Source organism: Leiobunum rupestre, chromosome 3 (assembly GCF_980474605.1).
Source record: "Leiobunum rupestre chromosome 3, qqLeiRupe1.1.hap1, whole genome shotgun sequence".
In the NCBI taxonomy this organism is placed as follows: Eukaryota; Metazoa; Arthropoda; class Arachnida; order Opiliones; family Sclerosomatidae; genus Leiobunum; species Leiobunum rupestre.
The window spans coordinates 19,546,471-19,690,649 of record NC_143386.1 but is presented as its reverse complement, the minus strand read 5'-3'; the positions used below and the strand labels follow the sequence as shown (position 1 = coordinate 19,690,649).

Sequence of the window (144,179 nt, the reverse complement as noted above, 5' to 3'; positions counted from 1 at the left end):
AAAGTTTAAATTGTATTAAATTAAGTAATAAGGTTCAACATATATGAAACTGGAGAATACGCATACATAATACTTTTTTCCTAAGCTCAACCTGAAAACTTTATAAATATACACTTAGAATGTTTAAAGATTCATTGGCCCGTGCTGCGACAGTGGCTCCAGAAACGGGAGGGGCTTCAATTATGTCCAAAGTAAGCGTTTTTTAAATTCATTGATTGGCTGCCGTCGCTACGAAATATTATGAAGGACACTGACCGGGGAAATGTACTCACCAGAAAACGATTTTAAGTAGGCCCGATTAGTTCTTACACCGAAGATCTTGTAGAATGTGTCACGTTCTTTGGGAAACAAATCTATACCCGAAACTACTTTTTATAAGTTTGCTAGATAAAGTGATCGCTAAAATTAATTATCTTGTCCTTCGTCATTCATAATCACTTCGCGTCTACGTAACAATGTACAGAGAAACCCTGTTTTAAAATTTTGTTAACTAGGACGTTGCAAAAACCGAAAACGGAATTTTCAACAAATACTTGAGCGGAGCGAGATGCAAATCCGGTGGTTAATTAGGCTTAGATTAATTAAACTCAAGTAGAGAAAGGAAAGCGAGATAAATAATTTAGTTTTTAAAGATTACTCTTTATTTCAATTCGTTTGCATTCATGAGTGGAGAAACAGTTTTAAGATGCGGGGAACGACTTGCCGGTGTGGAATCTGAGGTCGACGTCGACGTGGCCCATTGTTTAAATGTTCTTTTACGTAAAATTTCTAAATAAATTTTTAAACGTGTTGTTTTTTTTAAATAAAAATATAAATTTCAAAACTCATTTAAACGTTTTGTGTTTTTCGGTCATTGTCAGCTGTTGAGTCTTTTAGTTTTACACGAGCCTAGTATAGGATAGAGTAAAACTCCCGTAGCCGCTACGGTCCCCGCCGCCGCCGTTCGCAAACACGCCGTTTTCGAACGCCACGGTAGGATTCTCACCGTCCGCAATAACGTCGTTCTCTTACGCCACGGTAGAATCCTCCTACGCTCGCGCTTTAAACCAGAGAGGGAAAGGCCGTAGAAAGCTAGCCATATGCTGCTATAGTTATACCAGCTTTTCATCCCTAAAATTCACGCGGTTTAGACAACCAACAACCTTGCAAGTCCGGCAATCGGGATTCGGCGATCTTCTGGCGTTTCCGTCTCTGGCGTTTTGGCGTTTTCGTTCGCACACGGTTTCCGCAACAGCGCTTGCCTCTCGCTTCCATTCGGGTGGGGGAGGGTAAGATATGGCGACTCTCCCACCGAGCGCTCCTATCTATTGTTGGCGACTCTTCGGAGCCCAGCCATTCTGTGGAATTTGGGAACTATGCTATCACCTTCCCTGAGCCCCTAGGTGTGAAGGGAGGAGAGGGGGCGGCATGGGTTTTCGTAAGTGCATCTCTAAACGTGGTGAAATCGCTTCTGTTGGTTTTTTAACCCTTTAGCCCAACCACTCTGGGTAATTTTTGAAATTGTCACCCCTATATTTCCCACAAACATATTTCGAGCGGTTCCCATATTACCCACAAAAATATTTCGAGCGGTTTTTCTCGACCGTTTATTTTATTTGTTCATGTTTCTGTTACCGGTTATACTACTATTCGTGTGTTCGTAAAGCTTGGCTCGTGTGAAACTATTATTTGGGACTGCCGGGCCCACTTGTTTCCCCTCTCGTGGCTCCGTCAGACAGCAATTTTCTGGCGCCGGCTCTTCTGGAGTCGTTTTCCCCCCCAACACGACCGATTAACCACTCTTTCCCTTTCGACTCGTTTTCCGAAACCCCACTTTTTTCCCCCCAATTCATCGCAGTGAGAGAATACCATTTTTTTTTAAAGCGCGGAACAATCACCCGTTTTTCCCTCTCGAGTCGTTTTCCGAAACGCCCCTTTTCGTTTCATCCAATAGCTTCTCTAGGACCGGACAGCCACTTTTTCTGCCAGTTTCCACAGTGAGAGCTACGCTCAATTAAGTTGGCTTATGGTAAAAATTAGAATAATTTAGGAAATTCTGTTAAAAATTAGTACAATTGGGGAAAATTGGTTAAAAGTTGGTATAATTTGGAGACTTGTTAATGTTAAAAATATACAATTAATTAGGATATACTTTTAAAATTGAAGAGATAGAAAGGCAATTACGAACGAGATGATGATTTAAAAAAAAATAGATTTTTCAATGAACTGTAAAACGCTTCTATAGATGGCAGCCTTGTCTCAAAAATTTATTTTCCTTAAAAGGTGTTATACATTTGATAAGCAGTGACGAGAATTCCCGTCAATCAGAGTAATATTTTATCAGTATATCCCAAATTTTTCTCAGTTTTCATCAACATACCAAGAAACAAGATACCCAATGCGGAAAACTACGTGAAAACGCGCCGGTGTCGAAAAACGTGCTCATTCGCGGAAAAACTACGCGGTAAACGCCCTTATACGGAAATATACACGGTAAACGCACTCGTATGCGGGAAAGTTCCCGGAAAAACCCCCACTACCCAATGCCACACGCGTCTTTAAAGTATTGAATCACTCGACATAATAAAATGAAGTTTAAAAATATTTCCATTCTACGTCACTTTAACAACGAATATTCCATGACGTCAAAACACTCCATGTTTTAAATTCAAATTAACCGCACCTCTCGGGTAATCCGCGCACGCGTGCTATCTCCTAGGTTATGACTTTTTACATCATTTCATCTTATTACGTACGATAAAACTTGATAAGATATACGTTCAAGTGTCTTTCGAGATAAGCGGAGATAAATAAACAAGTTGGGCCTAAACAATATATGTAGATATACGAAAAAACAAATCGTCGCGAGAAATATCATAAATACATTGACTTTTCGACGATTTTACCCCCATTTCACCCCTTAAATCCCGAATCCCGACGATCCCGATCCCGGGATCGACCCGATACCCTTACTTTCCTTCTACTGAACTTGAAAGGCATAGCCACCGTACTTTCTTCATAAGTAAAATTAGAAGTGTAAGTATGGCACGTCTTTTTATCCTGATATGGCTTTGTTTTTAAAAAGTCTATTTCGCCAATTGAAAACTCCGCGAGAGGATAATGAGCTTTGAAACTGCGGGTTATGACGAGCGAAAAGTCTTTCCCGTCAGCTTTTGCCATATCTGCAACGCTTATTGTTCAACGAAACAGTCCCTTAACGGGTCACGGTGTGCAATATTTGTTTGTTGCTCCTAGGTAACACCAAATGCTTAATGACGTTATAAATTCTAGGACCAACAAACACAAGGAGAACGCAGCTAGCCTTTAAACACGCTAAGGCAGTGTTGTGAACAGAAGTGAAGAGAAGCACATTGTGAAAAACTAAATGAAAAGAGACTTAAATAAATTGTGAATTTTAAAACCGTTTTATTTAAAAAATCCAACGTTTCGGAGGAACTGTTCCTCCTTGAGGCTCCTTCAGGGATTTGTACAAGTCTGACAGTATAATGGTAAAACTTTGGGACGAAAAAATATTTATGCGCTTTATACATATAGTGGCTACTGTTCTATAGCCGCGAGCGTTTTTTCTCGAAGGCGAGTTGACCGTCGAAGGGTTATAGGAGCAACGGGCTCGATATCCTCGTTCGCGCGCGAGGCTACTATTGTCGGAATGGGGGATTCTGCGAGAGGAGGAATTGGTTTGTTATGTGGGAGAGGGTTAGGACCATAAAAACATTTAAAAAGTGGAGAAAACGTGGATAAGTTAAAGAGACCATCATCACGGTTTAAACATTGCACAGATTTATTTTTTAATATTTCGATGGATTCGCGTACATTAAAATGGGTTTTATGTAATTTTGGTTGAGCTAGTATTGTTGTGGTATATGATTGATTCTTAAGAAGCAGCCACGTCTTGAGTCAAAGATAACATTTATTGAGTCGTAAGGAAACTAATGAATGCCGTTTCAATCATGCGTACGGGTATTTATACCCTGATAAAAAACTATACATTTATCACTAGAATGATTAAAGGTCGAATCTATTAATTAAAACATATCTACAATTATGAACTATGTTTACACTTATACAACACCCTTTCCGTTTAAGTACCAGCGTTGAATCTTTCAATTCTTTTGATCTCACGCCCACATCTTGAATACACCTTCGCTGTTGTCGGATAGTTCTGAGATTCTGCAGACGCTGTACTGGTCGAGCACGTGTTGGTTGTAGCCTCGTTCTGCGGGACTGCGTTGCTGAATGTTACTCGGCTCGGACTTCTTGCAGGGTGCCGGAAGCGGACGACGGATGTTGTCTTGCTTGCGTTTGGCTGAGTTGCGTGACTGGGTCGTATGGGACTATTCTGCCGTCTGGCTCCGGTGGTGTTCGTTTCATCGTTCACTGGAGTAGGTATTAGATGAAAACGGTTCCGTCTGACCGTGCCTGTTGACGTTGACACGTGATATGACCTGGGCTCGTTCGCTGCTCGAAGGATTGTTCCTTGGCGTCGTAGGTCGACTATCCAGACTACCTCTCCTACGGACAATGGTCGGAGTTCTTTCACACTGTGACGCTGGTCGTAGTTTCGTTTAGATTTGGCCTTCTGACTATCCTGTCTTTCGACGACGAGTTCTCGTGATGGCGTGAATGGTTCTAGTTGGCTGGGCGCAATCAGTACTGTTGAGCGTAGTTTCCTGCCCATCAGTAGCTCCGCTGGACTGAAGCCGTTGGATAGTGGAGTTGTTCGGTATGCTAGTAACGCTCGGTGCGGATCGTCTGATTTCTTTAGTGTTTGCTTGACGACCTTGACCGCTGCTTCTACGAAGCCGTTGCTGCGTGGATAGCGGGGACTAGACGTTATAACTTGGAACCCATATGCTTTGGCAAAGGAGGCGAATGCTAATGATTGGACACGCTCAAACTGGGGTCCGTTGTCGCTCCGTATGGTCTCTGGGATTCCATGCACAGCGAATATTGACTTGAGATGTTGAATGACAGCATCTGACTTCATGTCGGTAAGTGGTCGTATTTCGAAGTACCGCGAATAATAGTCCGTTGCCAGCAGGTTCCATCGTTTCTCCAGATAGAAGAGGTCTATCGCAACCACCTGCCAAGGTCTCTGCGGAAATTGTGAAGGTAACAGAGGCTCGCGTGGATTGCTTGATTCTTTGATGCAGGGGATACAGCGTTTCACTGTATCCTCAATCGCTCGTGATATTCCCGGCCACCAGACAGCTGATTTGGCACGCTCTCTGCACTTCGATACACCTTGGTGCCCCTCATGGATCTTCGATAGTATGTCACTTTGAAGACCGACAGGTATGACGATCCGTGCTCCGAACATTAGCAGGCCATTTTGTAAGTTCGTTCTGATGGGTATAAAAAGGTGAGCATGATATATTTACCCGCTTCTTTGGTGGCCAGCCATCCCTGATGTACATGCGCAACATCTGGCACGTCGTGTCGTCAGTTTGAGCTTCCGCTATTTCAGAAAGTCTGACGTCAGTGACAGGAAGACTTGCCGTGATTAGATTTACTTGGGCTGCGATTTCTTGTTCGAGTTCTACACTTCCCACTTCTGGTAATGGACTGCGCGAAAGAGTGTCTGCAACAATGAGCTATTTGCCTGGAACATACGTCACTCGATAGTCATATCGCATCATGCGGATTCGTAACCTTTGAAGTCGAGGTGATAGATCATCAAGATGCTTACTCTGAAGGATTGAAACGAGAGGCTTGTGGTCCGTTTCGAGTTCAATTGGTATGCTGGTGACGTAATCTTTGAAACGTTCACACGCCCACGCTAAAGCTAGCGCCTCCTTCTCAATTTGCGCGTAGCGTTTTTCAGCATCGGAGAGCGTCTTGGACCCGAAAGCAACTGGTCGGAGTTGTCCATCAACTTGTCTTTGCTTCAGCTCGGCGCCAATACCGAAGGACGATGCGTCGGCTGCTATGATCGTCGGTTTCGCTGGGTCGTAGGCTGCAAGTACTGGTTTGTTACTCAGTATTTTCTTGATATGTGCGAACGCGTTCTCCTGGGCCATTCCCCATTGCCATGCGTTCTTGGTGCTACATAATGAGTTCAGTGGTTGCAGGATCTCAGACATGTTGGGGATGAATTTACCAAGATAGTTGACAGTGCCGAGTAGCCGTTTTAAGTCCTTTGGGTTTTCTGGCTTTGGAAATTTCTGGATCGCTGACACCTTCTCGCCATCTGGTTCAATCCCCTCTGCGTCTATGATATGCCCTAAGAAACTAATTCTTGTGACAGAGAATTGGCACTTATCTTTATTTAGGGTGATATTTTCTTCCATTAAACGTTCCAAGACCTTTAGAAGACGGTGATCGTGCTCTTCTTGATTTGATCCCCACACGATGATGTCGTCTTGTAAGTTTGACGTTCCTTCAATTCCTTGAAGACATTCACTTATTCTTCGCTGGAAGTGCTCTGATGCTGAACTCAAACCGAACGGTAGACGATTGAAGAAGTATCTCCCGAACGGCGTTATGAACGTTGTCAGGCGAGCTGATTCTGGACTTAGCGGTATCTGCCAGTAGCCGCTCACAGCATCTAGTTTGGTGAAAATTTTTGCGTTAGCCAGCTGTCCAAGGATATGGTCAACCGCCGGCCGCTGGAACCTCTCCCTCTTAATGTGCTTGTTGAGTTCTGTGTAGTCGACGCATATTCGGAGTTGGTCAGAGGACTTCCGCACCACAACAATTGGGGCGCACCAATCAGTGGGTTCTGCGATTGGCATTGTAACCCTCTCTTTAAACATGCGCTCGATTTCGTCTTTGGTTCGTTGCATCAGACGTAGCGCCACTCTGCGTGCGGCGGGTAGAGCGTATGGTTCCGCACCTGCTTGAAGACGAATAGTATATGGTTTCTCTACCTTACCAAGACCTGAGAATAATGACGGGAAGTCTTGCAGAATCTGACATGCTCCTTTATCTTCCGCTACGGCGTCTATTCTCGCAACGATTTTCAATTTCTGGCTCGCTTCCAGGCTAAGTAGTGGAGTTTCCTAATTAGGAATTAAGTAAAGTTTTTCTCTTACCACTCGGCCCCGATATTTCAGCTCAGACCAAACCATTCCTAGACAGCGCAGCTCTTTTCGACCAGGACCATACAGACGTCTGTCTGACTCTTGTATTGCTTTGTGCAGGTTCGACGACTGTACTATCTCTTTGGTTATCGCGCTGACTTCGGCGCCTGTGTCTACTTTAAACTTTACCAGCTGGTCTTTGACTAGAACGGTAACCATCCACTTTCTGTTTCTTCCTCCCTGCAGCGCACCCAAGAACGCTTCCGGTTTGGTGGTGATACACGCAATCTCGTCCACAGTCGCACTTCTGCATAGTTTCTTGAAATGCCCCTTTTTTCTGGCAATTATAGCAGGTTGCATTAACTGCCGGACATCTACCTTTTGGTTGTGTCTTCGAACTCCCACAGTTCTTACATCCGTCGGTACGTGACTCGTGAAATCGCTGCTGTGTGTTTCTTGACTGGAGCTTATCGTACTTCGTGGCTCGCTTATTCGGGACCTGTTGCGTCCCGGACGCCGGTTTGGGCCTATGTGCTTGGACTCGATCAACTGCGGACTTATTATTGTCAGGGTGAATCTCCTTTTGCTGACGCTTAATCTGCTCATTTTGTTTCGTCATGGTCGCGGCCTTTTCTAAAGTGAGATTCGGCTCTAGCTGAAGTCGTACGGAGAATCGCTTGTCCCGTATTCCGACCACAATACGATCGCATATCATCTCTTCATGAAGGTCGCCGTACTCGCAATGCTTGGCCAAGGCATGTAGTGCTGTAATAAATTCCTCCATGCACTCCCCCTCCATTTGTGTTCAGGAATTGAACTTGGCGCGCTCGTAGGTACGGTTCTTTTTAACGACGTAGTGACTTTAGAACTTGTTCCGGACTGTGTCGTAGTTGCCTTCTTCTTCAGCGGTCAGTTTGAACGATTCATAGATAGCCTCAGCGTGTTCCCCAATAAAATAGACTAGAGCATTGACTTGTTCCGAGCCGATCCCCTTACTGAGACCAGAGGCTTGGCGGAATCTCTCGAAGCGTCGAATCCATCCTGTCCATTCTCCCGGACGTGATAGCGGTTCCGGTGGGTTGATCTGGAACGTAGCGTATGATGGAGCGGGAGCAACGGCGGTCATGGCGGTATTGGAACGGGAACAACCGGTGACGGTTCGGAGATGACGGTATTCGGAATTCTCGAGGGACGACTTTATACTCTGACACCATGTTCGAATCTATTAATTAAAACATATCTACAATTATGAACTATGTTTACACTTATACAACAAGTATGTCTATTGAGTCCCACCTAGAATTCTGGCAAAAAACACGAAGGTGTTCGCTAAGGGGATAATTATTGTACGGGTTGTTTATATTTTTGTGCTCTTTAAGCCTATGATGAAATGGGCGACGCCATTGCCCAATGTAATAATCACCACATTCGCAGGAGATTTTATAAATGATGGCCTTGTCGAGGAGGGCAGTTTGTTCTTTGTTATTACATAATAAAGCTGACAATTTGGGTGGTGGGAGATAAATAGGATCGAGTCCTACTGATTTAAGATTTTTGGCTAGTTTTTGAGAGAAGCAGGATAAAAGGGGATACATGCTGGGATGAAAGATTTTTTACGTTCTGAAACTACAGGAGCTAGAGTTGTTTGGAAACTGACGGTATTAGAGAATTTTTTTGATAGTTTTATTATTATGTGATCTATTTAGGATTCCGAAAAAGAATGATTTAAAGCTGTGGATTTAACTAATTTTAATTCGGAGGAGAGGAAGGAAGAATTTGAGGAAATGGTGAAAGCGCGGTGAATTAATGTTGATAGAGCACTTATTTTTTGGGAAGGATGGTGGCATGATTTCACGTGTAAATAAGATAAGGCATTGCAAGACTTACGATAAACGGATGTTTCAAATTGGAGGGTGGCCTGGTTGTTATGTATAAGAATGTCAAGGAAGGGCAGTTTGCTGTCTAGTTCAGTTTCTATGGTAAATTGAATGGCTGGATTGATTGAGTTTAAATTATTGTGGAATTCAGAAAGACAAGCTAAGCTATGGGGCCAAACGCAAAAGGTATCGTCATAAAATCGGAAAAAACATTTAGGTTTTTTGGGGGCAGAACTGAGGGCAAGTAATTCAAAATTTTCCATAAAGGAATTACATAATAAGACGTAGTTTATAAAACAGAGGTCCGAGATGTCGACGACTTGCGCCAGCGTATTATCGATGCATGTGAGACAATTCGAAACACACCAGACATGCATTAGAGTTCAAGGTGGGCATTTCGAACAACTCTTGTAAATAATGTGAACGGTGCGTGTAACAATGTTAATAATTGTTCTGTTTTGATAAATAAAAACATACCATTAATTATGTGCTGTTTTTTTTTGTACTATCAAACACGACTAGGTTACAGTTAAACGTAGAAAATTATTACAAGTCTTGTTTTTAAAGCTTCTTCGTAAATTCACAATCTGGAGGTGCATACTTCCGGACGATATTGTAATGATCTTTTGATATTCGGCGATTCTTTTATCACTTTATCTCTAAAAAACAACCGATCATTTTAAGACAACAATTGTGATCAAGGCATAATAAGGATTTCACATTTGCGTGAATTTCGGTGTTTTTAGGTCAAATTTTGAAAGCTTGTATTTCTTAAACGGTACATTTTAGGACCATGGTTCATGAGACATTTCCAACACGTATTGACCCATAGAACACATTATAAAAGGTTCGGTACTCTTATCCGTAACACCCTGTATAGTTTTTGAGCAAAAGGCCTGGGGTTATCAAATGAAACACCCTGTACAAGACAATGTAATTAGAGACGTTATGGTGGCTCATAAGCTACAACCTCTTATGGTAATATCATACCTTACGGAATTTATTAAATTAGAACAGTTAAGTCATATTAATTAGGCGGTTATTTAGCATCTTCACACCTTTGTGTAAAACAAAGGAAAGATAATATATTGCGAAATATATTTGTTAAAATGTCCCTTCTATTTTGGGCTGCCAGAAGACAAAGGGCCCCAGCTTTAACAACCATAACGCTATCATGTTTGAGGGGCCCACTTCATGAACGGACCGTGGGGCCCACCTGCCATCGGGCAGGTTCACTCCATGGCCAGTCCGCCACTGAATATACCACGAAAAAATCCAATTCATCATTCAGATGTTCCTAGAGGGTTTTTTAAAACTCAAGGTTTTCTATGAAATTGAGGTTGCAGAAGCTGTTAAGAAATATGAGAAAAAAACCAGCCAAAGAAGAAGTTATAGAACCAGCACCAAGCATGTGACTTGATGATTTGTTATTACACCCATAGTCAAGATGTCTTTTAGCGCCCCCCCCCCTAGGGTCCCCTTGAGTTTTTTCTGTATCCGCCACTGCACAAAAATTAATGCAAATGAAGTAGAAAATCCTACTCAAAGAGATAAAACGGTCAATTTGGCCATGAAAGATCACTTTTCCGCAACATCGACATTTCTAACGTATAGCCCAATGTGATATGAAAACAAGAGTCCAGTGATGTTCCGAGCGGTACATTTGTACTTTTTTAATACGTTTGGAAAAATTTATGATAGGAAAATACGTTTTGATATTTTTTGGCATATATTTAGTACGTTTGAACTTTTTGGGGTTCGTTGAAAGTTTTATAAATAGTTTGTGGTCTAATTTCACCACCAAAGCAGCTGGCTTTCTACGAATTCCTCTTGCATGGCTCTCTATCGAAAGCGACATTCAACCTGTTTTCAAGGGCAGTTTTGACAGCAGTTACAATGCCGGAATATGACCCTTTAATAATTGTGGAAAAATTAGACAAGGCGAATTAAACAATTAACACCGATGAGATGTTAGAGAGTCGTGTCTGAACATACAAGATTTAAAAGTCGTCACGAGTCCGGGCTAATACAAATTGTGAAAACCATAACTGAAAAGCAAACAGAACAGAGCCACAGAGGGAAATATAAATAAAGCGATATGAAATTAAATACACCGTTTAGGAAGGCAAAAAAATACACGCAATTGAACATAACCCCTAAATAAAACTATAAAAAAAAATATTTTATTTTATTTAGTAAGTAGTACTGTTATTTACTACCAGTTTTGTAATTTTTTGTTTAGTTTTTTAACTCTGCTGAGCTTTTAAAGAGTGTAATATGTACTTTGGAAATTAAAACCTTTAATCCATTAAATCTATTTTATATCCATGCGTGGCTCTATGCAAATTGGAAAAACAATTGCCCGGTTTTCCCTAATTGGCAACGATGCTGGATGTCGCAGATCTAATCACTCGCCACGCTACTGGATGTCGCACACCTAGTCAGTCGCCACAATACGAGGTAAATAATGTTCGCGCCACCCTTCATTGTCTTCTAGCATTAATAATAGTTAAATTAACAGCGTAAATGAAATAAGTAGTTTTTAATTATTTTATCGATTGTTGGTGGAAGCAATGTTGATCAATTTTTACTCTTACGTATTCATTGTAAACTTGTATACCGAAGTATATTTTTATCAACAGAAATCGTTCTTAGGAATATATTATCCAGAATTATTTGGGATACGGTAGGACTAGTGGACATGAAATTGCGGATTTTAGTTATTTAAATGTAAGTACAATAACTTACTTTTTGTATCAGAAACGTTTTAGATGGGAATTTTGAAATTTAAGTTTAAAAAAGGGTCCCCCGCGATGTAGAAAAGAATGTCTTAAATTTAATTACGTCCTTAAATCACATTTTACATGTGGCAAAGATATCCCAGATAAACGTTTTTCAAATAATTAATCGCGGTTTCCCAGTATTATTCATACTATTACGCCACCATAACTTTCAGAGGGGGTTTGGGGAGTCGAGGATATCGGAAAGGAGGGAAGATTCAAAAAGTTCCAATAGTAACCTTAAGAATCTGACCCACGCACGAAACTTGAGATAAATTTAAATACTTATTTCCCTAGGTATCGAATTTATTTGTTCGGGATCCTAGGAGTCGTTATTGTCGCAGTGTAGGTAAATGAAATAAATTTACGTTATGCAAAAAATAGAACTCTTGGTTTATTAACATTGGTAATGATCTGAAGATAGTTAATACTTAATGGCGGACTCTTTGGGGTGTACAATGAATATAGCAGGGGTAACTTTGGTTGGGTAACTAATTAAGTAGATTAGCGATGGTTGGCCGAATCTTATTAAAAGTGAACATTGCCCAATTACAATTTGTGATTACTGAAAAAGGTTTCGCTGTTATGGAATCTGATTAAGTTAAATTTATACACAATACACTTAAGAAAAAAAAAACAATAGTTTAAAAGTACTTATCGTTCTTCAAGTAACCGTCCTTAAACCCAGGAACGAACCGCACATAACTCTCTACACCAAGAATTATCACGCACAACCACGAATCCGACGCGAAATTCCCCCAACAATACCGTGCACATTAACCTTCACGTCGAACCGTGTCACCTAATGCTGTATACCACATTCTGATCACATACTTGAAGAAGCGTTTTTTTTTTATTCAAGGAAGAAAGGGCTGATTGAGTCTGAGAAGACCGCGAGCCCGGCGAAACACCATCTGATTAATCAGGGTGAGATATGTGTAACGGCCACGCCAACGGGGGGATACGTGGGGACAGGGGTGGGGACACCCGTGGCGGAAGTATTCCGACCACCCGTTGGGGAATTGGTAGTCGTCCTCACACGACCATACACAAACTCTGCCTCCCGGACGCCTGGGATTACAGGAGTGAGCCACTACTCCCGGCTTGAAGAAACGTTTATAATAAAAACTGAAGAAAAACTGGATAACTGCCTAAAGCTGACTGGGCTTTATACATGTATCCTAGATAATTAGATGACCCTTATCTTATCAGGGTTTGTCAATAACTAAAAAAAACCTACGGGGCTGCCAGAATAGGCAAGAGGAATTAAACAAAACATAATATTATGAGCTGGTCCCTAGATGGCTATACTGAGGGTAGAAACGAGAAAATTAGAAAAAAAAAAACAAGATGATCACTCCCGAAAGTAAACGGGTCGTGATAATACTCAATACTGATCAGCTTATGTGGCCTCCAAATTCCAAATTATGTATATTCCAAATGAACCTTTTTGAAAAATAATTCTGCAAAACAAGATAACTTCTATATACTGCTCTCTGCGGTATGGGATACAATAACTTGGGTGCTTTGTCAGAGGTCCAGCAACCATAGGGTTGGTTGCACACTTGGTTTACTTCAGGCACTTGGTTCGAACGCCATCCCCGACTGCGTTCAGGCTAGCTCTTGTCCTTGCTTCTACATCCCTTTGGAATCCGGCGATGTTTTTTTGCTCGAGCTGTGCGGTTGGTTTTTCTGCGGCAGGGTTTCCGTTGTCTCACCCTTTGCTAAATAAATTGAATTGCTTGATTTTCTCATATCGCTACCGATGCTTAGAGTTTATTTAAGTTTTATATAAGATTTTATTGAACTATGAAGTCCTGTTCCGTTCTGAAATGTAAAAATCGACCCCGGCTATTATTACGAGGCACGGTTGTTTTATTGAAGAGCTTTCTGAAAGAAGAAGAAAAGCATGGGTTCAGGCTCTCCGCCGAGATAGGTTTTCAAATCCGACCAGCGAAATAGGAAATTGGCACCGATTTTGTAGCCGCCATTTTATCCAGGTAATTAAACATTATTATGGTGTATTGGTTTACATAAATAATTAAAACACATGACTTAAGATGTGTAAATTTGCATAGTTCTGGAGTAATTTTTACATTAACTTAACAGTAAAACCTTCAGTTATAGAAGAGGAAACAAACACATGCGGATTGGTCTCGTTCCCTTTACCTTTGATATCAAACTTCAGGAAGTATTTAGGTTTCCAGAATCCAGACCTAACATTCGCAATAGGTTTCTTGAGCGAACTAACAATTTGTAAGAGAAAACAAAAACTGTTATTTATCAATCCTATCTTCAGTAGCTGACGAAAGCGCTTATTTTACGAATGACGATGATGATAATATTGAAAAAGTGATTGTTAATGAAACTACCACTAATGAGAATGAAATCAAGGAAACTATGACTATGTAAAATTAAGCTTCAACAATAACTGATGTAGTGTTTCAATCGGATGCAAACATTCAAACGGATACTTAACCAGTTTCAGAAAAGAAAAATGTGTGTAGCCAAACCACCACTAGGGGGGATATATTGAAAACTTTAATACCAGGGGAACTTATATTTGCTGATAGCGGATTTAATATATCAGAATCCGTTGGGTTTTACTGTGCAGAAGTTGCATTACCCACTTTCACGAGAGGGAAAAAACAATTAAGCCCAAAGGAAATTGATAACAGAAGAAATATTGCGAATGTTCGGATCCATGTTGTGAGGGTAATTGGTCTGATCGGAAACGAATTTTGAATTTTGCAGTCAGTAATTCTGATAGCCTACATTCGTAATGTTAATGAAGGAAAACCAAATAAATTTAATGAAAAAGTAAAAATTTGTTGTGCTTTGGTAAACACTTGCAACTCTGTTGTAGGATTTGATTAATGTGGAAAAGTACAGAAGCTTAAACATTCAGAGTGCCCTACATTTGAGCAGTCCATTGTAACTTATAGTGAAATTCTTCACCAATTATTGCATGTCTCTTTGGTAAAGGTTTGTCCAGGGTTCGGGCAGGTCAATCGACTTTAGAACATATTCTTTGTTGTACGGACTTATGAGTGACAAAATCACTGGTTTTGATTTCGATGAAGCTAGATGGTCTAAATAGTAATTAAATTCTTTTTTTGTAACTTTAGGAACTATTTGTTTTCTAATGAGGTGGGCTACCATCGGCTTCAATAAGTAGCGGAAGTGAAATTTATCGCTCGAGCTCTCTTGAATGGGACTTGTTTTAGATGAGGAACGAGCCATTGATTAAATTTTTCAGTAGACGCCTGACTTTTCAATATTGATACTCCAGCTTCTATCGGGAATAAAATTGCACTTACATAAAAACATGACTTCTAACCAAGCCATACAAGAACAATGAGTAGTTAATATCACCCCACAGTCTCTTATAACGAGCTTCAAATCATTATATTTTTCTAATTTATTGACCAAACTTTTACTAATATTTCCACTTGTTAGAAATAAGTGCGACTCCATGTTTTTGTTTTATAAAATTTCTTCTAATGTTACGGAATTGGTCATATTTAATAGGCTCATTAATTGTACATTAGGCCATTATGCTGCATCAGTCTTAAAGTCATCCAAATCATGCTCATAAAGGTCGAAATCGAAAACTTTAAGAACTCTTTTTCATACACTAGTTTATAAGCATCAAGAAGGGAATTAAATATCCCTTGAAAAACTTTTTTGCAGGTTTAATACTAATTTGAAAGCTAAAATAATCTAAGCATCGGTAGCTCTATGAGAAAATCAAAACTAGACTGAAAATTCGTCTGCCATTAACTACCCCAGCAAGTGCCCGGTAGTCCAGCAGTGGGGTGGTCACGGGGTATGAATTATTGAAAAATGATGTCTACCCATTTTTCGGGAACTATGAATTGTCCTAATTAATGCATCAATAGTTTGCCGGGTTACTAAAATTAAACATTAACGATTTAAAAATCAGCAAAAGGTGTGAAATATAGTCCGATGGACCTATCTAACCACCTGGTAGACGTGTTCGACCTTTTCATATGTTAATCTACCATCCTAGATTAATTAATATAAAATTAATTAGATGGGGTATTACCATAGAACTCTAGCCTGTAACGATTTAAATAGCAAACATTTTAAAATCTTGTATGGAAAATATATATTTTTTGTGTCGAATTTATTAAAATATATATATTTTTACCTAAGCAATGTTTCTATAGCTGTTCCTTGGAAGATCCCAACCTATCAATGCCACTCTTCATGATTAATTTTCAAATATTCGTTCGTTTAGGTGTGGAATTCGAAATGATATTATCCTGGCAAAGCAACCTCTCAACACTTACTAGGCGAATTAGATGGAAAACTGATTGAAGAAATTAAGTGAAAAGCCGACAACAAAGAAACTCCAAGTGTAAACTCGCTTAGCACAAAATGTCAGAACTAAGAACTCGAGAGCGACTACATATAAACGAAAAACGATACAAATGCGATCAGTGCAGTTACTCTTCTGCACAAAAGGGCACCTTCATCTTACACAAAAGAACACACACGGGCGAGAAACCATACAAATGCGATCAGTGTAGTTACTCAGCTGCACGAAAGGGCACCTTCATCTTACACAAAAGAACACACACGGGCGAGAAACCATACAAATGCGATCAGTGTAGTTACTCAGCTGCACGAAAGGGCAACTTGATGTTGCACAAAAAAACACACACGGGCGAGAAACCGTACAAGTGCGATCAGTGTGGTTACTCAGCTGCACATAAGGTCTCAATAACTAAACACAAAAGAACACACACAGGTGAAAAACCATACAAATGCGATCAGTGTAGTTACTCAGCTGCACAAAAGAGCACTTTGCTCTTACACAAAAGAACACACACGGGCGATAAACCCTTCAAGTGCGATCAGTGTAGATATTCAACTGCGCAAAAAGACCATTTAACTATACACAAAAGAACACACACCGGCGAAAAACCATACAAATGCGATCAGTGTAGTTACTCAGCTGCGCAAAAAGTATCTCTAACTATACATAAAACGATACACACAGGCGAGAAACCCTTCAAATGTGGCCAATGTAGTTACGCAAGCAGAACGAAATTTTCACTGACAAGGCACCAAAAAACACACCTGGGCAAGAAGCCATACAAATGCGATAAGTGTAGTTACACAGCTCCACTAAAGAACAACTTGATTTTACACAAAAGAATGCACACGGGCGAAAAACCATACAAATGCGATCAGTGTAGTTACTCAGCTGCACGAAAGGGCAACTTGATGTTGCACAAAAAAACACACACGGGCGAGAAACCGTACAAGTGCGATCAGTGTAGCTATTCAGCTGCGCAAAAATCCCTTCTAAATAAACACAAAAAATCTCATACTGGCGAAGAACCTTACGAATGTGGTCAATGTAGTTACGCAAGCGGATGGAATACGACACTGATCAAGCACCAAAAAACAAACACGGGAGAAAAACCTCACATCTGTGATCTGTGCAACAACAAATCGGCACTGAAAGGAAATTTGAAAAGACAAAAAGCAACTGCAAATAGTGAGCGACAGTATACAAGTGATAAGTGTAACTACAGTTTCAAATTGAAACCCTTTTTGAAAGGTCACGGGCATTGGAAACCTTACCTTTGTTCGAAGCGCGACTACTTGGGTAAACGTAACGCAAAGTTAATTGTCTCACGTAATATACTACGTCATATTTCGAATAAGGCGCAGAAGTCGAACAAGACCCTAACTAAGAAAGCGTGTGTCAAAAATCACGGTCGAAAGCAAAGTAGAACCGATCAAAAAGCAGGCAGCAACCTCACCCAAGCGCCAAAAACAAAGATTTATAGCGCTCGGGGTACTGAAATGAGAGTCAAGTCCTGTTCAGTTCGACTACGTCGACTGACGATTGATGCTTTCATCGAAAAACGGGACACCGGGTACGTAATTAATCAAGAAACTAACCCCGACACAATTGAGTACGCGCAGTTTAATAGTACGGCAGTATTCGGTACTGAATTCTTTAAATTCGATCTCACTGGAATCAAAAAAGAACCCGAGGATGGCGTAGACCCGTTTTCCTTTCCTTCAATCGTAAAACAAGAATCTTTGGAATGTGGCGATGTGAGCGTGGGAAACGAGGTGGTCTCAAAGCATCATGGCGACTTCATTAAGATTAAATTCGAAGCCGAATACTAGAATAACTTATAAGTTCCTTTTGAACCAAAGAAGCGGATAAAGCTTATTGAAATGTTATGAGCGAACTTATTAAACTTGGCCTCTTCGCTGGATCCTGGTTTATAGCACCAGCTATCCGTGTAACTGGGTTATTCCATATGGATTTGCAGAGTTTAAGGTTAAATTACTAAAATATGAATGTTAAGAAATATTTTACGAGAGATTTTCAAGATAATTCAGTTTATTTTCCCTGTCCAGAATTTTTCTCTTCAAAATCTTGCCAAAAATTCCCGAGTAATATTGTAACTTAAAATCTGCAAATCGAAAATTTTTCAGCGTTGAAACAATTAAGTGCGCAAAAGTTTTTGAGGATCCTCCGACGCATATTGGCGTGACATTGATGATTTTCTCATTCCTGACATAAACACAGAAGGCCTCTCAGTTACGTACTGACTATCTTGATTTGCATTTGAGATCATTTTTCAAAATGTTTCTTTTTCTTATTTGTGTCTATTTAATCTGTTCTTTGGATCCGAAACCATAAGTGTTTTGGTATATCATTTCATTGTATTTTTTCCTTAATTTGTACATTTAATTGCATTAACTTTTAAGGAATTTTCATTGTATTTCTACCAAAACAATTTCTTTGTGTTTGATGCTATAGACATTTGGTATTGTTTAATTGCTAAACCTACAATCTTCATCGTTAGTACTGTACTAATTTTTTCTGTATATTGTGTTAGGGTAAAAGGCTTTTGGTTTGGTAGAAAAATTTACATATTTTTTTGGTAATATATAATTCTTATTCTTACATAATACGTCGATTATTTATGGTTTATGTACTTTAATATTTGGTTGTACAATATACTGTATTTATAACTTTGCAGTGTTTTAATTTCATAGTAATTCTCAATTCTTCGCTGAGTATATCGCAAAATTTAGAAGTTATTTTTATTTTCAAAAAACTTATTTTTACATCGAATATGTAGAGATTTGTTTGTAGTAGTTTCGTGTACAGTGTAGCCGACGCCGAGTCTTACATAACTCTGTAACGAGTTGGTCTAGACAATCACATAAACTAATACAATGCATCTTAGGTCAAGCCTCTAAGACTAGTTGAATTATTGATAAGACACGAATCATTTAGAGTCACCGTCACTCCAATGGCATCGATATCTATCATATAATGTACCAGTACAAACACCACATTGAAGGTTAATTTTTTTGTTAATGATCATAATTATTGTTATTACGTAACTTATGGTGCGTGTGATGATAAATACCGGGTCATCATTCCAAAATAAGAGTAGTGTGGATGTTTAGGTGCAAACTGATTGTTAACTGCGAGAAACGCCTCAACTGAAGAAGATTGGCAACCACATGAAATTTGTGTCCTATCTTTAGGTAGTCTTAAAGCTATGTTTTCTAAAGCAGTATGTACACGAATTATTTCTAAGACAATCAAAAAGGGAAATAATGAAACAAACCTAGATTTGGCCATCTTTGGCGACGATCACTTGTTCGCTAGCTTCAAATGGACCAATGTGACCGTCATGTATTTTTATAACATGGTTCAGTAAGGATTCTCATTCCGTTGCCATCAACTGGCCATTATTGTCACAAGTTGCAGCGAGCCAGTGCTAATGATTCTGAATACTTTTGCGTCTGGCCAACCACATTTCCATAAATTTTTTCTTCCCCACACTGATGCAATTTTAGATTTACAAGTTTTTCCGGCATAAAAATTTCGTATATCAACGATATATATTTTTTCATTTTACTATGTGCCAACTATCAAACATGTCGTTTACTTTGGGATAGTTTTTATTTTCAGAAACGCTCTGGTTGAAATATGCCTGTCTGTTGCTATTGTCGCAATTTGAAATCCTCGGTCCAATGGATATTATATACCTCGTTCCAGCCCCTCTATCTCCATAGCCAAAGTTAGAAATTTGATGCACTTCATACTTTTGATAGTATATACCTGAATTAAAACAGGCGAATAATTTACTTTATTCTGCTTTCTAATAAGCAATAAATTAAATATTTAGCACTATGGCCAGTACTTAGTAAATAATAATAAATACTGTTTATTTTAAAGTTTAAAAAATAAAGAAAAGCGAAGAAACTACCATTTTACAAACCTGTCAAATCTTCCATCACTTCGAAGTTTTATAATTGTTCCTGGTATTGAGATCATCAAGGCTTGTTGTTCAGAGTTCCTAGCCTTCAATGTACACTATTTGTAAAGATGCATTAATTTAATTGGAAGTAAAAACCAAATTATACTTTTTTTTTTCAAATCACTCGTGAGGAGCGCTCTTTGCATTCGATACTAAGCACTTAGGTCAAACATCTGAATTCCTATATCAGGTTAACTATTCCATATCAATTTACGGTTATTCGGGCACTCACAACTTGTCAGTATGAACAGTGTACATTGACCATTTATAGTCCAGGAGACAGATAGCCTTTTTTGACGTAACCATCGGATTCGGTCCGGCAAAGGTTTTTGAATGATTCTGGTATTTTCGAGGGCGCTGATCACGAATCTGCCGGGTGCCAGAGCGAGAAAGTTAGGCATTTTAAGTTATGACGACATCAATATGACCGCCGGTACCATAACACTAAACGGGATTAACCCGCAAAACGACTTTTCCGAATATTACGTTTAAGGTGTCATTTTGGTAGATATTGGACTTTTTCATATCACAGTTTTAATGAATCGCCCATATCTACAACCAGGGGGCAGTGTGATATTTTTTAAGCCCTTAATGTTGATTCTTGCAAAGAATGTAGGCTTGTAATATCTCATTTAAAAGCATTTCGATGCGGTTAAGTTAATATTGGCCACTAGGGGGGCGTTGTGATAATTTTTTAGCTCTTAACGGTGATTCCTACAAACGATACTTAGGCTTGTAATATCTTATTTATATATATCTCAATTAGGACTCTAGGAGGCACTGTAATATGTTGAAATTCCATATATATATACAAAATAATTGTTTGTTTTTTTTTGGTGGGAAGAGTATAAATGTTTTAACCTTTAGGTACCCCACATTTTTACGAATAACAAACTCGCAACGTAAAACGCCGATGTTTCATACCCGAGATAAATATATTGTTGACACGCTTCTGTTACTTTCTGGTGTAGAATATAAATTTGATCTTGGGTCAAAGGGCGTTCCCCTTTTCCGACCTTTATTTAACCCAGGATTTTAGTTGAAAATCAGTCATTGTACTGAAATGGCCGAATCTACTGTAGATAAATGCTTTTGAATGTAAAAAGACAGGAAAGTTAATCGTAGCCGAAGCAAAGCGGGGATTAATAAAATAATTCGGTCAAGTATTACTAGAAAGGATAACTACCTCGTTTGCAAGCAAAGTTAAGTGAAAACGAAACTTTTGCCATATTGTATCACAAATCATGTGTTTCAATGTACAACTCCAAAGATCATATCCAAAGACATCAAGTTTGCTAGCATTTCATTTCAAGGACAATTGTTAAATTTGCGGTGAGATGTGTGAACTTATGGATCCGAAACATCCAAGTAGATGGAGACCTACTAGCCAGTGTCGAACAATTGAAATTAAAAATTCTATATTAAAAGTTTGCGAAATGCAAACCGATGATCTTTCAGTTCTCGTTCGGAATCGAGTTTTAGGAGAGGTATATAAAACAAGTAGAGGCCTAGTTTAATCTCAGGGTTTGTTCCGCTGTACCCTTCGCAAGCTATGCGTTTTAAGGAAGAAAATACGTAGCGCCACCAACGGCCATCCTTAAAACTTAAGTCCCCTTATGTTGGACTCCACGACGTCCTTCAAGAATTGAAACAAAGGAAGAACGTCGATATTTTGGGACAAACTAAACCTCTAATTTTCAAGATTAAATAAAATTTTCAATCGTAAGAATGCAGGGTGTTTTTATTTGCTCGAAAAAGAGATTTTTTTCAAAAACTATGTTTTCTAGAAAGTTGAAATTTGTACTGTACATTATACGTGCCGAGGGACACTTTCTACCAAAATTGCATCTAAATCGAAAAACATTTTCACGTTTTTTGAAAATTTAAATTTTAACCGCTAGGTGCTATAAGAAAATACTCAACAAGAAAATTGTAGAGCGTCACCGAAAACGTACAAATAGCGTTGGCGCAAAAAAAATAGACGTCTTTTTCACTGACAAAATACGACTTGAAAAAGTGACAAGTTGGCCAAGCTAAAATAACTTTTTTTGAATTCCATTGGGAGAGTAGTGTAACTTTATGAAAGTCAGAAATTTGTTAATCTGGTGTTTAATGCAATAAACACCGCTGAAGAATCAAGGAGACAATGGCGAAGAAGGTATTACACGATTTAATTTCGTAGGATGAAACATGCGAATTTTTTGAAAAAACAAAGAGGCATTTTATTTATCTACTTACAAACAAAATTTATAAGTACGTTTCGAAAATACCACCTTCGGCTGCGATGCAGGCTTGGGCGGGAAGAATAATATTGTCGAAGGTGGCTTGAATCATTTCCGGGGTTACTTCCCGGCATAGAAGACCATCCATAACTTCTGTAAGGCGAGCTGTAAATGACTTTCACCAGTATGGTAACGTACAACCTCGATTTCGGTTTGAGAACTGGTTTCATTTTACATTTACATAGTTTGGTTGCCGAATTTATCCGAAATAATTCAAATGTAGAGGATAACTGCCAATTGTTTTTCTGTTTATTAAACGGGAAGAGAGTGTTAATTTTAATTTAACGTCTACTTTATTGACCTGCACGGAGTTTTAGCCCTTAATAGATGTGAATGTAAGGCGGAAGTTTTTAGACATCGTGGGTGATTGGAGTTTGCATGCGGAGGTGAAGAGACTGAAAACGGTTTTCTAATTACAATCTTTTACCCCGCCTGTTTTCAAGGACCAGTGCCCGGGACGATTTGAACGACAACGGAAAGTGGAGTAAGCCCCCAAGTTTCTAACCCTCTCTGAAGTACCTGGATCTAATTCTGATTTCCTGTCATTAGCGCGGGACATTCAAATGCTCTGACCACAATTTTTAACATTAAATATTTAGATTACTCACAATCATTTATGGGATCTTGTTACCTTTTCATTCCGGTTCGCAATGTCCTTTTTTTTCGGTCTTGTTCCTCGGTTTTGTTTAACGGATATGGGGCGGAGTTCAAATAAAAATAATTGGTGACTTCACTTTTTCCAGTGGTCATTGGCTGGTTGGTTTCACGTGATGGCGGGGGTTTCAGAGGTCTTTCCATTACTTTTGTTTTTGAAGAAACATCCGGGGTTGAAATTCGGCCCTTGACAACGGATATAAGCGGGGGTATCGGTTCTATCTTGGAGTAGGCCAACCTCGCTTCTCTGGTCTCTTTAGGGTTACCTGGAAGCCGAACGGAGAATAGCCACTCGAAAATATCTCCATGGAAACACGGTCCGCTGAGGGTATTAAGTAGTTAAAGTAGACCTTGCCCGGGCGCACCTCGTGATTGTTGAAGGTCTTTTATGCGTCCGCGCCAGCAAGTCCACGAAGAGGAAACCCTTTAATTAGTACCACCTTGGCGACGGATTAAATATTAGCCTTGTGGAAGGCGGGGATTTAGTTTATAATTTATCTGACCTATACTCTTTAAATGATCGATTTAATTTTATATTTAAGGGCGAGGGTAGATCATTTGCTATGATCCGTATAAATTTCACTTAATTCCAACAGATCGTTCCGAAGTTATTTAATTTTAAGTTTATTGTTAATTGTAAATTAATTTAGTCAATTTGGGATAATTTTTATTGGTTGGGGGTGACGATTTCCGTTCTTTTGATGTATCGAGCGTATTGATTACTTAACCATTACTATAAAAAGGGGGATTTTAACATAAATATTGTAACAAGATGGTCAAAACCAGTAATTTTCTAGAAGGCGGGGATTTTTATATATAAGAGAATCATGTGGCGTAAGTCATGAGCGTATTTAAATAACACTAGCAACAAAAGTAAATAAAAAAATAAGTATACGGGGGAAAATGAACCTGAAGGGTTACAGTTTCTAGGATTTTAGCTTTTAAGCGGCAAAGAAAATTACTTGTTATTCTTAGAAAAATATCTGTATAACAACAAAAAGTTTAGAACTATATGTTTCCTATTAATATTTACATATCTCTTCAAATTAAAAGATTCATACTACATTTTTTTAAATAATTTAATTTTATACGTCAAATTTAAAAATGTTTCCTTTTAAACCAATGATGACTAACAGACTAAGGTTTTAAATTATAAATTTATTAACCAAGAAAAAGAATGTTTTCATCCCACCAGAATTGAATAATATCACAGTCTGTGTATTTTAACATTCTGTACAGATTTAATAAAATAGCCATGGTCTTTAAAGGGATCCCTCACTCACAACAGGGGAAGGCATAGGGGTCACAAAAAAAACTGCTTTTGAAGCACACTGCAAGTAATTTTCTTTATGTAATATTTAACCAATTTTTTTTTACAAACTGGTTATTTTAAGGCAATATTGGTAAGGCAGATAATTATTATGAAACAGCAATTTGCTTTTACTTTGTAACAGGAAAAGTAAATTATATTTTTATAACCAAAGAAGAACCAATTTTTAGATTGTACTAAAATGTTTTGTTGTTGCATAAATTGTTATAATTTAGTTTTATAAATTCATCTTCTGCCATTCAAGAATCGTTTGATGGTTATTTTAAGTTTCTTATTCCTGGAGGAAGTATTATTTCATTTCGGAATTTATGGAAAAGAAGGTTTTTCTTGACTGCATCTATTTCTCACATGAAATCCTGGATGGAAGGAAATTCTAGCACTTTTTAGTAATTTTTAATTAAGTTAAGAAATAAAGAAAGCCAGCAAAGAAATTTGGGCAAATCTAACAGGTCTATTTTTTTCTTTAGAAATGTTTTTTTTTTAATTAAACTTTCTAAAGCTTAAAAACATCTCTATTCGTAACATTTCTGGAAAAAGTGTTTTCTCATCTTGAAACATATTTCCAGTACCATGCTTTTGTGGCACTTAGCTCTAGTGTTTAAAGAAGTTTCATTATGATAGCGGATCATAAATTACCACTGGAGAGTATGACTTTCGGGTCTTATCTGTACTATTGTATTGAAGTAAATTTTGAATAAAATTTGTAAATATATACATTTAGGGAAAATTTTGGAGTCAAAAAATGAGGGCCTTAGGCCCACACTTAGGACAAAAATCGAAAGTTGATTTTAATCTTAATGTCTTAACAGCCCAGAGCCAAACCTTCCAAATTTCAAAATGAATAGCGTTGTCGATCAATATGTTGAATACCGGGTATTATTCAATGAAAACCTATTTGTCAATGTTTACGAGTTATTTTTTTTAGTTCTGTTTCAAGCCTCTTATTATGAAGGCTTTAGCTATATGTATGTGGCTTGCAATTTTGGCCACTTTTTAAAAATCGATTGATATGTGTGAAATATTTGTTGTGTACGCTGTTGTTTTGCATCTCTTACTCCTGTTTGGAGGCTATTGAATTGACCTAGTAATAACCATTTCCCTAAAGCTAGAAGATACATAGATTTTCGAACTAGGGGCTTCATTTCTTTACACTGATTTCTACATACAGGACAGCTGCTTCTAATTGCCAGACACTAACTTATAACATAAAACACATCAGTGAAAAAGTTTCTTCGGAAAAAGTTTTAATTAACTTTAAGTCTAGTGTATTTTAATGAAAACGTTTTAATTAACTTTGAGTCTAGTATTTTAATGAAAACGTTTTAATTAACTTTGAGTCTAGTGTATTTTAATGATTAAGGATCGTTTTGAAATTGTTTTCAAAATTATCTTCAAGTTAGCAAACAAAATTTTGAAATTCTTAATAGAAAATTTGAAATGCTGGTTATATCATAAATAGCGAGTCCGATTTCTGGGTCTATAAACGATGGTGATAGAAGTCAAAGTTAGACATCTGATAAATTAATTAGCATAATTATAAGTGTCCTGATAGTCCCTGTTAATTTCAATACGTTTTCGAAATTATGTGTTTTGGGTACACTTTATACATGCAAAATAAAATAAACAAATTGGTCTAGATTGAGAAGTTACCGAAATTGCAAGCCAACAGCCTTATTATTTCATTTTTATAAATTGAAGTTGTTTAACCTTTACCCTGCCTTTACATTATCAGATTATTAGAAAAAACCTAAAAATTAAATGTCAAGCCTTGTGGTACTTATATTTATTATATCGTTAATTCATTTAAGCATTTTTTGTAGATTTCAATGCAGATAAAATTGAAGATTTTTAAGAAATATTTTATTTTAGTAACAAATGTTATTTTATTATTTCAGCCAAGCATTAGTTCTGTGTAAGTAGTTGATGGTATCTGCGCCTCACATGTAGGATGGCAGTGTGTGCAGCGACAATCCAAGTTAAAACTAGGGATCCTTAAACGAATATGTAACGATAACAATACTGTTTAAAGACCAAAAAAAGTCGAAACCGAGGAAGCACTCAAATTGAATAAACAATCCTCAAATGAGTCCCCCAGAGGGGACTTGTTCAAAACCGAGGCCTCTCAGGACGGTGATGGCGATGCGCTGCATGTAGAACGCGACGGAACGAGATTCGCCAGTTACCTCCAGAATACGGCAACCGATAGAGTGAACTAATGTCAGGCGCTCACTGTTCTTCCTAACGTCTCCGTCCTACCTTTCACAAGCCTTTGCTTTGTAACGGAGACAATGCCTTGTGGAAGGAAGGATGGATACGAAACGGAGAGCCAGTGGGCGCCTAGCCTTAGGCCAAACCATCCCGACCGAAAGAGCCTAGAGTTACAATGGCCACAGTGGTTAAGAGAAAACGATATTCTTCTTTAGTTAAGCCTGGGTAGTGGCCCAGAGAGGAGCTGATGAAGAAGAGACCATAGGATGGAGCAAGAGGTTTGATGAAGTAAAATCCCACACACCAGGAACGTGCCACCGAACCAAGGGACCAAAGACATGCCGTCGGGGCGCCTACCATCATCTAGCTATATAACAGGGGCTTCGGGGATAGACGGGACACCAGAAGAGACGAGAGAGCGTTTCAGAAAGTCGTTAACAGAACCATGCTGTGAATGTCGACCCGAGCTTCTTTTACAAGTCCAACCGTGAGTGCCGAAGGAATCCACTGGAGTTCTGCCGTTGTACGTGTGGGGGCCCATGGACCGTAGGATGGCGGCAGTACAGCGCTGAACCATCTACCCGATTCCTTAGAGCTAACCCACACGCGTTGATGAATCCAGAGACCGGATCAAGTCTTAATAGACCATAGCGCCAAGGAGGGTATCACGAACTAAATCGGCCACGCTGGAGACCGACGACAGAAAAGTGAGCTTAGAAGCCCTTTTCTATGGGAAGTGACGACCAGTTTCGTCGGGGAACTGTGAAGAAAGTAGGAAAGTTTCGGAATAGCTATGGAATGTTTTTAAGATTAAAAAGCCGGGATGTACTGGATGTTTCCGATCATCGTTTGTAAAGCCTTCGTTTTCGGAGATACGTACATGGAGTTAGCTTCGTCCAAAAGAAGAGCACGTAAGAGGACGAAATGGGAGCGAGCTGGAAACCTAATTATAGGCGCTGCCGTGTCGAACCTGGACTTGAAGTGTTGGTCGTCCGAAGCTGACGGGGTTAAGAACTAACACCTCACATTTCGCTGGGTTCAGCTCAACGCCATACTCCGAGGATAGCACCGTTTCATCATACACAAGATTAGAAGATAACTTGTAACATAAGTGCACGAACAAATAGAGATCGGGAAGACCCTTGCGCATGTATTCGAGGAGACGGTTTCGGCGAATCAGGTTTAAAGCGTGTAAAAAATTGGCTTTCAACAAAACCATAAGAGCTTGATGATTGTGGTTGACATATCAGTGAGCAGCGTGGGCCTGAGCATCGGCCTCACCACGAGTACCGACGCCCAAATGCGTGGGACGTTAGAGAGGACCGAGAGTTGGCGAAATATGCGAGAGAGCCAACTTAGCGGCCAGGCAGCAAATGGTATCCCCTACAGAAAAGGGACGAATGCCAATATCTTCATTTTTGAACAGGGCAGATTTCCAAAGGAACGAGGCCACCGAGCATAAGTTTACTCAGATTTGTAATAAATTTCAAGAACCAATCGCCGGAAACCCTGAAACTAGGGTCAGTGAGATCCTTGAGATCTTGGGGATGATGATCAAATGAGACAATAAGGGCTGATCAGCTCCTGACTCGAATGAGTAATCAGAATGGCCAGACTCTGATGGATGTTTACTGCAGAGATGCGAGGGTAGCGGCGTCGTTACGCGCGAAAGAGTAATCGGAACATACAATACGAATATCAATGTCAGAAAGTTTTGCTTCAACGATAGTCCGTTGTTCTGAGCTAAAGGCTTTGACTTAGAAGGTATAGGTCTCTTAATAACGAAGAAGGCTCTATAATTGGTGAAAACTGGGAAATATTGCTCATTTAGTACAGTCTTGGTACTTTGTAATAAAAAGTTCGTTTTCAACCAATTCTTATTTCTGTGACATACCTATTGACCATTCATTTTCAAGACGCGGTTTTCTTTTTTAATTGCTCGTAGGAGCTATTTAGCTTTCTCGGTTAAGTGTCAAATAGCTTGGTTCCTTTGGTGACTATTTATCATCGAAAATGATAAAGCAGCGCTTTTCGGTGGTAAATACATAAGATCGCTGTTTAAAACCCGACATTTTTTAGCCCTGACTTTCGACTATTTTAGCGCACGAAAAATTAAAAATAAAAATAAATTGAAAAGCCCTTTTACATAATAGGACTTATAACACAATTTTTCCAAGGGACTCTTAGGAACAATATCCACTACTTGGTGGTAAACTTCGACTACCTTTGGCGAAACAAATGACCACGGAATAAATTGAAAATAACACATGTTTTGAAGATATTTTCGCAAATTAAATAAATAACTTTAAGTTTATATAAAAATTTATTAATTTTTAGTCGTGTTCAAAAATTCTGCCCCGGGTAACATAAAATGAAAAGCAGTATTAGTTTGCAGTACCGTAATGTTAAATGATGTTGCTTAATTTCTGAAAATAGTTTAGTCTTTTCACCAAAGTCTACTTTCCACAAATTTTAGTTTTTGATTTGAAATTGTTTGAAAAATATAATCAAAGATTTATATAAAAGCGCATAGACCATGAGAGGCAATTAATCTTTGAGTTCATCCGTAGCTACGGTATACTTCCCAATTATGTGCTAATCCTCACTCACGTAGAGTTCTTGAGTTGGTCATCAGCAACGGTACATTACTATGGAAAATGTATGATTTCATTTTTCTTATTAGCTTTTTAACTATGTAACGTTAAAAGGAACCACCTATGGACTGCATTGCAAAGGATGAAAAAATTAATTTAGTTTTTCACTCGAAGATCTATCTGCTCCAAGTTTCACGTCTTTTTGTTTGCTCGAAGACCTATCGGTACGAGCTATTTGTAAGTTTTTAAATCTCTTCAAATTTGTTTAGGGTTTAGCTTTTTTATCACTTTTCTTAATGAACTAATCTACTTATTCGCTAATTTTTTTAACTATGGCCTTGTTTAAAAATTTACGATAACACCGTACGAATAATTTTTCCCCCTCGTCAGAACCAGCCACATCAACGTTTGCTCCTAGTCATACAAGATTTTCAATTATTTGGTTTTGGTCCTGAGAAAACAAATGCCTTTAAAATAAATAGCGTTATTCGAACACTAGTTAATACTATTTTAAACATTTTCAATATTCTTTAATTTTAAAATTCTAAATAAATTTTGGTTTTTATTTAATAAATTACATAAAATAGAAACATTTTTTAACCTCAACGGATTTATTAGAAAGTTATTATAATTTCATTTATTATGAAATAATGATATAGTAATTCATCCCTGTGTAGCAGAATCTAAACCTAAACGGCAATGATCAAAGCTTAACGAAAATATTTTAAAGTAAACGATTATGTTCCAAAAATTCTTCTTCACTCAAATCCACGGGGTACGGTATATCATGATACCTTTCTCGTGGTGCAACTGGTTTTCATATCGTTTTATCGGATTTGCTCCACAAAGAGCGAGAATAGAAACGGTATATAAATCATAACCTACTCTAAGAACAAAGCTAGAAGGACACATTTGAGCGATATCAGTAAACTGTGGAAGCAGTGCGTTAAAAAACTATAAATATAAAGAATTAATATTACCAGTTGTGTGTTTAAACACTACTGTTGTAATGCCGTGTATCCTGCTTTACGTAAAATGTCAATATCCTGGCCTTATCGTATTGTGTTTCTCGTACTTCTTGATCCTTACATTTTGGCTCGCTTACGAAGGCGGGACATACACATTTGGGAATAAAGAAGGCTACGTTACGAAACATAATGTAGATATGTCACTTACGAACACACAAAACATTTTCAGTTGCTATAAATCTAAAATAAAATCATGGATATCATATTTTTACCGACAAAAACGCATCATGTACAAATACAGGAAAGCTATTAAACAGGAAACTAAAAGATCTTAGAAATATAATATGTTACCTAAAGGATACGTCGCTTATGTGTGGCTTTTTAAATCTCGTGCCGATGGAAAATTCGACGGTGATTGTCTCAACATGGTGATTCTTTACGTAACTTTAAAAACCACACGGGCCTACTAAAGTCGCACACTATCATTTTCAATCTTAACGTGCCGATTAAATTTAATTTAAAATTAAACTTAAAAGATTATATGTTATTTTAAAATCATAACCCTTAAAATGGATTTAATTTTACAAATTTTGGTATCTATACGAATTTCAGTTTTAACACACAATCCCAAATGGGAATATGTGTATACTATTGTCACCTGGTACGTATCATCAACCGTTTAGAGTGAGATGGTAAATGATACGTCAATCGACAATATAAAACCAACGTTGCCCCAATTAAACTAAACTAAGAAGTGGTTCATTTGCCTCTTTTAGTGCTTTTGGCGATTTTCAAATTTAAATTGACATACGGTTTTCCAACTAACGAGGAGTGTACCCGAGGTGTAAATCACCGATTTTGATGAAACTTGAGGGGTATGTAGACCTTGGGGTAACATGAATTTTCACCAAGGGAAAAGTTACGCTGGGCATCCGTTTTGCTATGGCAAGCGAAAATGTTTTTGACAACTTAAAATGAAAAAATCTACATTTAAAAAAGCATGGGATTTTCTCGGTTTCACAGGGTGGTACCATGTGAAAATTTTTGAAAACTCAAAAAAAAATAAAAAATTTAAATTTCAACTAAAATGCTAAATTTGAACAATTTTGGGTGAAATTCACCAAGTTTGGGTAAACTTAAACCAAATTTGGGGAAAATTGAGAAAAGTTCATTGAATTTGATAAATAAAGGAATATTTGCCAATTTTACCTAAATAGGGTATTGTCAAATAATTTTTTTTTAAATCGACAAAAATTGGCTAAATTGACCAAAATTGGGTACAAAGACCAAAATTGGGTAAAATGACCTAAAATGTTTAAAATTGGATAAAATCGGGTTTAACCAACTAATATCGTCTAAAATGAGTTAAAATGATAAAATTGGGGTAAAATAATCAAAATTCGTCCAAATGACAAAAATTGAGAAAAATTGTGTTAAAACAACTAATATCGGCTATAATTGGATAAAATAATAAATTTTTGGGTAAAAAACTAAATTTGGCTATAATGACCTAAAATGTTTAAAATTGGATTAAATTGTGTTAAACAACTAATATCGTCTAAAATGGGGTAAAATTATAAAGTTTTGGGGAGTAATTTGAGAAAATTGAGTAAAACAAATAAAAATTAATAAAATTGAATAAAATTGTGTTAATCCAACTAAATACTTTTTAACTAGCGATAAATCTTTTTAATAGATACTTTGCTGACATCTATCTGGTCAATGGAAAATAATATTCAAAATACTTAAAGTATTAAGTGTTATTAAAATTTTAATTGTTAAATTATATTAATGGTGTGTACTTGAACCAATTATGGTATTTGAAATAGCTTAATTTATGAAAAAGGGAAACACATTACTTTATGCATAGAAAGCGTAGCTATTTATATAGTATATTAATTAACTATTAATTCGATTACTTAATTTACGTAATAAAGAAAAAGTAAACATTATTTACATAGATTTATAAGCTCAAAAAAGATTCGAGTACCTTTAAAGCACACAAATACATAAATGTAATATTTATATGCATAATCTTTTAGGTATTTATATTATTAATAAACACCAAAATACAAAAGCTGCTACATTAAATTATTATTTATTTGTACTTTAAATAATACCAGCATTTGCAATTATATAATATAAAAAACCACAGATTAAAATCAAAAATACATCAAGGTATTCGAATCAGGTTATAAATTTTAATTACTTGCATGGTGTTTTTTATATTTTTTCTTAATTAGAGAGATGTTTAAAAGCCAACCTCAACTCTTTAAAAAAGAAAGAGTTTTTTTTAAAATGACATTTTTTGACTAGCGATTAATCTTTTTTAATTGATGCTTTGGCAACATCTATAGCTGGCAATAGAAAATAGAATGCACCATGCTAAGTTATATTTATTAGTTATTAGATGGTCAATTATTATAAAATAAAAAAAAAACATATTTTCCTTAAAAATATGGGTATTTATTTCATTATATACCAACAACTTTGTTAGACGAAAGAAAACAACTTGTGAGACTATCTGATAAACTAATAGCGGACCCTTTTGGGATTTAACCATAAAAACCCTACTAAAAGTATTAATAACGGTTTTGATATACGTCATATACACTGTCAAGGGTATTCGTATTCTTGTCTGTGGGATGTAGACAGTCACTGACAGTGCAACCAAAAATTGACGCATCTATAGATACTGTGTACTCATCGTACTCATGTGTACTTATCATAATCATGTGTACTCATTGTAATCATCTGTACTCATTGCGTAATCATGTGTACTCATCTGTACTCATTAATGATTACGTAATCGGTGTACAGGTAAATTCTTACTGGTAAGTCCCTCGTTCCAAAATGGCTGCCTGGAATTCTACTGTGTAAATTGTATTTTCTCTAAAAAATTATTTAAAATGATTTGGCTTAAAAAAGTCTTTTTTATCTTTACAAACATACGATCATTTCAAATTAGATAGGTTTATCTTTCTTTTTCATGCGAAGTAAACCTTTTTGGGTAGTACCAACTTGTTTTTTTCATGACGACGTATTGTTTCAATGAAAAATTGTCCGTTTTTGACCAAACGAATATCATAAAAGGTTTTCGAGTACGCTCTACAACTTGTTGGTTGAAAATTTTCGTCTACCATGCACCTATCGTCCAAAAAATAAAAATTTCAAAACGGTGAAAAATTTGTCGATTTTTCTGAAAATTCCAAAAGAAAAGGGTCCCCCCGAGAGAGTTTATCCTGATAATTTCACATTTCTAGCAACCATAGTTTTTGAGAAAAATGCCTGGGCCGATTAAACTAAGACACCCTGTATACACGTATATAGATATAAATATAGTAATCATTTTTATTTCCATATTTCTTGCGAGTGCGCTGACAACTCTGCAAATATCACGAAGGCCATCAACATGTTGGACATTTTCGAAGAGCCCTGGGATGATCCCGATTTCTCGGATTCGGAGCTTTCATGCGCGGACTCGAATGATTTTGCTTTAGATGATGGCAGGTTTTTTCATCATATTGGTATATGTGAAAAAGATCATCTATTCGTATTTGAAACTTTTATAACTTGTGTAACGATTTTCTACTACTAATATAGGCCTATAGGTGCTTAGCGTTGACATTTACTACTACTATGCTACTAGATTAAAATAGTTAGTAAGGACGTTAATTAATTATTAAATAAGGACAAGTTTTTGCCATACCCAGATTCTGATTTAATGATCAACTACTAAATTTACTGTTAGACGAACATATCGAATCGAACTACTAAATGAAAACCAAACAATACCGCTAACAAATAAAATACTACTATATTAATTTACATGACCCCCAAAATAACTACATGCAGCATGCACACGACCAATGCCAGACTACTAGAAATACGCGGTCTACTATATACACTAATTGCGCCACATAAAAAGTACTCATCACTATTCTTGATTATCGTTGGTCTCGAGACTTGAAAATAAATGAAAAATGTAGATGCGAGGAGAGAGATCGTAGAGTTGAAGAGACGAGTTGAAGGCTTGAGAAGTTGGAGATACGATGAGGCTACTACTATTGTCAACGAGCAGTGGCGGCGCTAGGGGGTAGGCCAGGTAGGCCACTGCCTACCTTAGAATTTTGAGGGGCCCCAAAATCATCCTATAAGGGGCCCCAAATTGATCTAGAAAGGGTCTCAAAATTGCCCCAAGAGATAAAATTATTAATAAATAACAATGAAACAAGTGTCGATAATATATTTAGAAATTTTTGAGGTATCTCCTAGTAAATAAAACCAGTTCTGTTATATTTGGACTCGTTTTACTGTTTTTAGAACTTTTTTGTTCGTCATGTACATCACTACTTTATTTCGTTGGGAAAAGGCAGGTACTGGGTCGGGGGCCCATTTATTTGGTTTGCCTACCCTCGCGAAAATTCCTGGCGCCGCCACTGTCAACGAGGTGTCGTGGTGCTGATGGGCAGAGGAAAACCATGGTCTGGCGATAACTGCTCAATGGGCGGGAGACATTCATAGATTGCGACCGGCGCGAAAACTATGTTCCTTTTCTTAAGGTCATCCGGAGCGGTGTTTTAAGATCATCCTTTACTTTCGGTCTGGAGATACGGTTCCTCTTCTCTTTCTTTTCGTCTTGTATCCCAGTTTTGTTGTATAAACCACGTGACTTTTTGGGTCCATCCTGGTTTTTTCGTTACCAAATCGAATTACTATGACGGGCTGTCACGTGGAGGGACACTATGATTTGAAAAATCACCAAATTTCAACGTAGGGCTTTATTTCAAGCGCCCATGTGTTTCACATGTGTTTCACTTTCTTGAGATCACAAGACGCTCACACATTCGGTGACAATTTCACCAAACAATAATATCGAGGCGCACTTCTATAATTGTAAGCATTGGTCGAGAAAATCTGGCAAAGGTTCGAGTTCAATAATAAATACACGTGGCATGCACACTATACGCTATTCACCGTCGATTCTAAAGACGATCGTAAAACTATAAATCAGTGGCTGGGTTGACAGGAGGGCAATTTCGGGCATCTATAGAGATTCCTTTTAGCAGAGTAGTAACAATGGAAACACGTTGGATCCCTCTTTTGGCCTTTCGCTAACTACTTCTCATCCCTACAAACTATCCAACGCGACCATATGGGGATGCCGAGGGACGTAAAATAATTGTTTCCCTGACAAAATCTAAAGGAGGGGTACGTATCGAAAAATATTCGTTACACTTGGGACACAATGCTCCAAATATTTCCACCCGCCGAGGACGAGACAACACATGGGCCTTCTTCTAGGGGAACGAGTGAGACGAAACTCCACGATACATGGATACGAAAACGTTGCGTAGCCCATTCGCTACAGCTCGTAGTAATTGCGTCAAAATACGGGGATGCAAATTAGCTTTTATTTGACTCGATCTTCCCTCCCCATTAGAGGCAAACAAAAGTATTGAAATTCAAAAGTCCCGCCCTTTAAAGATAATTTCGCGTCCTTTTTTAACACACTAGAAAAACCGTAAGAGTGCCATATTCAGCATCCCGAGAGCGTCGAAAAAGGGGGAAACCAGTTTTACCAAGAGGGAATTAATGTTAACTTGTATGTCGTAACGGCGATATTCTCCGTGTACCCGGAGAGAGAGCGTGTGATTGAGAGGCGCGCAGTGTCTGCACCCGTTAGCTTTAAAAAGCTACAGGGCGTGGTTCTTGGGCGTTGGATCACGAGGCGAACAGGATGCAGCCAACAAAACATTTTAACGTAACCGCGAGGTCATACTTTTAAGATTAATAAGCATACAATCATGAATATATCTTCATGATACAATGTTTAAATTATTCTTCCTTTCAAGAGTCATACACACAAAAAAAACATTTGGGGGGGGGGGGGGGACTTTAAAGTAAATTACTCAGCTCCAAATACGTTTCTCGTATATCGCGATTGTAAAAAGCTTGTCGCGCAGAATTAAATATTATTCCAATATTCGCTTGAATTTATAAAAATATCTAGTCCTCTTGAGACTCCAAAAATGCATTTTCACACCATTCCCAGGTAGCAAAATCTCGTTGATAAACCGTTTGTGAATCGTTGAAACTATGTTGAGAGCTAAACGTTATGAAATGGTTGACGATGTCACCAAAATAGACGGTTTATAAAACGGTTGATATTAAGTCTTTTAATACTAACAGAAACCCAAGTATAAACGTTATTTGATTAACGTCTATTAAACGTCAATATGAAATGTTATTAAAACTATTAAACGATGCATAATGAACCTGATAGAAACGTTATAGGACTATATTCGATTATACGTCGGTTTTAAACATTTTATAAATTACTTGACTAGATAGGGTACCCGATATTTCTCGGGAATATACAGCACAACAGTACATAAGATTTTTTCCCTTAGGTATATACCTTGCACCATACAGTGCGAGCAATTACCTAATAAGAAGCGATAGTGGCAAACAGAGTCACAGTGAAAATGAAAGTACAACGGTGGCGTAACTCTCTCCACGCATGGCACCGTACCCCATATAACCAACTGATTTATGCAAATTTAAACAATTATACGATGATAAAACAATAATTTTCCTTTTATCACAAGGCCTATTGTCTATAGAAGAAGGCTTTTAAAAAACATTACTATACTTTAATCGTTTTCCGTGTGTAGGGACAAAGAATGAAGAAACTCGGTCTTTTGGCTAAGACCAAAGTGTAGTATCTTATGTATAGCGGATATACCTAATTTTTAAATTAATCCAATTAATTAAAGATGTTTTGCCGACCGTAACCGTTGAAAACCACAGTCAGGGTACCATGAGATAGTATACCAAATTATATCCTTCTGCGCCATAAAAACTAGACACGCACCTTCGCAGTAGGCACGAACTTCACGGAAAATCTCGGATGTGTACATCGCATCACGTGATCTAGCATTTACCGCGAGCAATGCTGATTATATCGATGTAAAATATAAAATTACACGGCGTTGGGATATTCAGCTAAACCATATTTTCCGACGTAATAGCTATATAAAGTTGCTATACGATGCATTTCAGCCCGCACTATTTTGTTTTCCCAGAATTTCGATTTTGAATAATCAGCCAGAGCCTGCGTGGGTATATGGATATATATATATATATATATTTTACTCAAAACGGAGGTGTTTCATATATATATATATATATATGAAACACCTCCGTTTTGAGTAAAATGTACTTGCACACTTATTCTTCTTCTTATTTAATAAAGTACTTTGGATACAAGTGAGTAGTGATAGGTTTCTTAACTTTTTCGATAAAGACAGATTCTTATTAAAAGGAAACAAATTGGGTCCAGGGAGTAATAGAAACTGAACATTTGCCCGTTTTTTGCCGTTTTGGAGGTCGATTTTTGAGGGCCAAATTACTCGGAAGCAATACATTTTACAACCCATGTTCATTAGACCCAAAGAATACGTCATTTAATTTTTGGCATACTTACCCGTAACACCCTGTACATCGAACCGGTATAATTTTAACCTTCTTCAGTACAGTATACAGTCTGGTTCTCTAGTACTTCTTTACCTTACAAATATTGTCGTCTTAAAAAATAATACTTTAGATTTACTTATTACTTGGTTTATTTCAGTAACTGTCAGGACAAGTAGCATAGGCTTGTATATAATACAAAGCGTTTTGGAGACAGAATGTGGACGGCCTTGTGAGAACAAACAACAATCCACAAACGGGTGGTTGTTATACTTCCGCTACGGGTGTCCCATCCATATCCCCAAGTATCACCCCGTTGGCGTGGCCGTAACGTAAACCTCACCCTTGATTAATCAATTGTTCGAGCGGACTAAATGATGTCCCACACATTCTAATCACTAATAAAAAAATCATTTACTATGCTATAAGTTTAAGACTTCAATACATTTAAATATTGAATTTAAAATCACTTAACTATTTCAAGCACCCCAAAATTAAGAATAAAGCGAGAATTGGAATTTCCCAATTAAAGATACATAAAGTTATTGTAATTCAAAATTCCCGCACTTTATAGAGATGGAAAAATATTGAAATTCAAATTTCGCACCATTTCTTAGCGCGCTAGAGTGGAATATTCAGAGTTCCGAGAATGCCACTATTTTGAAAGAGGGAGAGCGGTAAGAGCGGTAAGAGCGGGAAGAGTGTCGAAAGAGAGGAAATATCCCCTATTATAATTTATGGTTTTAATCAGTCAGTCTTATTTATTCATTAATTAATTAGATATTATACGTTTTCAATAAACCAGCCGTGTTAAAAAAAAACTACTTTTTTCTAGTCCTTATAAAATATAAATATAAATCAGCTGATTCTACGGTTACCGTCTGCTAGTAGCAAAGGATTTTTGGCAGATGTACTCCGTTTTACTTTCCGTTTTACATAAATGAAAAGAAAAATCATACTTTTCCATAATTTATCTTTAATGTGAATTGATATGGAAGCTGTAAGATCCAAACCCAAAACTAAGAAAAAACATGGTGTAAAAAAGGTAAGTTATTTGTATATAAATTGTTTTTACAATGGTTGGCAATAGGTGAACATAAGAGAAGTTATGTTTATTTGAACGAAGTGGCTATTTGGGCCGACATTTTCGGCCCCTTTAGCACCCAGACTAAATGGGCCGAAATTTTCGGCCCATTTAGCTACGCCAACTTGGAATGTCTATTTGGGCCAAATTTTTTTTAGATGAGAGGAACAGTGTATATTAATTTCGTAAATTTGTACTCCCTGCGTTATCTGCTACCTCTGATCGTGACGTAACAATATATAACCGATGGTGACCAACGAATCTGCCGGTGGATAAATCTGTTATATTGGAAGCAAATCGTAGCAGTTTAACGTGGGTCACAGATTTCATTGGTCGATATATTTAATATTTGAATGTCGTCTGCTTTTGATTTTGTGAATTATTGTCCTTTTACTTAGAATGTATCTGAATAACTTGAACCGAAAGATGCAGTGATTTTACTAGCCGCCTGAGCCGCCTGGCTGGCTTAGCTCACTTAACAGCTAGCTCGTTCGTTCAGAAAGAGAGGCAGACAGAAGTATTCTGTCGTACATTATCTTGTCGCTGTGGCCTATTTTAACCGAGTGACCCCTGTTAAAGTGTTATACTAGCAATAACCCGGGGTTTTGGGAGAGGTCCACATTTGCTCGCTCGCTCAACCGCTAGTTCATTCGTTCGTTCGCTTAGCGGTTAGTTGTAAGGGCGTTCGTTTGTTCGTTCTTTAGCCAAACAGAGACAGACAGACAAAACGACTCTGATTTTAATATTATTGGTTGTTCAAAGTAGGTACAGTATTTTTAGTGGTACTCTGAAGTGAACGTAATGTGGCAGAAACAGTTTCGCTCTTTATAGCCTTATTTCCAATGGGAAATGCCAAATGGGGTTCTTATTACCGGTTCCGATATTTCTGTTGGTGGTGCGTCAAATGGAGGCTGTTATGCCAGACTCTCGAGGAAGTCGAATTGCTCTTAATGTCATTGATACGTAGTTGGTTAGTTATTGTTCGTGGCTAAGGAACTATACCATTATCGCTCCGTTGGCGATGGTGAATAGGGATATTTTCAGGCCTCCATATGAATAAAACGCGTATGTGAAATTGCTATTGCACAGTTTTGTATCACTGTATCAAGCTATACAAGTGTCGTCCAACTGGTCATGGTGAAAATGGGGAGTTGGGAGCCCCGAATGAAAAAGAAATACGAAAGGAGAATGAGACTACTATTAAAGCCTGTGCCATCTTTTTTTTATCATTTTTCAGTTTGAGTGTATTTCTGATTGGTACGAGTTCCTCTCGTAAACGGGTTTATTTTTATATCTGTTAGAAATCTTTTTAAATTAATTCATCTTGAAAACCAAAAGCATGTACTTGCCAATAGGTCCGAGATAATCGACATGAACTCGTTCCATCGCTATTTCTGTCCTTGGCCATTGAATCATCTGACGGTCGCTATTGATGATCGTTGTTTACACTCTGAGCAACATGATACTAGATTTGCGATGTCTACGTCAAGTTTCGCCCACCAGATTATAGCTCTTGCAAGTCGCTTCGTCTTGGTAATACCGTGATGACCATCTTGTAGCTCATTGAGAATGATTCTATATGGAACTGCTCGGGAATAGAAATATGGATCCAGATTATGACGTTGAAGGCCATCCGTCTTTAATGAATTTCGGTACATGCGCTAAGATTGGGTGATGTTAGCTATTATAACTTAAACGATGTCTTTGCAATGAAGTTGATATTTTTGTAATTCTTCGATCATCAGGATGTATTCTGTTGGTATTGGTAGAATGGTATCGGTAAAGGTATTCGGCTCATGGCGTCTGGGATGCCATTATTGAATCCTGGTCGGTAATTGATATCATAATCGTATGCAGATAGAGTGACAGCCCATGCATCTTGGAATTATCGATGCAGTTGCGATTGGTATTTGCTCCTCAGGAGAAAGTAGTGTAGCTGTGAGGAATATGAATTTTTATCCCAGGATATACTCACAAAACTTTGTAACAACCAAAATTAAAGCAAGGGCTTCTTTCTCAAACTGGCTGTAGTTTTGTTCTGTTTTGCTAAGTTTAAGGTGAGATAGTTCGCATGCAAGAGTGATCGATTTTACTGAATGTGAAGACAGCATTTATTTCGCTTGATGGAAGGAATCAACTGCGTCCAAGTCCCATCACTGTCAGATGTAACTGTACATTCAACTCTATTGATACTGGTTAAAAAACAGTAACAAGTTGTTTTAGGTGTTTATCAGCAATATGCCGTATAATTTACATGTATTTACTGGTTTTTAGAATTTACAGTACGGTATTGTAATTTCAACAGTACACAGAGATAATAGCGCCGGCGTTTTAACGTTTTCAATAAAAATCAGTTGCAGTAACCTGCGGTTTATGTTTCGTAAGGTCAATTTGCCGTATTATTGACAGGTCATTACTGTTTCTGTACATGTAAAAATCATAGGTTAAAAAAATTCAGTTTAAGGCAAGGAATTGTATTTTAGTATCAAGGGGGTACGTAGATAAGGTGGGGGAGTACCGGCAGTGGCTCACCCTGGGGCTCAGGGGGTTTGGGCTCCTTCCAGGGAGAAGAAGCCTTCGTAAAAGCTTTTTTTGCTTATCATTACAACTAAAGCAGTCAAAATATTTTGTAACTCTTCGGGTCCCCCACAGAAAAACAAAATCCTGGAATCTTTCTGAAACTTTTACTTTGGTGTATTTATACGAACGTTGAATTTCGACGGGCGCCCGAGCGAAAAGAGTGGTTTGACGTATGTCGACCGCCATGTACTAACGTGAAAGATTTCACTATAAATTGCATTGAACCGCACAACTTCAGGGCAAACTGGTTGTAGGTTAGTTGTGTTAATCCGAGGATAGTCTAGTACATTATACAATACTGATGAGCTCCAAAAATGGATACCAGTCTGCTGTTGAAATCCAGGTGAAATTTAGACTTCGGTAGAGTAGGAAAGTTGCTGATCACGTAATAGACGTGATAGATTTCATTATAAATTGCATTGCATTGCTCTAATAAAAATATGTTAGTAAATAGTAACCCAAAAGCAGTAAGGTGCAACCCAAAACCAGTAAGCGGTAAATGAAAACCAGTGAGATGTAGCCTGATAAAATGTAAGGAATTGTTAAAAAAAAACAGTATTTAATTGTCGGCAAAACGGTAGGGAAATGTCGAAAAACCAGCGTGTAGTAATTGGTATAACAGTATAGTATACTAAATAACCCGGTTACCAATAGTAAAGAAACTAGTAAGAAGTAGTAGAAAAAATCAGTAGTAGCTTTGTAAAATTTAAAGTGTGTTTGTATTGATATTTAAACAGTATCTTAATGGCGTCAACTGCTGCCAGCTTCTTGCGGGTTTTTGACAGCATTTTTTTTGTGTGTTTATAGACTTCGATTGGATAGTCTGTTGCAGCCGAGGACTTGTCATTAAGACTTGAGAGGTCCTTAGCAGTTTCCTCCGCGCTGATAACAATGTCGATGGCTTTCTGTAGTGTAAAGGTTGCCGTTGATTCCAGAAGATAGCGTCCTTATATAGCTTCGTTCTCAATTCAAGCTACGAAATTGTCTCGTAGCATGTTCTCTGGGTTAGTACCGAAGTTACAAATCCGGGTTAGACGTCAAAGTTCGGCTACGAAAATTGATCCGCTCAATTATTTCTAAAAGTGGGGGATCGAAGTTTTTGTTAAGAATAGTGACAAGAACATCATACGTTTTGTCGGTAGGTTTGGCAGGACTCACCAGACTTCTCAAACAGCCATAGGTTTTTATTCTAAGTAGCTTTAGGAATGTCGACAGATTCATGTCATCGTCTGTGATTTTCTTAGCATTCAAATTTAGTTCCATTCCTTCCGCATATAATGTCCATGGTTCAATTGATTCAATTGATGTATCGAACTGTTGAAAACTCCTTGTATACGAGACAACACGTTGAGGGTTTCAGTAAGAGCCATTATAACTAGTTGAATTAATGGTAGATGCCTTCAACTGGAACAGGAACAGTAGAATTAAAGTAGTCATCTTGTACGAGAACAGTAACAGGAACAGTGCTGTTGCTGTGATCTTATTTTAAATGAAGTAGTTAAACTCGCAATCGGTTTTCGTCGCCATTGTTGTGTCTTTAAGTTGAATTGTAGATTGGGTAATGAAACTTACTCAAGCGCTGATAAAAATAGTTTAATAACTATACTCAGCTAATTGTTTACAAAATAAAGGCTCGACTGAAAGACTGAGTGGGGAACGTGTTTTATCATCTCGTACAACCCTTCTATATACAAATTATTTAGGCATAAAACAACGTGTGGAAAAATAATTCGCATTTATAAAAAATAAAAAGATGCAACGTGGACATCACGTTAGGAAACAATCATTTTCAAACGACGCATCAACGACGAGCTGTGCAATAGCAAATTGATGTCTTATATTCGTTTGAGGGCTTGCAAATAACCCTTTCGACCATCGCCAACGGGAAGATAATGGTATAATACAGACGCCATGAGCCGTATACCTTTACCTTTACCTATACCAATACCAACAGAATACATCCTGATGATCGAAGACTTACGAAAATATCCACTTCATTGCAATGGATGGCCTTCAACGTCATAAACTGGATCCATATATAATCATTCTCAATGGGCTACAAGATGGTCATCTCGGTATTACCAAGACGAAGTGACTTGCAAGAGCTATAATCTGGTGGGCGAAACTTGACGCAGACATCGCAAATCTAGTATCATTTTGCTCAGAGTGTAAACAACGATCATCAATAGCGACCGTCATATGATTCAATGGCCAAGGACAGAAATAGCGATGGAACGAGTTCAAGTCGATTATCTTAGACCTATTGGCAAGTACATGCCCTTACCAAAAAATAAGTTGGCTAAAAACCACTTACGACAACTTGTATTTCAACTTGGTTTTCAGTTTGTATTTGGGACAAATGCCTACTAAAAAATAACTTAAATCGTCTTTATTAATCAACTTATTTCCAACTAAACCAGAATCAACTTTTACATTTAACTACTTAAAACCAACTTAAAAATAAAACCAACTAATTACAAACTTAGCAAAAGAAGTATTTTCCTACCAACTGAATAACAACTTATTACCCCTTCAACTAGTAACTTGAAATATGCTGACAACTTGAGCTTACTTAATACCAAGTTAATATCAACTAATAATGTGTATACAAACTAAATACAAACTGAAATCCAACTTATTTTTTGGTAAGGGCATGCTTTTGGTTTTCAAGATGAATTAATATAAAAAAATATAACTGATATAAAAATAAACCCATTAAGGAGAGAAACTCGTACCAATCAGAAATACACTCAAACTGAAAAATTATAAAAACAAAATGGCACAGGCTTTAATAGTAGTCTCATTCTCCTTTCGTATTTCTTTTTCAATCGGTTCTCCCAAATACCCCTTTTCAACATAACCAGTAAGTCCAGTAGGACGACACTTGTGTAGCTAGATACACTGATACAGGGATACGAAACTGTGCAATAGCAATTTCACGTATGTGTTATATTCATATGGGGGCGACAATGGTATAGTTCGTTAGCCAGGAACAATAACTTGTAACCGATATCTTTCCCCAGTTACAACCTAGTTCGATTGTTCCCTAACCACGTTAGTGCGTGAGAGTGAGAGAGCATTACAATTTACGACAGCACCAAAGAAGTTCCAATCATTATTTATTTGAGGTGATTTAGGTAGTGGTAGCAATAACAATAATCAACAAGTAACATTTCTTCAATTAAATACAATGATAGTTTAACATGAAAGAGTAAAAGAACACAAAACATCATACTCGTAGATACCAATGTGCAGCCGACATAGCATAGCACTACTATAAAGTAATAATTACTGACTTCCTCCGTAAGAGTGAAGAATGGCGAGGTTATGACAAGTTAAAAATACACTAACTCTTTCTAACCTATAGTAATTGAACCTAACATTACAAAATACACTGATATTTGCAACTAAATAATAATATCTCCTACTAACTACCTAATCAACCTACTCCAACAGCATCATCACTATCAATCTCCCTAAATCCTAACTAACCTCCCTTTATATACAGCCACTATGGGCATACAGCCAAAAGGTGTAAAAAAGATAATTTAACAACGTCATGAGAGACGTGCTCTAAGTGACGTCTACCCAAAACAAGCCGTCCATGACGTCACTAACGTCGACTGCTAAAGTTTAGTTAACTAAGCTCAGTTCAATTTAAGCCTATGCCAATAAGTAATAAGTAGGAACATTAAATAATAATAGGTAAATAAGAATGTGTAAACAGAGATTGTTCTGGTCTCATAGGATATAGGAATGTCAAGCTGTCAATGGTAAAAAACCTTACCATTTGCTTAGGCCTAGGCTGATGGAAGCTAGGGTGAAAATCCCGACGGTTGCAAACTAACCAACTACGTATCAATGACATTAAGAGCAATTCGACTTCCGCGAGAGTCCGGCATAACTGCCTCCATTTGAAGCACCACCAACAGAAATATCGCAACCGGAAATAAAAACCCCATATTTCTGTTCACGTTATTCAGATACATCATAAGTTAAAGAACAAAAATCCACAAAATTAAAAGCAGACGGCATTCAAATATTAAATATAACGGCCAATAAAATCTGTGATCCACATTAAACTACTACGATTCGCTTTAAATATAAAAGATTTATCCACTGGCAGATTCGTTGGACACCATCGGTTATATATTGTTACGTCACGATCAGAGGCAACAGATAACTGTAACCGCCGGATTAGTCCTAAGCCTACATAACCACTGGTAGAGGGGCCTTGGCTCCCTTGCACCAGGTAACACTCTTACTTACCTAACACGTTTGTTTTTTTTTCTTATTACTAACATACTAATGTCTAGTTGTGCGGCCACAGACAACGGAGAGAGCCTTACTCCTGCGAGTACCGACAATTTCTAACTTCCCACTTATGGGCCGAAATGTAGAAATTTTAAAATTGTCGGCCAAATTAGCTTACAATAGTAGTGAATCTAAATGGGCCGAAACTTTCTAAACATTCAGATGTTAAAATCTAGTTAAGGGGTTCTGTAAATTTTTCTTAGCTAATTAGAGTAACCCTTAACCACCACCATATATCTACTTAAAAACAATTTGTTTTAAGGTCCATTGGAATAGAAGCTTGTTTTAATTGAGTTGTGAGGGCATTATCATTTATCATTAACTACTTTGAAAATCAATAACAATTTCACAATTTATGTGGAAATCTGCATGAAGGAGATAGAAATCAAAAGGTGAAAATCACAGTGAATCTTCAAACTTTCCAAGGGATTTTCCATGCATGACGTTATTAACCTAGACGCGAACATCTAGAATTTACAAGTATATTAGGCATAACTGAGAGATATGTTCGACATTGGGAGGTTTTTATTTACAGGGTTTTTGACTTCCTGGATTGTCTTTTGAAATTTTTTGTATTTTACATTTTTTACATATTTTTTGTACCCTTCAAGCTATTCTGTCAACCTGAATTATAAAATACTTTTAGCATTGAGCATGCAATAATGCATGTAAACCTTTTTAGACATATAACCTTACTGATTTAATTAAATAAATAACAAAATCTTTCAATAAATTGTAATCCCTGCAAATGCTTTACACTTTGTTTTTGCTAGTTTACTTAAAAACAGTCGTTTTATTTGCAGAAGGATGGTATTTCAGTACTTTCCTCAAGCGAGGCTGCAACCAGTTCTGATGTATGTGCAAATTCTGCAAATCTAGAAAATGAGGCGTGTTGTGATGAAACTAAATCAGCGGAAACTGATACAAATTGTGATAATTCAGAGCCATCCACCACTACAGTTGATCAGGCAAGGGAAATAAATGATTACATATCAAAATCAATAAATTTTAAATATTTTTCAAAAAATTAGGAAGATGCCTGTGACCAATTAGAAATTTCTGAAGCTGAAAAGTTTGATGGAAAACCAACTTTTGCAACTGATGATAATTGCGCAACTGAACCATCCATTTCAGTAATAAAGGAAATGGAAAATGATCACAGTGTAGAATTGGAGTTGACAAAAACAGATCATGAAGGGGAAGACTTTTTCATTGAAGAGCGTGATACTGGAAAATCTGAAACTATGGGTTATGAGGCAGAAATTGAAATTGAAAATGGTAGTGAACAAGGACAGTCTGTGGAAACCTTAGAAATTAAGGAATTAACTGCTTCTTATAATGATGAAGCGATAGCAACGTGTCCCGAGATGATTGACATACCTAGCTATCCAATTGAAATATCCAAGATTAAACCCTTGGAAAAGTTTGTAAATGAGTCGAGTAGTGATACGACGATTCAACTGAATTTATACCCTGAGTTGAGTGTTCTATCCGAAGAAATTGAAGATGATCTCAATGACATAAAACCATTTTCCAAAGAACAGATTCTTTCAATGTATAGAAATGCAGAATTGGAATGTAACAATGAATTTATTGATTATTTTACCTTGGTAAGTGTAATTATTTTTATCGTGGTTAATTTGTTACTGGCCTACAAAGTAAGGGTCCCAAAGCACTATCGTGGAATTTCCGTGTTGGAAAGATAAGTCCATGGTGTAGTAATTTATTATATACCATTATTTACTAGGTTTTGAAATCTTTGTATTTTGCACTGTAACGTTATTTACTACACAGTTTACTGGTTTTTAAGCACCATTTCTGAACACTTTCTAGTTGCTTAAAGTTATAATTTTAAAATAGTTAAAGAGATAGTGTCAGCTTGCACACATATCGAATTTTGGGGACCTAAAAAAACATACCGGCATATCGGGCATACCAATTGGCCAATATAAAAGCGAACTTGGCCAGCTTGTACATATCGTTTTTTGCGCATGGTTTTCAACATTTAACAATTTTACTGACATTTTTATTCAGTTTAAATTACTTAAGTTGTTGAAATTAAATATTCATAATTAATTGTTCTTAAGTTTATTTTGTTTCCGACTACTTTTCAATGGGCATACCTGCGCCAAAGGGACGTAGCTTCATACAAATTTCATATTTAAATCGAATTTTGTGGTTTAGGGTACATCATTTTTATGTCCAGAATTCTTTTTATTGATAATAGTTGATTCTGAAATATAATTATGACACAAAGATTTAATTTTTTTGGCCCTCTCTCTAGATATATTAGTAGATTGTAGCTCGCAAATTGAAAATGAAAAAGAAGCACACACTCAAATACTTAAAGCATATGACAAAAAGTAACCAAATCATGTGACCACCGCTCTTTTTCAGAATCACCCATTAAATTCCTGCAATTAAATGATTGCATTAAAGATCGAATTTTGATTCCGATGCTGTTATTAGTGTTCTCATAAGCCTATCATAAGCAAAGGTCTACCATAGGGACCTGTGTTAACAGCGCTGTCCTGGAGATTAGAAAATTAATGTACTATGATTGGGCAGTAGCGCCATCTTCGTTTTTAAAATTTCAACATCTAAAATATTATCTTACTTGGTAGAGCAGCCACGCTCGGGTTTAAAAATGTCACACAAAACGCGTCTAAATCTCAATTTTGAAAAATAAATACCTTCTGAAACCAGTTCTCTTTCTTTTAAAAGCCAGTTTTAGGTTCTGATGAATCATTTTGCAACAATTAGTGTTCATTTTAAGTTTGTAAGTAATGAAATTGTGAATATGCTACGGTGCTAAGGGCTGGCGGCGGAGATTTTTCCCACACTGTTCTATGTTTAAAAACTTTTGCCCACGCCTTCTGCATATTCATCATCCAACGCGCGAAATTAATTTGGGGAAATGCCTAGTTGAGGTTGTAGCCACTAGGAGGTACAGATTTTGAATACCTACCTCTTAATATCGGGTAAGTAATTGTCAAAAATTTGGCCTAGACCTTTGCTTATGAGGACTTTATTTTAGGCTTATGGTGTTATCCATATTCCTTAAGAATTAAAATGATTTTTGAAAATCTCAAAGTTAGGCTTAAGATATTCTTGTGAAATTTTGTGCTACTGTTTTCTCTCTGGTTTCCCTCTAAAAATTCTATCTTGGCTCGCAAATGACGTCGGTAATAGACACCAAAGAAAAGGGGAGTCTACCCTTCCTTTTAAAAACTTCAATTTGCTAGTGAATATTTTTTTAAGTAAAACTATCATTACTATTATTATTATCAATATCTTTTTATATACCTCATGCAAAAATCTAAAGAACCAAGAAAATTCTGACACTATCTCTTTAAATTGAACTTAAATGTTTCTATCATCTGCAGCAATTAAAGAATAAAATTACTATTTACTTATTAATTTTTTTGTAAAATTTTACTCCTTCATTAAAAACTCATTAGTTTTTAACTAGTTCTTACAAATTTGACTTAAATAATTTGAACTGTTAGTTTTTTTAAATTTATTAGCATTACGTAGTTTATATTTTAGCATATGAATGGTAGTAAGTTTCATATGTTATTGTAATTTTTCCATTTAAATGCAGTATCAAAAAGATCCTCAGCACACTGAATTTTATGAAATGTTGAAGTGTTTCTTACGTGCACGACAAAATCTAATGTACAGTGTAAAAAGAGAAAAGGAAATTGAAATGGATGTTTCCAAACAGATGGAAGATGTTTGGCATATGGTTTCCGAATCAGTCACAAATAAGGTATTTTTTTAAAATCTATAGGATTTTATTTTAAATATATTTAACTATTATCTGGTCACACTACCTGGAGATATGTGCTATTAGAGACTTTTTTAAAGAAACAACACAATTATGTGAAAATATTTTTTTTGTATGAACATTAGTTAAATAATTGGTTTTTGTTATAAAATTATTACTTTTTAATCAAGGGTCCATGTTCTGATGGCGTTCTGTTGACTGCATCGCATAAGTATTTTAGAGCGCATTTTAATGACGCAGCCTTGTCTCTCTTGAGCAATGCCCTTCAAGAAGCCAAAGAACATATTCAGGAGACGTACTCGTTACACGCTTACAGTACAGAAGTTATCAAATTGCAGATTGAACATTTCATATATCGCTTGCTCAATTCAATTTCTTTTCGTAACATTCCATTTAATGCCCAAATATCTGGTAATGATAGATATCTTACTTCATGGTTTTATTTTCTGCCACTTGCAATTATTTTTTCATTGCAGCCCTTCAACCTTACGAAATTAAAAATGAAGAGAAAGATGATTTAAACGTCCTTCGACAGTGTATATCTGATCTATTTCTCTTTCAGCGCAAACCAGTTACAGATTGTCAGTTTTTAATTGAAACACGAACCTGGCTAAGTCAATTGGTAATTATATTTATGGCTTCTGTGAATCAAGGTCATGATGTTGCTGACCTCTTGCCAAAATTGGTGTTCTGTCTGGCTGAATTGATTACATTAATAGCTCCTCGTAATTACTCTGTATCCTTGTAATTGTCATGTAAACACGGTTTTCAATCCATAATCTCTGTTGTTAAGACATTCCCATTATTTAACAAAAAAATAAATTGTTCAGTACTACTTCCCTTAGTAACTTACCCAATGACTAGATCTAACCCCTTCAATCATATATTGCCATCATTAACCTTATTAATATGTGGAAATTTATTATAATTTATCCTAAATTGTCGGAAGACAACATAAATGCAACTATTTTTATTAATTAAGACATAAATTGACTTTATTTCAAATGTCCTATTATTCCAATATTTTAATATGAAATTTTATAGGTTGCAGTTTTACTACGAAAAGCCACCATGAATGACCATCTGTTTATATTAAATCACATTCTACGGTGTCCAGCTGGTATTAGCGAGTGGGCTATATCATATGTGCAACCACCTTCTCCGGTTCAGTGGTTATCAAACATAACAGAAATCCCATGTTTTGGATCTTCACTTTTGGACCATGTTGTTACAACTCTGGCTACTATTATGCTACCTGTGCGGTGAGTATTGCCAAAAAGTTTATTACGTTTACCATGAATCTATTTAACCCATGAATATCCAACTCTATCATAAGCCACGGTATACTCTGAGAGAACGTGGGGCGCATCCTATTTTCGCGCCATAAGAGTGATTTACTTTTTTAAGCCAATAAGAACAAATTCGGAAATGATGTCATTTCAGTGCAAGATAGTTTACGAGAGCAGAATAGCTATTGGGGCCTGTGAGATTTTTAACAATTTAAACATACAAACTATCTCTGAAAACCTAAGCCTCGGTGAAACTTTGGAAGAAAACCTGAGTCAATGTTTGCCATATTTTTATTAAATAATAAATGCTCTGTTATAATTTTATTCCAATAAAAACTATTCTAATAATAATATTAAATAGATATATCTATTTATTTAAAAAGATTAATGATAAATACTGCAAAAAGGAAACATAACCATAACGCGTCATTTTCAATGTTATATCTGTAATGATTGACATAAGTAATCCGGTTCTAAACAATGATATTGTTATATAACCATTTTAATCCACTGGTATGGACTTTAAAAAAAAAAGTTTTTTTGGCAACCCTGTGCAAAAGTCAATATCTAGACTTGCTTGAGTACTCTTGCTCTCAGCTAGCTAATTCTAGTTACTCCATGCGTATATAAATAATTATGCTTATACTGTTATTAGAAATTAAATTAGTGAGTCTAATCAATTCTAAAGGTCTTTTATCGAACATAATTATAGAGTTGTGGTATTGTTTTAGTAGAAATATCCATTGTCTTCTAATCTTATGGTAAGTCATAAGAAATAGAAAGCTATAAGTTTTTTAGAAATTATTTCCGAATCTGTGCCAGGCTACATTTATTATATCACTCCGTCGATTCGAGTCGAGGCTTAGGCTAATGTTCAGCTTGGCACTGAGGCTGAGTACAAAGCTCGGTTTAATGCTTGATTTTAATTAGATTGATAGTTTGGTTTTTGTATCTGCAAAATGTTGATATTGGTTGTGTAACTGCTGGCTTATCTTGCCTTAAGTCTAATTAAAGTCAATCATTTAGCTAATTCTAAATACATTTTATCTTATTTCGTATTACATTTTACCACAAATTGTTTTGCTTATTGGAAATTACAGACTGTACATTTTCATATAGTAAGAAAAGAGTAATTTCATGTCTGTGTTACAATCCTCCAAAGTGACACGGGCAATTGCACAAGAATTATCAGCTGAAAAGTTTGACAATGGTGTACAAAATTTTTATTAAAACCTAACTAGTTTTTTCCTTTTATGGATGTATGTAACTCCAAATTCTCATGAAAATGGCTTAACTAGCTTTTTGTTTAAGGTTTGTTTTTGTAGGTTTTTTTACATATCTTTATATATTTTATAATATTGCCCAACACCGAACCTACTTGCAAGTGCTACTGCGTACCACTTCTAACCTGAAATGATTTATTTTTAAATTACAGAGCTCGTGAATCTTTTCTGGTATCAATGAAGTCGTCAATTAATTCGAATTCTTTAGAGGATCCTTCAGCTAATATATGGGTGGTTGTATTTGACTCAGAAGGGGAGGAGGTAAGAGTTTCTTTTCTTGCATGTAACTCATTTCTATATAAAATATTTAATTATTTGTGTAAAATTTAAAAGGCCAATGAAATTGAGGATAACTATTAAAACTAACATATAAAAATATTTGAAAATTTAAAATGAAATCAAAATATTAATTTTAACTGCAATAAAATAAAATTTATTACATCTAGGGTTTGCAGGTTAACATCTTAGTAATAGTAATAGTATTCAACTTTAGGAGGTTGGATTAAGTATGTCACTATAAAAGTAATAGAAACACGTGTCCCACTATAAATGAAGTAATATTAAGAGCAATTTCATAAATGTTTTGGATCAGTATATGCAACTATGGTACATGTATTATATTTTAATTTTTGATTACAATTCTATAGCAGTAATAGAATCCTCTGTCCAACCCCTACCTCGGTGAAGAAGTAATACTAAACCCCAACCATTCCCAAAATAGATAAAACTAAAACCTTTTCCTAAAAGATTAATTGGAGGTAAAAATCGAGGTTTCAATTCTTCTTGGTATGACAAATATCAAATGATTGAATATTCAGTTGCAAAGGATGCAGTGTATTGTTTTTGTTGCTGTCAATTTTTAGGCAGTAAAAATACTGGATTTCTAAAGGGATTTTCTGATTGTAAAAATGTGGGGAAACAATTCAAAGAACACTTCACTTCCAACAAATCTTCTCACCCAACTAGCCTACAAAATGTACTTAGACTACATGGAATCCAAATCCTGTGGATCAATAGCTTGCCAGGTTAATGACCACCATTATTATTATTATTATTAGTGAAAGGGGTGAAGGGCTAAGAACATGCTCGTTGGCGCACTTCGACCAGAGGTCCATTGTGCAAACCTTAAGAATTAAAAAGTAGGGATGCACCGATATATCGGCTAATTTTTCAAATATCATTATCGGCCAATATCGGCTTAAGCGAGGCCGATATTAGCCGATACTTCTGAGCACCGTTGTGGGTAAAAAAATTTTCGTGCAAAACGTTCGGGAAGCAAAGGTCGTTTCTACGCCTAAAAAGTAAAAAGTAAAAACGACCTTTGATTCCTTCGGTGCATGATCTCACGCTAGATCATACCATTTTTTTGACAGGGTTTAAGAGTGTAAACAAATAAAACAATCTAGTGTTTCTTTTTGATCGCTGTTGTAGGAAATAATTATTCGCGTCCAAAACGGTCAGGAATCGTAAGTGGTTTTTAGACTCCAAAAGCCATAGATCATATCATTTTTTAACAGGTGGTTACGAGAGTAAACAAAAAAGCATAATATTGTGATAGGTATATATCGGCCGATATTATCGGCTGTACCCATATCGGTGCATCCCTATTAAAAAGCCCGATATCCGACACAAAATGGAGAATCCTCTTGGCCGGCATATTATATAAATCAGAAGTTCCCAGCTGATGCATACCTAGATGCTCGAATCTTTGTGCCGCGGAATAATCACACCTGCAAAGCACATGAGAGGAGGTTTCCTCCTTAGCCTGACATGCCCTACAGATTGGAAAATCACTGATTCCAATCAGGTAAAGGTGTCTGTTAAGGAGACAGTGACCTGTTAGTAGTCGCGACCAACCTGATATTGGGCTTGGAGAGAGAGAGCAACTTTTTTGCTCTCTGCCCAGAGGGACCTGAGATTAACTCTTTAGCCTGCCTCTGGCCATCCATCTCAAGCCAAAGCTTGAGTTGACGGTCAGTCATGGAGTTGGAGATAATGCCGCGAACTATGCTAGAGGGGATAGGAACGGCAGGTTCAGGACCAAAGAACCCAGCCTCTGCCCCCTTCTTGGCTAAGACATCGGCTTTCTCATTACCATAGTACCCCCGATGGCCAGGAACCCAATAGAGCTGAACTTTATTGTTGGTGCCAAGCTCCGAGAGGAGACTCAAACAGCTATAAACTAGTTTTGAAGAGACCTGAAACTGGTTGAGAGCTTTGAGGGCAGCTTGACTATCTGAAGAATTTGGATAACCTTGCCATGAAGCTTCTTTTTAAGACCAAAGTCAACACAGAAGCAGATAGCGGCAGTTTCCGCCTGAAAAACACTAGCATAAACACCAAGGCTTTCCAAGAAGCCGATATTGCTAGTAAGACAATACATCCCTGAACCAGAGACAGAGTGGGTCTTGGACCCATCGGTAAACCAGATGATTTCTCCTCTGGCCCCGAGGGTGCTATGATTGGCCCACTCCGTACGGCTTGGAAAATAAGTACTGAAAGGCTTACTAAAATGAAGCTTCGTAGCTAATTTTAAGTTTAAACAGCACTAAAAACGAACATTCTTTATTTGATATTAAAGTACCCTTAATCAAGCCGCGGGTTGCTTCAAAGATTTCAGCTAATTCGCAGACTTATCTATGACCTTATGGATTACGTCACACCTATTAAAGGTTAAAGACTTCAGATTATAGTAAACCACCGCAACGGTACAAGTACTATTCGATCCTCCAAAATGTAAGCACGAGTCTACCATCTATGGTCTTTATCTGAGATGAATTTATCAGTCACCGCTACGACGCGTTCTTTTGTTAAGCGCGATTGTTCAGTTGAATACGCGGTTAAAACCCTCTCTCTCACTGGCGAAGGCGAAAATTTTTGAAGTCCCTAACCCTAAAATACATAGAAAACGTCGCGTAAAATACCTAGAGAGCTTCGTAAAATATCCAGAGAGAATGTCGCGTAAAATACCTAGAGAGAGCTTCGTAAAATGTGTCTAGAAAACTGAAATGTGTCTAGAACGCTTGAAATATTCCTAGAAAACTGAAATATATCTAGAACTATCTTGTTAAGTTTTTTCCGGTTTGGCGCCCCATAATTTACACAAGTTTGATTCTGAGAGTATCAGCTTGGCAATTATAAATCTTTTAAAAGAGGGTGGTTTCAAACTGGAGAATTGGGTTGGCACAGACTTATGATGGGGCTAGTGTAATGAGTAGACATGTAAAAGAAGTAAGGGTGAAAGTAGAAGAAGCAGTAGGTGGCCATTGTCCGTATGTTCATTGCTACGCCCACCTCTTAAATTTAGTTTTGGTTGGCTGTTGCTCCAAAATATCGACAGTTAGGGAACTACTAGGTTTGGTTCAAGCCATTTACAACTTTCAAAGCAATTCGGTCATTAGAAGTGAATATTTTGAAAAATCCCAAAAAGATCTAGGCTACGATATACGAAAAATGCCACAAAGCTGCAAAAACATTTAACAGCGTAAGCGACTGCTTCCACTATTTAATGACCATGGAAGATGGCTTCCCTGACCTTGTTAAGTACTCTGGCATTCTTTACCGAATGAAATTAAGAATTGTGGAAATTTAAAAATATTTAATAGAAGTGTCTTGGATTATTGGTCAATTAATGATTTAAATTATCTAATATTAATTTAATTTAACGTGTCAGACCCTTTTGTAAAGCAGTGTAACTGAAAAGGATATCTGAATAAAAATCTTTTATTATTATTATTATTATTATTATTATTATTATTATTACAAGATTGTTTCATGCATTCCTGTGCCAAATACTATCTCAGAAAGAAGTTTCAGTTCCCTGAAAAGAATAGAAACACGTCTACGAACACCTATGGGAGAATTTAGACTTCCAAATCTGGCTACATTGTCCATTAATCGGGATTTGTCGAATTGTTTAAAAGAAAACCCTAATTTAGTGGTTGACGTTTTGGTAAAAGCTCTAATCGAAGAGTGTCATTCTTTGATTAAATTGCCAGGAAAAAAAAATTTCTTTCCTAATTAACATATTAGTGTCATAATTTTAAAATTTTAACTATAGTCAAAAAATTCTTTAAATTGGGCATTTCTAAATGAAAATATATAGATGGGGCCTCTAAATCAGACCGGGCCTGTGTGTTAAAAATTAATGGCGGGGTTACTGCGTTAGACCCAAGTCACGTAGCGACTTTTATTGCCTATAAATAATCTAGCTAACCTTCTAAAGTTCATAATCTCAGCCGGAGTGACAAGCCACCTATACTTAGTACCAGACAATTAACCCAATTTAAGAAAGGTGGTTTTTTGTTATTTCCAAAAATACTGTAAAATGGGAATTAAGAATTGGACAGTTTTTGTCTCATGCCATCGCCTCATATGGTATCATATGTTTTAAGTAATTACAATATTAAAGAGAGGAAATTTTGTAACTGAAAAAATTCTTGATAGCTAGTACCACAAATGGAACCATTATCTTTCTTCTGATTTTTGAATCTGAGGTAACCAAATTATAGGCAGAGATTCTGCTAGTAGCTATGTAGTAGTATAGAGATATGAAAAATTCAGCATCAGCGCCGCTGTCTGTTCAGGGGAAAACCCATTTTTCAATTTTGGCATCACAATTAATAGCTTTCTCTGACGTTAAGGGGCGTCACTGTTGGCAAAAAATAGAGGGTTGCAGGGGGTATTGGCAGTTTCATATCATTATAAGGGCAGGATCTCTGCTACAGTCTTTGATGAGATAACACATGCTTTATCCAACTGCCAATTAATGTGTTATTAAATAGCAGATGACTTTTGGTTTCAAATGATTTTGGACACAAATTTTCATCTTTGGTATAGAGGAAATTTAAGCAAACACATATATTTTCTAAATTTAAACAACTTTTGAACCCTTTTATAGGATGAAGATCCTGAAACCAGTTGGCTTCAGTGGCAAGAGAATGATATTGTTGCTCTACTAAACCAAGTTCCATTTGGAGAGATTTTTAGGCATGTACTTCTCATAAATAAAAATGAAGGTAAATATTGCAAATTTATTTCAGTAAATTGAACCTGCTATGTAGCAATCTTGTTTTATTCTTTAAGAATCTGACGAATATGATGTTAGAAAATCGAACGAGCAAGCTATTTTGAAACTGATTGCATTTTCGAGTCATCTGTTACTGTTATTTAATGAAGGCTTCAAAACTTTTAATTCCTTGAGATTTCGTCAACTATCCAAGAGAATTAGCCGTTTAATAAGACACACAGTGGAATATGTTAGCGATCACTGGGAAATATTTAAAGAATATAGATCAACATTGGATTTAGAGCCTCACGAAAAAGCTTTACTTTTGAGGTTACAAGTGGAATATGACCAGTTCTTTCTTAGAGCTACTAACGTAATTTTTAGCTCTCAAAAGTAAGTTTATGATTCTATTTATTAGTAAGATTGACCTTTTTCTTGCTCCCTTGCACCATAGTTCCTTAATTATATTTCATAAGTGTCAGCTGAAAAAATTTCCAATCATAAACTGAAAAAATTAAGTAGATCGAAACATGTCAGACCCTTAGCAAAGCTAAGTTTTATTTAAAAATACAGGTACAAACTTAATCAAGTAATTAATGCTGCCTAGGATAAAAACTGTCACACATTTTTGAAAGTAACTTATAAACATAAGCCTTTACCACCTATCCAGCCAAATCACCCAAACTGTGTTGCCTTTCATGACATATAGGCAGATTCTGATTTTCAGAAGTATCTTAAAAATGAAACCTGTCCAGGCTTCTTTTTTTCCTCCCCCCAATCAGTGCTATTGAATTTATGCTGGCCTCAACCCTTCAAGGGCTAATTTTTTCTTAATTTTATGCTATAGATGGGCCTTGACTGTTAAGATAAAGTCAATAAGGCAAGCACAAATTTTAAAACCTCTGGGTTTTTTTTTACCATTCGTAGGTTCAACGTATATTCCAATGGGCACAATATAACTCCTAAATCATGGAAGCATATACCAGTAATTAGCAAAAAGCATTATTCTACCAGATGATGTAAATGTAAAAATTATAGGATTTGAATTAGAATACCTTTGGCCCATACAATAGCTTTATAAAGAGTCGGTTATACAATGTATTTTCCCAAACCTTATCTTTTCCCCTAAAAGGTATATTTCAAGCAGTGTAAATCTCTAATCTCTAATATCCAAGGCACCACCTTAGGACTAAGTCATCAAGCAACTTTTAAAGCCGTTAATTCATGTGGCCGGGTTACAATGTGTAACTGAAGGTATATGTGAGGGGTATAGATTCCCTGTGAAAACTCTAACGTTAGGAAATTAAAAATGGAATAAAACACTGTGCAAATCCCCCTCTCCCAGAGCCGATAAGTTTGTTTGTGGCCCTGGTACCTGGTTCAAGTTGATTATTGAGATCAATATTTATCTCTATTCTCTAAGAGATATACTTCTGATCCTACTATTTATAAATTTTGTATGTTATTCTTAAAAAGGCTTGGCTCGTGGCAGTTCATGGCTGTTCTGCCTTATAAATGTGTTTCATCTCAGATGATGTGGCGTATTTTGTGGCTCCTCCACAATTTGCACCAGGAAGATCAAAAAGCTATGACTTACAAGGAATTTTCTGGAAAAATACAACTTAAAGGTAATTTTAGAGTACCATTATAGCAATATAAAACTGTCCAGTCTTCATCTTTATAAATTTTAAGCTCTTCTCTTAATAATCTAGATATTAGCAATAAAATGAAGTTTGTGGAAATGTTGGAATCCATGTTAGAATCGGAGGTATATTATTTGTTAACAACCTTTTCTAATATGGCAATTGCGAGAGATGCTAAGGATACAGAGCTTGTTAATTTGATTTCACTTGACATTTTTGAAGTACGTTTTCATCATAGGAACTTCTTGTCTGCTGTTCCTAATTTTACCTCATTTTTTTATTACAAAGATTGCTTTCTTAAATGAACGATTACGTGTTACATTGTCAAGAGAAGGCAGAGACTTATTAGCAACAATAGGCACAAAACATCCTCATATTATTTCAATATTACTGAGAAAGACTGTTGATTCTATTCATGAAATTGAAATGGTAAGTCATAAACTCATTTGTAATGGTTAATTTTTATCCAGTTCTTAATTCCTAAAACTTATGTAAGGAACTTATGTTTAAAAAAGGTGAAGTCTAGTCTCTTTCTTTAAAATAGCAAACATGTTTTTGGAATTATTAAAACTTATTTGAGCTTTAATTAAATTTCAGTATCTTTTCATAACATGAATAACGACATGTAGATGCACTTCCATTAGATATTAATGAATCAAAGATATTAGATTGAAATCTTGAAATTTTCATCTCCATGCACAACAGTGGAGAAGAATTTTATTAATTTAATGAAATTGGTAGGAAAGGAAGGTAACAATGAGATCGTGTAATGATTGATAATTTAATTTATTAATGCAATAATTAAATAAGAGAAATTGTTAAACCTTCAAACTGTTTATTTACTCAGAAATACTATCCCACTCCTCCTACTCTGCAGTCATTTTTAAAACTGAAAATCCCTTACGAAAAAACATTCGAAACCAATCAAATTCAAATTGGGACCGTATTTGCACCAATTCGGGTATGTTAGAGGCCAATTACCCTTACCAAAAAATAAGTTGGCTAAAAACCACTTACGACAACTTGTTTTTCAACTTGGTTTTCAGTTTGTATTTGGGACGAATGCCTACTTAAAAATAACTTAAATCCTCTTAAATAATCAACTTATTTCCAACTAAACCAGAATCAACATTTACATTTAACTACTTAAAAGCAACTTAAATCCTACTTGGGAAACATCTAAAATCCAACTTAAAAATATTATGTAACTTCCTGACTACTAAAAACCAACTAATTATAAACTTAGCAAAAGCAGTATTTTCCTACCAACTGAATAACAACTTATTACCCCTTTAATAGTAACTTGAAATATGCTGACAACTTGAGCCTACTTAATACCAACTCAATATCAACTAATAATGTGTATACAAAGTAAATACAAACTGAAATCCAACTTACTTTTTGGTAAGGGTAGGGAACACTTGGAGATGAAATTTACAATTGGTACCAATCTGACCTCAATTGAAACCAACTGGTTATAATGAAAATATCAATTGGAGTATGCGCAACACAATTGGAACTAATTCGATATGAAAAGGTCCCCAATTGGAGTGATAATGACCAATAGATTCATTTAAACCATTTCATACTTTTGCCTCAAATAGTATCCCAATTGAGTCCAACAACCCGGAGGTTGGATCCAATATGGAAAGTGCCACCACTGATCTCTTTGCTCTTTCAAATGCTGGGCACTGAATTAAGAGTACACGTGGAGGAGTGAGAGAAAGGAAAGAGGATGACAATAGATACTAGATAACAACCTTGATTGTGCTCTCAAAAATTACAACCTATCTAATAATTTTGGTTCATTAACTTCAGCTTTTATATTATGTATAGGGCCTAGGGTGGTGGCTTGGGTAGAAGTCTAGCTGATTATAATTATTATAATCTCCAAGGTGATGAGAAATGTAATGTTGTTAGACCCTGACTACACCAATTCCAAACGATTGTAACGGTGATAGACCATAATTGAATAAAGCTTGAAGTGATTGTGAGATGTCATTAAAAGTCAAAAGATGACGTGGGCCTAGGGTGGTGCCTTGGGTATTAGCCTAGCTTATTATTATGTTTTGATGACACAAATAAAATATTTTCTTGCACCCTTGTTTATCACACTGGCCAGTTGGTTTCCACTTCATTTCCTTTTAAGGGGACTCGCAACAAGCAGTTGTTTAATTTTGAGCTTATATTTACAATATACTACTGTATGTACTTGAAAATCAAATCACGTACATGTAACTTGAATTATGGGATTTGGCCTTTATAGAATATTTAAATTCTAAAGTTATTTCTGAAACCAATGAGGAAATCGCAGTATTCGGTCACAAATATTTGCAAAGATATAATTTTTTAAAACACCATGTACCCTAATTTTTCCCTACTCTTTGAAATTTTTAAATTAGTGGTTTTCAAAATGGCCCCCAAAAGTGACTTGGTTTTTAGGTGATGATCATTCTATTGTCTGTTATCACTTATTATGGAACAAATGGAACAATTCTGAAGTAAAATATTTTTAGATGTCACTCTTTCTATTTCGGGGTTTGCCTCTTCATTTATGGAAACCTACAAAAGATGATTTGGATATTTTGTCTCATTGCCTTTTGGACAATGCATTAAAGTCTCCATTCAACCAGCTAGCAAAATTGATTTTATCAGGACTGAACTGGGGTTTTGACCCAACTAATGAACATTTACATTTACATCCAAGTATTCATCGAGAAGTTGCATTAACCGTGGTCAAAGCTTGTTATCAATTTGAGAAGGAAGAAGGGCATATCATATATCGAAGCATCCAGCAAGTTCTATTTCTTGCACAGAGCATGAGGGACAGTGCTGTAACATCTACTACATCTCAAGGTTTTGCTACATGGGCATGGGATCTTCTGTTGTCACTTCATTTGCATGCCTTAGACTATCCTAATCCACCATGGATAAAAGTTTTAAGTGGAGGTGTGCAAAGTGTTTCATTGATTTCTGAGGAGATAGAAATTCCGATATTCCAACAAGCAGGATATCTACAACCTTTAATGAGAGGTTTGGAGGAAAAGAAACCGGCAGCCACATTTGCTGCCTTGATGATGACGAATACTGGGCACAATGTGGAAAATTTACTCATAAATGGACTCTCCCTTTGGTCTGATTTAGTAGCGAAAGGAGTCTACTATGCCTCTGCTCATGCCTTATTTTATATTCTTCCCTTTTTCTATTCACGCCCAGAGAAGTTACTTCAAAATGAAAAGTAAAGACTGTATTTTAAATACTCCTCAGTTGATTTTAAATATTTTGTGGGTTTCATTTAAGAATTGTGGTTATTACTGAAAGGTAGTACACATGGTTTAACTGCGCTTCAAAAAGAACTTTCAAGATTGAAAGTTATCATAAGTTATAAAGTTTTTAAGGGACTTTCCTGCTAAAATAAAAGATAGTCATGTTGAGAAGTTCGCCGCTAGGGGGGGGGGATTTGTATATAGCTAGCTCATTCTAAGTCGAAGGGGCTCAGTTTCCCCTTGCCATTGTTGTTGTTAAGTTTGTTTGACAGTCTTGCCCTTTGAATAAAGAGCAGGTTAACCCCCTCCAGGTCCCAAATAAATAAATTTAATAAAGGATTAACGTAAGAACCTGCCTCCTATGTTCATGCAACTTTTTAATTTCATTACAAGTGGTTATTTAAATCCACCTTGCATGTGTACTTCATTTCAGAAAATACCACTAGTGTCTTCAAATTTACTGTTCTGATTAAGGGAGGAAGTCAGTGTTTTATTAATTATAAAGTTAAATTACTAAAAATTAATGAATATTAACAAATTAGAGAACTCTTTTAAAAAGTTGTCTTAAGATTTATGCTGGATCACCTAATTTTACATTTCTGCCACTTGATTTAACAGGAGGTATAAAAGCAAGTCATGGCAATAATTGCTCACCACTGACAAGGAGACGACCCGAGGTGTAACACACCGATTTTGTTCAAACTCGGGGGTTTGGTAGACCTTCATGTAACTTGAAAAACCCTAAAGGGAAATGTCTCCTTAGGCAACCGTTTTGCCATGGCAACCAAAAATGTTTTTGTCAACAAAAAATTAAAATTTTCCCATTGAATATAACATGGGAATCTGACCAATTTTAAATGTAAAAAAAATTAAATTTTTTAAAATGCTAAAAATAGAAAATATAAATAAAAAAATAATGCAAAAGTTCGGAATTGATTAAATTTTTTACAGAGGGTACCCTTAAAATTGCTCAGATTACGATGTTATATTCAATGGGAAAATTTCCTATTTGTTTTGTCAAAAAGATTTTTGGTTGCCATGCCAAAACGGTTGCTTATGGAGACATTTTCCTTTAGGGTGTTTCAAGTAACATGAAGGTCTACCAAACCCCCGAGTTTGAACAAAATCGGTGTGTTACACCTCGGGTCGTCTCCTTGTGAGTAGAGACCATGGATTTATTACACCTCTCGCGAGGTGCAAGGCGGAGCCTATTAAATATGTAGAACTCTGTGATTAGTTGTTAAGATATTATGAAAGCCTATGGAACCTAATTCTATCGATTTCTTATTTAGAAAATTAAGTGAAAAGGATACCCGCATTCTTTTAAATTTTTATAGTATTTTTCTTTACTGTAATGAATCAAAACACCAGGCAAAAAGTTCTTAATCTTTTTGCCAGGCTTGGTGGGCAGCATGCTCATCTGTCACATCTGAGGCTGCGGATAAATGTCTGCCACCTGAATTAAAAGGCTTCAAAAGTCACTTGATGACTTAGGCCTAAGGTGGTGCCATGGGTATTAGCCTAGCTGATTATTATTATATTATTAACTCTAGTGAACTTTTTAATGCTGTATTTCTTAGTAAAACTTGTTTATTTATATTTGTGTAGTTATATAACTAGAGATCAAATATTTTTCAAAGCATTATAATTAAGTTTTGTAACAGGTAAAGGGTTTTTATAAAAATAATAGTAATGCAAATGTTATATGTAGACACCCAGTCTTGAACCCTGGTCTCCCACACGAGGGGTGAGCATGCTACCTCCTAGCTATGGACGGATACATGGTATGCTAAGAAATTGGGGGCTTTTTGCGTCATTTTGTTGGTTGCAGGTGACGCTACAAAAATAGGCAATGATAGAATTGAATATTCATGAGTGAAATAAATTCATGAGACCTATTTTATACCTGTAATTTACCATGTACATAATATATAAATAAAATGAATAAGTAAAAAAATACAATTTAAAAATTAATTTAAATTTAAAGTAGCTCATGGATTTTTCTAAATTTTTTTTTTATATGGACTCACTTCTCCATATTACTTAAGTATGCTATGGTGAGGAACATTTTGGATTGTGCTAAATAATCTAACTAGTAGACCGTTTTGGCCTTTTAATGGCTTTTTAATAATTATTATTTTCAATTATTTGTAGGTTTTTATCAGATTTGCAACTGCTAGTTTTATCTGATCTCTCTTACTCAAGTTTAGTCGCTCAAGAATTTCCTGGAAAAACTCTGAAATTTTTGGCTGGCACTATGCTTGTATGTATTTTTTAATATATTTTTGAATCAGGAATTTGTAATTGTACGTTTATTGCTTATAGGATTAATTTTGGTTTGAGATATTCGTTGTATTATGGCTTAGAAAATGAAATAAAATTGGCAAAGCTTATTAACATTACTCACAACTTGACTAAACCGTTGTGAGCCTGTATCAAGTGTCTTTTCAACCATAACTTTCACTAATGAGAAAGTGCAGTATCTTGACTGTTTTGTGGTGACCCTTTTACATTGACAGAAAGGCCAATTTTCCTATCTTGCATTAGCACTTAGTTTTTCCAACTAAGCCATTGCTCTGGTCATAGTTCATTAAAGACCAAAATTGCATCCTACAAAGCATTAATTGTATAAATTTGGAAAAATTGAAGTTCCTATTAGTGCATTATAATTTATTTTGTAGGATTTTTCACATATTCGGTGTTCTTATAGGGTCAAATAAATCACGCTAAAAAGTATACTATGGAACTTGGAGGCCAAGCTTTAAAATTATGGTGTATGCTGCTCTTAAAAAATTTAGAATCAGGTCAAAAAGGTCTCTTAGCTAAATGGAAAGGAGCCAATAATGTTTTCTACCTGCTTGATAAGTTGATGGAGGTTTCCATTCTTGATGCTTACATGTTGGATACACTTAGAATAACTCTATGTGCACTTGTCAAGGTAAAAAAGTTATGCCATTATGTGGAGTACCTATTTTCACGTTAAAATTTTTATTTTGATGATTTCCCTATTTGCACTCAGGAGTTACCTTTAATGGAAATTGAGGAGGTTTGTAATTAAATGTTTTAGGCATGGAATTTTTCTTTATAATATTATAAATTAATAATCTCATATCCGCCTACTGGTGCAATAGACTACTAACAGGGAATGTACCACTGATTTGGTTCAAACTCGGGTATCATGTACCCCTTAATGTAACTTGAAAAACCTGCAAGCGGAAAGTTTCGCTGGGCTTTCATTTTTCGAAAATGTTTTTGATAACACAAAATGAAATTTTTCCCATTGACACCAATTTTAAAAAAATTTAAAATACAAAAAATAGAAAAACGTTATCAAAATTGACGAAAAAAATATAATTAATTGATCTACCTTGATCAAAATTAATATTTTTTTATCAAAATTTAAGAAATTTAATTAAAAAATGTTTACACATAAAAAGTTGATGAATTTCATATATTTGATCAACTTTTGATTAGTTTTGTGCATTATCCCAATCCACCCCACGCTTTAACCAGTAAGCTACTAACCCCTTTAAAAAAATTAAATGAGCACGGTATCTCATTGGTTCTCTATAACTAAAGATCTTTTTAAACAGTTGAAACTCATGCTGTTGACGTTTTTCCTTTCTCTTGTGCAACCAATAATATTTTTGACATCTTAAAACCTGGTTTTCTCTACCGAAATTAATTTGGGAAAAATCAAATATTTCTCAAATTTCAAAGTTAAATTAGAAACAGAATTCAGAACGTGTGTAAATTGGGTAAATACATGTCAATTTGAGTAAGTATACTTAAATTGGGTAAATTTGGCTAAATATTTACGTAAATTAGGTGAATTTTTGTTTGAATATGGGTAAATAAATGTTAATTAGCAAATTCTTAACTTCTAAAAAGAGAATCCTTGACCATAAAACATCTGTCCTATGATCATCATAGGCAAATTTGCATATGATAGTAGTTCAAAAATTTTACTTAGTGATAAGAAATATATTCCTACCTGGGAAGCTGCAGATACTGGCCGGCCTCTCAATGTTTCATGGTTAAGTGCGGGCCTTAGCTCTCCCAAAAGTTAAATGAATACCCTTTTTGGAAGTCGATAATTTGCTAAAAACTCTGTCTGATAACTCTCAAGGGTCTGGTCTCTCGTGATAAATTCTCTCATCTCCAACTGGTTCAACAACATTTATTCCTCGATTAATTTCATCAGCTCTACGCATTGCGAGCAAATTGACAAACTCCATTGTTGTTTTCAATATTTGGCGCCGTTTACGTCTTTACGTCTTTACGTCACCTCCAGGGCCCTCGTAAAGTGACAAGCCAATAATTGTCTCTGCACACCATTTTTGCAAAAACGATCGTAAGTTCATTGGTCACGCCCACTTCCTCATAAATTTACGAGGATTGTAAAGTTATGAGAGTTAAAAAACGTCTCGTTCTTAATTTACAACTGCAATGACCATTATTAACAATTTTCAAAATTATATGCTCCCTTTAAGATTTGCTTGGTCACTTTTATCGCATGGTACAGTATTGATATCTTAGGGCACTTTATTCGAAAATTTCACTTAAGGGAACTTCATGATAGGCATTTGATAGCGCCGTTATTAGTTGCCTTAACCTTATTTAAAAAAAAATTGTTTTTAAACTGCTTCAAAATCTAGTCTTGTGCCACTCTTAAAAATAAAGCCTAAAATTCAGAATAAATGTAGAAATATTAGTTGTCCCTTCTAAAAAGGTTCTTTCTTAGGTTCATTAGAAAAACAAAAATAAACTGTCTATTGAAATTTGATCTCTATTTATAATTAAAAAAATTTAATATTTGTTATGACACCTAGCTTTGCCAGCTAGGATCTAAGTTTTGTAGAAATGGCAGAAAAGGAAATCATAAACTAAGCGTATATTTCTCTATTCTGATAGTAGATGTTGCATCATAATTGTGCTAGCACAGACTAGCGTTTCATTCTTACATAAAACAGAAATTCATGATAGCTACGGTTTATTTTTTGACCTTTCTGATAAATATACCTTTTTTACATGGGGGGAATTTCTTATTAGTTGTTTTTTTTTGTGTATTACAGTTTTTTATCGGTTACGTAGACCTATTTTATGTACAGTTTTGTTGGAATATTTTTAGAAGCCGCCACCGTCAAATACTGGGGTTGTTTCTTCCTTTTTTTCCATCTTGGCATGGTCTGGAACAGGACAAGATTGGCCATCTTTAATTCCAAGCAATACGCTACCATCTTTTCCTTGGCTATTCTTGTTTATTTTATCTGCAGAATCAAGTCATTCTCAAATGGATTTGCTTTGGAAATCAACTTTAACTGAACTTACAATGAATTATCAGTCCACTGTAGATGCTGCAATTAAGGTACTAGCATTGGTTTTCATCTTTTAATATTTATCAATGTGATACTTATTTTTTAACCGTTTCTCAAAGAGCTCCAATCGCCATCTACTGGCAAAATTTGAATCTGGGAGGCTTAAAAAACAAAACAAAAAATACTGATTTCATGATTTTTTTTTCAAATACCAAAGGGTTCCCCCATTATTAATAATAATTTATAATCAAAAATTTTGGGAATCACTGGTCTAGGGAGAACTTCATACCTTTATTCCTGAATTCATAGTGCATCAAAGAGGGGACATTTGCCATGTTTGCCTCCCTGTGGGCACGCATGGAGGTAGTTAAGATCTAACTTACATGGATTAATTGAATGTTGATGCATGTGGGGTGGCAGAGTGGTTAGCACTTTAGCCTCGCAGCAAGAGTATTGTGGGGTTCGATCCCAGCTCGTGGCACTGAAAACTCGGAGTTACTCCTTCAGTGTTGAATTTACAAGTACGACCCTCTGATTAATGAGTCTTAAACAAGTTATTTTATCATGTCACCTAGGAGCAACAAACACAGAACCCCACACAAGGAGAACGCAACCTGTCAAAAGTCTTACATTTTTTTGTGTATAGTTTTCATTGGTTAGACGCTTTAGCGCTTGCTGCTGTTGGAAGAGGAAAATTGAGAAATTGTCTTCCCCCTTTCCGTAAAACGTTCAGTGTAAAGGTTCGTCCAATAAAAGTTGTACGCAACACTGCGTTAACGTGTTTATAGGCTAGCTGCGTTCTCCTTGTTTGGGGCTGCTGCGTTTGTTGCTCAAAGATGCCACTAACACTTGACAGGGTTCAAATTTGAAATCAAAGCTGCAAATGATTATACTCATTTTATAGGGATATTGAAATTATTATTTAAAATATATTGTACTATCAATCTTATACAAGTATTTTGATAAAACATTTTTTAATTTTTCTTTGTGCAGAAAACAGCACATCACTTGAAAATGTCTTGCCCAAAACTAGAATCTTTACCAATATATCGTTGGGCTAATAATTGTCTGGAAACTGAAAATGTACATCCTTCCTTGCCTCTTTTGTGGCAGTGTTTCTTTAATTTATATTTGCAAAGGACAAGTAACTACTCGATGTAAGTAATTGCAACTGATTAATGAATTTGACCAGTAGTAAATAATTTTTTTGAGGATTTGTCCCTCGCTGTAATTGTAGTACAAACTTATACTAATTTTGGTATATTGGAACATTAGCCCCGCCACTCCCTTTGTTCACCTCTCTCGACCCCCCTTAAAGTACTTTTTAAGGAGATTCCAATGGTGCAAAAATTATTCCCCGCAAAGCATTATTTAAAAAGTTAATTAAAAATTGCCCAAAGACTATACATTGGCGGCTGACGGCGCCGCGCACTCACTCCGCTCGAGCGCTGGGGGCCCGATCCGGTGCCCCCCAGCCCCGTTCTTATAATCATCATGGGTGCATATATAAACCCCATTAAATAGATCTCCTTAAGTATTAATTCCCGAAAAATAATGTTTAAATTAAAAAACCAAAGTATTACCAAAATGCAAAAAGTTTTAACCGCAATTTATTATTTAGAAAGATATGATAAATGTGACATTGTTACGTGCCATCAATTTTTACCACGGAAAAAACGACATATTTCGAGATTTTTGTACGTGTAAACTAAAAGTAAAACTGGACTCGTAATCGAAGTATTGGAGCCGCGCACTCACTTTGCTCGAGCGCCACCCCAGCCCCATTCTTCCTAATCAAGCTGTGCCATCTATAACACGACCTAGAGGACAGTACCTAGTATAGTCTCTTGTGGTGCGAATTAAACAAGGGAGAGCGACTGAGAGATGAATCGATCCCACACGAAGGAGTTCTCCCTCCTCCTGGATGCATATATTAACCCCACCTACGGACATTGTTTCCAGTGAAATCGTACCTAGTATCTAGCGAATTGAATTCGCCGTAAAAAACATTTTCGGTTTGGACAGTTTTTAAAAATTATGTAATATCTTGAAGTTAAACGTAATTCTTCATCACGTACAAAAATCTCGTATTTCCCGAGAAAATCTCAAAATATGTCGTATTTTACGAAGTAAAAATTGCTGGCAACTTGGCAAGTAACAATTTTACATTTATCATATATTTGTAAATAATAAATTGTGGTCAAATAATACACCTTAAAAAATAAACAAAAACTAAAAGTACCTATTGTTAAAAATAGCCTTTGAATCTTCTGAACTTGCGGAACTACGCGAAGACCCGGTATCGGGCATGGTTAGCGGAAAATGAATACGGTTTGTGAAATGTTTCTTTCCTATCTGTATAGTAGCCCACCGTCATTTTAATCTTTTTATAAAAGCTTTGTTTCGGTCACCGTCATTTTAATCCTTAGACCCCACGTCTACTACAGCAGCATATTTCACGTATATTGTGGTCCTACTGGCGCCATTACCACTCCCAACAAATAAAGAAAGGCTGATTTCTGAAAGGGAAAAACGGCGTGACGGTGAGCTCTCTTCGCCGCGGAGTGAATTCTACGCCCCGAACCGTTCGGTTCGTACATTTTTAAAATTAGTATATCTTTAAAATTAATTATTTGCGGCTAATAACTTTTGCACCATTAGTTTCCCCTTAATAAGTACATTGGTAAGGTGCAACTAAAAAGTGGAAAACTAGTGGCGGGGCTATTGTTCCAAATAGTCGTAATGATTAAGTAGTTCCTGGTATTCATATTTTTTTAAGTTCATTTCACCCACGAATTTCTAAAAAATTTAGGTTACTAGTTTTAAAAATAGTTATTTAAGGGGAAAAATTAAACCACAGCGGCCTCATGGTTTTTTGGCGGATAATGTAGAACTTGTCGCGGAAATTACGAATTTAATTTTTTTGGGCCGCAAATGATAATTTTTTAACTAACTTAAAAGTTGTAATTTTTGGGGATTAGTAACGTTTTTCTTATAAATAGTTTCGTCGTGAATCCGCCGACACCACACTTTTTTCTCATATGTCAGCCACATTCTTACAATTAACGGTGGGCAATCTGGAATCGTACCTAGTGACATTGCAATTAGTGATATCGTAAAATTATCCAAAGACCATACATTGGTGCCTGACGGCGTCGGGCACTCACTTCGCTCGGGCGCTGGGGGCGAGTGGCGCCTCCCCAACCCCATACTAAAAAAAGTCATAGGTCATCTATAACGTGACCTAGAGGAGAGTACCAAGCCTTACGCATCAAGTTTATAATTTTAAATTAACTATATCTCCTTAAGTATTCATTAAGGGGGGAATTTCTATTTAGAAATGTCGTACAACGTCACTTGACCCACGTTTAAAGGATAAATTGAAGAAAGAGGGGGGGGGGGGACTACACAACTTTCTCTAAGGCGGACGGACGGGACGCGAGCGGTAGGAAGTAAAATGTTGAGTTACCCCTGCATATCACCTTGAGTTTTCAGTGACAACGATATCTCTGCATTGTAAATATACTATAAGCATTCCTCCGCGGTAAGTCCTATTTTGTGGAAAGCATATTTTGCATTATTTTGCAAAACTAGTGCGAACTGGCATTTTGAAGACCTAATTTGCGGAAAGAATATTTTGCATACTTTTGCAAAACTAGTGGAACTGGTAATTTTCAAGAATTGCGCCCCCTCCTATATATTTGTTTGGATTGTGCTATAATATAGTATTTTTCACAAGGAATCTATTGCCGGAAATGAATGCTTAAGGAGATATAGTTAATTAAAAATTATCCAAAGACTATAAATTGGCATGTACCATATAAGAAATGAAACCTAACCTAACCTAACCTAACTAAGTGACTGGTCTTCAATTGTAGACATGCTAATTTAAATTTTACTTAACCTAACTAAGTGAATGGGCTTAAATTGTAGACATGCTAATTTAAATTTTACCTAACTTAACGTAACCTAACTAAGTGACTGGTCCTCAATTGTAGACATGCTAATTTAAATTTTATTTTGCTGAAAACTAACACGGACTCAAAACTAAGACCAAAAGTAAATAGGGGGATAAAGTCTATCACTGCCTTCAGATTTTACCTTCTACCATGCTTGAAACCCTTTTTAAAGAGCTAGTGATAACGTGATATTTCTAACCAATAAGGATAGCACATTACGCGTGAAGTAGTGCATTTGTGGTATTCCGGTCCGCGCTCAAGATTAAAATTTTGAATTATTAAAGGCTTAGTGAAGCCAAAATTAACATTAGGAAAGTGAACATCATAATAATAATCAGCTAGGCTAATTCCCAAGGCACCACTATAGGCCCAAGTAATCTAGCTATCTTTATTACCTTTAATTCAGGTGGCCGGATTAAATAGTGTAGGAGGGTGGTGGAAAACCCTTCATGCCTCACGAGCCAATAGCTCCCTATACAGGGTGTTTTGAATTGCTCTGACTGAGCATATTTTTCAGAAACTGCAAGAGATAGAGTTGCGTTCAGGGTATTATTTCTAGTTTTTGATCGCTTTAAATCCTAAATTATAGAAAAATCGGAAATAATTTCGTGTTTTTGTAAAAATTTTAAATATTATTTCACCGGTAAGTGCTAGAAAAAACGTTTCAATGAGAAAGTTGTAGAGTGCTGTCGAAAATTTTCGAAGAAATTGGTTTCATTGGAAAAGAACACTTTTTCATGAAAATATGAGCTGATGAAAAAAACAAGCTATCCATCGCATTTTTGTACGTAAATGTAAGAAATGTTTGAAAGATTTAATTGAACATTTAATTCGAATAAACATAAGAATTTTACAAGTGAGGTTCTATGATACCTCCGTTTGCCGCGAGGCATGTTCAGGCACGATGAAGCATGTTTGGAATCGAGCGTCTGATCATATCACGAGTGACAAGTTTGAAGGCTGCAATGATTCGGTGACGCAAATCTTCAATGTTCTCATCGGGCGTCACGTAAACTTGTGCTTTGATGAACCCCCACAAGAAAAAGAACATAGGAGTTAGGCACGGAGACCTTGATGGCCATCGAACATGACCATTCCTCCCAACCCAACGCTGAGGGAACTCGTTAAGATGCTCCACTACACATCTTGGTACGTGGGGTGGTGCGCCGTTATGTTGGTACCACATCTGTCTGTAAGCTTCCAGCGTAATATCTTCTTAAGTGTCTGCTATTTCGTTCTGCAAAAGTGCCAAGAAGCATTGTCCATAAAGATGAGCTGGGAGGAAAAATGGGCCAATAACTCGATCCCCGAGCAAACCCGCCCAAACATTCAGTCAGAGTTGTTGTTGATGATGGTGAGGAAAACCCCATTGAGGATTTTCGTCACCACATGTGGGTGTTTTGATGGTTGAAAGGCCTATCCCTCCCAAAGGAACACTCGTCGGTCACCAGCATTTGATTGATTAAATTTGGGTTCTCATCAGACATGGTTATTGGCCAGTTGCAGAAATCAAATCTATGTTCCATAACTCCTTCGTGCAGAGCTTGGTGAAGGGTCGCTCGATATGGATGAAAGTTGTGATTGTGAAGAGTGGTCGACACGTAGGTCGTCGATAATCCGAGATCATCGCTTGCACCTCTTGTAGCCACATTCAATATAACGTCAGGGTAACGTGGCCCAGTAGGCTTAAGATGTGACTACACAATGCTAAAAGAGCCAAGTCTAAGCTTCACCGTAAGCCTAAACTAGAACGTATAGGTAATAGTAAGGAACGAAGGTCAAGTTACTCCACTCTGCACAGCTAGGGAAGTTGACCTCGAAAGGTTTACTAAATTGAAATTTAGTAACCATCATATCAGATCCCATTGTCATAATCGGCATCTGATTGGAAATATCCCGATAAAGCTTGGTGTGGCTATGCTCCCAATTATTAGCCTTCCACCAGCCATTTTGGTTAAGCCTATAGGCACCTAAAAAGGCAGCTTCCTCAATAAAGAGGTGGAGAGGAAGCATATTCAGGAGAATTTCCAGAGAAGCGCTTGGGGCTGTTGTCATGGCTCCTGTAATGCCGACACAAGCCAGCCTTTGTAGAGTGCGCAGATTAAACTGCACAGTCCTTAAAGTAACCGTTGGCCACCAGACCACAGCTGCATAAGGCAGGATAGGTCTGATGATCATGGTGTACTGCCAGTACACAGCTCTGGGGCTTAGGCCCCAGGTCTTGCTAACTGTACTTCTAGTTCTCAAAAATAACATTTTGCCCTTCTTGACTATATGGTCAAGGTGTGGCTTCCATGTTAGCTTGCTATCCAGGATGACCCCGAGGTACTTCACCTCGATGCTCTCCACTAGGTCGTTTTCAAATAAGGAAATACCCTCGAACATGCCTTTTATCCTTTTACGAGTAAAATTAACCATTACAGTATTATTAGGATTAACCATGAGGTTGACCTCCCTGCACCAGCTCTCAACTGAGCCATCCTCATTACGTCCTTCACTGTTACCGGGAATTTCCCAGTAATGATGATAGCATTATCATCAGCGTAACCGAAACAGCGGCATCCTCCCCTGTTCAACCTCCGAACAACAGTAGTTGACCAATCTGGCCATCCCCTGCGAGGGGGTGGGGAGAGCATCATCGTAGGGTAGGTATGCCGATGCCATAGTAACCTCCCCACCACCATCCGTGATGAGTCTTACCGTGGCAATATCCCTGGAGGTGTACATTGAGAGCGGAAGGGCATGAATGCCCTTGCGTATCAGTGCACAAGCCGTGGGTGTAGCAGAGTTATAGTCATAGAATATATTACCTGCATTTTGGAGACCAAGTATCTTCCCATTGGCAGTCCATGGCTCCTGTATGAGAGCGACGTCGAAGCTCTGCTTTGCGAACCTCCCACAGAGAACTGCAGTGGCTGCCTTGCAGTGGTGCCAATTAATTTGCAGCACCTTTACACTCATCTTGGTTAAGGTGAGCTCGGTTGCTGGCCTTAGATGTCTATTCAGACACAGTGGTGGTTGTGGAGTCCCCAACACACCCACCGGTCCGACTTGCATCCCTAGCCTGCCCCCCTGTTGCACCCTCCAGTGGTACAACCTCTTTTTTCTCGTCGGTGTCCGACAAGTCAAAGGCCTTTAGGTCCTCCACGAGAGTATCTTCCATAGGAATGTCCTCTCCTGAGTCCCCGCCAGCCAGAGCCTCATCTTCCATCCTTGAGATCTCCAAGGCAGAGGGTTCGACTGAACCACCCTCCTTTACAGGATCCACCGGAGTTATGGGGTCAGGTTCATGAAGTATCTTAAAGATACCACTGTCCAGACCGGGCAAACTGGCCGCTTCGTCGGATTGGGTTGCCTGCTGTGGGGCTGCCGGCCTTCGTGTGAGAGCACGGCGGACCCATGTCCCGGCCTTTTGGAGCGCCACCGGGATATCGGGTGCCAGCTGTGCCGGGTTATGCGGGCTGCTGTGTGCCCGCCGTTCCCCTTTAGGCGCTCTTTCCAAAGGGCTTGGCTCCCTACCTTTCTAGGTGGGGTGTCGGCTGGCGTTGCCAGAGCATCCGCTCTTATTCCCACTGCTGTGTGCGAAGTGGGGGCTGGTCGACCCATTGCTGCACCTTCTGCTGGGTTGAGTGGCTAGCGTCGAGGGTGCGACCGTCAGTAGTAGGGTTCTGCTACCCATGCTGGTTTTGTCACCTGTCCGGGCTTGCGGACGCTGGCGTGGGGAATAATGATGACAGACCTCCGGTGGTGTGGTTTAAATCTTACCGGTACCCGGGCTATAAATCTGATGCATGTCCAGACCCGTTAAGGCTCGGTGGCCCGCCTCCTTGATTGCCTTAACCGGCTCTCGATCCACCTGGAAGATCCAGCGGATGGCAGTCGGCTCATCGGCTTTAGCTACGACCTTCCAACATTGCGTATTTAGCGCGGTGTTGTAGGTCCTGAGTCTACGAAGGAGGACAGTGCCATCCTTTGTGTAGATGTCCTTGGTGCGGAAGGCTACCTTGAAGGGCTTCGGTAGGTCGACGGCCTTCATTACTAAAAGCCGTGACCCCCAACCAGCTGAAAGTTCCCAAAACGAGGTAGAGGGTCTCCCGAAGGTAACCCATCTATCCGCTTCAGATTCTCACGCTGAATGGTGCCCATTTCCTCTGCAGAGATGGTCTTCACAGGATAGCCTTCTTTAACGATGGCCATCGTTGTGGAGCTTAAGGTTTCACTATAGGTTTGGTCGTGAGACTTCACCTTTTAGGAAACCTGAGACTGGGAATCGGGGAGTGATGGCGGGGGGTCGCCCTTACCAGAGACCTCCTCCTGCATCAATTTTTCCCTGCGGCGTCGATTCTGCTTTTGACTTTTATTCAGGGGCTTATCCCCTTGAACCCTTGCTTCACCGACTGGTTCTTGCCAGAGGCAGACCCTTGAAGGCTAGGCCGGGTTCCTGTAGGGGTAAGTTCCCCCCTCAAGGTAAGGAAAAGGGGGGGTAACATCAGAGAATGAACCCGCCCCTTGCTTTGGGTTGGGTTCTTTCAAACCCTCCCCTTGCTTTGGGTTGGGTCCTATCGAACCCTCCCCTTGCTTAAGACCGGGTTCTTTCGAACCCTTGCCCGGTTTTTGTTTTTTTTTTGTTTTTTTTTGTGCTTCCATATTTGGTCCCACGAGAAAAGAGGAAAGTAAAAAGTCACCGCCCTTAATCTTCTGTCCGGGCGGAAGGCTAAAATACAACGGGGTGTCGCCTGGTGCCCCGAGGGGATCGTTCACGATACCGTATTTACGCTTCCCCGGTACCTCTCAGACCTCGGCACGATACCTCACACCTTAGCTTAAGGAAGAAGCAGAGCCTTAGTTGGCCAGCATGAAGGGTTGCCCCTCCACCTGTTACTCCCTTCCACCACGAAGAGGTACAAGGTTGCAGTTTATGGAAGGGCGGACTACCTCAAAGGTTGCCTGACATGTGAAGAGTGGTCCAACACGTAGTTCGTCGATAATCCGAGATCATCGCTTACACCTCTGACGCTTGCTCGAGGATACGCAACGAAATAGGCTAGAACGGTGTCTTCCATGTTGATGTTTCGACGACCTGGTCCATGATATCTGGTATTGACGTTTCCGTAAGTCTGAAAGTCACGAACAGCTCCAAGAACAGTGTTGTGGTTTGGTCTTCTATCTGGATATCGAACGGTGAACAATTCATTAACCCTATGCGCATTGCGATTGGCTTCACCATAAAATAACTCGGCAAAATTGCACTACAGCGGCCTCATCTAATTTCGTGTTTTTTTTTTAGTGGAGAATGTAGCACTTGACGCGTAGATTACGAAACCATTTTTTGGGCCGCAAATGATAATTAAATTAATTAACTTAATTTAAAAAAATTTAGTAATTTTAGGGAATTACCGTGTTTTTGTATTTTTTTGTGGTGGAGAATGTAGCACTTGACGCGTAGATTACGCAACTATTTTTTTGGGCCTCAAATGAGAATTAAATTAATTAACTTAATTTTAAAAATTAAGTAATTTTAGGGAATTACCGTGTTTTTGTATTTTTTTGTGGACGGAAATAAGTACAACGAAACACGTGAAAATGCCCAAAAATTAGAAATTTAAAATTACATTAAAAAATTAAATAATCATTTGCGGCCAAAATAAAGATTACCCTCGGCATCTACGTGACAAGGTGTATCAGGCGCAACCAAAATTAATATAAAATTCAAAGAAAATGAGAAATCATTAAAATTAAAAAATTAAATTAAACAATTAAATACTCATTTGCGGCCAGAATAAAAAATACCCTCGGCATCTACGTGACAAGGTCTATCAGGCGCAACCAAAATTAATATAAAATTCAATGAAAATGAGAAATTTTTAAAATTAAAAAAATTAAGTTAAACAATTAAATAATCATTTGCGGCCAAAATAAAAAAATACCCTCGACATCTACGTGGCAAGGTCTATCAGGCGCAACCAAAATTAATATCAAATTCGATGAGGCCGCTGTAGTACACTTCACCCAATAAGGCAACCATAAAAGCATGCTGATCACAAGAATAATTTAGTGGCATGTTGATTAGACTCATTAAACGTTAGGGAATGGTTGAAAACAAAAATATTTAATAACATTAAATACTAATTGAAAACTTGACCTTTGTGCGTAGTTGGCCTACTGTAGGCCTAAATTGGCGTTTTGGTAAATTGTTTTAAGGAATTTAATCTTTTAACGTGATTTCTTTCACTTATGTACAAAAATGTGAAGGCAATTGGCTCCTATGGACAGCTTGTTTTTTTCATCAGCTCATATCTTCGTGAAAGTGTTATTTTCCGATGAAACCAATTTCTTTGAACATTTTCTTTCTTTCTCATTGAAACGTTTTTTCTAGCACTTACCGGTGAAAAAATATTTTTTACAAAAACCCGAAATTATTTCCGATTTTTCTGAAATTTTGCATTTAAAGCGATCCCACACTAGAAATAATACTCTACCTCTTGCAGTTTCTTTAAAAAAATGCCCAGTCAGAGCAATTCAAAACCCCCTGTATACACTTATATATTACTGTTTACCCTACCAGTTTTTAAATTTTTGGATGTAATTACCCTTACCAAAAATTAAGTGGTCTAGGAAATACTTTTAAGTTGGTATTTGGAACAAATACCAACTTAAAACCTACTTCAAACCAAATTACAAATGTGTAATTTTCTAACCACTAAAAACCAACTAATTATCAACTTAAAGAAAAAAGTATTTTTCCATCAACTTAATAACAACTTATTACCCCTTTAACTAGTTTATTGAAATATTCTGACCACTTGAGCCTACTTAAAACCAACTTAACGTCAACTTAAATGTGTATACCAACTAAATACCAACTAAAATCCAACTTATTTTTTGGTTTTTACTAACGTATATATACGTTAGTAGTCACGTGAGACGCGTTTAATTTTAAAGCCTTGAAGTGTTTTGTTTTGATGTTGGACGATTTTTTTTATGTCCAATGTTCGAAAAAATAGCACCACATTGTAGGAAACCACGCTCCGCAACCACTTGTTGTAGATTGGAAATAAAAACGCTAAATTTTACTTTAAATAAACATCATTTAATTGGTTAAATTATCATATTAAAACTGACAATTGCGAGTTATATATAAAACATATGTACAATAAATAACATAATCTCAAACTTTTCATTAGAAAAGCTGGACCAAGACTGACTAAATAGAGAGATTAGTCTAGACTGTCTGATTGCTACAATAACGCCCACTGGTGGTGGTAGGTCAGTGACCAAATATTTACATATCACTTAAATTATCACCTTACATGTGTCTAAACATTCACAATGGTAAAACATAAAACATATTCATACAAACCCCGGGTCTGAGTTGTGTTTTCTCCTACAAAGTCTTAAAGATACCCACGTGTCCGATCAATTTCATCTTTCTAATTTTTAACATAATTCTTTCAGCAATGCCCCAAGAGGCAGTGTTGGATTTAAGTTTTTTGATGGAGATTATCACCTTCCACTGTTAAAAAAGATAAAAAAGAAATTAATTGAATCGGCTGATCAGTACTACACTCTCTTTAAAAATGCAAATGATGACTTGGAAAAATTGTTTAGTTCCAATATTGATGATGGTATGTGTGGTGTACGTTTAATTAAGCAGAAGTTATTTAATGTGTGTTTTTGTAACAGATGATAGGAGTAACGGTGAAAGACAAAAAATAGCAACTACTTTGGAAAAGAAGAAAAACCACTATTACAAATTGACTGAGTAAATTCAAAATATGATTTAAATGTTTCCATAATTTCACCCTATAAGCTGCACTTATCTGATTTTATAAATATAATTTAATTTTTAAAATTGTTGGTTTCTGAAAGTTTTCATCTTTTAGTTACAACAAACTGATCTCTGTTGAATGTTCAAATATAATTATTTATAATTAACCTTTTCAGCTAACATTATAAGCAAAGTAACCTAGTTGTCAATGTCATAAGCCCTTAAGCTGATGGAGTTTCATATGCTAGGCAGATGCTTTTTCGTAACATCTGCCAAAATCCATCTGTTAGTAGAACTTGTGGTGCTGTCTTTTTTGTAAAGTGACTAATTAAGCCCATAATTTGAAGAAGCTTAAAATACTCGCATGTTCCATCAGGGTAATTAAGAAACAAAATATCAGATTACAACAGCATATAGGCTGAGAATTTATGGTTTAATAATTATCTGAATTCTAAACTCAATTCCAAATGTTTTTAGGATTTTTCGTGCCTTCAGCCTTTGGATTGGAGAGCCTAGGCTTCATGATCCCAATTTAAACTTGTCTGCCTTTCCACCTCAGTATTGTGTAAATCGTTTGAAAGATGTTCTTCAAGATTCTAAGGTATTTGTCTCACTCTGCATTTTGATGTATTATTAGTATTTATGTCAATGAAAATTTTAGGGTGAAGTGTAGTACAGCGGCCTGATAGACCTTGTCACGTAGATGTCGAGGGTATTTTTTATTTTGGCCGCAAATGATTATTTAATTGTTTAACTTAATTTTTTTAATTTTAAAAATTTCTCATTTTCATTGAATTTTATATTAATTTTGGTTGCGCCTGATAGACATTGTCACGGAGATGTCGAGGGTAATTTTTATTTTGGCCGCAAATGATTATTTAATTGTTTAACTTAATTTTTTTAATTTAAAAAATTTATCATTTTCATTGAATTTTATATTAATTTTGGTTGCGCCTGATAGACCTTGTCACGTAGATGCCGAGGGTAATTTTTATTTTGGCCGCAAATGATTATTTAATTTTTTAATGTAATTTTAAATTTCTAATTTTTGGGCATTTGCACGTGTTTTGTTGTACTTATTTCCGTCGTGTGTTCGCCGGCAACACAGTTTCGGTGTCCTAATGAATTCCACGTGATATTCCCTTTTTATATAAAATCAGTTACAGTTTTTGTTCATTTTCTCGGTGTTTTGTATTTTTGGGCCACAAAGTGATATTCCCGTACTTTATCAAATCTTTTACAGTTTTTGTTCATTTTCTCGGTGTTTTCTATTATTGGGCCACTTTGTTTCTGGTTGAGATTGAAAGTATATACTTGATGCGTAAGGCTTGGTACTGTCCTCTAGGTCGCGTTATAGATGGCCCATCGCTTTTTTTAGTATGGGGTTGGGGAGGCGCTGCGCGCCCCCAGCGCTTGAGCGAAGCGAGTGCGCGGCGCCGTCAGGCTCCAATACGGGGAGTTTAGTAACGTCTTTTACGTGTTTTGGAAGTAATTATCTTCGTCGGGTTGTCGCCTACACCACGGCTTGTTACTGTTTGTTTAGGTTTCCACTCTACTAACTTTTTAACATTAAGTTAATTAATTTAATTATCATTTTCGACCCAAAAACAAAAGTTTCGTAATCAACGCGTCAAGTGCTACATTCTCCGCCACCCAAAAATACAAAACCACGGTAATTCCCTAAAATTAGTACATTTTTAACATTAATTTAATTAATTTAATTATCATTTACGGCCCAAAAAAATTAGTTTCGTAATCTACGCGTCAAGTGCTACATTCTCCGCCACCCAAAAATACAAAACCACGGTAATTCCCTAAAATTAGTACATTTTTAACATTAAGTTAATTAATTTAATTATCATTTACGGCCCAAAAAAATTAGTTTCGTAATCTACGCGTCAAGTGCTACATTCTCCGCCACCCAAAAATACAAAAACACGGTAATTCCCTAAAATTAGTACATTTTTAACATTAAGTTAATTAATTTAATTATCATTTGCGGCCCAAAAAAAATTAGTTTCGTAATCTACGCGTCAAGTGCTACATTCTCCACCAAAAAAAACCACGAAATTACATGAGGCCGCTGTAGTGCAATTTTGCCAAATTATTTTTATATATTTTACGCTGCATACTTCGTAGCTAATCCCAGCTTTAAAACATTATTATGCGTCACAGATCTCAAAGTACAACACCACATTATCCAGCATGTGACAACCATGGGCATCTTAATGGCATGGCCAACATAAACTCAATACCATGACAAGGAAAATAAGCTACGCCTACGAGCAACCTACAAATTAGTTGTAATTAAAGGGAATATAAATTAAAAAGTTTTCTATTAGTTAAATTTCTATTTCTATACCACCTAATACTAGTATGCGCTCCTCCCCGTTTAGTGTGAAAATTATTATTTTAAAGGGGATTCTGCTATGCTTTTTATGCCTTATATTTTATACTTCGTATAATTTTAGGAACTGTGGCTTGACCTACTGGATTTAGATGCAATTGGTTCTGGGATTTCTGAAGTGGAAAAAAATTGGCTCTCTCAAAGGAGGGTTGTAGTAGTTCCTCTTCGATATGGACAGAAAAATGAAACACTGGGTTAGTTTTTATAGTATATTTTATTTTTAAAACACTTCAAATGCATAGTAGAATCATGGGGTGCATGATTGGAGTGCTATCAATTATTGTTATGAGTCAGTGGTGAAACCAGGATTGGGGGGGGGGGGGGGACCCACACAAATGAAATTGTGCATGCAACCATACATTTTGTGAGGCAGCAGGGATATGATTTTCGGGCTTTGCCACTGTTATTAGTATTACCAAGAATGTATTTGGGTGAACAGAGATGTGGGTGGCACCGTGTTTGTCTCTTGTTTCACTTTCAAAAACCGCACACCTTTGCCCATGTATTGATTCCCCCTCTTCCCTGTAAGAGAAGATACTTCCCCGTAGTTGGTTCTGAAGCTCTCTGTGGAGAAGGATAACATCATCCAGGAAACATAAAAATGCAATAGCTGTGGTTGCATATATTCTCTGTTATCCTGAATACATTATTGGTTGTACTATTTGGTTTATTTCACCATTGAAACATGTCGTAAATGGTAAAAGAATATTTCTATATCTTAACGAAATCTTAAGTTTCATTAGATTTATTTTCCTTAAATATTATTAAGGGGTTTTCCCCCAAGTTCTTCGGTTTCCCCTTCCATTAAAACTTGTTGAGGTTAATGGTAATAGTTAGTGTAGGGAGCTGTTGGCTCGCGTGGCGTGAAGGGCTTGCCACCAACCTCCTACACATTGTAACCCGGCTACCTGGATTAATGGCTTTAAAAGTCGCTTGATGGCTTAGGCCTAAGGTGGTGCCTTGGGTATTAACCTAGCTGATTATTATTATTAAAAGTTGAATGTTTTTGATATCGGTAAGTTTATAACTGTTTCACTTAAGAGTGTCAGTTTACTATCTTCCGTGTGTTCACTTGGTACTGGGAGCCAATTCTAAAATGGCCTTCAGAATGGTGGACTTCAGATTTAATTAAAGCAGTCTAATTAACAACACTTAACACATTACCTAACGCTTATGTAGTAGCACGCTTGCCACCACCCTCCTATGGATTGTAACCCACCCTCCGGATTTAATGGCATTAAACGTCGTTATATTATTATTATTATTATTATTATTATTATTATTATTATAAACTAACCACTTATGCTATCAGTATTGGATGTGTGTTTTCACAAGCATAGCCTATAACTCAAAAACCATATGCTTTCTTATTTTGTGAATTTTATTTTTTGGTTCCATTCCCCTTACCGAAAAACGTTAGCCTAATAATCGTTAAAAAGTTGTTGCATTAAATCTTCCAAAAATTGCCTTCAAAGGTTGTTAAAAAGTTACCGAAATATTGCTCCACAGTTGCGCAACGGTTGCGCAACCGAGACCCAACGGTTGCGCAACCGAGACCCAACGGTTGCGCAACTGAGGCCCAACGGTTGCCTGATTTTAAGTTGTGTAAAAATTGTTTCCAAAAGTAGCTTGAAAATAGCGTTAAAATCAATGGGAAATTGCTTATGAATGTCAAAAAGTTGCCCAACCGTTGTGCGTATATTGTCAAAACGTTGCTCAACCGTTCATTATTGCTTTCTAAAACTAATCACATGCGAAAATTAAATGTTTGATTCGAGAAAAATAAGTAAATTATGTGATTTATGATAATTACTTTCGTATTTCCTTTTCAAATCGTCCAAAATGGCATCGTTCTCCATGATATAAGTAAAAAAACATTTAAAAATATATTTTAAAATTTTTTTTTTTATGAAGCTCTAAACCGTATATTGAAAAGACTTAAAACTTATGATGATCCTGTTCCTGCACCTCAGTTGCCTTCATTAAAACCTGTTGTGTTAGAGGCCACAAGTGATATTTTAAACACAAAAAATTTATTCTTGGAATCCGTACAAAGTGGCTGTAGGACAATTTGTGAGCAAGCTAGGTATCATTATATCTTTATTATACTTATACCATAAGTAACATAATATGCATAATTGTGTACTTTCTTATTCCCATATCTAATTATGAGTGATAGTCTGTTAATTTCATCAATAACTGTACATACTTAGTAACTGCACTTATTTGAGTCTTGAAACACTTTCAGTAGTGAAAATAACTAGTAATTGAACTCAAACATAATGGCTATTGTAAACACTGGTTTCATATCTGAATTTATTATTTACATATTTAAGACCTCAAATATTTTTCTAAATTTTTTCCTTATCAAACTATCCTGAACAAAGAAACTTTTGATTACACAATTGTTCGATGAATAACTGTTAATAACCAATATAATTTCTTGTTATTCTTTCTCTTATGTTATTTATGTTTGTACCAAAAAATTCTACATCTAATTACTCATTTTATTCATTTTAGAGGCTTTTCCAATCGACTTTCAAAACATATAGCTTTAGATACTGAATACATTAATTTGCTTCCACATCTTTATATTAATGCAAATTGTCAGGTTAGTAATATACTTAATAGTTGGATACTTTTCACCTGTTCTGGGATTTTAAAGTAGGATAGCTACAGTAGCCCTTTGATGTATGTTTACTCAAATTCTGTCTTTCAGTAAGTTTGTTTTGTTTTAATATAATCAGGGTAAAATATTCTCTTACTTATGAGGAGTAGTAGAAATTATAGCCCAAATCCCCTAGCTTCCATTGGCCAATAATTAATGGTGTGAGTAATTGAGTAATTCTCGACACCAGAACAGATTAATATATAGTTTGGTTTAAGATAAGGAGTGAACAGAAAAAGTGAAAAGTATCTACCTACTGTATTTCTACATATAATCGTTTGTTGTATTTTGTTCCATAAAATTATCTAGAAAATAGAAAGGTTGTTTTGTCAAAAGCGATTAGCCGAGGGATGTGATGGAGCTGCTGTGATTACTCTTAAGGTTTTTAATTGCTTATTATTTTAAACTCACTCTTTTGGTCAACTGTCATGAATTAAACATTTCAGTTCAAAGAAGCTCGTCCTATCATACGTACTCAAGCTGACATTGAATTAAATAGAAGAGCATATGTGGGTGTAATTAACGATTCAATGCAACATCCTTCCAGTAATGTCTGCTGTGCAGTTGTTTATATACAAAATTCTGTTACGTAAGTAAATTTTTAATATTCATACTGGTATCCATACACTGATAAAAGTAAATAAATATCACATAAAGAGTTTGCCATAGGTGCGAAACGTGACATTTACTACTATGAAAAAGAGTTAAATTCTTATAATGTTATAAAATATGCAAATAAGGGAGCGGTAATCCAAAAGGCTTGTGGCTGCTAGTTTAGAATATATTTCATTATTGTTCTGTTGTTTAAATTTGTAAGTTGCTGATAAAATGCTTTGAGCATAAAACTTACTCAGACTTGAATTTACTATCCTAAATTCCATTGACTGCCATAAGTTTTATTGTTCCCATTTAGTTTTACCATTTGCATGATAGGCATCTTGGTAAAGGGTGCATATTTAATTAAATTTTAGTTTCTCAGTAATTTCAACCCATGACAAAGCGTGGGTTATCCATAATTAAAAGTTTTATAAAAGACTGATACTTCATGGAATTAAAAACATTTTATTGACAATTTGAAGCTTTTGGACCGCAGTCCTTCCTCAGCTAGTCAATAATACATTATGGGTTATCCATGTTGAAACTAAAGTTGAAGATCCTAGCTTGAGGACCTCTTGCAAAGATATACTCGCTACAGATGATTATTCAATGATTATTTATCATTGGCTATGTAATAGATCCTTGGTAAAGTCATACAGACAACATGGGCTTGATCAAACTACCTCAAAAAATCGCCTCAGAGAGATGGGATTGGCTCTATTTCATAATATTATGAGCTTAGTTGGTGAAACAACAAATTGCTATCCTCCAACCAGACAATTTTTTTCTTCAACTCTAGAAGTTTTGGGACAAGTAAGTGTCTCTTTCTAAGCTATATAGGTTTCTGTGAATGGATACTATAGTGTTTTAGAACAATATTAAAGGGCTAAAAAGTTCATATGAAGAAATTACTGTATGAATTTTGATATTTTGATGAGACCAAGTAATTTGAGAACAATATCAATTAAAATGACGTCAAAAATAATAATGCATACTTCAGTTTGAATCAAGATATTAAATTTTGAAAACAACCACTCACGTTTTTAAGTTTTAATTTGATCTATTAGAGATTTTCAGGACAGTGACCCTATGTTGATTTCCACTGAAAAAAAAACGATTAGTTTCTGATTTCTATTTTTGACAATGGGAATTTAAGGTTTTAACATTTAATTCTAATTATTTCATTTACTGTAGGAATTTATTTTCGGACAAGAAGATCAGTGTCTTCCTCTTATCAAGGCTGCTTTAAGCCGTCCATGGCTAGCAGGTCTTGTTGCTCCATTATTTAGCCCAAAAAATGTATCTGTGGAAACTTACGTTCAGTTATATGAGTATCTAGTCAGAAATTTAGCTGAATCTACTGCTCATACAGTTTTTGTTCTTCTCAGCAAAGTAATTATTTTATTATTTGTTTTGATCGATGCATTAACAATTGTTGCTTCAATAGTTTGGGTTGCATATTGGTCAACTGTTGGTTGCACAAAAAATTTATAGAATAAATTTAAAGAATTTTGAGGCTTTTAAGACTTCCTTCGAAGTATGTTCATTTTGTTTTTGAATTCCTCCCCTTACCAAAAAATAAGTTGGATTTCAGTTTGTATTTAGTTTGTATACACATTATTAGTTGATATTAACTTGGTATTAAGTAAGCTCAAGTTGTCAGCATATTTCAAGTTACTAGTTGAAGGGGTAATAAGTTGTTATTCAGTTGGTAGGAAAATACTTCTTTTGCTAAGTTTGTAATTAGTTGGTTTTTAGTAGTCAGGAAGTTACATATTATTTTTAAGTTGGTTTTAAGTAGTTAAATGTAAAAGTTGATTCTGGTTTAGTTGGAAATAAGTTGATTAATAAAGACGATTTAAGTTATTTTTTAGTAGGGTCCTCTATGTGCTTTATTTTCGGGTTTGAAACTTTCATTCCCTGAAATTAAAAACATTTGTTTCCTCACAATAGCACGTCTACTACTGATACTTCCCTTACCAAAAAATAAGTTGGCTAAAAACCACTTAGGACAACTTGTATTTCAACTTGGTTTTCAGTTTGTATTTGGGACAAATGCCTACTTAAAAATAATTAAATCCTCTTTATTAATCCACTTATTTCCAACTAAACCAGAATCAACATTTACATTTAATTACTTAAAAGCAACTTAAAAATATTATGTAATTTCCTGACTGCTAAAAACCAACTAATTATAAACTTAGCAAAAGCAGTATTTTCCTACCAACTGAATAACAACTTACTACCCCTTTAATAGTAACTTGAAATATGCTGACAAATGAGCCTACTTAATACCAACTCAATATCAACTAATAATGTGTATACAAACTAAATACAAACTGAAATCCAACTTATTTTTTGGTAAGGGTTACTGTGTTGTTAAGAATTGTTAGTGAAAGGGTGAAGTTATTTATTGCAACCAAGACCATTTATTTCCAAAATTAACACATCCTACGATTAATGTTAGAAGTAGTTATTAAATTAAATATTGGACAAGCAATGGTTCTGTGCTTTTGCAGCTAACCAATGCTATATTTTGTCTCCCTGGTGTCAAAGGTTTAAAAGTCTAGAAAATTCTTAAAAGACCTAGTTTCAACCATAATTATTAGTTGTTAATCCAATTTTTATAAAATTATTATTGCTCATATTTGAATCTGCTCTTTTTAATAAACTAAAAATAGTGTAATTTTAAAATTTTGTGCAACCAACACTTACTTCTAGTAATCTAACTAGAATGAGCTTTATTGCACAAAAATTACTGTGTTATAATTAAGTCAGCTACAAATTTCAGTCTTTATTTTTATCGTTGATTATCTCAAGACTGTGGAGCCTCCTAAACAAGAACTCTGAAATGATTACTCTGATGTTTTTTTTTAATTTTAATCTAGTTTAACTTGTTTGGTTGGCTAAAAGAAAGCTCTCCATCGTACTCTGAATGTGACACTCTAGTCAATTTAATTGAAAAAGCTTTGATTGTGACTGGATTTAAACCCGAAGCTAATTTGCAAGTTGTATCAGATGTGAGTTATATTGTTTAAATATCAGTTTTGTAACAAATTCACTTAAATTATCAGCACATTTTAATCCCTTTTAAGGAAATTTAGGGGGATTTACTTTAATTCAAATCCACCTAAAACATGTAATAAATAAATAATAAATGACTGTTTTATAACTAGGGATAGTAATTTAATTTCAAACTCAGCCAAAACTGCAATTCAGTAGATTACTATGGGAATTTTCGCCAAGTTTACTGAGGGAGTTATTTAGTGTAGAATCTTCGTTGAACGAAACATTTTCCACATACCCATATAATTTGGCAATCAAGAGCTCTCTTATTGGCCAAACCTTGAATCTGGTTTGTTCATTATTTGACGTTTTACTCCTGCTAAGTTACAGGTCAAACAATTACTTAAAAATTCAAGGAATAGTTTTTAAATTTTCATATTTAAATTTTGCTTCAAATTAGCCTTGTTTGAATAAAGTATTTTAATTTAAGGTGTTTCATATTTTTAGGTCTACCGAAACCACCTCCAACTACTTTTACAACATAATTTTCCACAGTTGTATGGTTCTGTTTTAAATTTAATTATGAAAGGTATGCATTAGTTTTATATGACTTTGTTTAAAAACAGTTGACTCATTTTTAGTTGACATATTTTTTTAAGAAAAACGGTTTAATATTTACCTTAGAAGTATATTGCTAACATTGCTGCTTGTCTAAAGTTTGAGACAAAACCACATCCTTACAATACCCTTCTATTTTTCCTTAATTATTCTTAATTAGTCTCCTTAAAATTTGTAAAAATTATTAGTTGGAAATTCTCCTTCAGCAATTGAAACTCTCATACAGCTTAGATGGTTACATTTTCCATAAGCGATGTACTATATACTTCTAGTACAAATCAGCGATTTAAATCAAGTTTTTTTTTAAATCATTGACTTAGATCACCTGTTATACCTCAGTTTATTTATGGAAGTGTAGAAAATTAGGTTCTCTAGTCATGTCAATTCCAAACCAAATTATATGGGGTCTTTAAGTAGTAATTTAATTTTAATTTTAGCTTACATTACCGCTTCACCCAAATTGTTAATCAATTTCTCAAGAAAAGAGACTAAAATGTTAAGAAATCATTAAAGATCCGATTTAAAAAAAATAAAAAAGACCTACTGGTACGAGTTACTTGTATTTTAATTTCTTCAAATTCGTTTAGGGTTTAGATTTTTTGTCCCTTTTTATTATGGACTATTCTACCTATTCATGTATTTTATCAGCCTTATATCTAAGGATTAGCAAGAAACTGCTATTAAATATTTTTTGATCTAGGCTTTATTTATGACCTTATCTAAAAATTAAATTTAATGCCCAGTATATCGCTTAATTAGCTGTTTTCAAACCTAATTAAAAATTAATTTGTTTTTGTGCTAAGAAATAGGGAAATTTTTGTCGCTAGCCAATTTCTCGTGAATTTATTTTCATACATTGGAGAAAATTAGAGGACAAGATTTAAACATATATATAAATAAGGGACTAATCCTAATAAGTAATATAATTAATCTCTTAAAAAAGGTACTGGCAAGCAGTGGCTAAATATTTCTGTTTGGGATGACTTCGTTAAATCCTTGGGTGCTACTTCAAAGCCACCATTACATGAAGTGGAAATTTTGCGATGTTGGTTTGCTGATTACGCTTTGTCAACAACAATACTTAGTGGAAATTTAGTCAGTATTTAGCTACTCTAAGTTTTATATCATGTTTTTTTTAATTGACACGGACTTTTTTTAAAGGTCATTGATACAATTGAAGTAATGTGCAAAACTTTTAAGGCAATAGTTAATGAAAAAAACGCTTCGCTGTATTCTAATTACAAGCTCTATTTAGACAAGATTGCGTATTTCATTGGAATAGTTTGTCATGTTTATACATTTTCATCAGTCACTAATGGTAAGTATAATGCGTTGCTATGGTATTTTTGTCATATGGGTTGGAGCTTTTCCATACAATTATTTATTAACATTAAATAGTACAATTTTGAATGACGTGTTCTTACCATGATAGCCGAGCGGGAGAAACTGTTCCTTCACTCTCTAGCTTATTATTATTATTATTATTATTATTATTATTATTGAGTGGGGTGGCAAGCCAAACACTTCGACCTAAGGTCCATTGTGCATCCCCAAACTGGTTGACTTAAATAAGTCCTATTGCCGACATAAAGCTTAAAATCTGCCCGGCCGTGATATTAGAGACGTCATACGTCTCCAACCGATGCATACCCAAATGCTCAAACCTCTGGGCTGCATAGTAATCGCAGCTACAGAGTACATGTGAGGCAGTTTCCTCCTCAGCTAGACAAGATCTGCAAATCGGGTCATCACTGACCCCGATAAGCGTTAAATGTCTGTTAAGATGGCAGTGACCTGTTAGTAGGCCAGTAACAATCCTAATACTGGACCTAGAGAGCGAGAGTAATTCTCTAGCTCTCTCCCTAGAAGGGCCAAGAGTGAACTCTTTGGCCAGCTGCCTTTGACCCTCAATTTCAGACCATTGTCTGAGTTGACGATCCGACATAAACTTGGAGATTAAGCCACGTACAAGTCCTCGGGAGATGGGGAGAGCAGGTTCTGGACCAATGAACCCAGCCCTCGCACCTTCCTTGGCCAAGGCGTCGGCCCTTTCATTCCCAAGATGCCCCTTATGCCCAGGTACCCAACAAAGTTGAACTTTATTGTGCAACCCAAGAGTGCAGAGGAGATCTAAGCAGCTAAAAACCAGTTTAGAAAGAATACTATACTGGCTGAGAGCTCTAAGAGCAGCCTGGCTATCTGAATAAATCTGGATAACCTTCCCATGATACCCCTGATGTAAACAGTGAGCAACACAGGAGCAAATTGCAAAAATTTCAGCCTGGAATACACTAGTGTGTATCCCTAGACTTTCATAAAAGCCAAAATTATTAGTAAGGCAATACATCCCCGCACCAGTGCCATAGTGTGTCTTAGACCCATCAGTGAACCAGACGATCTCTCCTCTGGTACCGAGGGTCAAGTGACTCCACTCCGCACGGCTAGGGAAGTTGACCTCAAAAGGTTTACTAAAGTGGAGTTTAGTAACCATCAGATCAGAGCCCATTGTTAAAATCGGCATCTGATTGGACATATCTCGGAAGAGCTTGGTGTGGCTATGCTCCCAATTATTAGCCTTCCACCAGCCATTTTGGTTAAGCCTATAGGCACCTAAAAGGGCAGCTTCCTCAATAAAAAGGTGCAGAGGAAGCATATTCAGGAGTATTTCCAGAGAAGCGCTTGGGGCTGTTCTCATGGCTCCTGTAATGCCGACACAAGCCAGCCTTTGCAGAGTGCGCAGATCAAACTGCACAGTCCTTAAAGTAACCCTTGGCCACCAGACCACAGCTGCATAAGACAGGATAGGTCTGATGATCATGGTGTACAGCCAGTACACAGTCCTGGGGCTTAAGCCCCAGGTCTTGCTAACTGCACTTCTAGTTCTCCAAAATAACATTTTGCCCCTCTTGACTATGTAGTCAAGGTGTGGTTTCCATGTTAGTTTGCTATCCAGGATGACCCCGAGGTACTTCACCTCGGTGCTCTCCACTAGGTCCTTTCCAAATAAGGAAATACCCTCAAACATACCTTTTATCCTTCTACGAGTAAAAGGAACCAAGACAGTTTTATTAGGATTAACCATGAGGTTGACCTCCCTGCACCAGCTCTCAACTGATGCTAGGGCCCTCCTCATTACGTCCTTCACTGTTGCCGGGAATTTCCCAGTAATGATGATAGCAATATCATCGGCGTAACCGAAACAGCGGCATCCTCCCCTGTTCAACCTCCGAACGAGTTCATCCACCACCAGGCACCACAGAAGGGGAGAAAGAACGCCCCCCTGTGGGCAACCACGACTGGTGGAGACCATAAGGGAGTCACCCAGCAAGGAGGATACCACTTTTCGGTCAGTTAACATAGATTTGATCCAAAGGCACAATGTGTCATTGATACCAAACCTTTTCGCAGCCTTAAGTATAACTGCGCTGGAGACCTTATCAAAGGCTCCCTCAATATCAAGAAAAACTGCTAACGCAATTTCCTTGTGCTCAATTGCTTTTTCCAGGCAGCTGCTGATACCATGCAGGGCGGTCTCAGTAGACCTGCCCTTCTGGTAAGCATGCTGCGCAGTCGACAGAGGAGAGTTGCAAAGAACCTCCTCCCTAATGTAGTTGTCCACCATTTTCTCCAGAATTTTTAGGAGAAAAGAGGTAAGACTAATTGGCCTAAATGCCTTAGCTTCCAGGTAATCAGATTTACCAGGCTTAGGTATTAAGATCGCTTGAGAAAGCTTCCAGGTGCTAGGTAAATGCCCTAGAGCAATACAAGCCCTGTAGATTCTCAGCAGCATAGGGCATAGAATATCAATGCCCTCCTGTAAGAGGATAGGAAAAATCCCATCCGGTCCCGGGGACTTATAGGGTTTAAATGACTTTACAGCCCATATAAGTCTGGAATGCGTGGCGACCTTATTCGCCACTGCCCAATCTTCCCTTTTGGTTCGATTGATCCTCAAAGGGCGATTGTCAGTGTTACCATTGCTAGTGAGCTTAGAGTCCGGAAAGTGTACATCTAACATATGTGTCAGAGTGTCCTTACCGGACGTGGAAAAACTACCATCTTTCAACTTAATGGTGTCAAGATGCTTAGTATTATCGTGTGCCAAAATTTTCATTAATTTGGCCGTACTGGGAACATCCGCTATGTTCTCACAGAAGTCTCTCCATGAAGCCTTCTTGGCATCGCGGATAGACTTGTGGTAGGTGGTGAGGGTGCGTTTATAGGCATCCCAATCACCCCCCTTCTTAGCCCTATTAAAGAGCCTACGAGTTTCTTTGCGCAGCCTGCCAATCTCGTTGTTCCACCAAGGCACTAGCCTTGGCCGGTTGGCAGACTTTGCCGGACAGTTGCGGTGGTAGGAGTCGATAATGGACTGTTGAACGCGTTCAACAGCCAAATCAAAATCCAACACCGATGACAGCCGTGGCTTATCACCTTTTAGGAAGAAATTTAAGTCTTCCCTGTAACCGGACCAATCTGTGCCCCTAGGGTTACGAATAGTGGTACAAGCCCATACAGGTTTGACCAGAATATTGAAGCAAATGTGTCTGTGATCCGACAAAGACGGTTCGTTAGACACATGCCAGTTCTTGATTTTATCTGCGACATTTACTGTACACAGTGTGAGATCAATGACCTCACTTCTGTTAGAAGTAACAAAAGTTGGTACATTGTTCTTATTCAAAATGTGAAGTCTGGTACTAACCAGATATTCCATTAAGTCGTTACCGCGCTGGTTGCAGTCTGAGCTGCCCCAGATTTCGTGGTGCGCATTAGCATCGCAACCGATGACTAGCCTCCTCCCCGAACCCTCACAGTAGCTGACCAATCTGGTCACCCCCTGCGAGGGAGGGGGGAGAGCATCGTCGTATGGTAGGTATGCCGATGCCATAGTAACCTCCCCACCTTCCGTGATGAGCTTTACCGTGGCAATATCCCTGGAGGTGTGCACTGAGAGCGGAAGGGCATGAATGCCCTTGCGTGTCAGTGCACAAGCCCTCGGTGTAGCATAGTTATAATCATAGAATATATTACCTGCATTTTGGAGACCAAGTATCTTTCCATTGGCAGTCCATGGCTCCTGTATGAGAGCGACGTCGAAGCTCTCCTTTGCGAACCTCCTACAGAGAACTGCAGTGGCTGCCTTGCAGTGGTGCAAATTAATTTGCAGCACTTTTACACTCATCTTAGTTTAAGGTGAGCTCGGTTGCAGGCCTTAGATGTCTATTCAGACACAGTGGTGGTTGTGTTTGTGGAAACCCCAACACACCCACCGGTCTGACTTACATCCCTAGCCTGCCCCCCTGTTGCACCCTCCAGTGGTACAACCTCTTTGGTCTCGTCGGTGTCCGACAAAGCAAAGGCCTTTAGCTCCTCCACGAGATTATCTTCCATTGGAATGTCCTCTCTGGAGTCCCCGCCAGCCAGAGCCTCATCTTCCATCCTTGAGATCTCCAAGGCAGAGGGTTCGACTGAACCACCCTCCTTTACAGGATCCACCGGAGCTGTCGGGTCAGGTTCATGAAGTATCTTAAAGATACCACTGTCCAGACCCGTTAAGGCTCGGTGTCCTGCCTCCTTGATAGCCTTAACCGACTCTCCATCCACCTGGAAGATCCAGCGGATGGCAGTCGGCTCATCGGCTTTATTTACGACCTTCCAACATTGCGTATTTAGCGCGTTGTTGTAGGTCCTAAGTCTACGAAGGAGGACATTGCCATCCTTGGTGTAGACGTCCTTGGTGCGGAAGGCTACCTTGAAAGGTTTCGGTAGGTCGACGGCCTTCATTACTGAAAGCAGTGACCCCCCGGAGACCAATTCCTTCTGGTTAAATCCTCCCACCAACCAATCCGCTGTAAACGCATCCTTACAGAGGTAGTGAATGGCGCCTCCAACCAGCTGAAAGTTCCCAAAACGAGGTAGAGGGTCTCCCGAAGGTGACCCATCTATCTGCTTCAGGACCTCACGCTGGATGGTGCCCATTTCCTCTGCGGAGATGGTTTTCACAGGATAGCCTGTAAAAGATAACAGGTGTCATATGCCCTTTAATATAACTACGTATGGCGCATGACGTCATTGGTCATGTGACCCAATATTGTTTTTTAGTTTTGGTTTTACTTTTAGATGAGTAAGATAACTCACGCTCTCACTATGCCTCTCTAAAACATCAGTAATGTTTATATCTATGTATAAGCAGTTTTAACTTGAAGTATATTATTAAACCCTTTATTTTTGATAATTGTCGGAGTGAACTTAGTATCGTCAGCGTCATATATCACTGACACCAGGCTTTGGTAGGATTCTGGTAAGGAACCAATCAGTTGGTAGGATATTTCCTTTTCGGCCACTGTTTCTCCAGCTTCGTCCAATTGTCTCTTGGCATAATAAACCCTTCCTTTAAAAGCTGGCATACCTTCACCATCCTGGTAAGTGAGGTTATAAAATTGTTTACGCAGCATCCCGATACGTGCCCGTGTAATTGGCTCAAATGCATCTCGTAATGCTTTCCATATCCCATCTGGTGTAGTCTGACCCTCAATCAAACTTCTTATATCAGCTGATAATCCTAATGCTAGGTTGGAATAGGCCTTGGAATGTCTATCTGCATATCGACGTTTGACGTCATCAGCGGCTGTGCTTGCAGGTGGAACTTCTGTTCCATCTATTATTCCCCATAGGCCTTGGCTCCTCAGAACCATTTCCATTTCAAACCGCCAGCTTCTATAATTGTTGGAAGTCAATTTGGTAACTTGCCCAAGCATGGTTAACCCTCCTTCTGCCATAGTAATAATTGCACTTGGTCTTGTATGCGTGTATACAAAAGGGCCTTGGCTGTCGTCTTGTTTCCTTTACTTCACTTTTGATGTCCCCATCAGAGATGCCATTTGTTGCAATTACACAGGCACGTATCGGGATGCTGCGTAAACAATTTTATAACCTCACTTACCAGGATGGTGAAGGTATGCCAGCTTTTATAGGAAGGGTTTATTATGCCAAGAGACAATTGGACGAAGCTGGAGAAACAGTGGCCGAAAAGGAAATATCCTACCAACTGATTGGTTCCTTACCAGAATCCTACCAAAGCCTGGTGTCAGTGATATATGACGCTGACGATACTAAGTTCACTCCGACAATTATCAAAAATCAACTTATCGCCGAGCATGGACGTCAAACCATGAATGAAACGTCTGATGGTCAAACTGCAAATGCATATACATCTCAAGTTGGGAAATCTCGAGGTACAACAAGGTCGATTACTGGGAGGTATAATGGCCGATGTTCCATATGCAATATATGGGGGCATCGTGCATCTGACTGTCGCAATAAAGACAAAGTAGCACAACGATCAAAAGACAAGGATGGGAAAACCAAAGCGATAATTAAAGACAAGAAGCCAATAAGAGGAGCGTTTATTACTTCCGCTTTTTTGTCATCTACAACTACCAACGCTGATGACTGGATTATAGACTCAGCAGCAACTCACCACTTCTGTAACCGCAGAGAATGGTTTTCCAGTTACTCGCCAAGGAACACTGAAGCCACCGTAGGGGAAGGAATATCAAAGGTCGAAGGTAGTGGCGATATTTGGTTAAAGATGAAAGATAAAGGTGGAAATGTATTCAGGCTGATGGGAGTTATATATACGCCCAGCATGCGCCGAAATCTGATTTCTGGTAGACTACTTGACCAAGCCGGTTATAAAGTTATAATAGAGAAGTCACAATGTACTACCTTTTTTCCAAATGGGGATTTTGGGTTTGAAGCATTATTGTCTGACGAACACTTCTATACTGTAAAAGCGCAGGTCAAAGTGGATGGTTTTTCCGAAGAGGAAACAGATGAACTACCTGAGACATATAATACAACAGTTCTTGAAGGGATTGAATTGTGGCATAAGCGCCTCGGCCATTTAAATGAAGAGGATATAAAATATATGGTATCAAATAAAATGTTGGAAGGTTTGGAATTCCCAAAGGGCAGTCTTAGTGTTTGTATGCCATGTCGTATGGCCAAAAGCATACGAAGCACCCATAAACCACTGCCAAATGTACGAAGCAAGAGTCTCTTAGAGTTGGTTCATTCGGACGTTTGGGGACCATCCCCAGTCACATCATTGGGTGGTGCGAAGTACTACATAACTTTTATTGATGATAACAGTCGATTTATGCAGGTATATGTGATGAAAAACAAAAGTGAGGCTTATGACTGGTTCAAAGTGTACAAGGCTGAGGTAGAAAATTATACCGGCCACAGTATCAAAGCATTGCGAACTGATAATGGCATGGAGTATTGTGCCGAGCGATTTGAAAGCTATTGTAAGGCTGCGGGAATAAAACATGAACGAAGCAATACCTATTCACCACAAATGAATGGAGTTGCCGAGCGAGCAAACAGAACTCTGTTAAACACAGTGCGAGCTCTGATGGATGACGCTAAATTGCCATATTCTCTTTGGGCCGAATTGGTGCAAACAGCAACTACCTTAAAAAATCGTTCCCGACACTCGAAGCTGGGTGATAAGGTACCTTTGGAGTTGTGGAGAAAAAAGAAACCGAGTGCACGTTTTCTTAAGCGCATAGGATGTTTGGTGTTCGTACATGTCCCACCACAGCGCCGTAAAAATAAGTTTCAACTACGAGCCAAACCAGGAATTCTCATAGGGTACGCCACAAATACAAAAGGGTACCGTGTCTGGTTACCGGAGGACAGAGAAGTCAAAGAGTCGAAACATGTCTCGTTCGATGAAAACAAGTTAGGAATAGACGTTGTCAAAGGTGTAACACAAGATCATGATAACTTATTCTGGCCAATTGAAGACCCTCCTACGGAAGAAATAGAAACTGAAAACAATGAACCAATATCCTCTGAAATAACAGTTGACAGTCAAGAAATGGTACCTGCTGATCAACCCACACAACCAACAAGGAGGCCGATTGCGGGTTTGCCAACTGGCTGGACAAGGGAAGAGAAGCTAAGGAAGTCTGGTGCCACTGCCGGTCTGAAGGATATTTACGTTTACGATCCTGATGGGATACAACTACGATCAAAACCAGATGTTGTGAGATATATGAAAGAAAATGGCCTAAATTATGACTTAAATTTATTCGATTTTTCAAGAAAAGTGGTTCCAGATGCAGCTACCCATCTGTCCTGCATCGCACAAGATGATACATCAGCGATTTATGAATCATACTGTACAGAAATTAAAGTGCCCACAAATTATCAAGAAGCGATTCAATCTCCTCAAAAAGTCCAATGGAAACAAGCTATGGATCAAGAGATAAAAACATTGGAGGAACGGAAAGTGGCAACAGTAGTAAATAAACCTGATAGACGTATTATTGGATGCAGATGGGTCTACACGCTAAAAAAGAATCATGATGGACAAATAATACGATACAAGGCTCGCCTAGTAGCCCAAGGTTTTGCACAAGTGGCGGGAGTGGACTATGAAGATTCGTTTTCCCCTGTCATCAGTTTTTCACTGATCCGTCTATTTATCTCATTGTTTGTCTTGTGCCTTGGCTGGGTACATAGCCATATAGATGTATCAAATGCGTACTTGTATGGCACTTTGGATACCCCGGTATACATGAGGCAGATTCCAGGGTATGAAAAGGAAGATTCTAGCCATTGTTTAAAACTACACAAAGCCCTCTATGGTTTACCTCAGAGTGGAAGACACTGGTTTTTGGAGTTGGATCAAAGTTTCAAGCAGCTGGGATTTTCAAAACTACGTGGTACCAACTGTATCTATTACTTACCATATAAAGTGTTCATTCTCGTATACGTGGATGATTTGGTGGTACTAGCGAAAAGCAACAATGTAATAGTTGACACATTTAATATAATATCAACAAAATACGCGTTAAAACAGCTCGGACCAATTCGTCACCTTCTAGGTGTTGTGTTTGATTTCCAAGACAATGGAACTTTGAAAATTCACCAGACACCCTACATAAACAAGATTGGGAAGAAATTTGGAATTTCTGTGGACAAACCTGTCAGTCTTCCCATCGTTCAAAACACAGTATTAACCAACGAAGATAGCCCAACAACCAAAGAAGACAAGGAATATATGGCAAATATTCCTTATCAAGCTCTTATTGGCTCACTTTTGTTTCTTGCGCAGCGCACGAGACCCGATATTCTATTTGCAGTAATCGCCTTGTCACAATATAATGCTAATCCGGGTCGTAATCATTGGACAAAACTGTGTCAGCTAACTCGCTATGTATTATCAACATCAACATATGGACTGATTTATCACAGTGAAAAGAATCCACAAATAACAATCTATAGTGACAATTACTGGGGGAGTGATCGTGACAACAGACGCTCTCATTGCGGTTACATGGTATATCTAGGTACCAGTCTATTTTCCTGGCATGCTATCAAACAGAAGTCCGTGGCCCTGTCAACAGCGGAAGCTGAATATGTCGCTTTAACAGAAGCTATTAAAGAACTTTTATGGATTCAACCAATTATAGATGAACTTAAAACATTCAATATACCGTTTGACAAACCATTGGTTCTATGTGACAATCAATTCGCTATTGCCCTTACTAAAAATACAGTTGAAAATCAACGATCCAAGCTTATCGATTTACGGTATCATTTTGTATGGGAAAACATTGATAAGAATTTATTTAACCTAGAATATGTTAAATCAATTGATAACGTCGCCGATATCTTAACTAAGATTCTTAATAAATCTAACTTTATGAATTGTCGCAAAATGTTACAACTAATAGAGTAATACTATTTATATTAAATAGGGGGAGTGTAAAAGATAACAGGTGTCATATGCCCTTTAATATAACTACGTATGGCGCATGACGTCATTGGTCATGTGACCCAATATTGTTTTTTAGTTTTGGTTTTACTTTTAGATGAGTAAGATAACTCACGCTCTCACTATGCCTCTCTAAAACATCAGTAATGTTTATATCTATGTATAACCAGTTTTAACTTGAAGTATATTATTAAACCCTTTATTTTGTAATAGTTAAATCATTCGTTTTTATTTCGCTTAACGTCAATTGCAACATAGCCTTCTTTAACGATGGCCATCTTTGTGGAGCTTAAGGTTTCGCTATAGGTTTGGTCGTGAGACTTCACCTTTTTGGAAACCTGAGACTGGGAATCGGGGGAGTCATTTTCCCTGGAACGTTTTGAAAGTGATGGCGGGGGGTCGTCCTTACCAGAGACCTCCTCCTGCATCAATCTTTCCCTGCGGCGTCGATTCCGCTTTTGAGTTTTACTGAGGGGTTTCTCCCCCTTGAACCCTTGCTTCACCGACTGGGTCTTGCCAGAGGCAGACCCTTGAAGGCTAGGCCGGGTTCTTGTAGGGGAAAGTCCCACCTCCAGGTTAGAAACAGGGGGGGTAACATCTGAAGATGAACCCGCCCCTTGCTTTGGGTCGGGTTCTTTCGAACCCTCCCCTTGTTTTGGGTTGGGTCCTTTCGAACCCTCCCCTTGCTTAAGGCCGGGTTCTTTCGAACCCTTGCCCGGTTTTTGGTTTTTTTGTTTGTTTTTTTGTGTTTCCATTTTGGTCCCACGAGAAAAGAGGAAAGTAAAAAGTCACCGCCCTTAATCCTTTTGTCCGGTCGGAAGGCTAAAATACAATGGGGTGTCGCCTGGTGCCCCGAGGGGATCGTTCACGATACCGTATTTACGCTTCCCCGGTACCACCCAGCCCTCAGCACGATACCTCACACCTTAGCTTAAGGAAGAAGCAGAGCCTTAGTTGGCCAGCATGAAGGGTTTCCCCTCCACCTGTTACTCCCTTCCACCACGAAGAGGTACAAGGTTGCAGTTTATGGAAGGGCACTCTCTAGCTTGGTATCACAAAAGTCGAGTCACGAGAAAGGCGAAGCGAGGCCGACATCGTGCTTAGACGGAAAACAGAATTCGTCTACCTTACGTTTTCACAAAATATCCTACATACTACGTTTTCATCCATCATAGTAGAAAAACCCCCATTAACAAAGCGCCAACCACTCACGTACTACCAGCGTAGTAGGAAAACCACTAAACACTTATGCACGATGTCCGCTACAATAACAAAGGTGTCGTTCCGGACAGTTGATGAGGATGTAGATATTAGATATTAATTCTTACTAACTGACTAACTCGGGACCAAAACGGAGACTGAACAACCGAGGCAATGTGCGCCTGCTAATAATAATGTGGAGCAGTGCTGTCAAACACGCCAGAACAAAGACTAGGGCCGGAAACGGCTACATCGCATCTGCATTTGAATGTGTTGACCCTTTCTTGTAACGTATTATGTAATCGAATCCCAATAACATTAGAGCCCAGCACTGAAGCTGTGCAGCTGCTGTCGCTGGTATTGGGCGTTCTTATTTAAAAACTGTGACCAATGGCTGATGGTCTGTGGCAAAAGTGAACTTTTTCCCTAAAAGATAGTCATGAAAATAAGTGACACTGTAGCCACAGTATGTAGGATCGGGGTAATGTGGCGCAATAGGCTTAAGATGTGCCTCTTTATTGTTAAAAACCCAGGTCCGAACAGCACCATAAGCTTAGTCGATAAATGTATAGGTAAATAAAAGGAACGAACTCAAAGCTGGAATGATAAATGTGGCGTCACTTGATACTGGGCGAGAAATTGTAGACATGTCAGGAGACACTTGATCGGAGCTGCTACTCAGAATGACTTTGGAAACTGGAATGGGGTCTACCTCGGCATAGCATCGGATGGTAGATTAAAACTGTAACAGGGCTACCAGACCACACCAAAGTACCACGATGAGGGCAAGACATGGCTACATACCCCCCATTCCGAAAGACGCCACTTTATGAACCAAAAACAATTTTTGTTGAGTCTGAATCCTAAAAAATCAATCTGGCGATTATGATCGTCGATAAATCTTTGGCTAATTTTTTTTGTGGTTAAGTGTGTCAAACCCACCATATTAGATATCATCCTTGTATGGTTGACAACCTTCGTGGCCCTCCAATAACTTTTCCATGTTCCTTTGAAAAATAGCGTAAGCTGACAATTTACTTTGGGGTAAATAATTATACTGGTAAAGGTCCTTTGTTCAGTTAGTTGCATATTTACATATTTACAAGATTCTGTATCTTATAATTCTAACTGATTATATGCATTACTCATATCGAGATGTTAGAAGACGGTACAGCCAGCTATTTTTGCAAAAATGTCCTGATTCTTTGGAAGTCTTGATTATTTTGTTTCTGGTGACTATGTAATCGCAACAAATACGTATTGGGCCATCTGGTTTCATTGTGGGCACAAATGGTGTTATGTATTCAGCAAAGCGCCAGTGTGATTATTCCTTCAGCTCCTAATTTTGATAAAGCATATTCTACTTTATCCTTTGTGTCTTTAGATGGTCTTTATTTTTGGCGGAAAGCGATGCGGTCCAATTTTTTGGGCCTTTATTGGGTACAATGATGTTAATGTTTTTCTTCAATTTTCTTGTTTAAAAGTCCCTTATCTCTATCGCCAATTTGTTGGGGTTTTTCTGCCAGTGGCGTAGCAAGAAATTCGTCAAGGGGGGTTGTAGTATGTGAATGTTAAGAGAGGGTCAAGAAGGGGGTGGAAATTTAGTACAGTCAAAGGTAGGCGGAAACCCCCTTGTCTACGCCACGGTTTTCTGCACATTTATATCAACTTTGAATGAGCTATCCAATTGAACTAAACAATTATCTATTCAAATTAATTACTACAATTGTGGAAAACATCTTTTTAACACTCAGCTGAGCGGGAAAGACTGTGCCTTCATTCTCTAGCTGGTGTTTATCAGATTATAAATGTAAGCGCGCTCTGGCAATAAACGGTTAATTTAACTTGTTATTTCTATAATGAGTAATGCCTATAGGACTTTGGTTATCAAATTTGTTCCAGCCATTTACATGTTATAATGTCCAAGTAGTAACAGTTACATATTGGTAAGCAAATTGTCAATAGAATTGATCAATTGATCTAACCCATGAGATAAGCTGTGGGTTGATTTATAATACAAAAGCAACACTTTTATGCCTCTAATCTTAGTTTTCCAAACCCAATTATCTAGGTCTACTGTATTGGGCCACTAACTCCATCTATTACCCTGACACTATTTGACCAATAGATAATTTAGGGGTTCAAAATAAAAATGTTCCTTAAGAGTCATGTCCAAGAAGGCAGGATGAAGAATAAGAATTGGGTAAAAGTTTCAGGACACGTGAAATGATAAATTATTTTAAGAATAGTTAGGTTTTCTGACTAGTTCCAATTATGGAATTTTTCAAGAGCAGTCACTGATTAGATGGTGGCAATTTCCACCAATGGGAAATACAAATCCCGTACATTTTTTGTATGTCTGACCCCTCAGTAGGGATAACCTTTTCTGCTTTCTCAATAATAAAATTGTCTTAGATCAAATGTACGTCTGTTTTTTAAATCTTAATAATTTCTTTCAGTTGCTTCAATTTTAATTGAAAATGCAGTCCAAATGGTCTGGGGGAAAATTAGAAGTTTATTTCAATACTGGATTGAGCCTATTGACAGGCCTTACTCCCCGTGGACTCAATTTGAAGTGGATCAAGCAAACACAATGTACTCTGTTTTTACTAGTTGCATAAAATTTCTTTATGGGTTATTGCCTGGTAAGTGTGCCGCTTCTTTTTATCAAATCAGATTGCTTTGCCAAATCTGTACATTTGCCATAACCTTTTTGATGAAGTGGGCTACATGACAATAAATATTCACATTTGAATACTACATTTAATTAAATTAATAAATTAACAATCTACCTCATCAAACCAACCTAACCCAACCTCCCAGCTCTTCAATGTAGTATTGTAAGGGACTAAATTTCTACCACTGGGTATCCGTAAGACAAATAAATTCCACTAGAAATAATTAGCATTACTTTTAATATACTCGAACAAGAGATCCTATGGTCTGAAGGTGATTCTACAAGGAGGGAGCTCCTAACTTCTAAGGGGTGGTCCCCACAGCAACTGCCCACGTTCTGCCGATGTTCTGCTTTACTCCCTCCTTTATACTAAGGTTATAGGGGGCGCTTTAGTCACTATTGGCGTGGCGCCAACTTTGGGCCTTACAGTATGTCCCATTTGTCTACAAATAAACATTTGTTAGATTTATAATACACAAAAAAAACTTTATTATTAATTCCATGGGAAAAGCTTTTTTGTTAATCAAATGAAAAAAAAATGAATTTTATGTTACTGTCTGAAGCGCCTAATTTAGTTACTCTTTAATTTTCATTTAAAGTCTAAGCTAGCTCTAATAAAACTGAGCTCTGATTAAGTAGTCTGTAAACTACGGTCAATAAATCTAGTATTAATTCTTAACAATTAACAACTAACAGTTATTCAATACAAAAGAATGATACATAATTTAGAGCTTCTATATAGCTCGCCGCATGTCTGTCTAATTCCGTCTTTAGCGCGCCTCTCTGTTATTGCAAGTATCGTTAGGTGAAGACGATAGAATAGTACAATACATCCAAGGATGTGGTGCCACCTAGTGTGTTAATGTAGAAACATGACACATTTAATTTTGTCAATATTTTTGTTTTCAGAGCCTGTAAATATAAAATTTCTTTCCACAATATACAAGTTTTACTGTGAAACATATTGCAAAGAAAGTACAAAGAAATATATTCAACTAGTATGTCACCAGTGGCTTCAATCCTTACCATGGGAAAAATTTGTAATCAATTCTTGTGATATTCAAACTACCCAAGAGGTAATTTACTAATCATTTAAAGCTGCTAGACTGTTATGAAGCCCAAATTTTAAAAATAATATTTGATCTGAAATATTTGGAGGGGTAGATTGCAATGGTTAAGGCCCATTGCTAATAATAGTCAATTTTACCAGACATCAAGAAAGTGAAATTTTCAGTATGTACTCTCTCGAGGGAGATCATTGTTATTTGTAAATTTCTGAAAAATCGTGAAATTTTTCACGGGTTTAGAAGTGTTAGTTTTTGAAAGCTACATGGTAGACGAAAAGTTTCAATAAGCAAGTTTTAGAGTATACTCGAAAACCCTTAATGGAATTGGTATACTGTAAATCGGACATTTCGTCACTGAAAATAATTGGTCATGAAAAACAAACAAAATTTAAACTTTTCGTCTACCACGTAGCGTTCAAAAACTAACACTTCTAAAACCGTGAAAAATTTCACGATTTTTCAGAAATTTACAAACAACAACGATCTCCCTCGAGAGAGTACATACTGAAAATTTCACTTTTCTAGAAAGTATAGTTTTTAAGAAAAATGCCTCGGCCGAACAAATGAAGACACCCTGTATACTCCTGTAATAAATGTTTTTATGGAACTTTTCAAGGTTATTCGGGAAAAAGACTTTTTGGTTCAATCTATCTTCCTAAGAATCCCATGGACTGAAAGCATAGATAAGATCATTTCTGGGGACAGTAGAGATAAGGCTTCAACATTTTGTTTTAATTGGGCTTGGATAGCAATTCAACTGTCATTTGATACTAATTTGAAACAGGTATTTATTCTGAAATAATACATGTAACAATATGTAAATATAACTGACGTAATTGTTTTCAGGATAAAAAAATTATTAACTTATTTGAAGAAATGGAAGTTAAAGCTCCATGGCATATTCTATCTCTTGAAAACATTAAAGCTGTTATAGATGAATCATCAAAATTGTATAATCCTCTTGAAATAGTTCTTCAAAAACAAAAAAACCCAGAAGCAATTGTTTCGAAGTAAGTATTTTATGGTTTCTGCCTAATGTTGTAGCCTGAACCCTTTGTTCTAGTAAACTTGCTATTGGTTTTCTGTAAGTTGTTCAACCTAAAATTTGGAGTGTCGCCTGGTAACTATTGTAATAACATCTAGGTTGAGTACATATATAACAATCACTAACTTTAATTAAACGTGATATCATAAGTAACATAGTAACAAAAAGTATGTCAATTAGGAAAAATTACCACCGAATGGATTTTTAGAGCTATTGCCAAATCTAGGTTTAGTTCTCAGCACCGAGCCCCCTATTCTCTAAATGTCTAAAACAAAATATATTGCTACCAAGGACGCAGTTCAAGTGTCAGATTATATTTATTACAAATCTATGAGCTATATGCTCACCTGTGTGACTTGGATTCCAATCCTAATAGTAAGCTATTTACAAAGTATTTTTAGATAAAAAAGCAAGAGTAACATATGAGCCACCTAGATTTACAAATAAGAAACATGGTCATGCCGTTATTATAGAACAACATTGTACTAAAATATTTTTGAAGATTTGTAGTTTCATATACTAATGGCATCAATGGTTTGAATAATTCCCCTTTTAAGGAAGATAAATAATTAAGTCAGAAATAGGGTGTCTGATAAATGCACATTTTTAAGTTTCTCAGTTCAAATGCAATAAAGAATTTATTAAAATTTTAAAAATCGCTAAGTTTAATAATAAAACTGACTACCAGATAACAGGTTTTTAATTTTGAGCTCTACGAGCAATTGTGTTGGATTTTTTTACATGGGCTCAGGATACATAGAACCGATGGACGTTAAAGAGATAGTGTTAGGTTGCATTAATGATAGAAGCTAGGCTTTCTGGATATGACACTTACTCGAAAACGCAGCGTGCACAGTGGGATGTTGAAGAAGCACAGCGGACACACATTGAACACATGTTTATAAGAACAGGCAAAACCCGGATATGTAACATTTTTATAAGAAGTTGTTAAAACCACCTTTTTTTGTCCCCTTCTTTCAGTGGCTTTTGTTCGCCAAACCAAAATGCCGTATGAAAGGCTAGAGTGTCATATCCATGAAGCGTAGCTTCTATCATTAATCCAAGGCATCAGCTTAGACACATTTAATATTTTGTGATTTAAGGTACATCATAAGATAAATTTTTATATCCAGAATTTTAAAATATGAATGTTCCGGCACTTGAAACAAATAGTTATAAAAACTAACTTTTAAAATATTTTTATGTTCATCGCTCACTTTGCCACAATCTTATGGATTGTGGACATCATAAAAGAGAAAGGAATTAAAAGATTTCCTACCTAATTCATGTCTTTTTAGTTTTTGTTAGGATTAAATAAGAGTATAAAATTGTGTAGATTCTTTAAGTACCCGCTCCTATTTTTAAGAGGAGTGCGGCTCACATAATTTTGAGCACTTCCTTCAAAAATAAAAACGCACGGTCAATATAACTTTAACACTGCATCATAAAATAGCAAAAACCACCAAAATTTTTTAAAGGCTTGTTACATTATCGTTTGTTTTGGAAATAAGGTATGGTATTTATGTTTCTTGATAGTTAAATTCCTTGTACAGAAAAATATTACATTGTTGTTATATTGGTGCTCTCCATAAGGGTTAAAATTATTTTTGAAAATCTCAAAAGCTAGGCTTAAGATATTAGGCTTTAGAAATTTTTGTCCTACTATTTTCCCTCTAAACATTGTCTCGGCTTGCTCTAGTGGCAACCAATATAAATATATAGCCACAAATTACGTCAATAATAGACACCCTAGAGATGCAGGGAAGCCAGGCCTACCCTTCCATTAAAAAACTTCAATTTGCTAATGATTATTTATTTTTTAAGTATCATTGTCATAACCATTATCATTATCTATTTATATATCTCTGAAATACCAAGAAAATTCTGTCACTATCCCTTTAAGAGCTATTGGCAGGTGTTATTTTTCCTTCTCAATAATCAACGGATAGAGAAACAGAGCAAATTAAAAAGGAACGCAATTAACGTTATATCAAGTTAATTTTCACTTTGTCAATTTACATACCCCTCCCGTCTTAAATTGGTTACCCTTTCATATTTTTTTGTTATATTTCTTCCTTAAATCTTCCTTAATGCTAGCATATGTAACATAATCACTCATAAGTATGCCACAATATCATTTTCTTTAAGGATATGATGTAAATTACGTCACTTCCATTTCAGTCACGAAAACGATCAACTTTATAGTTAGTGAAGTGGATTTTAAAAACGTGCAGAATTCCACTTGCATAGTTGGTTTTGACAATGTATAGTCTGGGTTACATGAGATCACTGAGAAAAGTCAATCTAGTTTTGGAGTTACCATTTAATAGCGTCGTTTGCTGGTGTACTAATTACAAATACATTGACCCACGTTTTGGTTAGTTGTGTTGGTGGGTGTCAATTTGCTCCTCATATGGCTATTAATAACTTAAATTGTTCCTGTATATAAATGTACATAATTTGTGTATGAAAATGATTAAACCCTAAGTTTGAGCATCAGTCCTTGGGCATTATTTGATCCAATACTAATTTTATCCAAGAAGTTGTTGCCCGACTCTTTGGCAAGATGTTGTTTCCATGGTAACCTTTTCAATGGCACAAGAATTTTCTATTTTTCGGTCCTTTTATTGTATGTTCTGTGCAAAACATGGTCTCATGTATTTTTTTTAATGGAAATGTTATACAGAGGCATACTTATGAGTGATTATGTCACATCATTCTAGGTTGTGTTTATTCTTGTATCATTTGTGCATTTAATTATTATTAAAGTCATACCAACTGACATGAATGTAAACAAACCAATTGTCCCAAATATTACAATTATATTTTGTGCGTGTTGAAAGTTTGATTTTGTTTCATCAATTATACATGCTGTCTTGGTTACATTTTGTATATATCCCACCTCCAAACAAATTTGGTAAATTGCTCCAGATGCTAGATTTTTCAACCAAACAAACGTATTTTTACGTTTTGTATTAATTAGAATCATTTTAGATTTAGCTTTTGGCTCCATCTTTACATTAGTGTTAGTTTCATTGTTAATCCAATAATTGTCATCTTCACTCCAAATTTGACTGTAAACAATCCTTGAATCAATGTTTATAGGTTTCTGAATTAAAAGCTTAATTTTGGAGTTAGTTGAGTAAATTCTTTCTAAAATCAGCGATTCAGTTTTATAACACTGCAAATAAACAAATTATATTAATGGGCCCTGCTCCTCTCAGTTGCTACTCTCTGTTTCTGGTAGTGTTATTTTAATGTCACTACAATTAGAGATGATCTAATAAACAATTTACCTAAATTTATTAGTATACTTGGGATAACCCTATGCATTAAAATACTTAATTAAATAAAAATTATAAACTTGCATAGTAAAGTTGAAAATATTTTATTAAATTTTATTCATTCTACTTATGGTTCTGATACTATTTCCTCTAAGAGCTATTGAATAATTTCTTTTAGTTCCTTAGGTTAAGCTAAATATATGGTTACTCAACTATTATATATAATAAACACTTACCTCAAAACTATTTTCTTTAAAACATGAGTAAAATATAATTATAACAATTATAATAGCAGTGCAAAGTTTCATATTGATGATGGATCACCGTTTATTTCACATTTCTGCCACAAGCTAGGGGTCAGTGATATATATAAAAAACAGTTGTAGCATGTGTCAGCAGACGATTCTTCTATTTACACTATATTCCCTTTAAAAATTAATTAATGTTTTGGTTTATTAAATAAGGACCTTGTCGTCATTTCTGCTTTTTCACTTGTAACTATACAAACACATTTGTTTGTTACTTTGCAGAACGCCTCTAAATACTTTTATGTTAGTATAAAAGTATTATTATTTAAGGATATTGGTAATCAATATTTTTTCCGATACTGATGACACTTTCTCATGAGTCACCTCTTTTCAATTTAGTTTTTACTACTTAGATTATTTTGTTATTTATGTCATAAAAATATAGGACAAGCTGATATCAGTAAGAGCGTAAGTATCATAATAATAAAAAGTGTGACACTTTGGTAATTTTTTACGACATACTTTCTTCAGTGCTGCCAATAATTATCTAAATAGGGGCACCCAGTAATGACTGTGAAATATTCTGCTCTCTTGAGAGACGGCCCACTGCGCATGCTCATTTCGCTCTCACCAGGCGGCCTGCCCAAAGAATTTAAATCCATGTATTGGTGCAAATCAAAAGTTGGGTTTTTGTCTTCTAACTACTTTTACGATGTAAATAAATGGTTTTCTATGGCGCTAAACTTGACCATAATGAGTACATAGTTATTTAAATATTGAAAAATTATGGTTATTTTAAGCATAGTTTATAATTTAAAGTTCAATTTCCTTATAACCCCTCATTTTAAAATAGTTTATCTGGATAGTTAAGCTTTGCCAGATTTTAGACTTGTTGTCTTTTAAAACTATTTTCGCGGTGGAAAATTCGAACACTTAAAGCTGAATGGTATTTTATTTAAGTTAAAAGATATTTCATTTTTCAATTATTATTTATAGTTGTAATTCTAATTTTAAGCACTTACATAACAATAATTTTTGTAGAAATTACCCAAAAATGCCTTCGTGTTGTGTTCCCTATCACCCTTATGTAAAAGGCGAAACACCTGGAGTTCACAAGAGTTTCCTTCTGATGGGGCCAGGGCTACCTTATCCGAAAGGCAGACTAGGCAAAGGGCCAAGGGTCTACGAAAATTTTAGTAGAAATTAGGGCCTACGAATGTTCAAAAAGACTGTAAGTGAAATTTTTGCCTAAGGCCTACTGAAGGGTTAAAACGACCCTGGATGGGGCGTTGAGAGGCATGTCATAAATGCCACCAGAGTCGAGTGTTGTATGCAGTTTACACTATTGTGAAACGGATTACTGTAAAGGTAATGGAGCAAGCTCAATTTTGTGGCTTATGTCTCGAGGGCATTTCCAGACCCTGTTCAAATTCACAACTTTTACACTTAATTAAAACATCTAACAGAGGAGGCTTTAGTTTCCGAAATAATGATTTTGTAATGGTTCTTTCTGTAGTGTTGACCTTCTTTAAAAGTCACTAGATGACTAGGATCTAAGGTGGTGCCTTGGGTATTTGCCTAGCTGATTATTATTATTCCTTATTTACAAGAATCACCAAGAATTTGCGAAAATATTGTAGCTCATGCCTCAATATCTGCCAACTTTATCTGTGACCAAATAATACCACCCGTAGTTGATAACATTACTAGGACAATTTCAGCACGATTTGGGAAAGTAATGGAATTAGTTTACAAACCTCAATCGAGTAAGCTTCTGAAAATGCGAATTGCTTTCGTTTTCATTATGGATGTTTATATTTTAATTCAGCAAGGGACCGTGATATTTCATTGTTTTTCTAGGATTCTTTCACCCCTGTAGCATTTTAGAGTCGGGCCGACGTCGGATAGTCTCTTAAAATAGAAAGGTCGGCCGACTGTCGGGCCACCCCACTATGAAAGGTCGAAATGTCCGGGTAGAAAAGTAGTAGGCCGACCGTCGATCGACTAAAAAATTCGACTCACTTAGGATGTATGTCCTACTCTTAAATGACTATGGGCTGACTCAGAAATGACTATGGGCCGACTCAGAATCACTATGGGCCGACTCAGAAATGACTATGGGCCGACTCAGATATGACTATGGGCCGACTTCACAGAGGCATATTTCCGACTCGGAAACGATGTTGGGCCGACTTCACAGAGGCATATTTTCGACTCGGAAACGACGTTGGGCCGACTTCATATCGACGCATTTTCGACTCGGAAACGACGTTGGGCCGACTTCATATAGACGCATTTTCGACTCGGAAACGACGTTGGGCCGACTTCACAGAGGCATATTTTCGGGCCGACGTCAAATTAAATCGCGCTTCGGAACTCTCACAAAATACCAATTTGATGCCTTAAAAGTAATTTAGCTGAGATTGAATCGATAATAATTTTAATTTTTTTTGTAAACAGAAATGAGCTATTTATCTTAATACAATTAATCCAAACAATATACAAGACTGAAAATGTTTTGGTAGTGCTTGGCAAATTACATAGAATTAAAATTTATATTAAAGTCCTCGATTTTATTTTCTCTGGTTAATTTTTGAAAATAAAAAGCCTCTTCTAACATACAACAACCTAAACTAATCCAAACATTTAATATACAAGATTGAAAATGTTTTGGTAGTGCTTGGCGAACTACCTAGAATTAATATTAATGTCCTCAATCTCATTTTCTCCGGTAATTTTTGGAAATAAAAAGTCCCTTATAAAATACAAGAAAATTTACAACAGTGAGATATAGAAAAGAAACGTGTTATATAAGTGTCTAGATTTTAATACATGAAAACAATTACACTTCTTAATTCTTTTGTTTGCCAAATACTTTTAAAAAATATCATTATACTTTTAATGATGTATTTACTCATATTTACACACATATAATAGTAATACAGTAAAAAGAGTATTTATGGCAAATTAACATTTGAGGATCTAGGTACAAGATAGCTCATTGAAAAGTAGGAACTTTAAAGTAATTTTTTATTTTAAAAACAGCTGCTTTTAAGCTATTAAAATAGTACGTAGTGAATTACTACATAAAAAAAAATTTATAGTCTTTTAATTACAAAAATTAATAATTAGACATCATAATTAATGCACTTATAATGATGATGTATTAACTTATATTTAAACATACGTAATAGTACTGCAAAGTAAAAACAGTACTTGAGGCGCTATAACATTTGAGGATCTTGTTACAAAATATTTTATTTTATATTCAAGACATCTTAAAAAGTTAATAAAATTTAGCGCGTAGTGATTTACTACTTGAAAATATAGTCTATTTTATATGTTCTTTATAAAAATGTGTTATTAGACATCATTCTACTTTTAATGATGTATTCACTCATATTTAAACATATGTAATAGTAATGCAGTAAAAACAGTACTTGAGGCGCTATAACATTTGGGGATCTTGTTACAAAATATTTTATTTTATATTCAAGACATCTTAAAAAGTTTAAAGTTAATAAAATTTCGCGCGTAGTGATTTACTACTTGAAAATAGTCTATTTTATATATACTTTATAAAAATGTGTTATTAGACATCATTCTACTTTTAATGATGTATTCACTCATATTTAAACATATGTAATAGTAGTACATTAAAAAAGTATGTAACATTTGAAGACCTTGTAACAAGATGGCTCATAGGAACTATTAATATTGATATTTTATTTTGAAAACATCTTTTAGCTATAAAAATTTAGTATGTAGTGGGTTACTACATGAAAAAAGTCTAGATTTTATTTACGCATTATGAAAATTTTGTACCTTCAATGGTGTAAAAGAAAATATTTATCTCAATCACTGTCAGAAGAAACATTTTGAACTAAGTTTCCTTTCTGTTTACGGTTTTTATCCGGACTTGCTAGTGTGGAATTTAGAGCTCTTTTGATTCTGCCACCGGAACGGTCATTTTTGTGTTTTAACCAGGATTTGATAACTAATTCGACATCATACGAAGTCGCTTTTCGATAGTTTGTCATTTGGCGAACACCATCTGTACACCACAAAAACACAAATGAGATTAACAAATTAATTTTGTCTTGTTTTTTATTACCAATTATAACATCTTTCATTTGAAGCTTGCGAAATTCTATGCCACCCGCGTTTCCACTCCAGGTCATTCCAAGAACAAGCTTATGAGCAAATGTACTATTCAGAACTCTTCTCACAGCATCCGCTAAGCAATTTCCACCCATAGATGAAAGATGCGAGACCTATAATTAATCAAACTTAATAAATTTTGATATCATTGATTCAAAAAATATTACATTACAATTTTCATTCTTAGAGTTTTGTCTTCAACAATTGTTTCATATTGATCTAACTTCTTCTGAGATTCTATGGGAAGTGGTGGAAGTTCATTTATGTCGAAAAATCCAACATCGTTAGATTTCACTAGCATTTGTTGAATTTGGTTTATTTTTCGATTTTGGTCAGCGAACATCTTATATACATTTCGTCGGAAAGTTTCTTCTTTCGCACAGCACTCTGACAGAATATACATTCACTACAATATATAAAACGTGTACAACCATACCTAATATTTTACCTGAAGAGTGCATATAGCCAGCTGAATTCCAATTTTTGCTATTGTAAAAATTAACTTCAGCAGTTCTGGTTGTACCAACCTCTGATTGTTTTTGTGACGCTATATATGATGTGTGTAAAAATGTCTTTACTATATTTATCTAACCTTTGTTAAAGGTAATTTATTAATACCAATTGATTGACTGGAATTGAACCTGTGCCGGGAGTCTAGCGTTTTGGATTGGTTTGAAATAACTTGATCCACTCTAGTTTGGTTAGTTTTTTCAGAGAATACTATATAGATTCAAAAACATTAATAGAAATTAAACTATTTCAATGGGTTTTTCCTTTACCATTATCCAATTTATCTTCAGAATCGTCACTAAAATAATGATGAAAAGGTAATTCTGGCTCAAAATTATCTTGATTTGTTACTCTCACTGAATGTTCCTCTACGAAGTCACTACCTAAGAATTTATTACAATTAAAACACAATTCTATAAATTTAAGATTTCTTCTGTACAACTTGGTGGTATAGCAGATGCATTCTGTGAGCTGAGAGTCTTTAAATTTGAACTTGAAGGTCGCGGCAAATCTTTAAATGGAATGGAGTGTTTGTTTAGAGCTGCTATATTTGAGGTTAAAATTTTCAATGTATTCATATATATTTTAAAATTGAAGTAAAAGTTTAATTTAAAAATGTATATACAATTTTTTGTTGATCCCTTTGACAAATCTGATGAAGTAGCTGGAGAAGAGTTACGGTTTGAGTTCTTTTTTTGTTGATCACCTGTCGTGTGTATAAAAACTTTAATATGGTAGCTAATTGCTATAAAGATTGTGTCTTAAAATTTACTATTGAAAGGTGGAGGGTCAGGCATTTCGAATTGAACTATAGTGGTGGAGCTCTTACTTTTCATCGAAGTACATTTTTTTTGCAAATCTGATTAATGTTAAATAAAATTTTAACATACAACTATATATAGTACCTTTCAAGTTATTTGGATAAAAAAAATTGTTACCTGTACTTGCACTAGGTTTACATTTTGTTAATTTTTTTTGTTTGCTCTGACGTAATGGCTCTATTAGGAATAATCCTCATGAATATAATTGTTTGAAACAAAATGAGTATAAATATCGTAACGAACCCTCCTCTGAATCGAGTGAATTTTCGACACTTTTTTCAGATATTTTGTCAGAATGGTCGCCTTCATCTCCCTTATCACTTTCTTCAAAATCGCGATGTATTCTCTGACTTGTGAAATGTTTTCTTTTTCCTCTACCCATCTCTATATCTGTGTTCAAATCTGAAGTGTCCTCTGCCTGTTTGCACTTTTTTCTTGCTTTTACAATGGTATCAACTAAATATAGTTTTCAAATAATTTTATTTCACCGAAAGAGTTTATTTAAATTTTAAAAAATCTAATTACTTGGAGTTCGGGTTAACAATCTCACTTTCATCTTTTCCCAGTTTTTATTTGGAGATGTTTGTTTTTGCACTAATTTTGAAATATCACTCATTTTCAAGTGCTTTGGCCAGTAACATATTTTTTTGTCTAAACAGTACCATGACATTGGCACAACTTCGACAGAATTGTCTTCAATAAAATTAACTACTGCGAACATCTATAAATAATTGTCAACATTTAAACTGAAATATACCTTATATTTCAAAACAATTTAAACTCAAAAAAGGTAGCAATTAAGTTCTTCAGTATACAGATGATTTTTTCAGAAAACATTATTGGTATAATATGGTTTAAACCATAAAATATTAAATGATGCTCACTTATAATGGGAAATCGCAAAATATTTATAAAACCGATATTTAATTTGTGAAAAAATTCAGTGTGCACGAAATATTAATAATTATAAGGGACTCATAAAATAACTTTTATATTGATAATTGTTAAGCATATGCGATAGATAATATATTTCACTACCCTTGTCAAAATTGGTAGGCAATTTCTTTTAATTACATTTACTTCACTCCTATAGAATAAATATGAAGTGTTTTAATTTTAAAATAGCTACTAATACTTATTAAACTATTGGACATATAACTAGAAGTGATATTTATGCGTAGTGAAGTAAAGGTATAATATTATGGTAATTTGCAATGGAGTTTGGTAGCCTTAAACATTTTTGTTTTAAAGAAGTATACGGATGTGTATGAGTATCCTTCGATAGTTTCCCACAAAAAATACCTAATTCGGAAGAATTTAAAGGGTAATCAAATAAATCAGACTGAAAAATGCAAACATTACACTGAAAAAAAATTTCCATTTCTTGATTTTGATATATTTCAGTTACTAATACAACCTCACCAGATGTTAACTTAAACCAACTATTAGAATCACCTAGAGCAGATACTAAAAATTCTCGGGTTTGTAACTTTTTATATGATATTACATTGGGAGGTAAATTATGCTTCTTAGATTGAAATGGATTCTTCAAGCAAATATTTTTTGGTTTCTTTGTAGCCGTGAAATATTTTTTTTCTCCGGTTCTTTTAATAAGCTGTTGAAGCGGTTTGTGGGGAGTTCTTAACATTTTCTTTATACCCTGTAAATAGTTTTCAAAGGGAAAAGCACTGTATGCATCCAATCTACCGAAAACATTTACATCCCTAGACATATGCGACAGCGCATGCACGTTCATAACTAAGAATTCCTGTCCATAGAGGTTTCTAGCAATAGAAATGAACATATTTAGAAGTTCATTGGCATACTGGGAATGTGTTTTGTAAAGATCTGGATGTGCCAAAATGTATATTGCACAACTAAGTAACCTAAAATGTTTCAAAACATTTTCTTCTAAAATTTCAATTGCAATTACAGGTCCGGTATAAAGTAAAAATTGTCTAAGTTCTGTTGCTTTCCAGCGATCTATGTGTTTTAAAGAACGTGGTTTACGGGCAAACTCGGAAGGTATAGATGAACGACACGCTTCTAGTTTTTCAGATAACGACTCAACCATACGATTACCAATCCTGACAGATAATGGTCCACTAATCCAGTTAAGGACTAGTTTTTTCATAACGCCTTGACAGATAAGGTGCATATAGTCCAATGGAAATTGGCGAACCATATCGATATTAAGCCTTGTCAATGGCGTGGGACCTCCAGTCAAATGGTGTTGCTCATCGTCTTCGGCTCTAAATGATTCGTTTGTACGTAACCTGACATTCTCTTCACTCCAGAATATGGTGCGCCCTTTATAGCGATAACCATTTATTTCACATTTGTCACAGGAACGGTATCCAGTGTGGCCTTTTGTGTTTTTCACAAACGCTCGTGCTGGAGTGTCCATTATGAATGGACCCTTTAAATTACAACCATAGATGCGACCATTATAAGTAAATCCTGTTTCACTTAGTTCTTCTAATTCAGAAATGGATGGACCTAAAAATTCTTCAAGGTTTCCTGGTTTTTTTTCACCGTAAAACACACCTATAATAAATGGATTACCTACGACGCCATTAGGGAAATTGAATATGCTACCAAGAATTGGCCAAAAATGATTTGCCGAACTTTTGAATATTGGTAGACCATCTATGTTGATTGCAAATGATATTTCATCTGGATAATCAGGGTTATCTTCAAGAAACTCTATCAGTCCAATCTTAAAGCCTACATGCCAAAATTCACCTCCTGCTATAGTTAAAACCTTAGCATCCTTTGGAGTTCGTAGAAGCGTTCGTGAGTCAGTTGGTAAATAAAGTCCTTGTTTTCTAAGAATTCGCAGAAGATCATTCAATGCATTATGGTTCACTTTATGATTAAGAGCCCAGGTTCTAATTTCTGAATCAATTGGTGTAAAATCTTCATTATCACTGCTCTCAGAAAAGCTGCTATCGTCGTCTGGTTCAGAATTAAAACTAGCACTTGATTCTAATTGTTCTTCATCTTCTGCATTTGGGCCTATATGTTTCCTTCGTTCTTCAAGCAAAGGACCTGCTTCTATATTATCCCTGGGGTTTTCTCTCTCTACCACTTCAGGCTCCAATTCCTCATTATCACTTACATTATCTTGCTCTAAAACATTTCTCACGAACTCAGATGTTATTCTCCTTTTTTGTCTATCACTTAGAGCCGCCTGATCTTTATAAGGACCGCGCTTAGACATATTTATTTACGAAAAATAAACAAAAAACCAAAGCAATATCTCAAATAGAAACTATACATTAATTGCACATGACCTTGTAATTGCCAAGGCCTAACAGCTCACACAAAACATTCAGTTCACTAAGCTATTATTAATTTACAGATATTTGTATATTGAAAAACTTACTTTGTGAGTGTAGTTCTAATATGTTTCGCGAGATGTCAATGATTTTTCCATTGATTTGTTTAAGAAACAACAGGAAATTAAGCGCACAACAATAACACCGCTCCCGCGATTTTGCCAATAAAATTCTAACATGGAGCTATAGTCCAGAGATGGCGCGGCGAAAGTATCAACTAGCGCTGCGAAAGTATCAACTGGCGCGTGCTTTTGAATTTTTGGAACTATGAATTAAGCGTTTGAAAAACGTTTTGTGCTCGTATATATCGAAAAATCAATATTTATTAATAAATTAAAAAATTTTTAAATGTATTTAGAGTATAATTAATCAATTTCCATAAAAATCAGGAATTAATATTTTGAAAATATATCGTAAATCGCAAAGTAACTTCATATGCAATTAAATCAATTTCTAAAAATTAATTAAATATAATTAGTAAAAATTAACTTATAGTTTATACAATAAAATACAATTATTTTAAAAATATGACGAAAAAATAAATATGTGGTCGTAATCAAGTCGGCATATCGATTGTACATTAAAGTCGACTTGCCGACTTTATAAAGTCTCAAAATGGAAATTTGTAATTTTTGCGATTTGAAAAAATGGAACAATTTGAGTCGGCATACGGTCGTCGACCTGAAAACGACTTTTCGACCCATACCCGACTCTTGACCGACTCCCTAATGCTACAGGGGCATATTTACCATATCATATCTACCATTCATGTTTACCAGTGTTCATTCATATCTACCAGTATTCAAACTTATTTACCAATGTTCATAAATGTTTTCGTTCATTATCAATATTTTTCCAACTTTATTTCACTAATTGAATGAAAAAATGGAATTATTAACTTTTACAAATTATTTCTTAAAGATATTAAAAGTAATTTTCATGTTCGTTACACTAAAATTTTAGCTGGATCATTTTAGATATTAGTTTATCTACTTGCCATCAAATTGTTTTTAAATCCAACCCAAAGTGTTTGATAAAAAATTCCACTTGTCGCTTTCTTTACATTCCATTCTAAGCTTGAGATTTTATCTGGCGTCTCAGTGGTGGCACTTTGGGAAATCGTCCATCTCTGCTAGATAAACCAATTAAAAATTTTGAAAAGGGTTATAAATCATGCAAAAACGTTTATTCTACCTCTGACATTGCCGAATATATCGAATAGCTTTCAGTTATTTCCGTAAAGTAACAAAAAAACCATAATCGTTCGATTCGTTTATTCAATGCTTATAGTTAGGTCTGGAGGTGGCACCAGCGCCTCCGTAGTGGAAAAGAGCAAATTTCACTATTTTTGACCTTTTGGGCAGGCTGCCTCATGCGAGCGAAGTGAGTGCTTACCAAAGTTTAAATCACATTCAAAATGAAAATTAACTTTGCCACAATAAAGATCAATTATTGAATTAGATCTTAAATTGTTTATTGAAAACACTTTCTTTATATTTAATGGTATATTATTATTATTATTAGTAGGGGTTGGGTGGGTGGCTCAAGCCCAACCTAGCACTTTGACCAGAGGTCCATTGTTTAGCCCCAGCCTTTTAGACATGGAAAAGTCCAGCTTCCGAAACGAAGCAAAAGATTTGCTTCACTGAGATATTGGAAAGATCTCTCATTTCCAACCTCTGCATACCAAGATGCTCAAACCTTTGAGCAACATAAAAATCACAGACACAAAGGACATGAGAGAAAGTTTTCTCCTCTGCAAAGCACGCCCTGCACATAGGACTCTCACTGATACCAATCAGATACAGATTAGCCCTAAAGTGACTTACTGGCTGTACACCATTATCATCAGACCATTGCTCTCGTACGCTACTGTGGTCTGGTGGCCTAGAGTCTGTATTAAGACTGTGCAGAGTGATCTGCACACTCTACAAAGGCTGGCTTGTGTCAGCACCACAGGAGCTATGAGAACAGACCCAAGTGCTTCCTGAACATTCTTTCTCTTCATCTTTTCATGGGAGCCTATAGGCTCAACCAGAGTGGAGTGCTAATATTTGGGATAAAAGCCACACCCAAGATTTACCTTGAATTTTCTAGTTATTTACCTGTTTTCTTACTATGTTCTGATATTATGGCTGCTAAATTACATTTAAGTTAACCTTTCAATACTTATTTCAAGAGCCGCACGGAGTGGTCTAATCACAGAACCCTCAGAGCCAGAAGAGAAATCGTCTGGTCTAAGACTCACTCTGGCTCAGGTTTGGGAATGTATTGTCTTACTAGCAATCTCGGCTTCTAGGAAAGCCTTAGTGTTTATGCTAGCGTTTTTCAGGCGGAAATTGCTGCTATCTGCTTCTGTGTTGACTTCTGTCTTAAAAAGAAGCTTCTTGGAAAGGTTATCCAAATTTATTCAAGCGGCACTCAAGGCTCTCAGAGCTAGGCACCAACAATAAAGTTCAACTCTGTTGGGTTCCTGGCCATCAGGGGTTCTATGGTAATGAGTAGGCCAATGTTTTGGCCAAGAAGTATGCAGAGTCTGGGTTCTTTGGTCCTGAACCTGCTGTTCCCATCCCCTCTAGCATAGTTCGCGGCCTTATCTCCAACTCCATGACTGACCATCAACTCAAGCTTTACCTTGAGATGGATGGCCAAAGTCAGGCTAAAGAGTTAATCTCAGGCCCCTCTGGGCAGAGAGCAAACAAGTTTCTCTCGCTCTACAAGCCCAATATCAGGTTGGTCGTTGGTCTACTAACAGGCGACTGCTTACTTAACAGACATCTTGATTGAAATCAATGATGATCCAACCTATAGGGCTTGTCAGGTTGAGGAGGAAACTTCCTCTCATGTACTTTGTAGGTGTGATTATTACACGTCCCAAAGGTTCAAGCATCTTGGTATGTATCAGTTGAAAGCCTCTGATTTGTATAACATGCTGGCCAAGCGGATTCTCCGTTTTGTGTCGGATATTGGACTTCTAAAGTCACAAGGTCCTTGGTTGCACAATGGACCACTGGTCGAAGTGCAAGAATGGGCACACCTTTCGCCCTTCTCCCCACTCATCAATAATAATAATGAAAGGAGATCTAAACAGCGAGCTTCGAACTGATACATCTTTAATGGTAACATTTATCATCTACATATCTGAGTATTTCAGAGTCTTTATTCTAATTGGCTAACCATGGGCCATTCCACGTGAATTCACCTAATGATGTTACCATGGGTCAAGCCATTTTTTTATAATTTTGTACACAGTTTGGTCAGTATTAGGAACAACACAGCGGCCTCATGTTTTTTTTGGCGGATGGTGTAGAACTTGACGCGGAGATTACGAATTAATTTTTTAGGGCCGCAAATGATAATTTTTTAAGTAACTTAATTTTAATTTTAGTAACGTTTTTCTTAAAAATAGCTCCGTGTATTCGCCGACACCCAATTGTTTTCTCATATGTTGCCGCCTGACGCTGCCGCACGTTCGCTACGCTCTCGTGCTCCGCCCCCAGCCTCATTCTTATATTTCACGGTGGGCGGCATGGGCCATATGGTCTTCTGGAATCGTAGCGACATCGTAATTAGTGCAAGCGTACCAAATGAAATAGTAACAAAAATGATAACAGGTTTGAAGCATTTAATATACAGGAAAAGGTACAAAAGTTTTAAGGGTTGGGTGAATGCACCGAAGCTGCAGCTTTAAAAAATTCAAAAAACAAAGAGTGAAAACCGAAACAAACGGTTACTAACAAGCCACGTTGTAGGCGACAACACGACGAAGATAATTAAGTCCAAAACACGTAAAAGACGTTACTAAATTCGAAGCATTTGGAAAACTGTAAAATTCCCCATATTGGCGCCTGATGAACTTGGAAATTCCCCGTATTGGCGCTGAACGGCGCCACGCACTCACTTCGCTTGTGTTAGAAATAGTTATTACTTTGCATAGGAAAAGTACTTATGTCTAGCCCTGTTCTAAACTGAAACTATATTTATCTGTCGTCTGCTTATACTTTTTTTTGTTTTTACTTTCACTTTCTCTTTTTGTGTTTTTAAGGTCAGTAGAGACCATACCTATTTTTGTATATTAGATTTAACTATAATTAAATAGAGATTTATAAATAACAAACTGTCTTGCCAATTCAATATAGATAGATCTTACAATTGGTAGCAGAAAGCGTGGTTAATATGGAATAAATAAAATAGAAAAGATTTATTTGTGAATTGGCAGTGTTTGAGTTAGGCTTAGCTTAGTGAAAGTGCAGAATGGAAATGAACAAAACAGATTAAAGTTAAAAATGGAAAAACAGAATAATTCCTTGACATCCCTTGGAACATCATTTTCATTTAATAAATTAAATGATGAGAATTATGTAAACTGGAAGTTTAATATGAAAATGGCTCTGCTAGATTTTGGGCTATGGGGGATCATAGATGAAACAGATGAAGAACCAAATGAAGAAGCAGATTCTAAAGTAAAAGAGAGATATGAAACCAGAAAACAAAAAGCTCTATCAAAATTAGCTCTGGCAGTAGATGACCAGCATAAGAATTTAGTATCACAATATGAAACAGCCGTAGAAGTATGGAACGCACTTAAAGACCTTTATGAACCAAAGTCACGAGCACGAATAGCTTCATTACGATTGAATTTTCTGAGTCTGAAATATAATGTACCTGAAAGCATGTCAGGATATCTTGGGAGAATCAGTGCTGCAGCGGAACAATTGGAATTAGCAGGACGTATTTTAGCTCCAGACGAAATAGCATACCAGATGATTTGTAAATTACCCGCCCAATATGAGAACACGATTCAAAGAGCTTATCAACTAAATGATGAAGAGTTTACTCCAGATAAAGTCAAAAACCTCCTTATAGCCGAATATGAAAGACAGAAACTAGTACACCAAGAGGAAGAAAGAACAGATATGAAGACTGGACTTATGTCCATTCAACCCAATCAGAATAATCAACAGAAAAATAGAGGTGCACAACAAAAGCGTGGAAATTTCAAAGGCTATCAAGGGAATCAGAATACTAGTCAAAGTTTTGAATGCTATAGATGTGGAAAAACTGGTCATATAGCAAGAAATTGTCATGCAAATATTCAAACTGGAGGCCGCACTGTAAATCAGAAAGGAAATAGATCAAATTATCCGAGCAATCAAAGGTCAGCTAATCAAACTAGAAACAGTTATGCAAGCAGTAGCAGCGATTGGGATAATGGAAATTCATATGGAAATGCATATTTAGCTACTACAATGATTTCAACATCGGATAAAGATTCTTGGATTTTTGATTGTGGTGCTACACACCATTTTTGTCATAGAAGAGACTGGTTCGTTGAATATCAGGAAATAGAAGTACCCATTGATATTGCTCAAGGTGAAGCAAAAGCTTTTGGAACTGGGGTCGTAAATATGGTGGTAAAAACACCTTATGGAGATAATCTCATTCATTTGACAGATGTATTCTATGTTCCGCAGTATAATAGAAATTTATTATCAGCCAGAAGATTTGATAATAAAGGATGTAAGATTATAATAGTTAATGGCTCGATTAAAGTATACGGTGTGAACAAGACGTTGGTTTTATCTTCCACCTTAACCGGAAACAATCTTTATGTTGTTGATGCATACATTCCAAGTAGAGAAGAACCCAGGAAGGAACTCTCAGTGAAGGGTGGATGTAACACGAGTCTAACAATTGATACAGCAAGATGGCACCAAAGATTAGGACATCCTTCAATCAAACGGATGAAGGAATTGCAGAGAAAAGATATGGCTCACGGATTACCAGAATTTAAAGGAGAAATTGACCACTGCATACCATGTAAAGTAGCAAAAGCAACAAAGGCCGCCTCAAAATCTATACCTGATATATCTACAAAACAACCATTAGAACTTGTCCACAGTGACGTTTGGGGACCTTCACCTGTTATATCTCAAGGTGGGTCACGATATTTTATCAGTTTCATAGACGATTATACTAGAAAGGCAATAGTTTATATTATGAAGAATAAAAGCGAAGCATATGATAAATATAAAGAATATAAGGCTATGTCAGAAAGACAAACTGGTTTGAAACTCAAGAAAATACGCACAGATAATGGCTTAGAATACTGTGCAAATTATTTCAAGGAAGGTTGTAAAAAGGACGGAGTTGTGTGTCAAAGGACGAACACATATAGTCCTCAAATGAACGGCATTGCAGAGCGATATAATCGAACAGTATTAGAAGGAATTAGAGCAATGCTTGAAGATGCAAGACTACCGCATTATATGTGGGGAGAAGTATTATATACAGTAGTGTATTTATCAAACAGATTACCTCATTCGAAACTACCAAATATCACACCAGAAGGGAGATGGAGAAACACGTCACCTTCATTACGACATCTTAAGCGATATGGATGCGTAGCTTACGCATTTGTACCACAACCTCACCGTAATAAATTTGAGAAGAGAGCGAAGATTGGTATCATGGTAGGCTATGCTATGAATACTAAAGGATATCGCATATGGTTTCCAGCAGAAGGAAAAGTTCTAGAAACCAAACATGTTTCTTTCGACGAGAGCAAGTTAGGTATTAAAATACTTAAAGAAACCAGAGAAGAAACATATGAGCCAGTGAAGCAAATATGGTCAGAAGATAATGAAGACGAATCGTCAGATGATGATAAATCGCAAGAGTCGGACAACTCATCGGACGATGAGAATACTGATGAAGGAGATGAAGTAGGAGCACAACCAGAGCCACCACCTCCACAACCCATAATACCCCGTTGGAGACGAGAAGAAATACTCAGAAAAAAGTGTGATCGAATTGACGTTTATCACTATGATAACATTACAAATCAGAAAATCAGATCAGAACCTGAAATGAAGCGATACTTAGCAGATAGAGGAGAACAATACAACCCCAAAGAATTTACTTTCAAATCTACTGGAAATGTTGAAGCCCGATGTGTAGTAATACCTTCAACATACGACGAAGCAATTGGAAGTCCAAATAGTGAAAAATGGCAAGAAGCCATGACAACAGAGATTAATATCATTCAAGATAGAGAAGTGTTTGAGATTGTTCCAAAACCAATTAATAAGAAGATAATTGGAGCAAAATGGGTGTACGATCTTAAGAAGAATTCTAACGGAGAAATCAATAGATACAAAGCCAGACTAGTTGCCCAAGGTTTTTCTCAAGTTCCTGAAAGAGACTTTAATCAGACTTATTCTCCAGTCGTAAATTTTACCCTGATCAGAGCATGTATAATGATATTTATTGCATGTCTCGGATGGCTACACTCCCACATGGACGTGAAGTGTGCATATTTATATGGATCATTAGAAGAAGAACTTTATTTAAGACAGCCAGCTGGATATATTCAAAAGGGAAAAGAAGATTATGTGTGGAAGCTAAAGAAGGCTCTTTACGGATTAAAGCAGAGTGGAAAGCAGTGGTATTCTGAATTAGATAATCAGTTACTTCAGCTTGGATATAAAAGACTTTTTGGATGCAACTGTATCTACAGATTTGGATTGACTGGACTATTGATAGTGTATGTTGATGACATAATTGTACTTGCATCAAATACACACGTTATGAAGAAATTAAAGACACAACTACAAGCAACATTCGAAATGACTGATTTAGGAGAATTAAGTTACTTTTTGGGGATTGAATTTGAATTTCCCTCAAAAGGACAAGTATATATTCATCAAAATAGCTACGTGAAGAAATTACAGGAAACATTCAAGATCAAAACTGAGAAGAAAAGGGAGACACCATTACCCGTTGGGATATCATTGTCAAATAGAGACTGTACACCAGAACCGAATAATAATTACCCATACAGACAACTCATTGGTAGTTTATTGTATTTATCGCAGCGTACTAGACCAGATATAGCATTTGTAGTAGCAAGTTTAGCACGTTATTCGTCAAATCCTGGTCAGAAACATTGGAATTACTTATTACAAGTGTTGGAGTACGTGTGTCAGACCAGCCATTACGGTCTTCATTATCATGGATTCAGCAAAGTTGATCTCAGTGTGTTTACCGATGCATCATGGGGATCGGATTTAGACGATAGAAAATCTACTAGCGGTTTTGTGATTAATATCTGTGACAGTCCAATAAGCTGGAGAAGTGTGAAACAGCAGAACATTGCCCTATCATCAATGGAATCTGAGTACATTGCCTTAGCAGAATCATCAAAAGAGATTGCATGGTTAACTAGTATTGTTAAAGAACTGTTAGAATTAGCCAAATTAGAAGAAACTTTTGGACAGCCGATTGTTTATTGTGATAACCAAGCGGCAATACAATTTTCTGAAAATAAGATAGAAAATAATAGATCGCGGCATATTCAGATGAAATATCACTATGTACGAGAGTGTATTGACAACAACTTATTCAAACTTAGTTATGTAAATACCAATGAAAATATGGCAGATATTTTTACTAAAATTCTTCCTAAGAGAAAACATAGTGAATTTTGTATGATGTTAAAGTTAACAAAATAAAAAAAAAAAGGGGGAATAAGTTGATATATATGTATATTTGTATATTAATTTTACCTATGTCAAAGTAAGGGGGAGTTTGTTAGAAATAGTTATTACTTTGCATAGGAAAAGTACTTATGTCTAGCCCTGTTCTAAACTGAAACTATATTTATCTGTCGTCTGCTTATACTTTTTTTTGTTTTTACTTTCACTTTCTCTTTTTGTGTTTTTAAGGTCAGTAGAGACCATACCTATTTTTGTATATTAGATTTAACTATAATTAAATAGAGATTTATAAATAACAAACTGTCTTGCCAATTCAATATAGATAGATCTTACAGCTTGAGCGCTGGGGCGCACGGCGCCTCCCCAACGCCATACTGAAAAAAGCTATGGGCCATCTATAACGCAACCTAGAGGACAGTACCAAGTCTTACGCATCAAGTATTTAATTTTAAATTATCTAAATAATAACAATAAAAAACGTGAAAGGCCAAAAAAGTGCAAAATTTTAAATTAAATTAAAAACTGAAATAAGCGTTTGCGCCCAAAAAATACAAAACCCCTAACACCTAGAAATTTCCCTAAATAAACAAAACTTTTAATTTATTTTATAAACTACCGGAATATCACGTAGATATAATAAGGACTGAAAAAAAAGTGGGGTCGGCAACCGAAACTGTGGTGTTGGCGAACACACGACGAAAATAAGTATAACAAAAAACGTGAAAATGCCCAAAAATGTGGATTTTTAATTAAATTAAAAATTAAATAATCATTTGCGGCCAAAATAAAAAATACCCTAGCTATCTACGTGACAAGGTCTATCAGGCGCAAGCAAAATGAATATTAAATTCAATGAGGCCGCTGTAGTTAACTTCACCCAATTAGAACATTACTCTCAAAACTTGAATAAGTAACAGTTACATCTAGTGTTGTAATGGTTTTGTAAACCATTTTTTTACGGTTTTATATTTAGTTTTAATACTAAGTTTAATTTTCTAAAATTTCGACTTACTAAACATTAATTTCTATATTGTTCGCAATAAATGTTTAAAATAACTATTTCATTCTATACTTTTCAATTAGTAAGAAAATAATAACTTACTGTGTTTAAATAAATTGCAAATTTTCAAAATATCAAAAATCGGTATTTGTTTTGGAAAATTACGTCAAAATCCCATAAGTTTGTTTTTGGTATCACTGGAAAGCTTCGCTCGTAAGCTCTCTAGCTTCTAGGTATTTCTTAAAGTGTCAACTTATCACATTTCCAGATCATCTTAGTGTTTAGTACGTTACCCCTGAAAAAAACAAATATTTTCTACTTTTTCGCCTTTAACTCATAAACTTTACTCTCTACAAAACAATTAGCATGACTACTGTGTTCTGCACCCCAATGTACCCTAGAGACTAAATTATCATTAATTTCTAATGGTTAGATAGAAAGATATTCAACTTTAATTCAAGGGGGGGGAATTACGTAAACGCGCTAACTGGGGCTAATAGTTGTAAGGGCGTATTTCATAAACTACTAGTAAATTTTAGCTAAAAACTCAGAATTGATCTTTCCTAATACTGACCAAACTGTGTACAAAATTATAAAAAAAAATCGCTTGACCCATGGTAACATCATTGGGTGGATTCACGTGGAATGGCCCCAATATATAAAAACAAACCCACAAATACTAAACTTCTTCGTTGTTTTACTTAATCTCTAACTAATTTGTAAATAGTAAGGAAAGGAAAGGTTGGTCATAAGAAAGAGTTGCATTTTTAGCTGAAGTTTAAAATTAAAAGGGTGCTTTGCTATTTGAACTATGTCATAACCAAAAACTTTTATAAGTAATTAAACAAGATTTTGTTACAGATTTATTCAGTATATTTGTGGTGTATCACCACCTCCAACCTATTCTCAGTCATCAATTTCAAGAAGTTGGCAAGCTCCTTTTCTGAGTGAGGAGTCTTCAAAAGCAGAAAAAAGGAATCTTTATATAGCTTTTCACACTCAGTTGATAGTCAGGGCAGCATGCACTGATAACAAGAAAAATAATTTCTTTATTATGAACGCTGATAATTTTAAATATCAGACACAATATTTGCTGAGATTGTCTGAGACCACAATTGCGATGGATGATTTCAGGAACCAATTTTCAAATGGATCAACGTTGATGATTGAATTTCTAAATATATTAGGAACTACTTCTCCAGCTCCTTTACAAGAACTAGTTTTAAACGAGTTAGTTTTGTGGTGGAAAAACTATCCGGGAAGCATTTTGCTCTGCCCTTGTATTATAGCAGCATGCCAAACACTTCCATTTGTCAGGCATTTGGTGGTATTATTGGAAGCTTGTTTTGAGACTTATTGCTCATCAGGTATGAAAATATTTTAATTTTAAGGAATTTTTCACTTATTAATTTTTTTTCTATTCAGTGACAGATACATCGTCACCGTATGGCAGTTGGAGTCATATTATACCACTACTAGAAATACCACTTTCGAGAAAAGACGAATTTTTAAGTGCGTGTATTGACCATGGAGCTCATTTGTGTCAAAATGCGTACTTAATGAAGATTTTACCAATGTGCCAAAGTCTTGCAGAAGAACTTGATTTCCTACAAAGAGCACTTGATTGGGCGTGCAAGATTAAATCAGAGTAAGTTATAATTGAAATTTGCCATATATTATTATTATCAAATATAACCAACTAGGGTTGTCATTATAAGTCAGTTAGCAATAATAAAAATAGTAATAAGCTAGGCTATTTCTCAAGGCAAGGGGTGGCTAGGTTAAATTTCGTAGGAGAGTGGTGGCAAGCCCTTCATGCCACACGATCCAACAGCTCCCTTCACTGGCGGAGCTAGACAGATCAAAAGAATTAAGGCTTAGAATTTAGGGTAAGAGTCTAAGAGATCATGAGTAAGTGATTTTTCTTATAAGGGTTGCATTTGATAAATGTTGATTTACCTCAATCCTCAAACCAAATTTTATCAATTTGACACAAGTCTGTAACATTAATTGATAAAAATACAACTCTAGCAGTACTATCCAATTGGTGGATTTTAAAATTCATTTTGCACGTGAAAATACGCACCCATGTTAGGGTATAAAAGCAGGTAAAGAAGCCTGCTATTCCTCATGATGTAAGGTAGTGTCGCCCAAAAATGTAATTTTGAAATCGGTCAATGTACTTTTTTAAAGGTTTAAATATTGTAGTCTCTAATTGCAATTTTTTACATTTCTTTAAATAGTGAAGAGCGTGAAGCAAAAGCTCTTTTGATTTGGGATAAAATCTTTGAATTATCTCTAAGACAACTAGAGTATGGTGGTGATACTAAGGTAAGAAATTTTCCTTTGCTTAAAATATCTTTTTTTTAAAACTTTGGGCTAAATTTACCTAACAGTTGAAATTTGTTGAAGTTCGTATTCAATGATGTAGTCAACAAAGCTTCAGTGACAGAGACAAAAGTTAAAAGGAACAGAAACGGTTTAAAATTAAATTATTATATTTACAAATTAAGAGTTAAAATGCTAGTGGACAATTCCAGATACCACGGTTAATAAAAGCACACTTGATCAATAACAACACGTGGTTTTATAAAAGATTTCAGCAGTGTTATCTTTAGATAACGTTAAAGAATAATCGGGAATATTGTTAAAAAATAAGCCCGATAGTCTACTCACGGTAGATGCATATTGGGTCAGAAGTCTTAAATTTTCAATAGAGTGCAGAATGATTCCCGAAAATTTGAGTTCTAACTCTAATTGTCTTCTCTCCACTTCTACAGGACTGAAAGTAAAACCAAAGCTAAGCCCTGCTCAAACGAGCCATGTGAGTCACGCGTCCTTTTAATAAAAAAATATATATAAAAAAAGTAAAAAAGTCAGCAGACTCATTGGAAATTAATGAACTCGCGAGTAATTTTTAGGCCTTGGCGAAGGCCGCGCAAGTCCATTTGGGTAATAAAATAACAATATTAGAGTCTGAGCCCGAGTACTCGCACAGCCCTGCTTTCAAGCATTACCATAAGTTTAAAATTATGTTTCACATGGGAGTAGGTTTATCTTGCATAGAAGGTTAGCACCTAAGGCAAGAAAAATACGTAACGTAAAAGCAGTTAGGGCTGCACAGGCTCACTGTGATTACTAGGCTTAGTCTGAAGTCCTAAATTGTGTGGTCACATTCAAATGGCTCTCATTAAAAATTTAACATGATTTTCTCAATATGAGTGTTCTGGTTTTGACCGCACTTTGCTGATATGTTAGGTAGGTGTCATTTTACTAAAATGATGGGTGCCATAAAAAGTGTTCAGGAAGATCATACGCCATGTTAATTTTTAATGTTTTATTTTTTAGGAAAAGTTTTTTACTGCCGCCATAATACAAGTTTTATAATTTCTGTTTTTACAAATTCTTTCATACAGGCTACAGAAAGAGTTCTTAGTAATTTTACAACAACTTTGTTGACTTTTGGTGAAGATAAAGTTTCGATTGGCTTATTAGGTGCAATTGGATTAGGACGAAGATCTCCTTTTTCAGTCAGGTAGTAAACTATTTTATAAAAATATAATAATCAACTTCCTACTTAGTAGATTGCAATTTTGGAAACATGCTATGAATTGTCAAATTATCAGCTTTTAACAGTAGTTTTAAATATTGCTTATTAAGTTTAAATAGATTAAGTCTATAGAAAAAACTTTCATCATAGACCAACCACCCTTCATAAAATGTTGACTCGAATGTGATATGGGTATATTTCTAGCAACCTACAGAGTGCTAGGGTATTATTTTCGAAGAATTTTATGGTGTGTAGGACAGTTTGAAACACAATCACCAAAAAGAAAGTGTCACGCAATTCAATAATAATTTTGATAATTTAAAAAATATTTTACATTGCAATCTATAAAAGCTGCCATTTTATTTAATTTTTTGTACCTTCATAGTCGCACTTTCCAGTTGATAGACGTTGCTCAAGATGTTTGCAATAGCGTAACTTTGAAACTACAATAAGATATTGGGGCCCCTTGTGGTGGCTGTTCTGTGATAAAAATCTGTGATTTTAGCCCTATAATTTTGGGATTTTTATCCTATAATTACAATTTTTTACTATTGGCTCAGAACCCATGGTTACAAGTAAATTCTATTTTTTTCAGGATGCGTTTTATGTGTCGTACAGTTGCCACATTTATTGCACTCCAGTTACCTACAAACGGTGGAATACGTTTGCAGCCAAATTCACCAGGTCATGTTCGCACCCTGCAAGAAGGAAGAGGAAGACCGTCCCAGCAGACGCAACAAGCAATTGGTAAATTAGAGAACCTGAAGACAAATAAACAATATGCTTTATTCCACAATTCAACTGAGTATGTTTGGAACTTTGTAATGAATCCAGAATATACGTTGCGTGATGCTCAAAGACTAGTGAAAGAGCTTGGTAAATTATTCTTTCCAGCCACCAAGTATTTAGGTATCTTAAATATGAGACAGACTTTAAATAATTTCTAAAGCTTAATTATTTGATATTTTTAAACTAATCAAAAAGTTTATGTTTTAACTTAATTATCTTTTATAATGTGATAAATATTTGTTGGAAATAAATAATTTTAGTAGTTACTGTTGTTTCTTCAATATTAAAGCATGGAATGATCATCTACCTGCGAATTTAACATTTCTGCTTAACAGAAATTCTTGGTGATTTACTCTAGTTACCTTGTAATGAACACTCTTCACGTTAGAGATATTACACTACTTATTTTATCATTATTTAAAATGAGGGACACTTCAGTTTAGGTTAACAAAGGTAATTTTATTTCAGACTCACAATTCCTCCTTCAAGCAATCCTTTCATCTATTTTAGACGGGTCCCCTAGCCCTCTCTCTCTCTCTGCTCTGTTCTGCCACACGTCTCTTACAGGGGCTCTCTTTATATATGTTTTTGTTTTGATTATACTTTCGGCACCAGGGGATTTACTCTTTCTAGCGGCGCCCTCTATCGAGTCCCTTACATCTCCCTCCCCTTTAGTTGAAAGGATTGCTTTCTGGTTACAAAATATTATTAATATAAAAGAACAAAATATTAAGTGAATTAATTTCTTTAGAACATTTATAAACTTTATAACGCTCTTCAGTCTTTCCTTCTTCTACTGTAAATTGCGCACGTCTCTATATGAATACGGCATTTGTCGTCTGCTTAAGCGAGGTAGACGGTGACTTTGTCGTTGTTCGTAACTTCTCGGTACCCTTCGCTCTGTGTGACAATACTTTACTAGGTGGGGGTGTCCACAACGTTAGCATCGTCGGTGTGTACGTTGCGCTGGAACAGGCACTGCTGATACTCTTGGTGTCTCTCGACTTTCTCGCAGTGGAGGTCTTGTGTTTGAATACCTCGCTGGCTTCTTAAGTGTCTTCTCAGTCAGGATCACCCGTCTTTCTGGGCTTGGTGTTGACAATCTGAATCTACCATTAAATCGTACCACTTGTTTCGTTTCGGTACTGGGTTCTTGGGTTTTTGTTGTGGTTTCGGCTTGAGAGGTGGATCTTTCAGGGACAGGTTCCGGTTCAGTGCTAACCGTATACTCTGCGGGGTGAACTTGATGATCATATGAAAACAGTTTTGGGGTCTATTAATATACTATAACTGTCAAGGTCGGTTGATATGCCCACTTTTGTGGTTATACTCTTTTCTCCAAACCTGATTGGTAATTGGGTTACAGCTACTACCCCTTTTACACCATATTGTTGATAAAATTGATTATCGTCTACGTCAGCTTCTTCTTTTCTATGACGTCCGACCAGATGATATGTTTCTCTCAATATGATGGGAAAAGGTATATCCGGACGATATTCGCCTGTGACGGTTGTTTCCTCTACGCCTATAAAAAGGACAGTTGACTCCATCTGAAATATTTTAAAATTAATGATTTTTCAATGAGCACTGCGCAACCATTCCTGATCTATGGTTGCCCCAGGGATTGGTTCGGGACTGAAACAAAACATCCCACTATTTAGATCCTGTACTAATCCAAGATCCAATAAGGATTCCCACATTCTCTCCAACTCTTTCTTCGACCGGATTTGTTTTTTAAACGGGACTGGAGAATAATAATATACGTCCCCAATTCGCTTTTTTAAGTTACCTGGCGGTTGTTTTTTTACGGATTACTATTTCTCTTAGCCAACCCTTCTTGAGTGGTTCAAGATATGGAGATTCTTCGTCGTCTTCCAATTGATTTCCTGGTTCGGCAGATTCTCTCTCGGTTTCAGACTGTATTCCTGGTTCCACCAATTCCAGGTTGCAGATGATTAGGTTCTCTAAGCTGTTCGGTACTTCTGCAATCGGCTCAGACTCGATCAGGCTAGTTTCTAATTCTGTTTCTGTAGGTACCTCAGGATTGATGTTAGTAGCTTCGTCTAAAGACGTCTAATTGGATGGATTTAGACCTTCCACTAAGTTATCGATGTCTACTTCATGAACTTCCTCGTACTGATCTCCATCGTCCTGCTCCATATAAAATTTTAATTGATTAACGTGCCATTTTCCAACCTGTTTACCAGTTTTACAATCTTTAAGCTCGTATGTCATGGGACTGTGTTTTTTAACAACCTGCAACGGTCCTTCCCATTTAGGCATTAGTTTGGCCATCAATCCTGTGGCGGCGTTAGATAATTTATGATTTCTCTTCCACACCAGCTGTCCAACTTCCAGTTCACTTTCGCTATAACGTTGGTCATAATAGTATTTTTGTTTCTCCTGGGCTATACGGGAGTATTTATGCGCTTCTTCTAAGGCATTTTGTAGTTCTGTGAGTGGTCGTTTCTCGTACTCTTGTAAAACAGACAAGTCCACTTCTTCTGCCACTTCATGGATGTTATCTACTTCCCAGGGTAAACGTACTTCTCTGCCATAAGTGAGGAAAAATGGAGAGTTATTAATAGTGGTATGGTGAACTGAATTGATCGCTAACTGGTGTAGTTCTAATCCAAGATCCCATTTATTGTGGGTACTGCCGACATACATACTTAGCTGTTCTCCTAATACTCGATTGACTCGTTCACTGAGATTGGTCTGTGGGTGGTATGGCGTGGTAAAGGTTGGATTGATTTTCATTAGCCGGCACATTTCTTTCCAGACAGCAGATGTGAACTGTGTACCATTGTCGGACAAAACTCGCTCAGGACAACCATGTCGAGAGATATATTTTAGAAATACGTTGGCCACTGTATGTGCTGTTATGTTGCGGATGGCGAACAGCTCCACATACTTGGTAAAGTAGTCAACGATTACAACGATATACCTGTTCTGACGTTGGGTTGGCAGCAAGGGTCCCATCATGTCTATACCGACCAATTGGGCAGGTCCATCTGTAGATGTATTAGAAATCATTTTACCTATAGGTTTGTTATTACTTGTCTTATATTGATGACATATAGTGCAATTCTTGAGGTTTTGATATATTATCTTCCGGAAACCCGGATAGAAGTATTTCTTATTAATTTTCAACTCCGTAACCCTTCTTCCACGATGTCCTGATGTGGGGTGATGGTGATACATGTCTATGAGACGTTGATGTATAGCTTTCGGTGCCACAACTCGGGCGGGTCTGAAAGCAGTAGCCTTCCTGAAAATTATACCATTTCGCAATTCGTATAAATAATGTTCTGTTCCCTTCAACAGAAGGTCCAGAATTCCGGTCCACTCTTCGTCAGCTTCTTGTGTCTGTTTGACATCTTGAAGTCATTTGATCACCAGCAGCTAAATAAATTGTCATTAACTTTTCAACGGAATGGCCTTGTCTACACCTAGGTCTTCAACAGAGCGAGATAGCGCGTCCGCTACTCTGTTACTTTTACCCGATTTGTAAATGACATTGAAGCTATATTCTTGAAGTTGAATAGCCCATCGGACCAACTTACTTTTTGGCTTTTTCTGGTTAAACAGCCATGTTAAGGCTTGGTGGTCAGTGACCACAGTGAAATGTTGACCATGTAGATGATAACGGAACTTTTCAATGGCGTATACGATTGCTAGGCATTCTTTCTCTGGGATTGCATAGTTTCTCTCGGCTCCTCTAAAAGCTCGGCTGGTATAGGCTAGTGGCACCTCGACCCCATCTTGTATCTGTGAGAGCATAGCACCGATGGCGTGGTCGCTTGCATCTGTAGTGACGATGAACGGGTACTCTGGGTTGGGTATATGCAAGATAACCGCTTTTGCAATGAGCTCTTTGATCTTTTCGAATGCTGTATTTTCTATCTCAGTCCACCCACTTTGCCCCTTTCTTCTTCAGTCGCTGCAGTGGTGCTACAACTTCTGCAAAATCTGGTACGAAACGTATATGATAAGTTACCATACCCAGGAATGTAGCTAATTCCACTTGAGTCTTAGGGATTTTGTACTCCCGAATGGCTTGAACTTTAGCGTGATCAATGCTGAGTCCTTCGGTGTTGACAACATGTCCCAAGACCTTGACTTCTGAACAGGCAAAGGCACACTTTGATATTTTCAAAGTTAAGCCGGCTTTCTGCAACTGTGATAGTACGTATCGAAGTGCTTTTATATGATCGGCCTAATTGCGGCTGGCGATTATGATGTCATCTAAATACCAGGCCACCCCCAGATGCTTGCCATCTTTAAGTACTCGGTCCATCAACCGCTGGAAGGTTGACGGGCTCGTTTTTAAACCAAAGGGCATATACTTAAAATGGTACTTGCCACTTTCCACTATAAATCCAGCTCTTAAGTCCAGCTTCGTGATATATTTTGGCTGTTGGATAGAATCTAGTATATCATTAATTCGTGGATAGGGGTAAGGATCGTCTTCGATTTCATCGTTGAGTCTTCTATAATCAACAATAAACCTTCTTCCTCCATCCTTCTTTCCAATAACTCTGACGGGACAGGTATATGGAGTGTCAGATGGTACTATGACTCAGTCCCTTAACATCGACTGGACCTCCTCCTCTACAACAGCATTTTCTTGTCTTGTAAATCGTCTTGGCTTACTCTGGATCACCTTGGCTCCAGGTTTGAGTTTGATTTTATGGTACACCCAATCAGTTTGGCCAACACGATCTGTTACTACTGTAGGAAACTCTTTAATTAATTCAACCAATTCACCTTGCTGTTTCTTGGTGGTGTTTTCTCCACTTATGGCTTTATCCACATCGGCCATAACATGGTCTGGAATAACTTCTTCTTTCGCCCTTTGTTCACTGTCCATGCGATGTAACTGTGTTGAATAATTGCCCCACGTGAGCTTGTACTGATTGAAATTAATGACGGCACCTATACGAGTCAGATAGTCTGTTCCCAAGACTACGGGACAAGGCAACGACCCTACAACATTAAAGTGCAGACAACCTGTAGAGTGACCATTAATAGATGTCTGTAGTGGTATTGTTCCAAATATCGGTATAGTTTCTCCACTTGCTTGAAAATATATCTGGTTAGATTTTTTTAATGACTTGATTAGTCCTAAAGATGTTAAAAACGATTTAGTTAAAAAGCTTGCTTCGGCACCAGTATCCTCACATGCCAGTTGGGTAGTGTTATTCATAGTAAAATAGATGCCGTAAGCTTGACGTAAGTTAATATTTAAAACTGCAGGTTTATTTACATTCTGAGACTGAGTCCCTGCCTTGTTCAGTCTCGACTTTCGTTTTCCTTCTTCGAGGTGTCTTCGTGGGTTATGTTGTTTTGGTTGGTGGTATAGCGAGGTTGGCCCCGACGCTGTCCTCCTCGAGACCTCCCATAACTCGAACTGGTTTGCTGGACTGGACTATAACTTAATCGAGGTTGATTAAATTGAACTGGGGTTGGGTTAGCATTCGGTCCGAACATCTGTTCCATCTCGGTAACCTTCACCCGAAAACTTTCAAGATCGTGGCAGTTGTATATACTTAAGTGTGGCGTGTAAATCGGCAGAACATTTTTAATCATATACTTCACCAGTTTTTCTTTTGACAATGGCTGTAGCAATGACAGGTTCTGTTGTTGTATCCGAGTTATGTAAGCTTCCACAGACTCCTGGTCTCCTTGTTTAGACAACTCAATCTCGGCCTTGATCCGATGTTCTCGCTCTGCGGTCAGATAGTGTCGTTCGAACGCCTGCACAAAGCCTGACCAGCTCCAACCCAGTGGTTCTGTCTCCAGTTCATAACCTTCATACCAGACTCGGGCTTCACCTCTGAAAACACTACGGGATATAGCAGCAACACCCTGCATATTTAGTTGGTTAGCTTCCGCATAAAGTTTCAATTCTCGTAAGAAACTACGTGGGTTTTCCTTACCACCAGAAAACGTAGGGATATTAAGTTTTACCTTACCCAGATTAGGGAAATGCACGCTATTGTTGTTACTCGGGTCAGGTCCCATACTCGACTCAAAGGATAAACGGTGCGGATCATCAATATTGCCCATATCCGGAAAATGTACTGTCCGTCGTGACGTTGGAAGTTCGGTTGAGTTCAATCCATTCATTGGCCTCGTACCATCGTAAGGTGGGAGTCCAACTCCGGAAGTAACATGGTTCAGTAACTCAGTCATACTGGTCTGTAATGTAACCATCTGTTGTCGTAGTTGTGATAGTTCTCTGCTTTCCGAAGATCTATTTGCATCGTCCACTGTAGTAGTTGTTGTCTCTGTGGAGCTCTGGTCGTGTGTGTTAGTAGTCGTAGTTGGTGAAGGTGATGTTGGCTCCGGCTCAGTCTCATTATTACCCCAATCTAGGAGATTTCGTCCCAACTTATATCCAAAGTCTTCTGCTTGTTGGCCATACTTTAGACCTATTCTACTCAAAAAGGTTAATATTCTCCACACTCCTATTAACACGCAGGAGACAAAAATCGGTATTAACATCCACAGCGACTTTGCCCCTCTTATTATATAAGAACTAGGCCACTTCCATAGCCATAGCCAAAAGAATGCGTAGATTAATCCCCAGCAAATCACAAGGTAGAGGCCAAGGGCCAAATAAAGTCCCCATGCTACATTACGGTACAGCCAGCATATCAATTCCCAGTTAACAGCAACATAGTCTTTTAGCTGAACAAACACAATGTACATAATATCATTTAACTGTTCAACAGATTCCATAACGTCCCAATTATTTGTTGTTTATCAAAATTATTATATTAATAGAATATTAAAAGGTATTAAGATTAATTTAATTAGTTAAAAAGAAACGCAAAACGAGCTTACGATGTAAAGAGGAGTCAATGTCGTGGCGTTTTACACGGGACTAATTGCTTCGACAAAATAGCGACGCGGTTGTTGTTTTTCAACAAGGAGCTTCTTCCCTAACCGGATTGGCGCAGGAAGGTCACGTGCTCATATTTCGGCGCGAAAAACGGCGGCGTAGAAACAATATGGCGACGTGGTCAAAATTCAGTCTACCGTATTTTTAACTTATATAACCTCGTAAGGGAGAGTTTTCTTCTCCGTAAGTAAGATATTATAAATTATTTTAATTTACAGAGGCATCCCCCCATGGGCCACCATTATGTAATGAACACTCTTCACGTTAGAGATATTACACTACTTATTTTATCATTATTTAAAATGAGGGACACTTCAGTTTAGGTTAACAAAGGTAATTTTATTTCAGACTCACAATTCCTCCTTCAAGCAATCCTTTCAACTATTTTAGACGGGTCCCCTAGCCCTCTCTCTCTCTGCTCTGTTCTTCCACACGTCTCTTACAGGGGCTCTCTTTATATATGTTTTTGTTTTGATTATACTTTCGGCACCAGGGGATTTACTCTTTCTAGCGGCGCCCTCTATCGAGTCCCTTACAACCTTAACGACATTTTGATTTGGTTTCTACTCCCGTTAAGTAGTTTGTGGATAAATGATGTAAACTATGTGAGTTTGAAGTCTTAACATTTGATTGTGGGTTGCTTTGTGATTTTGAAGACATAATTACGGCGTGCATCGCGCAAAGCAATTTTAATGGGTTGGGTATTGTTCGTAGACGATCCAGACGCAATATTATCCTCGCTTGCCCAGCTGGTTGCAACCCTTTTACGTTAAAAATAACTTCTACTTATCACTTGATTCTCTTCGTGGCTGCTCTTCGATTTACGGGATTCCGGGTTACGTGGTTCCGGATTACGCATGACACACGCGCACGCGTTTTCTTGGAGGGCTTGACGGGGGACTTCTTTTTTCGCGGTGACAGTTCTAAACGGTCCTTTCGTCTCGCTTACCGCAGGGATGCCCGAATTACGGTACCTAACGAGCCGGATTACGGTACGGATGTCCGGATGGCAACGACGAACTTCTTTCAAGCGGACGTAGGTACTTCGGGTTTCGGTCTGATTCGTCTGGTTAGGCGAAGGAATCGGTCTCGGTCTCGGTCTCTGGTTTTCTTCTCTCGGAACGTCTAGATTTTGGGTGATCAACTGTAACGGGGAGCTGTATCGGGAAGCCTCGGTGGGTTTTTTACGTATACAGTACATCCTGGAGTGGAGAGGTGGCGCCACCGGTCCGGTGGCGGGCGGCTTATCTGGGGTTCAACGGTCAGCGGTGGCGGGTTCTTTCAGATGGTATATAAAGAACATGCTGGTGAGACCGCGGGTCATTACGAATCTGGGGTCCGATCAACGATCGACCTACCTTTGGAATTCGATAAGTCTTATGTACTAATTAATCGGCTGGTTGAATAAAGAGTTAATTATTTGGTATTGTGGTTTTAATTCGGTTGGACTAACAAGTGACTCAGTGACCAAACCTTGGTCCCACGTACCCCTACACAACAGGTGATTTGAGGTTGTTGAGGGCATTTCTTTTCCCGGATTCATAGCAGTTTGGACCATGCTCTTCTGGTCGGAATACTCTGGCAGGATCTCATCTGAATAGTTGGCGTGGACAGATCGCACATGCCGCGCATTCGACTGTGCGAGTCTTGAAAGTATCTTTACATGTATGACGTTGTCTGACCCACGGAAGGTCCCTTGGGGTTGGTTCCGCGTGTTGGTGGGGGTCTCAGGGTTTGTGGGGGAGAAGGTGCCATAATTGTTATTCAAAACTACCACTCAGTCCTCAGCACGAAACCTTCTTGCATCATGGACAGGCCCAAAATGGGTTAGAGTGTGCAATAACTGGAGGCTTTACCGGGGAGTCGGGGTCCGGCTCTTGTAACCCATAAGGGCGGTGGCGCACTGGGAGATTTTAGCTCTGATCAAATGGTCCTATCTCCACCTCCGACTTCGGTCAGGTTTGGGCTGGATACTGAGCTTCGGCTCAGGCTAACGGAGAGGGTCCGTGCAAACTGGCCGCCTCGGTGGATTGGGTAGCCTGCTGTGGGGCGGCGGGCCTCCATATGCGGGCACGGCGGTCCTGTTTCCCGGCCTTTTGGGGTCACACCGGGATCTCCGGTGCCAGCTGTGCCGGGTTACTTGGGCTGCTGTGTGCTCGTCGTTCCCCTTTAGGAGCTCTCTCCAAATGGTTTGACTCTTTACCTTCATAGGTAGGGTGTCGGCTGGAGTTGCTACAGCATCCACTCTTAATCCCACTGCTGTGTGCGAAGTGGGGATTGGTCCACCCATTGCTGCACCTTCTGCTGGGTTGAGTGGCTTGCGTCAAAGGTGCGACCATCAATAGTAGGGTTCTGCTACCCATGCAGGATTTGTCACCTGTCCGGGCTAGGGGGACGTTGGCGTAGGGCACTATGATGATAGGCCTCCGGTGGTATGGTCTTTGTTACTAGGTACACCGGGCTATAAATTCTGACACACTGCATCATGGACATGCTTGCATCTAGGAGCACCAAACACAGCACCCCACACAAGTCAGGCATTTTCTTGTGTACATATTTAATTGGCTAGACGCATTATAGCCGGGTACGACTAAAACAAGGAAATCGAGGAAATTGAAGGAAAGCTTGGTCACACTGCGCCCAGCAAGTTAACCGCGGATTCGCGGAAAATTATCAACGATGAATTTTTGCTGTACGATAAACAAACCAGGGCCGTAGCTAGAGAAAATGGCGCCAGGGGCGAGCTGCAATTTTGGCGCCCCATAATATAATAATATGGACCAATTTTGGCGCCCCTATACCCTTTCGCGCGCACGGGTTATAAGCCGATAATATGGCACCCAAAGACTTTCAATGGCCTTCGGGCGTAGAACATTGTTAGTGTAGTGATAATAATTATTCTATTTTAGTATTTTGGTCAAGTTACCATTTTTATATGCCTCTGACATTAACCCCACGGGTTAATTTGTTATGTATTTCATTGTATTACCTTTTCACGGCCTTTGCGCCATTTCTTGTTTTGTTTAAAGAAATTAATTTCTGGAGTCAACTATTAAATTTTACCTATGGCAATTCTCAATGAATAGTTTTATTTCCTTCGTAGTTAAGCCGAAACACGTCCCTAAGATTTTTGAGCCAAGTAAAAGTTATTAACTCGCTAACCCCAATAGTGTCAGTTATGCGAGTACCCGGAGCATCAATAAATTGTTAATGGGAAAAAAATCACACGTAGCTTTTTAAGTGTTCCGTATCCTCGTCAAGTTTGGTCAACAACGACGTCTTAGATCAAAAGTTATGGCGCTTCGGAATCCGCGATCAACCAGTATTTCGGTATTAATCGAAACTTTTACCTGGGTTTTCTTAACGCTACCACGTAGCCTTTTAACTGTTCCGTATCCTCGACAAGTTTGTTAAACATCGACGTCTTAGAATTTAGATCAAAAGTTGTATCAAAAGTGTCGCGGAAAAATTAAAATGAGAATAAATGAAATTGTACTAAAAAAATCAAGGAAAATAATAAAACGAAAAATGAATTATACGAATTTGAGAGTAATTAAAGCTATTTATTAACCATTTAAATGTTAATTCGAGTTTCTCATACTTACGATACATTAATAGAAATCATAACTTCGTTTGCTAAAACCATTTTCTTTGAAAACGCGGAAAATTTAAAACAAGGAATTTTTGCAAAAGACTAAAACGAGGATTTTATAAATCACATACAATCGCCGTCACGTCGTGCGATAGATGCCGCTAGTTGTCCGGCGGCTGTGTATTTCATTCGTAGTGTTTTCCTTCAAATGGACAAACGACGTAAAAATTAAATTACGAGAATATACAAGTAATTAAAGGTGGTTATGAAATGTTATCTTAACGTTAAAATTTACGTTGTAGTATTTGCTATCGATTGATAGATCATTTGTCTAAGGATTTTTCTTAAAACTGTGTAATTCTAAGAAGGCTTAGTGTAAATTAACCTACACAATGGCGTAGCCAGGAAAATTGGGCCCCAATGCAAGATAAGAGAATGGGCCCCTGTAACATGTCAAATTTTGTGCGTTCCAATGTACGCGATTAGATAAAGAGATAGCAATTTGTGAAAACTTTAATCTCTAAATTATTTACTTAGTTTTTAATTTAATCGGTTTAAAATAATTGAAGCTACCGTACGTGAATGTAAAAATTTGTCAAATTCTTGAAGAAAAATATATTTTAGAGCATTTAATGTCTCAAAAAATCATACAGTCTTCCATGTACTACCGGTTCAATTTTGGTACATATTTATATCTCGATTTATGTACTTACCAAATTTGAACAATTAGACTGAAATTCCAACTGTAGACCGGTTTCGCTCTTTGGAACAGATCTTGGTAGTGTAGGAATTCTGACTTTATACGATTGATAGTCGCCTATATCAGTTAAATTATAAGAAAATCAACAGTTGCTCGAGCCATAAAATATTGACATAATGTCCGACATGTCCTTTTTAAAATATAGTGAAGTTAAAAACAATTTAGCCAAAATTTCCATTTGTAGACCGGTTTCACCCTTTTGGGGCTCATCAGTACAGTGTAGGAATATACAGGGTCTTTTTTTTTGCTCGGAAAAGTGTTTTTTTTCAAAAATTATTTATAGTACCGATTTCAAATTTGGAAGGTCAATTCTCTATACCGGGGGACATCAGTTTGAGAAATTTGAGCGTTTTCGGTAATGTTTTTCACCAATTTTGAAAAATTATTTTTCGACCACTAGGTGCGAGATAAAAAATTTCTATTATAAAGTTGTAGGCCGTCATCGAAAACCCTTAAAAATTGTTCACTCGACGAAAAACAACTTATTTATCAGTGGAAATTCGAGCTTGAAAAATTTACAAGTTGGTGAAGCCAAATTACGATTGTTTGAAACGATAATTGAAAAGGGAACAAGTCTAATACAAACGTAGTAGAGTTTTCACACTTGAAAAAATGTACACGTTTGGTTTTTAAATGCAGATATTTTATTCACATAAAGTTTTACAAAACATTTTCAATAATATCACCATTGGCTGCAACACAGGTTTGTGCGCGGACAATTAAGTTCTCAAACGCTTTCTCTACCATTTCTGGTGTGACGTCTCGGCAAGCACTGATTATTCGTCTAATGAGTTCCTCCCTAGTTTCAATGGGCGTGGCGTATACCTTTGCTTTAACGAATCCCCAGAGAAAATAATCCAGCGGTGTTAGGTCAGGTGACCTTGCTGGCCAATGCACTGGACCATTTCTCCCTATCCACCTTTCAGGAAACTCGTTGTTGAGGTGCTCAGTTACTTGCCGGGAAAAATGCGTAGGGGCGCCATCTTGCTGAAACCACAACTGACGTCTTTCAGCCAATGGAAGGTCGTCGATTGCGTCACTCACTTCGTTCTGTAGAAAATGTAAATACCTTTGGCCGTTGAGGTTCGTCGGCAGGAAAAAGGAACCAATCAAACGGTTTCCAACAAGTCCAACCCAAACATTGACCCGTTCAAATTGAACCTGGTGATGATATTCAAAACCCCAATGTGGGTTGATGTCAGACCAAAGATGGCTGTTTTGATGATTAAAGGGCCCATCTCTAGAAAATGACGCTTCGTCGGAGAACAAAACATGGCGCAAAAATTGTCTATCTTCTTGGACAGCATTTAGTAACCAGTTGCTAAATTCATAACGTCTTTGATGGTCTCCGTCAATTAGTCCTTGGTGGAGCGTAGCTCTGTATGGGTGATAGCGATTCTTACGAAGAATTTTCCACACACGATTTGCAGAACAACCCAAATCAGCAGCGGCGTTAGCGCAACTGTGACGAGGATATGCCACAAAGTACGCGAGTACATTGTTCTCGAAGTCTAAATCCGGTTGACCCAATCCGCGAAACCTAGGTTGCAAGTTACCAAATTGATTGAAATCGTGAATTGCTCGTCTTACTGTATTTACAGATGGTGCTCCATTTGGATGTCTTTCTGCGAAGATTTCAGTCACTCTTCTAAGGTTTTGCGCTGCTTCTCCATAGTAAATGGCAACTATCTCGGTACGCTCAGCTACTGAATAACGAGGCATTGTTCGAAATATTATCAAACACTGATATTAATCTCCCAAAGTTTTCCTTTAAATACCCAATGCATGTTTAGGATTGACCTA

The 144,179-nt window shown here is 36.9% G+C and overlaps 3 protein-coding genes across 7 annotated transcripts; 2 read left to right on the top strand and 1 right to left on the bottom strand.

Moving 5' to 3' along the window:
- The first annotated feature begins 11,542 nt into the window (after window positions 1-11,542).
- On the top strand, window positions 11,543-18,258 carry LOC149949764 (uncharacterized). Its single transcript, XM_090169292.1, has 2 exons — window positions 11,543-11,629; window positions 15,944-18,258. Exon 2 carries the CDS (start codon window positions 16,084-16,086, stop codon window positions 17,854-17,856), a length of 1,773 nt encoding a protein of 590 aa, XP_090025418.1. The 5' UTR covers window positions 11,543-11,629; window positions 15,944-16,083; the 3' UTR covers window positions 17,857-18,258.
- Window positions 18,259-38,430: 20,172 nt separating this feature from the next.
- Window positions 38,431-131,352, top strand: Epg5 (ectopic P-granules autophagy protein 5). 2 transcript variants are annotated; one of them, XM_090167900.1, is made up of 42 exons: window positions 38,431-38,575; window positions 46,312-46,476; window positions 46,540-47,118; window positions 49,113-49,280; window positions 49,469-49,709; window positions 49,775-49,920; window positions 50,343-50,560; window positions 52,023-52,131; window positions 56,771-56,888; window positions 56,956-57,271; window positions 58,355-58,506; window positions 58,591-58,742; window positions 58,810-58,950; window positions 61,038-61,759; window positions 63,942-64,050; window positions 64,498-64,725; window positions 64,807-64,833; window positions 66,919-67,155; window positions 68,099-68,262; window positions 78,520-78,689; window positions 78,748-78,826; window positions 79,310-79,433; window positions 81,304-81,433; window positions 83,154-83,325; window positions 83,760-83,850; window positions 84,217-84,288; window positions 84,354-84,496; window positions 85,143-85,317; window positions 85,699-85,896; window positions 87,393-87,524; window positions 88,018-88,099; window positions 89,072-89,223; window positions 89,290-89,446; window positions 102,583-102,768; window positions 103,710-103,876; window positions 104,484-104,651; window positions 104,714-104,877; window positions 127,637-128,142; window positions 128,201-128,423; window positions 129,019-129,106; window positions 130,192-130,310; window positions 130,921-131,352. In XM_090167900.1, the coding sequence occupies exons 1-42, from the start codon at window positions 38,522-38,524 to the stop codon at window positions 131,270-131,272; spliced, it is 7,896 nt and encodes a 2,631-aa protein (XP_090024026.1). In that variant the 5' UTR covers window positions 38,431-38,521; the 3' UTR covers window positions 131,273-131,352. The 2 variants fall into 2 exon arrangements, with proteins under 2 accessions (XP_090024026.1, XP_090024027.1); XM_090167901.1 differs by lacking the exon at window positions 64,807-64,833.
- LOC149949763 (uncharacterized) lies at window positions 112,220-114,557 on the bottom strand. Of its 4 annotated transcripts, none has more exons than XM_090167902.1 (12): window positions 114,462-114,557; window positions 114,180-114,392; window positions 114,054-114,113; window positions 113,888-113,974; window positions 113,741-113,821; window positions 113,555-113,659; window positions 113,385-113,498; window positions 113,224-113,325; window positions 113,054-113,152; window positions 112,778-112,992; window positions 112,559-112,718; window positions 112,220-112,498 (listed from the first exon to the last, which is right to left on the bottom strand). In XM_090167902.1, the coding sequence occupies exons 1-12, from the start codon at window positions 114,550-114,552 to the stop codon at window positions 112,299-112,301; spliced, it is 1,527 nt and encodes a 508-aa protein (XP_090024028.1). In that variant the 5' UTR covers window positions 114,553-114,557; the 3' UTR covers window positions 112,220-112,298. The 4 variants fall into 4 exon arrangements, with proteins under 4 accessions (XP_090024028.1, XP_090024029.1, XP_090024030.1 ...); XM_090167903.1 differs by having other exon boundaries at window positions 113,558-113,659; XM_090167904.1 differs by having other exon boundaries at window positions 113,555-113,656.
- Window positions 131,353-144,179: the final 12,827 nt, after the last annotated feature.

What these genes read in the sequence shown, in the direction of transcription:
- LOC149949764 (XM_090169292.1), top strand. Translation starts at nt 16,084, where the DNA reads ATGTCAGAACTAAGAACTCGAGAGCGACTACATATAAACGAAAAACGA.
- LOC149949763 (XM_090167902.1), bottom strand. Translation starts at nt 114,552, where the DNA reads ATGAGTGATATTTCAAAATTAGTGCAAAAACAAACATCTCCAAATAAA. An exon ending in TTCACTCGATTCAGAGGAGG is followed by an intron (nt 114,114 to 114,179) that starts GTTCGTTACGAT and finishes TATTCCTAATAG; the next exon opens with AGCCATTACGTCAGAGCAAA. An exon ending in AAACTCTAAGAATGAAAATT is followed by an intron (nt 112,719 to 112,777) that starts GTAATGTAATAT and finishes GATTAATTATAG; the next exon opens with GTCTCGCATCTTTCATCTAT.
- Epg5 (XM_090167900.1), top strand. Translation starts at nt 38,522, where the DNA reads ATGGAAGCTGTAAGATCCAAACCCAAAACTAAGAAAAAACATGGTGTA. An exon ending in AAAAACATGGTGTAAAAAAG is followed by an intron (nt 38,576 to 46,311) that starts GTAAGTTATTTG and finishes TTTTATTTGCAG; the next exon opens with AAGGATGGTATTTCAGTACT. An exon ending in AAGTTACTTCAAAATGAAAA is followed by an intron (nt 61,760 to 63,941) that starts GTAAAGACTGTA and finishes AATTATTTGTAG; the next exon opens with GTTTTTATCAGATTTGCAAC.